General features: G+C 41.1%; 4 protein-coding genes across 10 annotated transcripts; 3 read left to right on the forward strand and 1 right to left on the reverse strand.

The window, feature by feature from the left end:
• Positions 1 to 3,313: 3,313 nt before the first annotated feature.
• On the reverse strand, positions 3,314 to 15,339 carry rtbdn (retbindin). The gene is made up of 6 exons (XM_087839579.1): positions 15,083 to 15,339; positions 14,032 to 14,193; positions 13,813 to 13,912; positions 12,886 to 13,014; positions 11,942 to 12,038; positions 3,314 to 4,711 (listed from the first exon to the last, which is right to left on the reverse strand). Exons 2-6 carry the CDS (start codon positions 14,189 to 14,191, stop codon positions 4,364 to 4,366), a joined length of 834 nt encoding a protein of 277 aa, XP_087695705.1. The 5' UTR covers positions 14,192 to 14,193; positions 15,083 to 15,339; the 3' UTR covers positions 3,314 to 4,363.
• Positions 15,340 to 31,270: 15,931 nt separating this feature from the next.
• Positions 31,271 to 85,688, forward strand: LOC102778938 (microtubule-associated serine/threonine-protein kinase 1-like). 2 transcript variants are annotated; one of them, XM_006805082.3, is made up of 27 exons: positions 31,271 to 32,107; positions 40,323 to 40,354; positions 53,802 to 53,896; positions 55,462 to 55,537; positions 58,386 to 58,458; positions 61,425 to 61,585; positions 62,654 to 62,729; positions 63,406 to 63,615; positions 66,722 to 66,823; positions 69,515 to 69,647; positions 70,115 to 70,182; positions 70,572 to 70,648; positions 70,767 to 70,975; positions 73,306 to 73,444; positions 73,563 to 73,695; positions 74,492 to 74,657; positions 74,789 to 74,890; positions 77,329 to 77,451; positions 77,643 to 77,752; positions 77,857 to 78,017; positions 78,138 to 78,397; positions 78,504 to 78,725; positions 78,811 to 79,040; positions 79,251 to 79,373; positions 79,474 to 79,607; positions 79,697 to 79,884; positions 80,759 to 85,688. In XM_006805082.3, exons 1-27 carry the CDS (start codon positions 32,069 to 32,071, stop codon positions 82,357 to 82,359), a joined length of 5,043 nt encoding a protein of 1,680 aa, XP_006805145.1. In that variant the 5' UTR covers positions 31,271 to 32,068; the 3' UTR covers positions 82,360 to 85,688. The 2 variants fall into 2 exon arrangements, with proteins under 2 accessions (XP_006805145.1, XP_035769896.1); XM_035914003.2 differs by having other exon boundaries at positions 40,326 to 40,354.
• A 149-nt stretch (positions 85,689 to 85,837) lies between these two features.
• LOC102779220 (cysteine protease atg4da-like) lies at positions 85,838 to 93,782 on the forward strand. Of its 3 annotated transcripts, none has more exons than XM_006805083.3 (11): positions 85,838 to 85,979; positions 87,699 to 87,949; positions 88,055 to 88,138; positions 88,253 to 88,426; positions 89,840 to 90,128; positions 90,211 to 90,278; positions 90,487 to 90,614; positions 90,794 to 90,872; positions 90,969 to 91,042; positions 92,794 to 92,913; positions 93,108 to 93,782. In XM_006805083.3, exons 2-11 carry the CDS (start codon positions 87,757 to 87,759, stop codon positions 93,276 to 93,278), a joined length of 1,380 nt encoding a protein of 459 aa, XP_006805146.1. In that variant the 5' UTR covers positions 85,838 to 85,979; positions 87,699 to 87,756; the 3' UTR covers positions 93,279 to 93,782. The 3 variants fall into 3 exon arrangements, with proteins under 3 accessions (XP_006805146.1, XP_035769882.1, XP_035769883.1); XM_035913989.2 differs by having other exon boundaries at positions 88,256 to 88,426; XM_035913990.2 differs by having other exon boundaries at positions 87,848 to 87,949.
• Positions 93,783 to 95,796: 2,014 nt separating this feature from the next.
• On the forward strand, positions 95,797 to 112,941 carry smarca4a (SWI/SNF related BAF chromatin remodeling complex subunit ATPase 4a). Of its 4 annotated transcripts, none has more exons than XM_006805084.3 (34): positions 95,797 to 95,972; positions 97,563 to 97,825; positions 98,082 to 98,214; positions 98,835 to 99,284; positions 102,816 to 102,914; positions 103,006 to 103,261; positions 104,264 to 104,390; positions 104,532 to 104,705; positions 104,833 to 105,006; positions 105,144 to 105,314; positions 105,408 to 105,458; positions 105,572 to 105,702; positions 105,846 to 105,909; positions 105,987 to 106,099; positions 106,203 to 106,350; positions 106,483 to 106,646; positions 106,759 to 106,825; positions 106,947 to 107,057; positions 107,156 to 107,398; positions 107,478 to 107,591; positions 107,704 to 107,811; positions 107,902 to 107,988; positions 108,121 to 108,167; positions 108,249 to 108,415; positions 108,497 to 108,660; positions 108,763 to 109,029; positions 109,602 to 109,679; positions 109,773 to 109,991; positions 110,360 to 110,622; positions 110,721 to 110,826; positions 110,953 to 111,054; positions 111,177 to 111,309; positions 111,405 to 111,544; positions 112,253 to 112,941. In XM_006805084.3, the coding sequence occupies exons 2-34, from the start codon at positions 97,604 to 97,606 to the stop codon at positions 112,283 to 112,285; spliced, it is 4,926 nt and encodes a 1,641-aa protein (XP_006805147.1). In that variant the 5' UTR covers positions 95,797 to 95,972; positions 97,563 to 97,603; the 3' UTR covers positions 112,286 to 112,941. The 4 variants fall into 4 exon arrangements, with proteins under 4 accessions (XP_006805147.1, XP_035769888.1, XP_006805149.1 ...); XM_035913995.2 differs by having other exon boundaries at positions 95,798 to 95,972; positions 108,763 to 108,990; XM_006805086.3 differs by lacking the exon at positions 95,797 to 95,972 and adding an exon at positions 96,099 to 96,217.
• Positions 112,942 to 119,175: the final 6,234 nt, after the last annotated feature.

Raw genomic sequence — 119,175 nt, forward strand, 5'->3', positions numbered from 1 at the left:
GATACATCTTGGAAGGGCTAGCCCGGAATAACATCTCTGGGCGCAAAATTGGATGACATCTCGGGGAGGCACACTGCCGTGAGTTCTCAGAAATCGGCTCCTTGAGCACAAGAAATGACAACATCACAGAACGCAAGTATGGCGAAGCTCGCGGCTCTCCAACGGGACCAGTGTTGGACTGTAGAACTGCTTTGAAATTCATATGAGCTGTTCGCACTAAAGTAAAAAATTAACATCACTTCATGCGGATACCCTCTCGGCGCCAGCTACAAGGCCGGAGCTGAACAAAACACCCTGATAACGACTGTGTTTAGTCTGTTCCTTCCCATTCCATGCAAGGCCACCTGGGTTGGCTGGAAGACTGTTTACTTAGCCTGGAAGGGCGAAGGACACTGTCTCAGCTGAACTATGGAAACGCACACACATACATATACTGATACTGATAAGCACTCACCGACGCATCACCCTCCCTACCCCGGATCCAACGCCACCTCCAACGCTTACCTCCCCTCTGATGTGGACATCGGGTCAGTTGGAGGCGCAGTCGAAAGATTGCAGCGCTCCCAGATCAGATGTACACACTGGAACTCTTTCCCATGTTGCTTGTCTGTGTTTATTGTGCTATGGTGTGTTGATATCTGTGCATTCCTGTATTATCCTTTTGTGTTACACATTTCGATGTTTTTTTCCTCGCTACCTGGCCTGACCTGTCTCCCCAATGTGATGTTTGTGTATTGTATGTACAGTCGGCAAGGTCTGTCATCTCGGTTGTGGGCAAAAGACCTGCAACTGACAAATAAAGGCTATCTCATCATCATCTCATCTCATATACAGCCACTAAGGAAAGAAGTAAGACTGGAGGAACGGGAGTAAAGCTACCAGCAAGTGACGCCTGCTTTTCAGCTTCAGCCTGCCCTGCCCAGTAATCCTCTGTGGGCTAAGTCATCACACCCAACCCTACCCTAACCCTCTATATTGGAGAAAAGTGTGCAAGACTTTTGTGGAAAAAAAAAGTTTTTGAAGTGTGTTCCCTGATTGCCATGACTCAGAAGAACAATTTAATCAAAAACAAAAAAGACATCATCTAATAATGACATAAAGGGATATGCATGCCTTTAAAATGGACCACTGTAACACGCTGTTCACCAGAGTCAGTCAATAATCTCTTGCCTGTTTATTATTAGTCCAAAACGGTGCAGCGAGATTGCTGACTGGGACATAAAAAGAGCGATCGTGTTACTTCAGTGTTAGCAGCCTCGCACCAGCTCATTACACAATTGTATAAAGTGGCATTGCTTGTGTTTAAAGGTTTTAATGGTCTTGTACCTGTGTATGTGGTACACAGGCTGTGCCCATACGCTCCATCCAGATGATCAAGGCTATCTTCTTCATCACTCCTGATCATGTCGTGGCTGAAGCTTAGTTTAAAAGGGGCTCATGTTTTTGCTGTTGTTGCACCAAAACTCTGGAATGACCTCTGAGTGACCTCAGACATCAGCTATGACTGCTTTTAAATAAAAACCGAAGACAAACTATTTCTGGCTAACCTTTGGAAAGAGTCTATCTCAGCTGCTAGGAATCTATTATGTTTTATTTTAGTGCAAAGCAGTTTGATTTTAAATGTGCTAAAGAAATGACATTTACTAACTGACTTTCTTATTACCCCGATTGCTTAGGTTTAGTGTTAGGGTTAGGGTTGTACCCTCAGTGGGTGTGTTTGCGGAGCTGTAGAGTGCTCTGTGCTTTTCAACGATGAGAGCAGGTTAACCCTGAGCACATGTGATAGACATGAAAGGGTCTGGAGAAGGCGCGGAGAACGTCATGCTGCCTGTAACACCGTTCAGCATGAACAATGTGGTGGATCAGTGATGGTCTGGGAAAGCATATCGATGTAGGGCTGCACACACCTCTGCAGGGCTCTGTGCCATTCGAACCATTCGAACACTGTCTCTAGCTGCCTTTTGCAATGTGAAGTTTATTTAGTAGTGCGTGCTCAAAGATGGGACTTTATAGAACAGCTAAAATATGGTTTTCATAACTTAACTAGCCAATACTTTAGTTTATTTTTTGCGTTGTAGAAGAAACCAGTTGAAACGTCATTAAAAAATAATTTAAAAAAAAATCTTTAATAGCTTTAAAGATATTTATGTTCAAACATTACATCAGATCTTAATGAGCAGGAAAAAGGGGTGCCTGAAAACAGCTGGTTGGAACTTTGTAAAAAAAAAAAAAAAAAAAAAAATCTTGAAAAGTATTTGATACATCAAGTACCATAAAATGGGAAATGGTATATGGTCGAGCAGAAAGCCTATGTTGATTTGAGATTGATTGTGAATGTTGTGCAAGGAGAGAATTCCAAAGACGAGAGGCCACTCCACCTAAAGTTTCCAAGCCTGCGGTGACCACGTAAGCAGGTGGTGTAATAGGAGTAACAGGTAAGGAGGATTTCAAAATAGGGAAAGGAGCGGCAAAGTTTATGGAGAGACCTGAAAGAGTCAAAACCATAAAAGCTTAAAACTAAAAAAAATGAAGATATGAAAAGACCTGTTTCCAAGTCCCAAGGTAATCTCCTTCACCCATAGCGAGACAGCCCTGGACAGGACCCCACACCATCACAGGGTTAACACAAGCCTACAGTCATAAATATTAATGGTTAGTTTATACAGTTCCCTGTTTTTCCACATTAGGGACTCTTTCTCTGACGGTTGATAATGAGTATATTGGATTTATTTGATCCCTGTTAAATATATAAGAGTCACTATAGCTAAAAACTGTTAAAGGAGGACTTTTCAATAACCTGGAAATCTCGAAATTGTTGATGATATATCACACCAATAATCCCTAACTCTCTTCTTAACTGCTCATCTAATTCTGACCTGTGAATTGTTTGCACATTTAATAATAATGATAATAATAATAATAATAATAATAATAATGGATTGCATTTATATAGCGCTTTTCGGGGCCCTCAAAGCGCTGTACAATTCCACTATTCATTCACTCTCACATTCACACACTGGTGGAGGCAAGCTACAGTTGTAGCCACAGCTGCCCTGGGGCAGACTGACAGAAGCAAGGCTGCCATATCACGCCATCGGCCCCTCTGGCCAACACAAGTAGGCGGTAGGTGAAGTGTCTTGCCCAAGGACACAACGACCGATACTGTCCGAGCCGGGGCTCGAACCAGCAACCTTCCGGTTACAAGACGAACTGCCGTTACCAGAAAGCATGTATGAAATCTCACCAACTATATAAAGTAAACTAAAAGAAAAAAAGAGAGAGAAACCACAAAAAAGGCACGTGAAACATCGGGAATGTTTAGAAATGTTTTTATTGAGAATGAAAAGAAAAGCACAGAAACACCCATTTCAGCAAGCTTATGGTAAATCAAACAAATTAGTTCTCCCTTTTTGTTTTCTTATAAAACATTTACATCTAACAGTTCCCAACTGTAGAAACACATGGCCTACTTATAAAACACCCACAGTACATCGGTGATACATGACCGAACTACCGGAGCAACCTTATCTGGCACGGACGCTGCCCCTGCTGATTTACTCCGATGTTGTTTCTGAATACTAAACCTTCCCCTCAGGTATTAGGTGCTGTTGTTCTCATACCAGAACACTTGCTTTCAGGTCAGTTAACTGTGTTAGAAAAATCTCAGATACATTCAAAATTATGATTAAAACTTTTGACGTTCTCCACTATCATAAACTCCATGACAAGCAGACTGCACATTATGGAATCACAGGACTAATTAATGCATTTAACAAGTGACTAAAGCACAAATCAAAGCCAGCTAGTAGACAGTTGAGATAAGTAGCGGGATGGTGATATATTGTTTTCAACATTGTCATGAAAAGTAGTACTTTGGGTTTGACATGTTTGACTCATGCAGAAGTGCTAATACTGCAGGACTTTTACCATGTGACCATGTGTTACACTGAGCCATAAAAGCAAATTCCCACTAAAGATGCTCTTGTTAGCTGGCAATAAAAACACTTTGCAGCCATCATGGGATGTCTTAAGTGTATTTGTTATTGAGCCCTTTCAAAATATTGAGGATTTCAGCTTTGAGTAGTTTTCTTAAATTCATTTGAAAACCTTTTCTTGGTGTTTCGTTTAATCCTGGCTGTTCAAAGAATCGATCGGGTGTTCATAAGCTTGTCACTTAAATCAGATAATCAGATCATTTTTGTAAATCAAAGAAGTTATGCCTGCGATTTGAAGATAGTAATGAGAGCTTAAATTTGTATGGTTTACTTTAGTTAGAGGAGAAAGGATATAACTCCCTTTCAAGGGATTGATTTTTGTATATGATGATCTAGAGGATTATCACTAAGAATACATGTATCACCATCTACAAACCGCTGCCACTCCCCTCCACGTCTTCCACTTCCACCGAGCGCTTACGCAGCACGGAGTTTCCCATTCTGGGCTGCACGGGCAGCTTGGCCTGGCAAGGGGCCCGGTACTGAGGCAAGCCGGTCTTGGTGGTATCCAGCTCCTCCGGGTCGTCCTGCTGGGCTCTGAGAGCGGCGATCACGTCCTTGTCCGAGGGGCTGAGAGTCAGGCAGCCGCATGGACGAACGCCGTCGACATCCACTCCGATTTCTCCGGCCTCTCCAACCTCCTCCGGCTCATCCTCGACCGTCATGAAGGCATCACCCCACAGACTTTCGCAGAGATCTCTGCCGTGCTGGTACATCTGTAGGTGTGCAGAACACAAAATTTATGCAGATTATTTTTCTCTGCCATCCACAGAGATACAACCTTGACTTTTAGTGCCAGCATTCAGAATTCAGCTTTAATACCAAATATTAGAAAACAAAAAGTAAGTGTTTTATTACATCTTTATCATTTCTGCTGGTACCCTCACACAAACCACAGAAGAGCTTTATTCTGCCTCTCTGCACTCACCTCCAACAGAACTGAGGTTTCATCCTGTTAAAAGGGAGTTTTTCCTTCCCACTTTTGCCAATTGTTTGCTCATTTGATTGTTGGGGTTTCCCTTTATATCTGTAGGTTCTTTACCTTACAATAGAAAGCTCCTTGAGGCAACTGCTCTACATAAATGGTAGGTACAAAAAGTTGGGACCTTACAGTTACAAGACTGAAAGCACCCATGTGGACATGCAGACCTTTTAATTAAAAAATAAATAAATAAAAAATTAATGAAAAGGGGAAAATGTTAACTAGATACCACTGCGAAGCATAAGGCGATTATTTTTTTCTATTCACAGTTTTCTGTAATGTTTAAATATTCAGATTCAGCACAATCTACTAATGCCCAGATTTGCATAAATTTCCATAACAGAAATCTGAACACTGGGTAGTGCTGGCTTCAGAGTTAGCGGTTCTTCATTTTGTGGCACATTACACAAATCTTTTTGTTTTGTTTTTTCTCCACTGATGGGATTTTGTACATCTCTTTTTTTCATCATGATGTAAATCAGAGGAACAAGGCAAAAAATCCTTTGTTCTGCATGGTTTTAAGATTAAAAGAGTCTGATTTATAGAATAAATTAAACCCTTCAGCATACAAACAGGGGTTTACAAAAAAATCTAAAAAAATATCTTAAAAAATATATATTTTACATTTTTTTAAAAAAGGAAACTATTATTAGAAGGCGAAAAATAACAGACAACCTCCTTTTGACTAAATTAAATAATGTATTTCTTGTATTATATGTAATGTTTTACTTAATTTTATTTAATTTAAGCATTTAAAGACTAGCTTGAATAAAATCCTAGGGGAAAATGTAACATTTAACTCTTTAACATGTATTATATTTGAAGCCTCTACATCATCAGTGTGACTTTTAAATTGCACAAAATTCCAGGTATAACAAACATGATACAATTAAAATTAATTTATGCAAATTTATGTTTTTTGGTTGTTGTTTTTTTAATTTGTCAGAAGGTTCAATAAACACTCCCACTTAAAAAAAAGATTCTGGCAATTATTTCAGAGTTCAGACTTTACAGGGTTAAACAAACATCCAAATGTGCATTTTTGGACACATTTTCTTAAAAACAATCTCACGTGTCATAGATTCAAAAATGCACCAGCACATTTAAAAGCAAAATGTTTTTTGCCTTAATGCGACTAACAGTTTCAGCTGCTATTAAATACATGTATCGAAATAAAACCTACAACTTACCACTGAACACTAGTGTACAAGTATTACCATAGTAACTGTTATAGTCATGCTCAGTATTTAAAAGTGAAGCTATGAATCCTTCATCTTGCCCAGGTATGCTTGGAAAGGAAAGCTGTGTATTCTCTCACACAGCTTTTTGCTTTTCTAATTATATGTCAGACCTGCAGAATTATGTTACTCTTAACTCTTTCCCCCATAAAAACGACCTCCATGTGCCCTTAATGATGACATTTGACACCTCAATATATGTCAAGAAACATGGATTGATGACCAAAGGTGAGCTTTAAAAGCAGAAATCGCTAACGTCTGATACGCACCCATTTTTTTCCTCAAAGCTGGCCTGAAATATGATAAAAGATGCTCGGTTCAGAAAAGAATAACAAAGGTTAACTGTTGTTCAAATAAAACAGAATATATTACAAACACAGCATTTCATATGTAGCCCAGCAGCACATTTACGAGGAAGCAAAATTTCAGATTCTGGGATATATAAATATCTATATAAAGAGCATATATTACACTATTTATGTGAAAGTGTAAAATCCATTAACTGAAGCATTATTGTTACACGCCGCCGCTGTGTAACATTAGCATTTATTGTTATTGACTTTTCCATCTCAGAGCAGCACTGGCCTTGAACAAAGCACCTGTTCCAGGTGTAAGAGGGGAGCTGCAGGCGCCGGGCAGCTGCTCTCACAGGCTGCTTTTGTCTGCCTCTCCTGCCTCCCTTCCCTACACCAGCCTTGAAAGCAAATCACAAGACACGACCTTGAAAAGCTCGCACTTGTATCTGAAAGAATTCATCTCGGTGCCACCTTTGCAGTCCCCGACAAGCCGCGCAGAGCAGAATCTGAAAAGTTTGCTGGAAGCACCTTTTGTGTCTCCGTCTGACAGAAAATTCATTACCGTGCTCTCTGTCTTTATAAAGTTATACTCTGAGGGGAAAGTCTAGTTACTGCTGACACTAGCGCCAGAGTTTCTGGGGCGTGAAAAGGGGGGGAAAAAAAGGAAAAAGGCGCTCCTCTTCTAATAAGACACAAATGCGGATTAAAGAGGGGGATACTGCGCGAGTAACACCAAATCACAATTCAACATTTAAGCCGTTTAGCTGTAAATGGTTTATGCCTACGAGCTTAGAAATAGTTAGGAAAGCAAATTAGCAAAGTTTCAGTTGCGCGCACACACACACAGACACACACTCGCTTTTCTGTGTTTAAGCTCTCGATCTCTCTCCCCAGTGACAGCCTCATAACCAGTCATTAAGATGTGCTGCCAAGTAACCATCACCTACTCTCGTACCCCTCCCACCTCCACCGCCGCTTGCTTTTTGCTGCACTCACTGTTTGTACATCTCTCCCCTGTCTCTCTGTAGCACACCCCCACCCAAACGTCTGCTTCCTTTCATCCTCCTGTCTGTTGGGGGATTAAGACTGAGTCACACAGAGTGCTCAGAGAAGAAGAAGAAGAAAAAAAAGTAATTTGTTTACCGTGTTGGAAGGACAAACAGGATGATGCCTATTTCTCGCCACTACAAGCTCTCTGTCTGACACTTAGGTCTTATCGCAGCAACCCTATAACACATACAAGGGTATACACACACACACACACACACACACACCTGCATTCACACAAACACTTCCACTATTCCTCAGGCGGACGTGGTTTGCTGCCAAAGCTAATTCAGTATGAGCACGAGTGGCTTTAGATGACATGGTGTGATCAAATAAGTGAGATACAGAAATTTCCTGGGGCTCTGCGCTGTCCTCTTCGCCCTTATTTAATTCTGCCCTTCACCATCCGAAACCGAACACATTACACCTGATGTGCAAAAAAAAAAAAAAAGCTACGGAAGAAATTATTTTAGCTTGCAGTCATGATCAGAATGAGTTTTTTGACTAAACCAATAAAAAATAATCTCAGTATATGAATGACTGAAGAAATTAAATTTGGAATAATACTATTAGAATCTGTGATCAAATTATTCATAACATACAGTTATAGTACAATGACAGTTGTAATGTCCGTTATTTGAAAGGATAGTGCTTTTAAATCAGGGATGTTAAACTCATTTTACATTATGAGCCACTTTGATCTTAAGAGGGCCGGACCAGTGAGAAACTCGCCTTTCTGTCAGTGTAAATAAGTTTCACTGGACATTTAACCCCTGAGATATCTAACATGAGAGAAGAAAAGTGCACAGAGAAGTGCAGTTTCAACACTACATCTCACGTTTTTGTGTGTCATAAAGAAATGCTGCTGTAGCAATTTAAGAAATCTGTTAGCATGACTTTTTGGGCTGAAATTGTAAGAAATACGGGGTAAAGTTACACAAAAAGGTCTTGTAGCTCATTGGACAGAATTTTCTGTAATTTAAGAAAATACCCGCCCCCTTTTCTTGCAAGTAACTGTTTATCTATTGGTTAATACTTTGGTGCAGTATGAGGTCTTCATCATTCGAAAAACCATCCAGTCAGGCAAACTGGTGTCTTTACCAGATTTTGGCCCTCGGGCCTTATTTTTGACACCCCTGCTTTAGATCTAAGCTGCTAAATGACAATACGATAATTTGAATTAATGACATCATGACAAATGTGGATGATTGGAAGAAGAAGCGACAAAGAATTACATTTGTTTTTAAGGCTGACTTAGCATTACTGTATTGTACTTAATTACTTTAGCTAGACATAAGAATGGGAACACAGGTTAGATGGAGCCATGAGACAGGCAGATAAAATGATGATGGAAACACCAACACTTTTATAGAAAAGCAACTATGATGAACAACAACTAAATTCCTCAAACAACACGTCATTTTCCCTCCGTTTTTTTGTTTTTAGATGAAAAATCTGAGCCAGGGTTGATTCTTATTTTTCAATGACAGAACACTAGACCAGAAGAAAAAATCCTAACTACTGTGTAGGTTTGTAGTTTCTTGTTTTCCCATTTTTCAGGGCCACAAACTTACAAAGCAATGCAGTAAATGCAAGCTGCAAGATTTCTGCTATTATTGAGCTTTTTTGGCCACGTTCACATCAGAACCTTGTATAAATATTGCAAAATAAGTATTACTACTATTTAATTATACAGGTAATTTAGTAGGACACAGGTCCAGCTAAATTCGCTACCATTTCTTCCCTTTTATCTAAGCTAAGCTTCTACTGGTATCTTTGAAATCTATAGCATTTCCCCCCAATCCCTACAAAGCATTAGTTCACTATATCTTAGCGACAGATGCTGTTGTTGTTGTTGTTCAAGCACAGACGTTCTGTGCTGTTCTTTGTAGACATAACCTCATTCCCACTGCATCAGGAGCAGAAAGAAAAGTGTCTAATGCTGAGATAAATCAGACCTTGGCTGGCAAATAATGTAACCAATGAGTACAAAAAGAGAGCGAGACAGTGAGCGTGCCAGAGGGATTTTTGCATGCAAAGGATGTGTCTGCGGGTGCTTATGCATGCTTTTAAAAGTATCCGCTCGTCTCTATGCAAATCAACATCTACCGCTTTCAGCTTTTACAAATAATAACTGTATGGGTGTGGGTTTATCCAGCAGACACCCACGTGCACCAACATTGGGTGGAGTGGAGCTGAGAGTGTTTTAGTGTGATGTCTGAGCGGCTGCTTGTGTGCAGCAGGTCTGAGGTGAAATCTCCCATCTCTGCTGGCTGAGGAGGAAAACACAAAGTGTTACCGTTTTGACCTCCAAAAACGGGAGGCGGGCACTTATTTATGGCCCCTGTAAAGAGGGCTAGTTTGCTTGAATGCACTGAATGCGTACCGACGAGCTGTTTGAATCACTCTGTTTTGAGAGCTGCTTAAATTTATTGGAAGTATTTTTTGCACCATTAGTGTTGCCCTACATTAAAATGGGCCAATAAAAGCACAGAAAACACACCGTGACAGAGACACACTCAAACACTCCCCAAACGTCTCTTTTTGCTTTTACTCTCTTCTCACAAATGTGTAATTTCCAATAATCATCTAATATCCCCCAGACAGCCTTAATAGGCCTGGTGGATGTGGGTGTGTGCTCATCTGTCACTGTGGTCCTCTCGCTCTCTCTCCCTGTGCTTGTTTGATATAAATGCAAGTGAAATCAAGAGAAAGCACACTCTCGGATTTATTATGATATATGAGTGGTGTATACCTACTTATTTTCTAGCTGGCTTTGCATATATTCACATCTAAATCCCCTCTGATGCACAACAGACATCCTGACATTGGAGAGTGCAGAAACAGGTAGAAGTGCTATTTTTTCCCCTTCTAAGTATAGCAAAGGCATAATATCCCTGTCTGATGTTGGGAAGCCAATCAGAGGACCCAGGAAGTATTTGCTTCTCTTCAGATAGTCAGAAAAATCAATGGAGAACAGTCAAGTTTCACTTTAAAACAAGATGAGCTAAACTCTGTGTGACATCTATGTAAATACATCTTAGATTCATGAATTAGGACCACTAATGTTTCTGAGCAGCCCCTCGTAACAGCGACAAACTCTGGCTTATGCTATAAACTACAGTACTTTATTGTATACTCCCAACCTTCAACAAGTCACTGCAGATGACCCCGCCTCCTTGAGCCTGGTTCTGCCAGAGATTTCTTCCTGTTAAAAGGGTGTTTTTCCTTCCCACTGTCTCCAAGTGCTTGCTCATAGGGGGTCGCCTGGAGTTTTCTCTGCATTACTGATGTGACTATTATTGTGATTTGGTGTTATATGAATAATGTAATTGAAATTGAATAGACTTGCAAAGCGAGAGAACAGATGTCTGATTTTCATGTGTAACAAAGAGAAGTTTGACATTGTAGAGAAGGGGAACGTGAGCCCATAAGGGCACTGACCTACTATTTAAACATTTTATTATGAGGAGGAGCCAATCAGAAGAAAGCTTGCCTGAAAGATGTGAGAGGAGTTAAAACGACTTGTTTCTTGCAGTAGATGGACTAAGAGATTGCACCAAGGTCAAAGATGGAACACATATTTTTCTGAATTATGAAATAGGTGAGAGTCCAAAAATAAAAATAAAAATGTGAGAAAAAACAGGTCCCTTTATGTGTATATTTACTTCTTCAGGCACCACTGCACCATTGGACATGGTCTATAGATAGAGTGTCATTGCCTGTGAAGTGTGAGTCATTTTGCTGCTGGTCTCAGCTGCGCACACCAGCACCCATTTGTCGCTCTTTTTCAATCACCCAGCTGGCCTCTGCCCACTGAAGCAGGGCCCAGCCTTTTCACACTTCAGCCTTGGTGCTGTTAACCCCTCATTTAACCGCCATCTCTCTCTATACCACTAAGGCACCACGCCACAGTTTCTGACCTTCTGCCTGTAACAAAGATCTCAAATGACAAGCCCCGAGGTCACTCAGCAGGATTCAAATCTCTGACACCCACCTCTGCTTACCAGAAAACCTTAGCTAAGCTGTGACTTTACTGTGCTCTGCTTGCTAATAATAAAGCACGTGACTACAATTTTTTATTTCTACGTGGCTAACAAGGTCAAATAGGTGTCAATGCTGGTGTTACGCCACCATCCTCACGGTGTCTTTACTTACTGTATCTCTGAAACTAGCTTATGATAGAAGAGATATTTTTAGCTGTTCAAAGTGAAATTTATTTTATTTATTGATTATTCTCTGCAAGAAAATCTAGTAGACTAATCAGTTTTATTATCCATTTTCTATTAGTTGCCATGTAACCAAGAAAACCCCAGTCTAAACACAAAAATAGCTTTAGGTTCAATATATCCGGTTAACTTGTTAATCTTGCTTAAAGCCTACCTGCTGATACTGAACACAGTTTCCAGTGCAGTTCTGTCCCCTGGGGTCTCTGGCCCAGTTACGGGCGCAAGTCAAATCCATCCTGCAGGCATCAAACCTGAAAGAACAAATGTGAATGTTGAAAAATGTAAATGATAAAACAAACAATTATTCTTTTATTTAAATGATTTCTCTTGAGATTTTTATTTTTTACCTGAGCTAGATAAATTTAACAAAAAAACAATAAAAAAAAGAACATCTTAGCGACTTTCTTTCCGAGCTTAAAATGAAAAGATTTCACTTTCATGCTAAATATAAAGTTACCAGCAGCTTCTTACATAAGCTGAGTATTAAGACTGGAAATAGCGCATTGTAAGCTTGTTAATCCTTATGTTGTTTGTCTAATGTTCACAAAAATCCAGTGTGAAAGTGACAAGCGGTGTTGTTATGAGCTGTTAGACTCTAGGATCTGTAAGTTTCTAGAGCATCTTTCTGAACTTATATATATATTTTTCAAATGTACTTGAATAAAGCCACATTCTCTAGTGTCTGTGCTAAGCTAACAAGCTTCTAGTAGCATTAATCATCCTAAGCCAACTCTTAACAGAAAAGCCAAAAAGAATATTTTCCAAAATGTTAAGTAATTTTTAAGTATTTTTGCAGAGAGCAGCCCTTTAATTCTTTACAACACTCTTTCACTTATCTTTCCAGTGTTGTCTCATTTTTTATTTTTTATTTCTTACATAGGACCCATGAAATGAAGCTGTTTGTGCTAGGCTTTGTGTGTTTGCCACCTTCTTAAAAAATAAAAAAAAGGTTGATATATGCAGCACAGTTTCATCTGTGTCATACAGTTTTATTGGACACTCTATCTTAGCACAGTATGCTGTTGTCCAAGATAGGGATCCCTTCGCTGACAGGGGATTTAGACTTTAGTTTGTTTGGTAACGTGCTGGCAGCCTCACCAATCACGGCAGAAGCTGTGGCAGAGAGGAACAGCCTGGATGTATGAGCTGCGCTGAGGATGAGGCCAGCGAGCAGCGTCAGGGGAGCAGCGGTAAAAACACAACACGCGCTTCAGGAAGCCTTCACACCTGGGGAGACACAAGAGGTCATGTTTGTTACTGACCAGCGAAGTCTGTATTAAACTCGGAACAGCCGGTCACAAGACAAGTCAAGAAAACAACGCTAAATAAGATGGGGAATACGAGCAGTTGATTAGTATCATTGCTGCTGTTGATCCCTTAAGTATGTTTGCCCAGCTTTGGCTAATGCTACTTAAATGCCTCTTTCAATTTGACCTACTTGATCATGTGTTTGCTGTTGCTGTCTGTAAACTGGCAGCCTCTTTGTCTAAGGTGCCATTTATTATTTCAGAAAATCCATCCTTATTGGCTCCACTAACACTTTAAAATTCTGTACTGACTACATGCACAGGCCCTTACTGTTAACGATAGATTATACAGAGCGAATGAAGAACTAGATCAAACACAAAGCCATTAAATGTGAAATAAGCTAATAAAAGCAAGCACTAGTGATTTTAAGCTAACGTGTAGCAATAAAAACAACTATAATATTGACTTATTTTACATATTATCTCTCGGCTTAAGCAGCTCATGTTCAAACTTGTCATTTCTAGTTGTATTTCTGGATACCTGATGACTTTAAATTCAGTAGTGACTCTCTTTTAGCACAATTTCTGGTCTCCGCCAGTCATTAATTGGTGGTTTTTAGCTTTTTCCTGAAAACAGCAGTCTGATGAGACTGAAAATACTGATAAAAATACAAATGGATAACTGAAGCAGCAAAATATCACCATTAAGAGGCAACAATGGGCTAAAAGAGCAGATGAATAAAATATTGAGGACACCAGAAGGGTGGTTAAGGCTTACTCAGGGCTGAGGGATCCACACTTGTCCCAGGGTTCATTCTGATTATTGGCAGAAGGAACATGAGAGATGTCCTGGATTTGTTCTTCTGTGCAGCAGCTATCTGTAGCAGCAACAAGAGAGAAACACATCAACGTGGGCCTGTTCTTAGATTTAATTTGAGATTTAATTGGTTCTCCAACATCTCCAAGATTTACAGACTATGAAAATGAGATCACTCACTGTCTGCATACAGAGAGCACTCAGTCAGGTGTGGCTCCGGGCTGGGCGTGGCCTTGTGTTTACCATCTTGAAGACACACCCCCTCCGAGCGGGTCCCGCCAATCAGGGCGGCCGCCAAAACCACGCAAATTAATAGCGAAGGGGATGAGGTGAGGTCCATCTCTGTAGATACAAACACATGAACAAGAGTGTTCAGCATAGAAGAAAAAAAAAAAAAAAACACACACACAGTCCCGAATCATTATAAAAATAGAACTAAATGGTTTGCACTACGTCAAATAATAATAACAATAATAACTGAAAGGTTTGCTAGAGGGGGGGGAATCAAACATATTGGATGCAAATTCTGCAATTAAATCTGTTCCATCCACCCACAGAGTCAGTCATATGGCATACGCTGAGTTACAGAGTATAAGTGTATACCAGCGCCGGCTGTTTAGCTCTCCGTGTGGTGACCTAGTATAGACAGGGTGAGCCTAATTAGTTGGAACTAAGGCACTGTGCTGACATGGCTGACATGCGTAGTCGTTTAATCTGACAGGCTTGCGGTCGATGTGTTGCCTACATGACGCGAATTAAACAAATCTGCTGATCGCGGGGACATGGCCCCGAGCAGGTGGCCCCGACTTTACGCATGACAGAGCCGCTGAAAATATAATGTAGAAATAACCTTTTTCTCTCCCTTAAAGCTTTTCAGAAATTTTTTTTCTGTCGGTTATTAAGAAGGAAACAAAACACACGTGAAGGCTTCAAAACTACAACTAAAAGTCTACGCAGATAATTTTAATGCTTCAAAAAGCTGCGAGTCAAAGGTTTAAAAGCGCAGTTATGGGGAAAGGGGGGTGGGGTTGCGGGCTCATTAGTGAGTTTATAGACAGGACAAGACAAACCCCATCTGCTACAAAATATCCATCCAACATCGCGCGAACAGGTAGGCTACAAGAGGTGTGACCCTCTGTGCTCTGTGTGGATATTCTTCTCCTAAATTGTACCTCAAGATTACAAAAACCCGGTGGAGCTCAGTCTCTCCGCACATCCATGTGGGTTTTACCTGTAGGCGGGAATAAATACGGCTCCGTCCGGATTAGTTTGGTTGTGTTCGCGGGTCTCCTCGTTGTGTTGCTGTGGCTCCAGTCACCGCCGTGCGCGCTGCTCGGTGCTTCGGTCTCCTCTTCTCGGTCTCTGCGTCTGTGTACTGGCTCTGATCTCTGCCGCCCGGGGGCCCACTGCTCGCCACTTTGTCACCGGTTTATATGAAGGACGTTTCAGTCCCGTCCAGCAGGCAACTCACCCCCTCCCTGCTCTGCCCCATTCTGGGAAGCCCTATCTCTCTCGCTCTCTCTCTCGCTCTCTCTCTCTCTCTCCATCCCTCCCTCCGTTGCATGCGCGCACGCACACACACAGAAAAGACCGGACTCCCTCCTTGTTAATCTCCCAATAGGATGTTTACCAAATCCTCCTTGTTATCAGCTTTCCTTCTACCCTTCCGAGTAATGCCTTTGGTTGGAAACACGGGAGAAATGAAATGTCATGAAAACACGCTAGCGTTCAACTCAACTGCCCTTCATTTTCACAGGCTCAATCGCAGGTGGTGCTGAGTCACACCTGTCCTCCATATTCACATACACACAGTGAGGTCAGGACTTCTTTTTTTCAGATAACAGGGTCAGAGGAGGGTACAGCTGAGATTTAATACCGCATGATATGCTGAGGACAGTGAACACAAATCTCTGCGGGAACAAAACACCGTGAACTCACCGCGAAGCTGCTGCGCACTGCAAACTCAAAGGCAGAGTTTAGTGCACCTTATTTTTCTCTTATGTTTTAGAGGATGCATGTGGGTCATTTGTGTGAAAGAAAATAAAAAATAGGAGTCAGTGACCTTACTGGAAGTACTAGCAGAGGTTGAATTCTCCAAAAGCATGTTATCAATTTTAGATTTGCTCAAGGACTGCCTCATAGTGCATGGCCTCAGTTTGGGTAGACAGACATGACTTATTTCTCCACCGTGTGTTTTATTGCTCCTGGCTTTTAATCTCACCTCCCCTTGGACCTGCTGTACCAACCTAATCCCTGGCTGGATGCATCTCTCTCTCTCTGAGTGCCCTCCTAAGGCTTTCCACCAAATAAGAGCAGATGGAGAGTGTCTTGTGGCCTAGATACAACGGCCTAAAACCAAGACTGCGAAAGTGGTGACATGTCTTAGACATGATTGGTTTTGGCAACAAAACCGTGCAGGGACAGGAAGGGACCAGAACGACTGGCCGTCAAATAATCACACAGATTGAGCGCAGACGAAATGGTCTCGGTGGAGACTCAGCTGAGATGCAAACTGTACCGGCTGAAGGAGGCAATGAGGGTTAGCTGAGGCCCTATTGTCCACCAGACTGTTTCATAACTGCTGAGGGTCATCACCACAGAGCACTTTATTTCTGGGGGTGAGAGCGCAGTGAGTGAGACGTGGACAAACAGCTCTTCAGCTGGTAATTAGAGAGGGAATAACAATATCCTTTGTGAGGAACTATTCAGGGAAGGGAGAGAGAGGGAGGACAGAGGCTGCTCTCCGTGTACCCTTGTTGTCGTTCTCATTTAACAGGGTTGGGTCTCTGCCTGCGCTTGAGCCTTTAGGCTGGCCCTCAGCTGGCAAAGCAGCATCACCCACCGTTGTTGACTCACTGAGTGCCAAACATTCATTTCCACCATTTAGGGCTTCTTTGATTTGATACACTGACCGATTACTCCCGGGGTGGCAGACGCTCTAAGCAGTCCTGCAGCTGCATGAAATTTTGGAAAGAGAAAGGGTGAGGGAGTTGAGAAGCTTTCTAAAAACTCTTGGTCTATGTTGTGCACAAAAGCCGTTTTTAACAGAGGGTGCTACAGTGGCCAAGGGGGCACCAGAAAGGCTGCGCTAATAGCTCAAGTAGCCGGACTGAAAATTGCATTTGTGAGTTCATGAAAACATACCCAAATAACTGGACAAAGACGTGAAGTAAACAGGAAAACGTGAGTGCAGAAATTGACAACAATCAGTGTTTCCCATCAGCACGAGTGCATGAAAGCCAGTCAGCAAATGAGCAGAGTTGAGCTATAATTGAGGATGCACTCACAAACAGTTTTTATTAGCAGCTTGATGGCATGTGCAAAGAGCAAACAATAATTGCAATTAATATTGGCTGTGACCACCAACATCACCAGATCTCCTCAGTACACTCGCACACACCTGTGGATTAGGGCTGTCTCTTTGTGTGATCTCAGCCTGATTCCATGGTGCTGCTGCTGCAGACTGATCACTGCTCTCCCTGATAATCAGACTGATCCCAGGTGATACTGCGTCATCAGAACCAATAAAGCTTTTGCACAACACTGTAGCACTTGTGCAAATTTACCCAAGGCAAATAAACCAAAGCACTGAAATTCTGGCTGTGTGGGAGGTATACCATACCAATATCCACTCCTCTGTGCCTAATAGTATCTAATTGTCCTAACTGTTAACACAGTGTCCACAGAATAAATTTCAATCAATCTAAACCCGGTCACTTAAATTAAATGTTACTATAAGGGCTTTTTCCTCCCACTGTGCTGCATCGTCCCTTCTTTTAACAACACTCGAAGAGCTGTTTTCTCATTATTACTTGATATACAATTTCAGCAGCTCAACAGTTTCCCGCCTCCTTTGTTGCTTTTTTTGTTTCATAATGTGCCAAATGTGCTCAGTGAGTGGTAGGTCTGGCCATATTTGGACTCTTTTTTTCGCCATTGGAATGTCATTTGGCACCGTCTTATGAAGCGGGCAAGAGAAAAGATGTCATCTGGAGGACAGCATCTGAGTAGGATTAATGGTGCCTTCATAGATGCTCAAACGACCTGTGCCATGTGCTCCCATAACTGTCACAGATGCTGGCTTTTGAACTGTGCATTAAACGATTTTCAAAACAAATTTCACGTTTTTGGGTGCTTAGACTTCAGTCCACTTTTAAATAAAGACCCAGAGAATCAAGAGGTTTCTGGACCTTATGTATACAATGATGTTGTATTCATATGATGGAAGTTCAACTTGTGTGCCAGTAGTTAGCCATCTGTCTCTTTGTGACTACTTACCCCATAGCATGGGTTTGGTTGTCATGATGTGGAGTTGGTTGTTCCTATAGTTATCAGTGGGGTTTTAGTAAAAAAATGGCGATTGATAAATGTAAATAGACTTTAATCAATACATTTTCACCACCTATTTATCCCATCAGTTTAAACATGTTTTTTTGTATTTTTCACAGGTGTCAGTCAAAATGTGATGTCGACAGAATTCACCACTGTCTTCTAATGTGGTAGTAACGAGCCACGTGACAACCAACCTCAGCCTACTCTCCATGTGGAAAAATAGAAACCCCGTGGTTTATATGAAGACAACATCAGGATATCATTATGTTGTAAACATGGGGAAATCATTCAAAGCTCCTTCATTATTTAGGAAAAAATGATCTCGCATTATATTCTCAGTGAGGCGTCGTTTATAATAATTTGAACCGTTTAAATGGTACAATGAACCGCTGCTCGGTGCTTTTTCTAACAAAAGGTCAAATTCAGTGACCTTTTAGTTGACAGAAATGTCACTGGTCAAATACCAAATTCTTGTTTTTCTTGTTTGTTTGTTTTTTTAAATAATTAAGTCGGCATTTTTTGCTAACAGGACACATTTCAAATGTCACCAGGAGTCCAGTGTTTGGCATATGGATGAAGACAGAATTACACTATGATTCATTTGTTCATTACATCAGGAGTTACATTTCAAAGCACCTGTCACTTTGTGTCCTCCAAATCTTTTTCATTTATATACGTCAAATGCTTGCTGGATTGAACAGAAATCAAAAGAGAAATCTTAAAACTGGAATATATTTGATCATTTATTTAAAGTCAGTGATTCAGCACAGCATTACAATAATTTCCTGTCTCACAAGAAACACTCGAGCGACCTGACATTTTACAGTTTTTACAATCCGCTGTCACACAGGCTTGTTTTAAACTTAAAAGGCAACTTTATGATGATTTAAAAAAACAAGAAAGAAACTCAGAATACAAGAACAAATTATCAGAGTTCTACTTGTTAGTCACAGAACATCGACATAGCTCTAATCATCGTTCTTTAAATGCATTTAAAGGGTTCAGAAAATGCCACCGTCTTTGTTTTTTAATGTCTGAACTGTCAGACACATTCAGCCTCTAGTGGGCTGGTGGCTCGTTGTCATGAAGTAGTCCCAGTTCTCCACCCTGTGGTCACATGGCAGCAGTGCATGTGATGTATTCACGTCCATTTGTCATCACTCATTTATGATAATGACCTCAGGTTAAGGTGAAAGACCACCTCCCAGCTTCAGAGAGGAAAGTTGAGATGAGTTGAATGAAGCACCAAAGCTGAGGCCAACCATTTCTGATCTCTTCCGGGCGTTGCTGCCGACATCATTACAGGGTGAAGGCAGTGAGTCCGGGTCTCTGATGAGGCCATCTTTAGTTGCCGTTCGGTCTCGATCTTCGTTCCTGTATTTTTTTCCCCAGGTTCATAGTCAGGGTGGTGACGGCATAAGTGGCCATGATCATCATGGTGCTCCCCACAAACTGCGATGAGGCTCCCCGTTTGGTCACAAACCTCCACCCACGCCTCTGCAGATGAGCATCTGCTGCTTCCATGGTCTGAGAGATGGGCTCCATACTGCAGCTGCTGTTCAGACACAACAAAAAGCTCCTTTAACTCCTGGGAAACAGAAGAATTCAAATCTTGGTGCTTCTGTTTCTCGGATTGATGGACTGTCTTTCTTGCGGCAGCTCAGCACACCTGCTTACCTTCTCTCGAACATGCTTCTTTATGTACTCTACCTTGTTTGCACACGTCAAATCCTCAGAGCGAGCTCGGTGCCAGAGTACGTCAACAGCACCTGTTGAGACAGAATTAACAAGGTCTGATGCCTGCAGAGCAAGCTGTCCAGACAGGGCCCAAGAACAGAACACTGAAGTCAATTAGCCTGACCTTCTCTGTATTTCTGGACCAAGGACAGCGCAGAGCAGGGAATACAAGCTTTTATGAGCAAGATCCAGATTTGTCCAAATGTGGTGTTCATTAAGAAACCATCAGTAAACAACCATCTACTCTGCACCAAATTAATCCACAAAAAGTCAATTGTGGTCTTTTAACACTTTAATGGTCAGAATTTGTTGATCTCTTGCACTCCACTTACACCCAGAACCCTGAATCATTTGTGGTTTTCTTCCTTCAGTATGGTAATCTAATTACTTTGCATAATATAATGATCAATCCCATAAACCTGATAATGGAATACGCTGGTGATGATGCAGTATAAAGGACCTTTTTTTTTGCACATTATGTAACAAGTTGTTACATTTTCTCCACGCTGATACATCACAAGTATAATGGCAACATTTTTTAAATACAAATTTAAACTCTCATCTACTGTACATGGTGTAATCTGTACCATCATTTCCAACCCATCAAACACATTATAGTCTCCATAATCCATAATCCACATTCCACACTCAGAAAGTATTGATTGCATTCAAATTTTAAGTGTTTCATGTATTCTGGAAAACACTAGTGAAAAAAAATGAAAGGGACACTTTTTAATCAGAGCACAGCGTCAAGTCAGTTAAACGTCTGTGACGTTGATATCAACTGGTCAGTTTAAGTAGCAGAGGAGTTTGTTAATCCGTTTTAGCAGATGTGGTGTTAATGGAAAAAACAACAGGTGCACTAGAGGGGCAATAATGAGACCCCCCCCCTCTCCACCCCCCATGGGATGGTTTTACAGTTGGAGGACCTTTTCTGCCCCTCATCTTTTCACGACTTTCAGAGTCACTACTGGTCGCATGAGGACATACTTGGACCATACAGAAGTCACACAGGTAGTCCAACTCCAGGATGGCACATTGACACGTGTCACTGCCAGGAGGTTTGCTGTGTCTCCCAGCACAGTCTCAAGAGCATAGAGGAGATTCCAGAAGAGAGGCAGTTACTTTAGGAGAGCCGGACAGAAGGTCCGTAACCCAACAGCAAGACTGGTATCTGCTGTGTGTGTAGGGACGACAGGTTGTGCACTGCCGGAGCTACAAAACGACCTCCAGCAGGACACTAGTGTAAATGTCTCTGAACAATCAGAAACAGACTTAATAATGGTGGCCCGACATCCTCTATTTGGCGTTCGTCATAGAATACCAAAATTGGCAGATCCACCATTGCAACCCTGTGTTTGTGAACTCCCTGTGACGTCGTTCAGCGTGACAGGTGTGGCGGTAGGTCAGTGATGGCCTGACCCACCATGGAGGGCATCTTGAATTCAGCCCTCTGTAGGTTGATCATTTTCATTTCCATCAAGCAGCATGGCGTCCTTTCATTCCTAACACTTTACCCAGTCTGTGAAAATATTCAGCATAAACCTTTTTTCCCCCATTGAAACCTGAACCTGATCTAATTTGCTCCTTTAATTTTTTTTTAAGCTCTATATAAAAATATGTGTGCAAGTTCATGCTACAAATTTGCAGCTGTACCATACACGAGATGACACGAATAGTTTGTTACACAGTGAAATGGCTGAGTGTGAGATCCCAGCTGGTTCTATAAGTTATGTTCTGTTGTTTTTCCTCTCGTTGCACATTTTTCATCACTTTTCATGTGTCTCACTTTGTCACTTACCCTCGTCTTTTATCTCAGGTCCACCTCCTCGCTGCTCTCCTGTGTGATTACCTTCCCCATCCTAATGTGTTTCACCTGTGTCTAATTGTCTCCCCTGTGTATTTAAACTGCGTTTTACCTCGGTTCTGCGCCACATCTATCACATTCACAGTGGCCCAGCATTCTTCTTGTGACAGTCTGTGCGTGTTTTTGACCCAGTTCAGTCTCCTGGTTTTTGCTCTGCCTGCTCCTTTGTTTGTTCTGCATGCTCGGTTGGATTGATTACTCCTGTGCTGAACTACAGTTAAGACTTTGAACTTTTACCTCCTCTCTGACACTCCGAAGCTCATCGCTCAATACATGGAGGAGGTTGTTGTTTTGTAGGTGTCACTGAATTCTCTGTCCAGCCCATTCATGTGTTAAAGTAAGAGGCAGTGTTTTTCATTCCTTGTTTTTCTTTTCTATTAGGGTTAGGGTTCAGAAAACACTTAATTTGAATAATCCAAAAATCTATTTTTTGTATGTAAATGTCATCACTAATGAGGATAATATGGTAATATTGATTCTAGTACCACACATCTAAGCACAGCAGTTATGAACTCTGTCCATTACTTGGAGATACTTATAGGTAAAGACTAAATAGTCAGTAAATACAGTGTAATAACTGATGAGGATAAACACTACATCTGATATTATTAGAGGGACTGAAGCTCGTGCTAAATTTACTCACACAGCTCTTTTAGAAAATATTTAAAAAATCACTCTTGGGATTTATTTTATAATATTAAAATGTCATATTTCACAGATATAATATACTTTTTTTTTTTTTTAAAGCGAGGCTTGAAAACAACACTTTGCTGTAGACAGTCTTGCACTATATTAACAGCGTTTTCACTTACTGATGCAAACTTTATGCCAGCTGATTCTTCACATTGTTGTCTTCATCATCACCCTCACCATGCAGCCTATTGCTTCCTGATGGGACACTGCTGTTGATCTAATCTTATTCACTCTCCTAATAATGAAATCACCAGAAAAGTGAGGTCATACATAGAGAGCAGGGGTGTTAAACTCATCTTTTTACATCCTGTGTCAGTTTGATCTTCAAAGGGCCGGATCAGTGAAATTTCACTTTCTGTGACGAAGTTTACTTACACATTTAATTACTTACACATCTAATCCTTTAATACGTTCAATAGTAGATACATTAATACTTTGATGTAGTATGAATGGCTGTGAGGGAAGTCTTCATCCGTAGGAAAAGTTGTAAAACAAAAATGAATTCCATCCTTCGTGTGTTCCAAAGCCGTCCAGGTGGCCAAAACAGTCTTTCCAGGGCCGATTCTGGTCCCCATGCCTTATGTTTGACATCCCCGACATAGATTCTTCCTCTATCTAGAGTTATGAGCAGATATGTTGATGAAGCAACATATTTGAAGGGTCAAACTTTTGACCCAAACTAAAGGGTTTGAATGCCTCCATGTGCACAGCTTTGGGAAAATCTATCACAGACATCAGGTCAGATTCATGTCTGTATTACAAGCACAGGCTCTACAGCCGTAGATGGATGGCTATAGAATCTCCTGACAAACAGCACTGTTTATCCCATTATTCTACTTCTGAAATGACACCTCAGTGCGAGCAGATCAATAGACAAGACAAAGCATTCCCCTTTAATTTTTTTTTTTGCCGCAGTTCTGGCCTCACGGCTCTTTGCACCACCTAATCTCTCCTCTAAATGATTATTTTAAACATTCACGTTATAATCCACTGCACATGGGATTGTTTTTAAAGATCTCAACTTTCTGGGAATTTTAGTGTATGTCATTAACCCTGACAGGTGGAGAACATCAGGTGTTAGTCTAAGCACAAAGTCGCATCTGTGCACTGTGTTTTGGATGTTACTATATATTCTTGCACGACTCTTTGGGTCACTGTAATAGGCTTAGCTGTGTGTGTGTTTTCGTGTGTGTGTGTGTGTGTGTGTGTGTTTTCGTGTGTAAGTAGGTCTGTTCATCAACTGTCTGAGGGACTAAAATCACTAGCTGGATCTGTGCCAGTACTGCTTTGAAGCGCAATTACCCGTCATATTGTATCAAACCCACACGCACGCATGAACACACACATGCACACATGCACTCACACACACAATGCCATAACTTTGATCAAGTCATCATCTCACAAAACAACCCCACATTACTCTGATAACATCTTCTCTGTCGCTTTGTTAACAGTTCTGTCTTTTTGATGCTTCAGTTAAGTCCTCATGATAACACCTGATAACACAACAAAGTTACTCCAGTTTCTCCTCTCTTCTCCTCTCGGTTTATCTCCCTGCTCAACTGATGCCGAACAAAAGAGACAGCCAGCTCTTTCTCAGCATCATTCTGTTGCAATGCCCTTCAAATAAGTACTTTAATAATCCAAATTAAACTGGCACAGGATCCTGCACAGTCTATTCAAATCAAACAACATCTACACAGTGGTCTAGTTTGCATCTTAATCACTAACTAGTGTTTTTTAATAAGTTCAAGACTAAACAATAACAATTTGATATGGAGTTCCCCACAGTTCAATTCTGGGTCCTCCTTCATTCATTTTGTATATGCTTCCTAGTCCAGAATATTTAGTAATTTCTGAATATCAGTTTTGTCTTATGGAGAGATTATTGACTTTTATATAATTTTGCTATTAAAGAAAGAAGAATAAACATTTAGTGCACTGAGCAGATTGAATGAAATCAGTAATGCCATTAAAGGAGATGTTTATATGTAAAATATGAATACTCTTAATAATAGAAGTTTATTATTAAGAGTTTGTGTAGGTCATGAAGTTTTTTAAAGCTGCCTACTGGTGTAATTGATCTATATAAATACATTGTACACATCCGGGTATTACATTTCTGGACACCTATATTTATGTCTGTGCACTACTTAGGAATTAAGTAAAGGTGTTTGTTAACTTGCTTCTTTGCGTGCTGTGATTATGAATGGGCCTGTCCTCTCACTGAGTGCGTTTGTCCAAAGCACAAGCGTGTGATGTGGTACTGATGTGGGTTTAGGGATGTCCTGCTGTGCAGAGCCTTTAGACTGCCAGCTGGAGAAGCGCCTTCTGATTCAGAATAAGACACTGAGACCGTTGGATTACCCACAATGCCTGCTGCCACCGTCTAGCCTGTAATTGGTGACGTCTGTCCGTGGGTGTGTAATTAAAGCACGGAGCATAAAGAGAGAGGAAGTAAAGATGGAAAGATAAAAAGAGGAAAACAGAATGGGATAAATACTTTTATCCTCCGTGACAGCTGTTCCACATATGGCACAAAGAATTTCCACTTTTCCAAACAGGAACACGACACAATTAATGACTTAAGACTATCTACACCAACATGGACAACTTTGCTTTAATTTGATTTTATTAAACTAGGTGTGTGTGTGTGTGTGTGTGTGTGTGTGTGTGTGTGTGTGTGTGTGTGTGTGTGTGTGTGTGTGTGTGTGTGTGTGTGTGTGTGTGTGTGTGTGTGTGTGCGCGCGCCCTTAATGTGACCCTGTGATCGTCTTACAGATTAAGTTGTGCCTCTGGTGCTCAGTCTAATTCATTTGATGCACAGAGTGACGTGTTCTTTTGAATGAGTGTGAAAATAGACCCAAACCTTTGCTCTGACTTCCTGTTGACCTAGATAAGAATTGTTTCCCCAAAGGATCAATAAAAAAGATAAATAAACAACTAAAAGTGAAATAATCGATTAAAAAAGGCAATCAGGAAATTGCTTTAAACAATTCAATTCAGTGCATTCAGTTTTATTTATACAGCGCCAAATCACAACAACAGTCGCCTCAAGGCGCTTTATATTGTAAGGTAGACCCTACAATAAAGCATACAGATAAGTGTGTGACCTTCCCCCACTTTTTTTTTTGTAATTCAGTAGAAATCCTTGCTCTTTTTCTTCTTTGGCATGTTGTATGATTACCTGCAATGTCTTGGCATTAAATAAACCAAAGGGAACCTTTGCAAGCACACAGAGCACCGTGAAACAGTTGAAGATGGCTCAGCTGCACTGCCTCGTTTGACCACAAGGAGTCATGATGGTGATTTACAGCAGAGTGAGAGGGGGACATTACCTCAATGAAATAATGGAGTTTCACATTACAGCTGTGTACTAATGTTGTGGAATTGCTGGGGGTGGGCCAGTTAACAAATAACAACAGTCAGTCAGGCTGATAGCTGCTTAAGCATCCACACATATTTTAAACAATCCTGTAGCTGATGTTTCTTTTTCTGTTTGTATTTCTCATACCTAAACTGATCCATTTATCTATGGGAGATATTCTAAAATATTGGCACATTTATATCATAAATAATGTAATTAATTGTGGTTTTCTATCTTTTTCTATCCATAAAGGATTAAGCTGACTGTTATGCGGATTATTGCTGACACTGATCTCTGTCAGTTGAGCTGTTTTCATTGTCAGTCTGGAAATAAAGTATCTGCCTTCAGGCTTCTGGAGCAGTAAGTCTTGCAACTCTGAGACTGTTACATTAAAAAAAAAGAGAGAGAGAGAGAGGAATGCAATGGAGTGGCTTACATCTCCAAACAACTTTCCATTATCCTTGCCCCAGCAATGGGCCAACTCCTGTCTAAGATTATGAAAGATTGTTGTGTAATACGTAGTAATATATGACTGTGGTCATAAAAGACCCCACTATGGGTTACTTGAAGCGTAACCGACTGCAGTACAACATAATAACCAAAAACATCTATCAAATCTAAAATATGTGACAAAAATGAGCCTGGTGCAGTGACAAACTGCAGCTGTATGTTTTTCATTTTTTGAATAATGCTGCTGCTGCTGGATGAGGGAGGAGGTTATGGAAAGGCTCGCTGTTCCCATCTGTCCACATCCTTTTTGTGTTTTTGTAATGTCTATTGTGTGTGTGTGTGTGTGTGTGTGTGTGTGTGTGTGTGTGTGTGTGTGTGTGTGTGTGTGTGTGTGTGTGTGTGTGTGTGTGTGTGTGTGTGTGTGTGTGTGTGTGTGAGATGTACAGTCACCATGTGTGCTTTTACTTCCTTGGGGCAGGAAAAGAAACATCACTCATAAATCACATCACTGAATCACTGTGATGCTTTCTGAGTTCTGAGCTGTGCGTCTCCGTTAGTATCACCTTCAGGGAAAGCGAGGGCATTTGGTTTGGTCTGTGATGGGAAGGGTTTTAAAAAAACATCATGAGTCTTATTTTATCTTACTTTAATTTATTTTATCTCTGTGTTTTTATTTATTTTTATATATATAGTTTCATTTTGCAGCCTGTACAGCGTGTATGTTTTTTTCCCAGTAGATTGGAGGGTTTGTTCCCTGCACCTTCAGGTCGGGGAACGGGTCCTGACTGTCATCTGCACTTATGGGCTGAATGACAGTTTAGAGTACCCAGCCTTCTTGGAGTCCCTGGGTGCGGTGCTTGAGGGTGCCAACTAGGGAGTCTGTTGTCTTACTGGGAGACTTCATTGGGTAACGAATATGAGACCTGGAGGGGCGTGACTGGGAGGAACGGTTTACCAGATCTGAACCCCATCGGTATTCTGTTACTGGACTTCAGTGCAAACCACAGTTTGTCCATAACAAACAACATGTTCAAACATAAGGGTGCATATGTATATATGAATATAATGCGGGAAATGGGGACATTGCGTCTGAATGGACTGTGTTCAGCACCTCCATTGCTGAAGCTGCTGCACCGAGCTGCGGCCTGTGATGGTGGTAACCCCTGAACCAGATGATGGACACCAGAGGTGAAGGGAACTGTCAGGCCTTTGGGACTTCGAAGGCAGTTGATAGGTACTGACAGGCCAAGTGGAACGTGGCTCGTCTAGTGGCTGAATATAATATCGGGTGTGTGGCAAGCTGTCACGTGACACAGGAGGGCAAAGTGGTGCTCTACCTGCATGATTCTTTTCATAACTTTTATGGAGGATGGCTTCCACTTGGGGGATCTCAGAATCTCATCTCTGCTTTTCGTTCTGTTGGCAAACCCAGGACACACTGGAGAGATTATGTCTCTCAGCTGGCCTGTGAAAGCCTTGGTGTTCCCCCGGACAAGCTGGAGGAGATGGCCGGGGAGAGCGAGGTCTGGGCTCCCTGGATGGATGGGTGGATGGAATTAATTATTTTCTTGTTTGTTATTTCTAATTTAATGTGTCTTAAAAAATGCTTTACCAGTCTAAAGGCCATGTTCTATCCAAACAGCTCGAAAATATTTGTTTTTTTCACAACAGCGGGAGAGAAACAGGAATTCACACATGAGATGGAAATTTAGGAGAGACAATTTTTGCTAGTAATGAGCAGGAGACGAAGATTGTTTGCAATCTGTAATTTCACATCAACGCGATCCTGCTTTAAAGGCAAGTGCGAGTGCAACACAGGCTGGTGGTAGAGTGTCGATGTCCTTTGGAGATGAACAAAACAGCAACGTCAGCTCGTGTTCCAAACAAAACTGAGCAGCTGTTTGTCTCAGAGCTCAAAGGGATTATAAAACCATTATGTAAGAAGCTATGAGAGTCACATCCTTTCTGCGTTCAGTGGGTGCAAAGCACCGGCAGTTTGTCCTAAAGCAACCATAATGACAGAATCATGAAACTCACAGAAGCATGTCTAACAACAGTTACACATGCTCTTAGTACTGTAGGCTCAGTCCGGCCTTTGCGACAGGAGAGACTAATGGCCTCTGTTACCTGCTATGTGTCCTCTGGCTTTATTGCAGCATAAGGGACATTCAAAGCTGTAACAGAGCTGAATGGGAGTGGGAGGACAATAAGGCTTTGTGTGCATGAGATGTTGACAGTGCTGGGACAGTTTTGCCTGTTTATCGGGGATCTGGCTCTGTGACTCCCAGCCAGACGGCCCTGACAGCTCCATTTAATCTAACAGCCTGTTTACAGGAGCATTTTTTTTTCTCTGAAAAGGTTTCGCAAACATTGTGATACTGCAGAGAGATGTATTGTTTGATTTTACAGCTTAGACATTTGTGACATCTACACTAAGATCTACACACATAAGGACATTTAAGAGTGCTCGCGTGCATTGTGCTACCTCTGTACCACAGAGAATAATCAGAAATGCTTCAGACAGCTAAAGATTTTACTGTTTTTACAAAGTCAATAGGACTAACTAAAGCAAATGTGCAATGCATAATTATGCCTGTTTATGTGTGACCGATAGCAGACACATTTGGACCTGATTTGGGCAACTTTCTGCACTTCTAGCTCAATTACAAGCACTGGCAAGTGTCCTTTAGGCCAGACGTGGCTCAGAAATCATTAGCTGGCCCATATCACAATTTACATCATATCTTTCGCATAAATGCTGGACTTTAAGACTCACGATGACTTAATGTGGTCAAGTAACAGCCACATGTGGCCCTTTGAAAGCTACAAGCTACATAGTGCTACAAGAAGGCTCTTCTTCTGGAAACCATGGATCCATTTACAGTATTCAGGGCTGGGCCAGAGTGATGGATATCCATAAATACAGGTGTGCGGTTTTTAATGTAAAATATTGGTTTACCTGTTGAGAATAGAAAAAAATCAGCCAATATTGAAGTCAGATGACCTGTTTGTTTATCTGAGAATCTCACATATGAATTCTCTGCAGATGGACTGTTCTTGTCAACAGCATCCCCGCAGCCTTCCTGGCCATTTCCTTTTGGATGCACCAGCGTGGGCCGAGTTTGGATGCTTCAATGCTTTGCAGCAGATATCCTGCTGTGTCTGGCACGGATGAGGCCATGCCTGTGTGGGCAGTTTGGACCATATGTTACATAAAAACTGTGTGAAAGTCCTAATCTCCAGCAAAGCATTACGCAATGACTTTGCCAAAAGGGGCACCAGTCTGTCTGTCTCTGAAGGATGGTAATGGAAGGAAATCTTTTTTCCCATAACACCAGCATTAACCAGAAATGATGCCTTTTTCAGATTTTGATATACATTCTGACACATATCCAGGGCAGTTATTGATATCTGATGCCAGTACATTTATTCTCCATGCACAATAATCCTGTTTTCTGGGTCACAGCGTGGATGAAAGGTGAGAGTGGTGCAACCGGAAATGCCTAAGAGTTTATATTCATTGCTTTAGATCAACTATCAGAAGACAGATGACATCATTTGTATTTTAAAATATTTTTGCACATTTCGATAAAAGCCTAAGAGTATGCAAATTATTGGTTGTGTGTGTCTTTGCGAACAACATGCATGTAGAGTTGTTCGTGGCTTGTTTTGATTATGTCATGTTGGGAAATCTGCCCGCATGTGTTATTATTACTACTGTAGAACACATTTATAGAAACTGAACGCAACCATTACAACAATTAGTGAACATGGAGGCTTGGACAAACATTTTACAGGAGGAACACCCTGCGCATGGAAGAGGAGGAGCGGTAAGTATGTTTGGAGCAGACAGCAGAGTATACTGAACTTCAGGAGAAGGTAGAGGATGGGTGCAGGACAGATGGCTTTTCTATCTCTTTAAAGCTGCAATGCAGAGCATTAGGTCTGAGATCAATCAGAAATTGTGGCTAAATAAAGTGTCGGGATGTCAAATTATCCAGCCCTGATTACACTGTGATATAGAATAATGTGCAAAAGTCTTTAGCCTCATGTCTTTACACTTCAACATAGCCTGATCTCTGAACTCTTTCTTGAAAAGCAGTCTTCAGGAATACTTCTTCATAGTTTTTGGAGGACATTGGGATGTTGGCTGCCTTCTCTCCCTGTTTCACTTCTTTAAGATTAGTTTCTTGGCCACCCTTCCACTGAGACCATTTCTGTTGAAGCTTCCGTGAATATGGACCAACCAATGTGTTAGGTTTTTGCTGGATTTTTTTTAAGGACACACTGCATACCTGCTGAGAGCTCTTTGGGAATCACCTTGTTGGTACAAAAATACTAAACTTTATCTGCCGAACTGTGCCATCTTTAAGATGTTTTAAAAAATAGATTCAACTAAAGGAATTTGAGCAGAATATGTGTTTTTTTTTTTTTTTTCAAACAGACTACTTGTAACAAAGTTCCTTGAGATAACATTTAAAACTGGTTCTTTGCTAAGTTGTCTGTTATGTCTCGACACAACTGGTTCACCGCTTTTTATGCTTCACGTATTCATAAGTAAGCGTTAAATGTCTTAAAAAACAAAGAAACAAACTTTTTAAAATGCTCTCACGTGAGAAATGAATGTGCCAAAGCAAAAGAGAAAAACTTTAATCCCGTGTCGCTGTCTGTGGTGCTGATTTAGGCTCTAACAGGCCTTTTCACACATCAGGTGAAAAAGTGCCAGATCCAATCTAAAACTGTCTTTCAGGAAATTAAATCAAAACAGCAATTAGGGCACCACTACAGCCTGCGTGTGGTCGTAGCCTGCTGGGCTGGATTCTGTGGAAGAGTGTTTGGATATTCCTCCATTCATCCCGGAGAGAAGAGCGTCTCTGTCGCGCGTAGGAGGAGGAGGGGCGAAAGGGAATCCCAAGAAGGGGCTACAAATATCGCGTTGCTGCGGTGCCATAAGTAACCGCTTCACCCGAGAAGAGAGAGGGTGGAGGAACGACGGGTGGGTGAAAGAGACGAACAAGAGTTTTACTTAATGTGTGTGTTTTGTTTTTTTGGAGGGGACGTGCGCGCGCTCTCAGACACGAGGTGATGTTGACCGAACCGGACAGGCTCCTCCACTGCGAATAAGCGGCAGTGACACCCTGACCGAGGGGCTGGGGCACGACGCACGTCCGTACCACCGTGCAGTTATGTGTAAAATAATCGAGTGTTTGTTTTCCCCCCTCGCCGAGCCTTGAACGCGCTGTCCTTTGTGGCCACACGTGGAGACGAGATCACGTTTTCTTCGTGGAGATTGTCGTGAAGTGACCGAAGTACTTTAGTGTTTGGATCGGCTGATCGCACATGGACGTTGAGTTCTCTGGGCCTTCGAGTCGCTCAGCTGGGCAGCATCAAAGCGCACGGACCACTGGGAAAATGTCAAGGATGCTCCTAGAAGGAGCCGCGGAGAGAGCGGCGTGATACTCAGCCGAGGAGACAGAGGACGCCGATCACAAGTGCAGCTTAGAGAATAACGGTCGCTGATTTTAAGGGGCATTTTTTTTAAATTAAAAAACAATGGGACCTCTTGGCACGTTTTCGTGGGTTTCTTCGACGTGACACCGGACACCCAGGAACCCTGTTGCTGCTGCTGTTGTTGTGTTGGTGTTGTGCAGTTCGGGCGTGAAGTGGAAGTAGCATCCTCACTGGGTCACAACCCAGATTAGTGTAAGGTGACAGAATTGTTTTAGTGAAGGGGAATCCCGACCGAGAGCCACACGGCTCGTCACTGCACCATGGATGACTCGGGGATAATACGGCGGCGGAGGCTGCAGGTGAGCTGGGCTGGGCTGGGATCCGATTTTTGTGTTAAATCCATCCTCTTCCAGTTGTAGAAACACAGTCATACATGTTTACTACGTTCAGACAGTCGACTTTATTTTTACTTTTTGGTCAGACTCTGTCACTGAAGCCGAATGCAGTAGCTATACTTTCCAGCAGACACTGCAAATGTTTATCACTAAAAGTGAAAAGTGAACACATGTGTTTCACAAACCCAGCACTCATCATTAACCTGTAAATAAAGTTGTTGGGGTTTTTTTTAGCCATTATAGATGAATTGTTGCACTTTAAATTATTATGGGTGGGGCTTATATTAAACATGGTTGAAGTTTCAATCAATGAAGTCAGCCTTGGCTGAAAGTAATCTGTGTGAGCCAAACGATCGAGCTTCAGAGTGCTCTAAATGCTGGCTTACAGACAGTTTTTTCTGCTCCTGGCTCTGTATGATATCAAAGAATGGGGACATCCCTAATATGGGCATGCTGGGATTGGAGAAGCCCCACCCTCTTGCTGTTCAAACGTTCTCCTGCAGCTTGTTTCAGACAGAGGATGAACTGAGGGGTACAAGGAACTGATGTTTATTTTGAATTGTGAATCATGCACAGCTACTCTAGCAGAGACAATGAATGAAAAAAAAACATGTTGTTGGTAGCCCTTCCACAATGGATGGATCCACATGTTTGATCTGGCACAGATTTTACTCTGGATGCCCTTCCTGATGTAACTTACCCATTTATCCCGGCTTGGGACCAGCACTAAGAGTGCACTGGCTTGTAATGCCTTGAGGCTGGATTTGTGTCTCCTACTAGTCCCAAACTGAGAATCTTCTCTGTGTTGGGCGATTATGTTAACAAAATGAGCAACACTGTAACAAAAATCTTGTTCCTCAACCTCTGATTTTTTATTCATCGAAGGTTGTGGAAATAATATTCTTTTTAAACTTTGCATTTTAAGGCAATCAGAAGAACAAAAACTGTGTTAAACTGTGTTACATTGTGTAATAGTTGCCTTTCACTTCCTGTCAGTCAGCTGATTTAATTATCCTTTTATTGTTCTAGTTCTCATTACTGTAGTTCTTTAAGATAAACCTTCATAAAGTTTACAACAAAAATCAGTTCTTTCTCCATCTGTCCTGTTGGAGACTCGCGGCGTGCCTCTGGTGTTGAACATAGTAGCTCCGCTACACTCAAACATATATATTTTTCATCATTTGTGTCACATACGTGTCATATTTTAATAGTAGCTTTTCTGTCATAGTCAGTTAACATCCTCCCGTGAAGCTCACGTCAGGATCACATTCATGTACTTTTTAAAAGTGACTTTATTGAGATGTTGTAATGAATGGCCACTCATGCATACTGATCTGCTGTGCTCAAATGACTGCGTTCATCCATTATGAAGCAGCCTGCTTAACCACAGGTCATACCCCCCCCCCCCCCACACACACACACACACACACACACCCCACAATCTTTGTGTGATTCAGTCAAGTGAACTGTGGAGAGATAAGCCTACAGGCCGGGCAGACTGCAGACAGCCTCCTGTGGGGCTTCTGTGCACGCTAGTGTGATTATGCAGTCTGTGCATTTCATTTCTCTCATTCATTCGGTTCATATTCTGCCAGTTTCATTTACCGAGACGAAGGATTGTAAGCAAGCGCTCTGAGCTGCTTGAAGCCAAATTGACCCTCGACTCTGTGAAAAAGAAAAAGAAAGGGAGTGGGTATAAGGGAATGAGGGGAGGATTAGTGGTGAGGTGTCCCGATGGTTTCATGTCTCATCATCCCCACTGCTCAGCTCACTGCTCTGCTGCTGTGATGTATGACACGAGCTGTAAGGGAATTAATCATCATAGAGTCACACTCGCAAAGTCCCTGGCATTTTATAGATGGAGGCAGGCCAGCTGATTGATTTAGTGTTTGTATATGTGAGGGATGGTAGTGTGGTAGAGGGAGGGAGAACGTAGACTTCTAGTTTAATATGCACATTTGGGCTGTTTGCATGAGTTTTATTCTCTAATTTGTTGTCTTTACGACTGTGTGTGTGTTTTTGAAATTGTGCGTTGACATGTGATTGGCTCTGTATGTCCTAATCAGCGGCTTTGTCAGTCCCCTGGGTCTCATCATCCCAGCCGTCACTCGCTCCCTCTTTCACACACAGACACACACAATCATTCTCTCAGCACCATATGGTGACACGCCCCACTCCCCTGCAGTTGCAGTCAGGGGTCACACCCGTGATGCATCGCTTCAACACGGCAAACATGAAAAAAACCCACGATCTTTGCTCCTCGTTATGCTGGCTCCACTCTGACACTACAACCTCCAATAGGCTTGCTGGCAAACACGCAGAAGATATGTCAAAAAAAGCCTGGTTCATCAGAGATGTGTGAAATAGCTACAAAACAAACTGAAATTTGTAATTTCCACATTTTTTGGTTTGTTTGTTTGAAGGAATAGTAACTATAATCATTCCACAACTACAGTACAGAACAACGTTTTGCAGTACTCACGGCTTAACTGAAATGAATGTTTTGATGATTTTGAACTGGTTTAACTGGTTTTCTCACTCCTCTTTTGCAGCTGTTTCCTGTGTAAAATATCTGTGTTGTATTACTTGATCAAACGATACTTTAGCAATCTTTAAGAAGAAGCTAGGCTGCCATTGTACCAACGTTGCCATGTTCAAGAAATCAGAATAAGATGATTTGAGTTTTGTGACATGGTGTGTTCTCCTGTTAGAAGCACCCATTAGAAGACGATCACACTGTGGTCATAAAGGTCAGCAAGTAGACTGTGGTAATTAAAAAGTGCTTAGCTGGTACTAAGTGTTCTATTGTGCAGTTTTTGGTGAGCCCAAACTGTGGCCTCAGTTTCCTGTTTGAAGCTGACAGGAGCGGCACTCAGTGTGGTTTTTGCTGCTGCTCTAGCTCATTCGCTTCAAGGCTTGCCTACATACCTTGGTTCTACTGAATCATAATTTGTGATACTGTTGTCTTCCTATCAGCTTGAAGTAATCCGTCCATTCTCCTCTGACCTCTGACATTAACGAGAAAACTGCTGCTAACTAGATATTTTCTCTTTCTCAGACCATCCTCTATAAACCCTACAGATGGTTGTGTGGGAAAATCCCAGTAGATCAGCAGCTTTTGGAATACTCAGACCATCCCCTGAAGTGGTTAACACATTCAGTTGGCAAGTGAAAGGTTGCTGGTTCAATTCCAGCCAGATCTACAAATCCCCTTTGGGGTTGTGTCAGAAAGGGCATCCGGAGTAAAACTGCCAAATCAAACATGTGGAGCTACTCTCTGTGGTGACCCCATCTGACAAGGGGAGCAACCAAAAGCAGTTTCTTCTACTTCTCCTTTATCACAATGTTACACCCCTACAATACGTTTTTCTTAGACCAGCTTCTTACACGATCATATAACCCTAATGTAAAAAAAACAAACAAACAATATATTTAATATCTTTTTTTTTACATGTCATTTTTTATTCAGTCTTGTTGTTTTCACAAATCACCAGACAATCTTTTCTTATGCTTGGCATGCCTCATTCTCAGCCGCTCTGCCTTTTTGTCAGCCTCATATCTGTGAGTCAGTCACTGCTGTAGACAATGGCAGGTCCGGGCACTGTCTCCTAGCAGCATGACATCCCTTGATTGATCCCTGTTGTTCTTTCCCTGGCCGGCTCACCACCATTTTTCTTTGCAGTGTCTACAAAATGATTGAACTTGCTGGCGCATCCCCACCGAGCAGCAATGTGCTTTACAGGCATGCGGCTCAACTAATGCCATTTCATTATCACTGAGGCCTTTAAAAAAAATTGTAGTGCAGCCAATATGACTTGAAGGACACTACAGCAAAGGCATATTTTATGGCTGAGTTACATGAGCAGCCAGTGTGTGTACCAGGAGACAAAATTCACTGGCCTTTCAAGTCTTTGTTGTTTACTGCCTGCATCAGGATGCTCGCCTCTGACTGGCTGTAGTTTAATGAAACAGCAGCATCCAACATAATTTAAAAAAGAACATAAATTTGAACATCCCTGCACATTTTAGCCCTGAGCTGTGAAAAACACAGAGACATTTAAAAAACAACAATAAAACAGGCCTGGACTGTGAATGCAGGTTATCTGCAGGTTAGATATTAAACAGCCCAGCATTAATCTAAATGCAAAATGATTGTGCATAAACCACAGTTATTACAAGATAGTGGCACAATTGCCCTGCAGCGAAAGCATTTAAATATTCATAGATACAAAGTCCTGAAACAGACTCCCATACTGTCTTGTCAACTGTGTGACATCCTGGGACTAAAGGGGATCAGACAGTCATTCATAAGCTCAAACTTCCCTTTCGTTCCCTAGAGGACGCACCCAAACCTGGATAATAACAGTGTAGTCGCTCCTGTTTGAGAAGCCAGCAAATACAGCACGGGATTGTGTAGCTTTCTAATCTGTGATTGGTGAGCATGACATGTTTGTGACAGAGCCTCCCATCTGTTGTCAGTCACCGCTCACCACCACCAGACTTCATTAGCGGGACTCGGGGAGCGTTTAGTTTGAACATCAGCCTCGGACGGTGGCTTTTAAATCAGCCTCTGACGTAGAAAACGCAACCATGCAATGAGCAGTGAGCCTTGCATCAAACTAATTATGCCACAGGAGAATTAAGGCACAGGCTTCAGATCGGAGTGAGGATCATGTTTCCTTAACAACATATTATCTTTTGGAAATGCTGCAGTTAGGAGTCACAGGACGATTTTGGAGCATAGTGGTGCGCTTGTGTTCTGGCACACTGGTCACTGATGAAGCAGAGACTGGAATTAGGAAGTCAATTCATCACTTTGTGACCTTTTAACAGATTCAAATGGAATTGAGGATTAAGAAGGGAATTCAGGTAGATACAATGTGACAGCAATGCCTAAGAATTACAGAATGTAAGTGAAGGTGACAAAGAACTATTTGATTGGATTTTCTGAGGTTAATAAAAGCCGTTTCATTCCAAGATTGAATAATTATCATCTACAGACCTGCAGATTCACTCCACAGGTATAATTCTGAAAAGCAGCGAAAGATATTCATGGTGCCAGTTTTTTTCTCTCAGACATGAATAGATGGCTGTACTTTTTTTAGTGTGCCAGCTGGTTCTTTTTGTCTAGGCATGCCTGAACAAAAGAGGTGCAGTCCTCTCTGCTCCACTGTTACATTTGGACTTTATTCTTGTTGCTGCTAAACTATTTCTGCTTCTTTAGCAGACGTCCCTACTATCCATAAATAGTTCAAGCTAATTTGCAACATTTTGGTGATTTGCTGCAGTGAATGTCACTGAGAACACTGAGGTCATACGTGGTTGAATGGTTCATTAATTAATTCGTTCTCAGCTATTCTGAGCACTTGTTTGTTTGAAACATTTTGAAAATAAAACTCTTAGCCTGTGCATGTTACATCTCGTCCTGTTTGAGGATTTATATTTTCTGCAAGATGGTGGTCTGATCTGGCCTAGTCAGTCACAGCTGCTACCTAGATCATTGTTACCTGATTGTTTTGGGGTCTTGGACTGACATTTCACGATGTCACTTCGAGAAAGTGTGATTCGATGATGATCTTAAGTGAAAATCAAGAGATTTAGGGGCTATTCTGCTCTTAGGCATGCCATCACCAGCTCTGCAAATTTGGCTCAGTTAGCACACTAAGCTAACATGTCTATTTGTCTGTTTGCCTATTTGAGTCATTCATAATGCAGTAATTTAGAATATACGATTACCCTTTGGGACTGAACTAAAGCATGCTTGTAACCATTCTTCATCAGGTAAATCATCTTTCAAATCTGCCTTCCATGCATGCAGTACAATATCAGATGATTCTTTGCAGTTACTAACAAATAAATCGTATAAAGGGACCCCTTCCCTCTAAGATGTAAAAAACTTTAAGGTGAAATCTTCTAAGGTAGCTGGAGAGGAAAGTTTTAGATGGCTTGGCTAATATAAAATTTTGGAGATGAAGATATTTTAAATAATGGTTTTCATTACTCCCATTGTAGTTGTTTGAATTACTCACCTCAAAGTTTGAAATATTTTGACCTTAGTACCCACTTACTGTTACTATAGGTTATTTCTTTACTATAGGTTAGTTGTCACTACAAGTCACTGAATTCCATTGACATCCAGGCGCCCTGCTCACTATATCATTACTGTTCTCCCCCTGTGTCGACGCCCCTTAACATGCTAACAGGCTGATGTTTAGCAAGTGAAACGTTTAATATGTTAAGCTGCATCTAAACTGGAAGCGACCCGCTTGTCACACGAAGTGAAGCTACCAAACAATCTTTTGCAGGCATTATAGATTCTGGTTGCCTACACCCTGTAATGTATTTACTATCAGCCATATGTCAGTCAACAGTATTATTCAGTATATTGGTAGTCACTTCACCAGGTAGCTAAGAAAAGTTCATTTCATGCCTCACGTGCTTCATGCTGCTGGGGTGTGAAGTTGCAGAACGTTCATTAATGTCCATCCGTTTTATTCCCTTCCAGTATGGTCAAAGCCTTAATTGTTTTAGTTTAGCGCATTAGCATGCTAAATGCTGCTCAGTTTAAATTTTGACCTGATGCTGTTACTATATGAAAGACAAGTGATTAGAATTGATGAGGGCTCACCAAGTCATTCAAATCCATCCAGAAAATTTTCACAAAAATTGAAGGCGATATTTTACCTTAGAATAAAAAAGCAGACCTAAATAGTGAGATTAGCATCTACGTTGCCACTTTGAATCTCCAGGGAAAAGGTATTACACTGGTGGACCCTGGACTCAGCTTCACTGTCACTAAAATACAGCACCTTGCAGCTTGTAAAGAGTATTTATGTGGTCATTTCCTCTGGATTAAATAGCTACTCTGCAGCAACATTAGATGTCAAGTGTAGTTAGGGCTTCTCTGTATAGGTAACCCCCCACATCGCAAATGTTCTTCATGCCTTTTGCTCTTGTAAGTCATCTCTCTTTTCATCTGACAACTCAAGGTCAATTAGCCCGATCAATGAAGGACAAAGTGAAAAAGGGATCAATGAGCTGAATATTTAGTCGGATTTGTTAACGTGTAAACCCTCGGGACATTCTGTCGAACAGCTGTGCAGCCTGCGTCGTGCGTCTGATCCTGAGATGAGGAGAGGACCAGTTTAGTGTTCTCTGTTTAACTAAGAGTTTTCCATTTGGCTTGACAATTATCATCTGTGTCATAGGCTTAAACTTGTGAATAGTGGCTGGGGCTCTCAGGCGGCAGCAATGTAAAAATGCGTTCTGGCATATATCAGTATCAATAGGAGCAGGTCTGCACATCCCCATCCATTCGTTCAACCTTTATTTGAAGGTTAACTCAATAATTACATTGACTGTGGTCAGCAGGTGGTCAATTTGATGCTAACAGCACCTTAACAACTTTACCCTGTGTGTGACAGGAGCATGTGTGAAGCTGCTAATGCATTAATTGCATCCATTTCCAAACACTGAGTAGTATCTCATATCTGACTCTCAAGCACCATATCTTGTATGACGCACACAAAGACACACAGAGCTGAAGGCCAGAAGACTCCAAGATAAGGTTGCAAACATAAAAGCATGTTTCCCCACGGTACCATCCACCTCTCACCCACCTCTCCGCCGCTTGTTTAAACTCTCCGTCTCCTCTCTGTCCTCCTCTAGTTTCGTGTGAAGGGTTTGTAAAGAGCCAGGCTGTGCTGGTGTGAGACCTGCTTATGCTCATGCTGGGTTTTTTTTGTGTGGTGCAGTGAGTGTCTGCTGCTGTCTCAGCCCAGTGTTCCTTTCCATCTGGACCTGGGAGGTGGAGGGTGGGATGGAGTAGTTGCCATAGTTTCAGAAAATAGCAGAAGTAGTTCAAAAACACAGGCAAAAATTAACTGTGAAACATGCACACACAAAATGAAATGAATCGGGATAAGGTGATGAACTAATTGTTATTGAACCTCTCCAGGACCAGAGCTTTATTATACTCAGGATATAGAAACTGATGTGAACCCCTTCCACAATAACAAGCCATGTTTCTGAACACGCTCAAAAGGTGCACCTGGTACTGTGCTCATGTGATGTTTTATTTATGCTCTCCCCAAATTTCGTAATATCTCATAAGAAAGAATATGTGTCTATTTTCTGTACCTGATCTCTCTTTTTGTCCTTTTTTTTGTGTTTCTACCAGAAGGATTTGCCACTGCCTCGCAAAAACAGCAGGTGAGTGTTACCTTTGTTTATCCCTTCCTTTCTTCTCTCTATCCCTCTCTCTCTACCACCCATCCACTCTCTGGGGAAAGCACAATGTTCTCCATGGACAAAAAAACAATCATACCAAGCTGCGGTACATCTTGTTTATCAAAGCCTCTCTTCCCGAGCGTACATGAGGCTGGGAAGCTCTCTGGGATCACAAGCATGCTTTTCACATTCTGTCTGAAAGCTATGAGGATGCTTCAGTAGTGCTCAGGGTGTGGAGTGTGGATTCCTTGTATGAAAGAGGAGGATGAGGTCTCCTGAAGTAATGCTGGAGTGTGTGGAAGCCTTATTAGGCCAGTTGGGAGCTCCCGGCACTGTCCATGGTGCTGAAAGGCATGCCGCATTGTCCAACTTGTTCCAAATTGTCAAATTTTTTGCTATGTGCATAAAGTAGGCACATTTATTAAGTATTTGGTTGAAATATTATACTGTTTAATGGACTACAGTTTAAGACCCAAAGATTTTCAATCAAGGGTGGTTTACCAGTGACGAGTGACCTGTTTGAGAAAACGGTCACTGGAGACACCAATTACTTTTGGGCTTGCGTCAGGAAGGGTATCCGATGTAAAAGTCTGGCAAATCAAATATGCAGGGCTACCTGCTGTGGCAAACCCCTGTGAGAAGGGAGCAGCTCAAAGTTGTTATGTGACAGAAACATAAAAAAAAAAAAAAATAGTTAATACAAGTTTAAGCATTGTGCTGATGATTTTTTTTTCCGGACAGGTCCAGACTACCCTTTCCTTGTGTGAAGTGTGGAGTAGTCGCCACACTTTCTGAAGGTTCAAAGTTTTTCTTGATTCATTGGCTGCTTTTTCACTCACTGTCAGTCCAGTTCTTGTATCTGACCATTTTTAGGAGATTTTAGAAGAAGTTTGTTAAGTCACTAATAAAAATCACAGACAATTTAGCAGATAATCTATTTTAAAGCCATTTTGTCACAATTTGTCACAAAAGCACATAATTTGTTTCCATTTCTTTCTTAGTTGAATATATAAAATATGCTGAAGATAACACAGCTCTGCAGGCATAAAATAGTATTTCTGCACCAGCAAGCTGGTTCCCAAAATGCTAACAGCCAAGAACTTTCCATATCCCAGCATGGGATGCAGTGTGTCCTTAAAAAATCTGAGGAAACTGGACAAATAGAGGGGAAAAGAAGTGACAGGCCAAAAGAAACCTAAATGAATAGTGTCTGAAAGTCATGTCCTTAAGAAATAGGAACAAATCTGGCACAGGACTGGAGAGATACTTCAGTTGATCCATCTACTGTTCAATGAAGCATCATCAGAAATGATCTTAGTAGAAAGGTCGAATGGCTGTCAAAAGCCATTTTTAAGAAAGGAAAATAGGAAGAAAGGGCTTAGATTTGGCAAATTACACAACAACTGGATGGAAAATCAGTGACAGCTGGTCTGATGGAGAGATGAATCCACATTTGGTTAAAATCATTGTCAGTATATACAGAGGAAGTCAGGATGATGGAGGCTCTGTCATGGTTTGGGGCTGCATTTCAGTAAGTTGTGTTGGAAGATCTTCTCAAAACTGATGAAATTTTGAATGCAGAAAAGTGATGAAAAATAATAAACATGCAGTACCATTAGTGTCTGATTGGCAACTGCTTCATCTTTCAGTATAACGGTGATCTCAAACACACACTGCCAATACAGTAAAAGCATACCTAGACAGAAAAACACCAAGAGCACAAAACACAACACGAGCAGTCACTGGACCATCCAACTGTATTTGTGTTGTTGGTGCTTTTTGGTGTATTTTTGATTAATTTAAGTGTCTGATAGATAACATAGCTTGCTTTCCCAGTAGCAGACATATTTGGGCCTGTGGTGAATGTTTATGTGGGCAAGCCAGAAAGTCATGAGTCATGCTTGACACGTAGCAAGGCAGGTTCTGGGTGGGGCAGATTTGGCCCAAATGTCACAACATACTTGACATCTGTCCCTCGTATTGTAAGCTGGCAGCTGAGTTGCGGCAGCCAGACTCAAGCTGAGTCAACACCATCAGTCAAGGCCATATGTGGCTCATAGAAAACTGCAGATGTGGGTCATATTTTTGCCAAGAGCCCTTCCAAGAAGTCTGTGTTTCGGTTTTGCTGAATTAAATTCTGGTTTGTATTTTTTTTGCATTACATAAATAATTAGAAGGTGTTCGTATCTGTGTAGCACACCTGTGCATTTTATGTGTGTGTCTTACTAAAGTTTGTACTATCTGATGAGTTAGCAGGCTAGCTTTAACTAAAAAAACAAAACAAAGGGAAATAGAAAACTATAAAGCTTTAAAACAAGAAACCGCAAACCAGTGGGTGCTATCACCGTGGTTACATCATCTTTTATGTATTGTCGCACTGACCTGTCAACAGTCTCTTGTGCCCACTCCCATCTACACTCAAGCCATCCCAAGTCACCATGGGTAATCACACATGAAATGATGGCAGGGATCCTGTTCCCGACTCTGTTTCCAGACCATTTTCTTCAACCATCTCATCTTTTCCTCTCCCTTATTTTACCATCTGAATTCAGTCTGTCACTGTCTCCTCTGCATCACATCCCATTTGCCTCTGCAGGACACCACCAACCCACTATGTATTATAGATGAGCTCACTGGAGTTGGCTTCAAATTCAATCTGCCTACTGCAGCCATTCATGGGTAAACACAGCCATTGATAGTTTGTGTGTATGCACGTCTGGCATACTACATCAACATTAGCTCCGCTTTTTGATCCCATTCAAATAGTTTTTTAACTTATGTAACTGTCCACATGTCCTTGTCCTTTGGTCATTTCTTTAGTCACTGTTGAGATAAATTAACCTGCCTGTACTCTCCTTCCTTCAATCATGGAATAAACAGCCTGCAGTAAAAGCTTTTAATTTGGCATCGACTTCAGAGGAAAACACAAAACAGAAGCACAAGTAACTCATAAAACCACATTGTGTACTATGGCACCTCAGCCTTGAGAAAATGACCCATAATCCCCTGCCGCCTTTTGTTGTTCCTTTCTAAAAGAGAGACCCACCCTTCCTCCCTGCATCCCTCCCTCTGTGCTGTGCTCCCTCTCTCTCTCCCTCTCACTCTCTCTCTCCTTTGGTTCTCTTGTACACTTGCCCAGACACACAGACACCAGCGCACCTCTAAAGGTTGTGGGAGCCACAGTATGCGTTGCATTGCGATAGCATTTTGCCAGAGACCTGCTGCTTTCTGACTTCTCATCGCCCAGCTTTCAACTACACCGAAATACAAGCAATATGTTCCGACGCACTAAAAGGTACACCGAGAGGCTCGAGACAGAGCAGAGACGATTCAGTTTCTGTGATGTAGGGTGTGGTAGGACCGGCTATCTGTTTAATCTCCTGATCCTCTGTCCTTTTTCTTCTTTCCTACAGTTTCTGCAGTATACAGATAACCTCTACTCTGATTTAAAAACTGCTCTTACTGAAGGTAGCCTGCATGGAGTTCAGTTTATAAAATGTTGCCATTAGAGGCAATGTAAAAATTAAAAGTTGCATGAGATGCTTTTATGGTTTGCTGTTAAAGTGATAATCAGTCCAATTAATTTAATGCTGAACCATCTAAAACGATCCAGCTGCTTCAGTGGAGACCTGACACATGCGTTCACTTTTTTATCTGTGCATTTTTGAGGAAAAGCTAGTAGTGAAATATTATTATTAAAAAATAATAATGCATCTGTCTTCTTGTTGGGGATGGCCAAAGCATTACGGATCTACTGAAAAGGAAAAGTTAGTAAGAATCCTGACTCTTGACATCTTGACATATATACTGTATATAAGGCCCTCACTAAAACATTTAGACCCTGGACAAAAGATAAGTTGAAAAGTTGCATCAGTGACTCATCACAGTGACATTTCTAGAAGCACAGCAAGTAGACCGATTCACATTTGAAGTAATCAGTCAATAATTATATGAGCCAAAAATGAGTCAAGCAGAACCCCACGTTTAAAATGGATTTTTATAGACTGTGATTCACCGATGCTGAGGTATTTCTCTGGACTTGGATGACTGGGTTGGTTATTTGGGGAAAGTGTTCTTTGTAAGATATTGACTTCCTGTCAGGCGGTTTTACTTTCATTTCAGTTGCAAGTACATTGTGAAACACAGCAGCTGAAAAGTGCAACTATAAAGAATAATGTCATTATCACATTTTCTGAATTAATAGTCCGAGCCATAATACGACTCATGCTTAATAGATACTTTTAATCACTCCATTGTCAACAACCTGACAAAGTGAGGTGACATTTGGGCATTTGGGGTTTTCTCTTTAGTAACAGCAGCAGTGGAGGTCATACTGACTCGCTTAGTGACTTTATTCTCCATTCCTGATCAGGGATTAAAATAGCTTCTATTACAGAAGAGAATAGACTCTTGCTATGGCCCACCTGAGCCCAGACGCACAGGCAGACAGATGGGAATATGCCAAAGTCTCGCCATTTTAGTATCTGCCACACTCCTGCAGTGATACTGAAGCCTAGCGCGTGGATTCAGTTAATGAAAAATGATCGAAACACGACACTTTTAAACACTTCCCTTAAAAACATATTTCTGAGGGACTAAGGCAACGAGATACAGAAAGAAAATCCCAGTCAGCAAAGATGGAAGAAAGGCATTGGGTGATTAAGACAAGGAAAGCGATGGAGGTTGAAAAAGAAAGAGGTTGTGCAAGAGGTGAAAGGGGGAGAGACTGGGATAGCATGCAGAGCCCTGGGGTGATATCTGTGTCTGCTCGTCCATTAGGGACCAGCTCACTAAGGTTACGTGAGCGCGTTAGAGATTCATACTAGCTTTGACTGTCCTCTCTCACTCGCTCTTTATTTCTTTTTCATCTCCCTGCCATGCACTTATTCTGGTCGTACATAGGGCATGTTAAGTAAGGAAAAAACAGTTTCTTCAGATTGAAATTTTGGTTTTTCTTTATTCATGTGTGTATATGTGTACTTGAATGGCTGTATTTGTGGGGACCTGCATTTTAGACCTTGGAAGTGGGGACATTTTTGGAAAGTGAGGACATTTTGGCCCGTGCTTACTTTCTGACACATCTTAAATAATAATAAACAAAGTTAAGCGTGCATGTGTTGTTCTCATGTCATGGGGACGTGAGAATATGTGTTGGTTGCATTAGGGGACCTGACTTCTTTGTGCGATGATAAAGGCCCTGTAATGTAAAGCGGTGTGGTGTGGTAGTTGATATATGTGTACTTGAATGATGTAGTCGATTTATATTCTTCTGTTGGGAAATTTTTATGTAGTACACTTATGTATACTTACTTGTGCAGTGCATGAATTGTAACAATGTATTGTTCTCTCTACTCAGTGATGGTAATAATGCCCGTAACATTTGACTGCTAGACACAGCGTTTTGGGAACATAGGTTAAGTGGGTGATTTTTAGGATGTCAGGAGTCAGGATGCTTTCTCTACAGCTAAACCCCTTCCCCACATGGGAAATGTCCAACCACAATATAAGTGCCATATGCAGACATAGCAGATCTCTCAAGGTTTCTGTAAAATTTCTTTTCCTGCCCCCAGAGATGAAGAATCTACGGTTTGAAGTATTCTCATATAAAAAGTCTCCATTATTTTTATTACTGTCCTGACATATGACATGTAGTGTAGCAAGACCCAGTGTTACAGGCATCAGGCGCTCGAGGTCAGAGAGAAGTGAGTGGAGACGATGTGCAGTAATTGGCGAGTATTGTGCATGTTTACCTCGGGTGCTGTGGCTCAGGTGCTCTCACAAACAGAAAGAAATAATCACACCCAGTGCATGTGCGTCCACATTACACAGCTTTGAGACACACACAGATTGTGTCCTCTCCACACACCACCATGCTGCTGGCCATACCCCCATCTTCTCCTCATAAACACGTCTCCTCTGTAACTAAATAAACCATTACGCGTCACTTAACCAATTATGTGCAAACCAAAGGAGGTCCATGGGAGGCTGAGGCACCTGGGTCTGACTGTAGAGTGCGTCCTACTAAGTGATGCAGTTTACCCCCAAGAGGAACCCAAAGTTCAATACCTACAAGCTCATACAAGTATATTTCCTATTAAGCCCTGCTTTCAGTGAAGGGCACTCTTTCCTTTAGTGTTAGAGTAATGGGACTCTTACAGCCTTTGATCCTCTTCCTCCTCCACTGTCTCCCTCTCAGGGCTCCTCTTACAGAAATCTTGCTTGATAGATCCTGCTCCTGTCTGCTGCTCTGTACTACTGCAGACCGACAAGAAAAGATTTGAACCTGTTACAGTAAACAAAACAAAAAAAATATAAGAGTGTTTCATCCTTGCTGATGGGCTTTGAATTCCTGTCAGGGAGCATTGGGACCCCGGAGAGCCGAGAAAAACTGGAAATGGAAAAAAAAAGCAAAAATAAGAATGATGGTGTCTGTTTGACTTTTCTCCTGGCCATGGTGCATTCAATGAGGCAGTGCTTTTGACATTTAGCACAATGCTTGGTGTAGCTGAGTGGAGATTTGATGGAGCCGCGTGAGGACAGTGTTTTGCCCCAGGCTGTCTCCATGACCATTTTACTGTCTGTCCTTGCCTTTTACTGCTGGTCATGTGGCCAAATGGACAATACTGCCAGACCTACCTACTTACAGTTTAGATGGAGGAAAACAATCAATACACTCTGTCCATATCCTGCACAAAACCCACTCTATCTACTGTATTTAATAAAGCCTGATGTCATACCCTAATCTTACTGCAGAGATAATAGGATTAATTGCTTACTCAGCTAAATCAATCACAATTAATGGTACCTTATTAAAGCCAATTTCCTAGCTCCTTGTTGTGGGAATTTTCCTTCTTCTGTCTGATTTTCACGAGTCCCCTTTGGTGGTTAATTTAGTAACTATATAAAGTCATAGAATGTCTTACAACTTTTCCATAGCAATTAACAAAAGAACATAAATTATAAGGACTGGATTTAACTGTATGTGTATCATCTCTAACACAGGCAGGATCTCAGTCACTGTCTAAATAGGGGGGGGATTCACAATCTCAGTTTCCTGTTTTGTAGCCTGGTTAGTGAAGTTTGAAGCCTTGAGTTAAGTGTTTTGACTGTTTCCATTATTCATTTTCTTTAAACAGACATTACATGCAAGGGTGGCTGTAAATGCACGCTCACATAGTAGCAGTAAGTAGCACAAGGGAGCCCCAGTTTAAAGCATGCCCTCCTCTACAGTATTTGATTTTTCTGTCTAAGACTTTATTATTTACTCAGGCCATAAACATATGAGGGACATGTTGGATTGAAATAGTAGATATAGTTTGATTTTAAGGTTTTTTATGCTGCTTCAAATGTAGAAAAATGCCTTTCTATAAAGATGGACCGGTCAGGATTGACATAAGCGATATGAGAACAATCACTTTGAGTCACCATAACAAGCTGCTTGTTTTATAGGCTGACATGCATTAGCAGAAGGCTAGTTTTATGGGGAAAATAGATTACCCTGTCAGAAAACCATTTTTGTGTGGTTAAAATTCGTTCAGAGCACTGGTATGAATTTTGTGCTTTTTGTGTCTACTTTTGGCTTCTCTTGTCTGGAAGCAGATGATATATTATACATGATATATGAAATATTAGCTGTTTAGTGATGAGAGAAGTGCACTGTAGCTGTAGAGCAGCTTTAATAGGGAATAGATTAAAAGCGGCTCTCTGTAGATTAGCTTTGAAGACCAAAAACCTGCTGTTTCACCCTCCTTTGGCACAGATTCAGCCAAGTCATTTATCACGAATCATTTGTTAGCAGCAGCCAGACGAAGAAGCTTTAAGAGTTACTCAGCGAGATTTTGTATTTTAATAGAGAGATCACCTCCCAGATGTTGTAATCATTTTATATTTGCTTGTATGTGTAACCCGGCCATAAATTACATATTGTTATAATTACACAAATTTTATTTTCCAGTTTATACCTGACTTTTAGGACCTTCAAGCCTGTAGTTATGTTCTTTATCAGTTGGAGCCCCTCCTCATTGTTCTTCTTCTTCTTTGGTGCAACCCTATAAATACAGTGTACCCTTCTGGCCTCTCCCCTTTTCTACAATTCCCCTGTGGAAGAGGTTGGTGTCATTTCTTTCCAGACACTGTACAACACACATATAATGTATATTTAGCCACCCTGATATTTCTGATTGTGTGTCTTTAGTTCAATTATTGTCATCATTGTGCCTTTTTTTGTTAGATGTTAGAAATGTGTAGTATGTGAGTGCCATAAATGTGTTTTAGGCGCCATTAATGCTAGCATGAATATATAATTCGGGCTAGCTTGGGGGTTGTGGTGGGTTGAGCTAATCCTCTCCCCCACTGTTTGTATTTGGTCATAGGAGCTGGAGCGAGCAAATTATTTACTTGGAGGTCTTTCTTTCTTTTACCTTTCTTTGTCAGGTATGTCTGAGGTTTTTTTTATCTTATGTCAAATATGTTCCATGTAAGTTCGTACTTTATGTTTAATGTAAATGCAGCTCTTTTCTGCAATTCCCCTGTGGGAGAGGAGCTGGAGTGAGCGAGTTATTTACTTGGAGGTCTTTCTTTCTTTTACCTTTCTTTGTCAGACACAATGCAGAAACACACCGGTTACATATGATTTGGTTGTATGTATGACATTTTTATTCATTTTTTACATTTACTTTATATTTTTGTGGTGAGGTTGTGGTTCTCTTCCCTGAGTTATCCCCCACCTCATAGTGCTGCGGAAAAAAAAGTTAAAGCTTCATCATTTTCATCATTTTCATTCCAACCATTTTAGGAAGGCCACTTTTATTACTAAGTCCCTATTGCTTAATTTCCTTTTACAGCTTACTTCTTTGTTTGCCCAGACTCTTATTTCACTCTCCCTCCCTTCACCATAAAGCAGTGAACTTCAGTGGCTTTTTCCCCCCTTTTCTTCTTCCTCTCTGTGGTCCCGACTTTGTCTTATCTTATATATCTCTACTGCAGGCTGCGTAGCAACAACCCATCATGTGACCATGACTCCCTCCTCTCCACCACATTCCCTCTAGAGTTATAAAGCTACAACCTCAGTAACTTAGTAACAGAAATCTTAATCTTAATTTGTCTTAAGCCATTAAATGGTTCATAAAGAAAAATAAAATGCCATCATCCCATTTCCTCCTTTTCTCTGAATCATCCTTTCATTATTTACCTCCTAATGCTCTAAAGGTTAGCTCTCCCTAGCGCTTCATCAGCAATACATTCCTCTATCACTTAAATCCTGACTTTTCTGGACTGTCTTCTTCTTCACCAGCGCCTCAGATCTGCTTCTATTTAACATTTGTAGAATCTCATATGAATGGTGTGGTTTCATCAATATGAAGCAGCGGTGGGAGTGGATATAGAGAGTGTTTGTTTGTTTGGTTTTGTCACACTCTATTCTGTATGATCTGCTCACAATGTTCCTCACGTGCTCTGTTCATGCTACGAATATATGTAGACTGTGTATGTGTGTGTAAAATGGTTTAAAAAAACTGGGTCATATCTACCATGTGTGTGGGTAATGAGCACCCCTGTGAGGCCTTTCAACCCTCCCTGCATCTAACTCTTGTTTTTCTTCTATTGAATTTGCAGTCAACTCGTTTCCTGAGGCGTTCCCTTTCCCTTATTTTACTTTAATGTCATGCTTGTTCCAGCTAGCCCCTCCATCTCTCTCTCTCTCTCTCACTCTGTGCATCTCCTTTCTTGCTGCAGCATCCATTCCTTAACCACCCCCACCCCTCCACCCTCTCTTGAGCCACTGGCTAGTGCAGCCCATATTTGCTAAGTGTATTGAAGTGCACCTCACCCTTTCCTCCCACCCATCTTTGATCCTGATTGACAATCCAGGAATGGGAAAAAAACCTCTGTTTTCTGCATAAGCAATGCCACAAGACAGAATCGCTGGATGTGTATTAAATAAGGGTCTGCATGCTTGAAGCATTTATTTCATGAACTGTACCAGAAGAAGCTCAAGGCCAAGTGCTGTGTGTTTACACCCAGCCTCCATTGATTTCCTGCAGCACTGAGAATTCATTAACCATGTGCAGTCCTGCTGCCGAGTTTGTCTTTATATTAATCTAGTAGCAATCATCTTAATGAAAGCCTGAAACTATACACTGGGTTTGACTTAAAATGCATGCATGCACTCGCTGAGATGGTCCCTTGCTGGGATCAGCTCAAGGTCACGGTGTGTGTCACAGCGAGAGCTTTAATGTGATTATCAAGATACAATCAGTCCAGGTTAGAAAGTGTGAAATGGCAAAATAGCGGTTATCAATTCAGTCTATTGGCATATGTGATCGATATCCGAGAAGCTACTTACACAGCTGATCGATCAGCATTCAGGTAATGAAAACAGATAGGTGAGATAAGATGGAGCTTGCTCAGAAATGTGAGCCTTTTACATTACTCTACAGAGACATATCGCAGAGTCACCATCAGACTTAACTTCACTGAATGAATATAAATATGTTTATTCAACATGAGCAAATAATGTATTCTGCAAAGTCACTGTAGCAGTGGAAGGATGCCTGATGTCAGCAGATCCACTTAGAAATGTGGAAAGTGTTACCAGGAATGGACAAACATGCAGTCACAGCTCCTTATCGTTACTTCTGCGCAGGTTAGGCTTGGCTTTACATAAAAGTCCAACACTGAAAACTGTCACTTTGCACAACTTGACAGTAGATGGAAATTTATGAGTTCAAATCAAGGCAGCTTTTTAGATTTATATCAGTCTGCTATCTGCTAGCAAAATGATCCTGCCCTTCATCCAAATGACCTTAAACCCGACACTCCAATCACTCAGGTTTCCCAGCAGTACACACACCAAGTTTATTGTGGATGAAATGAATAGTCGTTCATTGGCCATATAACATAAGTGAGATTGGATTTTCTATAAAATTAGCCCAGACCTCCTCCCACTGCATGCACTGCCTCCATAAAGTTGTGTACCAAAATAAATACGATTGTAATTTGTATTCATAAACACATTAGCAAAGATAAAGCTCCTATTTTATTTAATCATTCAGTATGGTTGGGTGATAATATATCTAGGGTTTGGAGGGCTTTCACATAGTGTGTTTGTGGGGTTGGATTTGCAGATGTTAAAACTTCCTCTTGCATAGACTCACAGAAAGTGCTGGAACCTATGGTTATCTATTACAGTAAGTAATAGGTTTGGACCAACCTATACAGCAAGGATAATAATAACTATAGTGCCACACTACAGTATCACTTTATTGTCAGTGACATTAATGCAACTCAAACGAATCATGGGTCTGATTTTTGTACAAATATAGTGGTTCAACTTTACATTTATTTTGGGGAGATTAGGGCTAAATTAAGGCCCTCTGGTTCTCCATCTTGAGTGTACTATTCATATAACCCAGCAAATCAGAAAAGATGGAAGTTGGATGGATGCATGGATGGAAATCGATCACTAAGTGTTGTGACCAGAAAAGATACTGTCACAGTCCTGTGTGACCTCATTCTGACATCACCAGTTGTCACCGCAATGAATGATTTCATCAATAATGAAAACTGGAAAAATTCAAAAGTCATTCTGAGTCTGTGACCCTGCTAATGCTGCTTTATTAAAGTGCTGTTTTTGCTTTATATATTTATATCACACTTATATCTGGGTTTGTGTGTGTGTGTGAGTGAGAGGGGGAGAAGAGGCGACACCTCTCATCCTCACATGTGACCCCATGTGACAGCGGGCTGAAAGGGAAGAGAGGGGAGACCAGCTCTCCTCTTTATCTGGCAGCAGCAGAGATGAGATGGTGCTGCTTGCGTTTTGTTTGTTCTCTCCCATTTGTTCCCAGTTGTATTTATTTGCATTTATTCATGCCCCATGCTCATGCAACCTTGAAAAGCACATTGCTTTTTTTTTTGTTTGTTTGGTTTGTGTTTGTCAAAATTAAATTACTCTGCTCCGGTGTGATTGTGACAAAATAAGTGGATCTAGTGAAAGCAAACAACTTGCTGTGTTTACCGCCTAATGGCAGAGTTAGAGATAATGATATCATGTGCGACATGAGGAACCCACAGGCAGGTTTGAAATGAGTCATTGTGGTAGTGACTGCTATTAAGAGACCCGTAGTCAGCTGAAGTCATAAAAGTGGACATTTTTGCAGTATTTCTCTCTCCAGTTTTTAAAAAAAATTTATTTTTTAGAAATATCATCTAAATCCTCTCTTCTTATCCTGCTTGTTGCCTCCCTCTCTCTCCTCCTTTCTTATCTTAGCTGAGGGGAGGCAGACAGGGATGGATGGCTGAGGAAATTGAATTCTCTATATCGCCGTCGCGCCCCTGCAGTGAGCTGCTTCACGTGTCCGCCTCTCTTCCATCCACACTTACAGCTGTGCATGCATATATTTATGCACAGACACAGTGCTCAGTCACAACCAGTGTTGGGGAGTAACGGAATACATGTACCGCCGTTACGTATTTAAAATACAAAATATGAGTAACTGTATTCCGTTACAGTTACCGTTTAAAAGGGTGGTATTTAGAATACAGTTACTTTGTTGAAATAAATGGATTACATGATCATATTGTGGCGGGTCAGGACTGTTTGGGTTTTGTTTGACAGCTACGTTCTGTTGTTCCAGGCGGCAGCGTTACGGTTGCCATGGTTACAGGGTGACGCTCTCTCTCTGCGTGTTTCCTGGGTGAGAGAGGCCTTTTTGTTGTCGTTGTGCTAAGCTAATAGGCAGAATGCTACAGGTATAGCTCTAAAGAATGTAGCATCATAGGCAGTGTAGTCCGTGCTGCAGGGAGAATGGACTGCCATACACGTTATGTGTCTGTGAGCGAGGGAGGGAGAAAAAGGAAAAGTACTAGCTGTCATCAAGCAAAAACGGGAGCTGGAAGCATGTAAATATAATAATAACCACTGGAGCCAAGAAGAGTGCCTGACGAGCCCAGTTGTAAGTAAGCTATTAAGACTCGACTGTACACCGTGTTCGTGTTTTCCTCCAAAAACAATAAGTTCCGTTGAAGCAGCCTTTCAACGCCTCTCTCTGTCTCTCGCTAGCAAACTTGACCCAGACAACAAAGTAAAGCTAGTTTTCGGCTACAAGCCGACACAGAACCCACCTTATTAGCCAGAGGTCCCTTTACTACGGTTCAGAGCCGCGGACCTTCAGTAACAGTAATAAATCACAGCAATAGTACATTCATGTAGTTGTAAACAGCATGATAATATATTAAGTAATCCAAAGTATTCGGAATACGTTACTCTCATTGAGTAACGTAACGGAATACGTTACAGAATACATTTTGGGGCATGTATTCTGTATTCTGTAACGGAATACATTGTAAAAGTAACCTTCCCAACACTGGTCACAACTCTGTTGTGGTAATGTGGATGTGAGTACATTTACATCTTTTTTTTTCTCAACAGCTGTCGTACAAGCAACAGAAAAAGTCTGATCCTGACGACCACGTCCCCCACGCTCCCTCGGCCTCACTCCCCTCTGCCCCTCCCTGGACACCTCGGTATGTACAACAAAAGCCCTAACGCCTCCCCTGTGAGCTTGATTTTAATTGATTTTGATCAAAAATATAGGTGAAGATATTCCGACCTCTCAAAAAAGGGTTATTCTACTAGTTCATCATGTGTTTACAGTTTCTTAGTTTTATTCTTTTTCACTTCACTGCAGAGAGTTAGAAGATCGATCCCTCTCTCATGTCTGTATGGTTAAAATTAAGTTAGAGCTAGTAACAGGATAGCTTAGCTTAATAGAAAGTCCACTTAAGGCCAGTGCCAAAAGCAAGTCAGTTGTTAAAGTCTTCTGTGTTAACATGTCCAGTTTTACCGAAGAAATAAGAATGATTAATTCCTGCTACTGTTTGTGGTTTAAAACGAAGAAATAATTATTGTTTTTGTGTCTGCGTGTTGCTCCCATTTAATTTATGCATCTTGCTAACTAAGCTTGCTAGCATTAGCTCATAATTTTATCACTCATCTGTGTCATCTAAATTTACTTTAAAAAAAACAAACAGACAGATGTGAAGGCCAAAAATGTTCAGACTTCAAACTCGATTATATAAATTAATGTTGATGTCACTGAGCTTATGTCTACTTTTTATATACAGTCAATAGGTGAAATGATTAGCCTTTGAAGTTGTCATGGTAATTTTACATGGAGGGTGACATCAAGCCCATTTTACGGTGGCCCTGAGAGGCCAAACCCAACTTAAGAAAACACCAACAATAAGAAAAACGCTGCAAAAGCACATAAACACAACGGAAATAGGAAAAACGACAACAGAAATAGGAAAAACAAATTTCCAAAGGCACTAGGGAAGTGTTTCTGGGGAGACAATAACCTGACGGACCAGTTGCAGGAACCCGAAACAAGCTAGGTGTGTTTTATCATGATTCATATAATACTGATGATGGATTTTTAGACTAATAGTTAGGCTAACACATCCTGTGTTTTCTTTTTTCCTATTTCTGTTGTCTTTTGTGTGCTTTTGCAGCGTTTTTCTTATTGCTGGTGTTTTCTTAAGTTGCAGTCCGTTTGGCCTCTCAGGGCCACCGTACCATTTTGATCTCCAGTGTCCCAGATCAATCAACTTCCCCTTGGAGTCAGCGTAAAGAAGTTACACATTTAATTTTCTAGACGAGTTGTTTCCTTATGTTTTCAGTCTTCGTGGCAAACTAAACACGTCATCATAGCAAGAAAACAACAAAAAGCATTTTGAAATTTGGATATATATGTAACTTGCATTTGTTCCCTGTCGAGCTTCACTAAAGATCAAAGATAGGCCCTTAGGTTTAAGAAAAAAAAATCTTAGTTTACATTAAGTTTTAAATCGGTTTACTCCTAAAAGCGTTGCCTACTTATTATGAGTAGTTATGCTGTGATATTGAACTAAAGGAGCAGTGGGAGACAGCTCTGGGTCTGCACCTCACAGCACGTCACTGGATTTCCTGTTAGGACTTAGCCACAGGATAAAAGGCACAGTGGCATGACATACTACCATTTTGACCTTCTCCTACACTCGTGCCGTTCTGTTGTGTCTCATTCTCAGTACATGTCTTGTTGTCCCACCAGGAAGCAGCCCACTGGACAGCCCACGAAACTTCTCTCCCAGCAACCCAGCCCACTTCTCATTCGCCTCCTCCAGAAGGTGACTGCTTTCCGGCACTGCAGACTACACACTGACTGTGATTGCACCTGTTTACTCTTGGCCATATTTGCACAAGAGGTGTGAGAGGGATAGAAAGTGAGATAGAGACAGATAAGAGTCGAGTCAGTGTGAAGCAAAGGTCAGAGAGGGGAGAGACACCGAGCAGGTGTGAGCTCCAGTGGAACAAGAGGTGCAGATGTGTTGTTGAGAGAGATCTCACACATTCTGGAGAGCCTGTCGCTGCACTCGCAGGTTCTCGCAGGTTCTCGCAGCGTAACAGGGTGACTCATGTATGACAGGGCCAGGCCATTACATTCACAGCTCCTCTCTGTTTAGTCACACTTGTTGCCTGTGTCACACATCTACATCTGTTCATGCTAATAGATTTTAGATTTAGGCCTTCATGTGGTTGCTTTTGTCTTTAAGCTAAGACTGTACTTCCAGTAAGCAGATATCTTACTGGTACAGCGTGTAACAATATTATAAACACTAGTTCACTTCAAACACAACAGTTTAGAGAAGAAGGCCCTTTTTTTCTCGGGAGGCGCAGGTCCAGAAAATAAGTTGTTTGGCCTTGAGCCATGAAACAACGGCTGCATCCATGTAGTCACATTCAGAAATCTTATGGCAGGTTATAAGAGGATTATAAGCAGATTCATGGCATCACGTTTCATTTTAATGCTCAAATGTCTGCATGCTTTTAGTCACGAATCACATTGTCCTACAGAAAAATACTTTAAATGGATCATGTTCACTACAATCTGTAATTTGATACTGCTTTTTTGTGGTAATTTGTTTTTGCCATAAGCTTCAAAAATAGTTGTTAATTTTGAAAATATGTCCTCAACTGTAGCTCTCTAATCTGCCTTGTGTGAAAAGCGTTAGATGTATTCTATGGTTGTAAGTATTATCTGATAATATGTATTATAAAGGTATAAATATTTAATATTAAAATGCTAACTATGTATTGTAGTGCACTGAGTGAACTATTAAACCTGTGAGCTGTAAGTTGTCACAGAGTGGGAAGTGACAATAATAATAATACTACATTTTATTTATAGGCCCCTTTCGAGTCCCTCAATGTCGCCTCATAGTGGTGCAGTAATTTAAACTTGCATACACAAGAAACAAACAAAAACACAGATTAAAACTGATCAAGATAACAATGGGCTATAATGTTGTTTAATTATGTTATAATGAAGGGTGTGAAGTCTGAATGTGAAGATGGGTTTTGAAATGTGATTTAAAAATAGAAGGAGAGTTTATGGTCCTGAGATCAGGTATTTCAAAGTCTTGGAGTAGAGCAGCTACAGGCTGTCAGGCCCCATGGTGGACAGTCCTGACATGAGGTTATTATAGCTAACTAAAACGTCACTAAAAACTAAAACTAGTTATGGGGGAAATATAGTTAGCTGAAAGAAAAAAAAAGTGACTTTTGAAAAAATATAAACTAGCTAACTATTTTATGAACTTGGAGAACTATCCCTCCATCCAGGGTCGCAGGGGGAGCTGGAGCCTATCCCAGCAGTGATAGGGCGAGAGGCGGGGTACACCCTGGACAGGTTCACCAGACAACCATTTGCACTCAAATTCACTATGGGCAATGGGCAATTTAGATTGATCAATTAACCTATCCCCACTAACTGCATGTCTTTGGACTGTGGGAGGAAGCTGGAGACTTGGAGAACTAACTAAACTAAAAATAATAACTAAAATATTAAAAAGTATCCTTAGTTTTAGTATTTGTTAATTTGCTAAAAATATGTAAATACAGTTTGCCTGATGAGGCTTTGATGGATGTATTTATTCCGACTTTGGACGTCTGCACTAACGTTCCTAGATCTTGGACATTTTCAAAAAACCTAAACCGAAGCGAGCTAACCCACTCTGGACACTAACTCAAACTTAACTGAATAAAGAACAAAAAGAAATGAAATTAAAGTAGAAAATATGAAACTATAATAACTCTGGGATCAATGCAGACAGGGGGTGTAGCTGGGATTTAGGTGCAGCATTTACAGGATACACTTTTTATGGCTGCATTTATGCTACAGGCAGACACGAGTTAAGTGCTTGAGCTCGTTCTCAGGGTTTAAACAGCAGGTGCTCATACCATAGACAATCAGCCACTTTTATCTTTTCATAAAGGGGAACTGTCACGCTCATTTCCAGTTGCATATTTTCCTTCTTACACCCTACTTGAATAGCTTTTTATTATTCATAGGTCAAAACAATCCTTATTTACTTTACACTAAATACAACGCCTCACGTCATCCACTGTGTTTTCTTTTTGTGTGCTTTATACATCGTTATTATTGCACTGGCCATTAACTAGCTAACTTCTTAAACACAAAAGAACTTTAAAGGAGAATTTTGAAATCCATACAAGTATGAAAAGACAGCAATGATGAGACTCTGCTGAAGCTTGAAAGGTGTGTTTAAGAGAAGCTAGAGTGACTACAGCTGTGTTTATGAATAATGATCAGGTAATAGTATGTATGTATTAAAAACAACGAGGCTCCATCCATCCACACTCTCGTGTTCAAACAGCAGAGATGTATATGTAGGCGGCCAATTAGGCTGTTATTTACTTCCGTCTGTCTCTCATGTTGGAAGTCGAGGCTCCTATAAAGCCTCTGTCCTTATTTATCAGATCTGTCTGCCTGCCTCTCACTGTGAATCTGAGTTACAGAGTCACAATGCAACTCACCAGAACGTGATTTTCTTCAGCTGAATTAAAACTTCTCTTTCTCTTTAAACAACAGAGAAGCTTATGTGATATTGATTTTATAGCACTACAGTGCAGTGGGTATTAAATGAACTGCAATTTGTGTTTGCCACTCTGCAGGGCCGATGGACGACGATGGTCTTTAGCGTCGTTGCCCTCTTCTGGATATGGTACCAACACTCCCAGCTCCACGGTAAAATATACATCACCACTTTTTCACTGTATTGATCATAAACGTGTGTGTAGGGGAGCAGCTATGCTAGAGCATATTTTTGCAGTTATGCGTATGTGAACAACTCAATTTAAACAATCCTTTCAGTTGCCAGTCAAAAAATACGCCAGTTAAAACCAACATAGTCAAAGTTAAAGTGTAGACGAGGAGCAATATTTGCAGGACGTTGCCTCTCAGCACGAGTCACGATAATTTAGAACACAAATGCTAAAAGCCCAGCTAGTGGTAAAATAGTTCCGTAACAGTTTTCTACAAGTTTGACATGTAAAACAGTCAAAAGTATTGGATATCCAACAGAAGTCATATAGCTTCACTATAAAACTAAGGTCACGAAACTCCAAGTAAAACATCGCTGAAGCAATTTGCACTCCTAGTCTACTGTATGAAAAACTCTGTAAATATGCCCCATTATATAGCGTTAAATAAAATTCATTTGATAACTTATTTCTAAGTATTTGGAACATGAAGAGTACCAACATTATCTTTGAAGGCTCCTTTTACATCACAATTAGGTTGTAACCCCATAAGCATTAGCTTAAATGTAAATTGTTGGCTGCTGGGTTACTGTGTGGCTAATAAACTTTTGATATAACTAATAAGTAGCTAATAATTAATGGGTTGATTAGCACTGATTAGTCTGTTTACACCAAATCTGTTTGTTTTCCCTCTATGAAATTAGCAGCACACAATTGCAGTTTTGGTGTGAAATGATACATGGACGTCTTTTTCTGGCAATTCAGACTTCAAGTACCAACAATGCTGTCCTGTCCTTGAAAAGCTTATGGGCACTGTGACAGGTCCTTATTTTAGGCAAAGCAATACATTGGTATATGTTCCTGCTTTGGATTTTACATTTTGATACATTTTATTCAAGTCAAATAGAAAGCAATACAGTCTTTGATATAATTAGTCTACTGAGGTTTCTCACGTCATGTGCATATTGAGTTGTTCACCGTACTGGAGGTGATTCAACAATCGGTTGCTTGTGAAAAATTTGTCCTTCTCAATTAGTTGGAAGTGTTTCCTATCTTCAATTTAAAAGTTGCGCTTTTAATTTGAAGGGTTTGAGTTGCAATTTTTATGGAAAGTAGCTGGCCGGCGTCACTTCCATTTAAACTATGTAAATATGCCAAACACCAAAGCAATCACAAGGATTCGGTTTTGCCAACCTTTGCCAAGTCTAGGGAACGCACGCTTCTCTCTCATGACCGGTGATTGCCAGATGAGATGGACCGGTCTCCAGGCCTATTTACTGCTACACTGTCACCGTGATTGTCACACGTCAAAAAGACAAGTTATCGTCACACAGTTAGTGGCCACGTGTCTGAAAAAATCAAGTAATAAGTCTTGTTAGGAGAGCGCAACACCATCTGGACAGACAACTAGCAGAACAGCAGTGCAGGGAATTATAGAACCAATACTAGTTATTATAGGGGATACATTTAGATGCACTCTTTATGATGACATTTACTGATGATTATTTTGGAATGATCCTTATGGTTCCTTATTATAGCAATGCAAAAATTTTATTCCTTCTAAATTAATTGAGGGGTGGGCTTATTGATCAGACCTGTCCCCACAGCTAAATGATGATTAACCATAATTATATTGATTATCGACCCTTTCAGCATAACAGAACTTTCCCCATTTAGCATGTCAGATATATCTATAAAAGCCAGTTTGTATTAGCTGAATATACATTTTCACTTTAAGATAACAATTAAAATGTATCCATCTCCAGCTTGTCACTTCTACTTCTTCCCCTGCCTGTCCTTCAGCATGACGTGTTGCATAACAGTGATATCAGGGGCCTGGTTGTTCACTCCATCTGGCTGTGGATGGAGGCTTAGATGGTGACGAAACAAAGTGACGATCGCCAAGCCGGTTGGGACGAGAGCGATGAGACACGTGGTGTAGTGAAGAGACGTCGACACGAGATAGAGCACATGCGTTTCCACGCTAATTTAATAAGAGATCAAAATAAGCCAGATATATGAATAGAAACACAACAATAGTACATTAAACAAAAGGCTGCGAATGTTGTGAATCACACTGAGCTGGCGCCTCAGTCTCTGCTCTATTTAAAGTAATTCTCTCACATCATACCACAAATTCATAAATACTGAATGGAGTCATTTTCTTGCCGACAGCGTTACCAAATTATAGCTTTGTGGAAAGATCACGCTGATCATGATGCTCTATTTCATCTTGTTTGCATGAATTTAAAATTTTGGGCCCAAAAGGTGTATTCCTAACCATTTTCCAAGAATTCCCTGTATACTTGGAAAAACCAGTGAACAAGGAGAGAAGAAGACCCAGTCTGTGCTCATCAGACTGTAGCCCAAAAGACACACACTTGAACAGAAATATAAGTAACAGCTGGATCAGTTCAGCAGATGCTCTCTGGGAAAATAATATGCAACTCTACCAAGATAGAGGAAAAAATCTTGACATCCACACATGAAATAAACAAAGGGAGGCATCTGCATCCTTACTTCACTCTTTTCACTTAGAAATGTAAGAGGAGGCGGTCTAGGTCTCATTGTCCCTGTTTGAGGCAAAGGAAATAGGAGACAAAGTTTTACTGACAGATGGATTTAAGATCTGGCCCTGAGGCGTCATTATCTTTCAGTTCCCGGTTTGTCGTCACACTGTCTGGATCCATGAGGAAAAACAGCTGTAGACTGTCAAACACTTTAATAATTTAGCTTTCAGATCGTTATCTTCTGCAGTTGCTGGACGTCATTTGGTGGAGTTTTGTCGTTAATTTTCTGGCACTTTCTCTATTTGATCCTTCCAACGCCTACTTCCCTTTCTCATCTGCCATCCCACCCCCCTCCTCCATCATCTTAATTCTCTCCCCTTCCCTGTCTGCTTCCTCTTCCTCCTCCACCCTCTTGGCTCCCTTCCTCTTCTCCCTCTTCCAGTCCTCCAGCTCTTCTCAGGAGCGACTGCACCAGCTGCCCTTTCAGCCCACCATGGATGAGCTCCACTTCTTATCCAAGCACTTTGGCAGCACAGAGAGCATCATGGATGACGATGGGGGCCGCTGCTCTCCCCACATGCGCCCTCGCTCCCGCAGCCTCAGGTTAGACACAGCAGCGGCGCTCATGAGATTAAACAGCAGCGTCTGCTGCCCAGCGCACTGTCCTCTTTTCAGAGGCACTACTTAAAAGCAGATTTGCCGGGTCACCAGTGGTTGATCTTACTGCTTTTATGTAACATCTTTGTTTTTATCGTTAAAGAGGCCTTTAACCAATAAAAAAAATATTTTAGCTTATATAGAATCACAAGTCAGAATATTTTTAATTGGACATAAAATCCGTGCAGAAAACATCAGTTTTAGGCTCATGACCTGTTATAATTGTTATGTAAAAAGTGATCTTTTGTTGGATAGTTTAAAAAAATTAAGCTTTTTGGATGAAGTATACAAATGATAATCCTACTGGAGTAGATTAATAATGCATAGGTTATATAATCACAATATACTCAAAGTAAATACAGTTAGTAAAAGTACTTTTGTGTCAAATTACACTTTTCAGAATTTGATACATGACAGTAACGGATGATAATTATGATTTATTAACGTGTAGATCTCATTATTGTTGCAGCTGGGGATTTAAATACTTTTAAATGGATTTATAATAATCCAATAATCCTAATAATCCAAAGCTTTAAGATAAATAGTACAGAGTTCAGAGTACAATACTTGCATCCAAAATACAGAAAGCAGCATGACATGGAAGTACAAGTACATTAAACCTCAGTAAAGTCATGAAGTTAATACGTATATAAACCAATACTGTCTTTTAGTATTGATTAGGTATTAGAGTATTGAAATGCCAACAGTTTATGGGCAAAACACCTCTATAAAAAAAAAAATGTCAGTAATGTTTCAGTTAACTTTTCATATAGTCAACACAAATAATTTTGAAAAGTATGATTGAATTTTGGCTTTTGGTGTGAATAATTACTTTAGTTCCAATCACTCCCATTTATTGAAAACTATCTACTTCTTTTTTCATTTTACAGTGCGTCTTGAAGCCTATTTTAAATGTATTTCAGATATGTCGATTATAGCATTGATCTCATTATATAACAGTTTTCAGCCCTTGCTTTGGAAAAGCTGATTTTTTTCCCCTGTGTCCCTCTGCAGCCCAGGACGCTCCTCCTCCTGTTACGATAACGAGATAGTCATGATGAACCATGTGTACAAAGAGCGTTTTCCAAAGGTTAGACACACACATACACACTAACACAACATACACACAGAGACTTGCAAAGAGCCTTCACAATAACATCATAATGGTAAACTTTTGGAGCCTTTTCGGTGCTCAGTTACTAATTAAAAACAGTCAAAGCTCTGCAGTTTGTGATTAAACATTATCAGAGATCTGTGTATGCAAATGTTTTATGTCCTGCATCCAAAAAACTGGGAAAGAACCGTAACCATGTGGGCTGCTAAACCATAGCAAACAAGATTATGAGAACGTGCCAAGCTCCGTTCACCCCGTCAGTGTGAATATCACGTTTATTCAGTGCATGTAAAAATACCGCTCCAGTTATGAACAGTGAAATGAAGCCGGTCGGTGAGGTCGGTATCAAAAGGAAAGAAGCTGAAAGCTTTGACAGTGATAAAAATCAAACCATAGGAAATTGAGCATTATAGTTTGGAGTTCATCTGCGGTAAAAGCTCTTTGGGCTTGTTCTCACACAAGTGAAATGAAAAAAAGAAAAAAGACATTGTGCTGAAGTCTGACTAAATCAGCAGAGCCACGCTGTCTGAATCGCAAATGAAACGGCTTCCTGAACTTTCTCTCGCATAAATCCGGCCGAGCTAAGAAAATAAATCTTTTCCTAAACCTAATCTCCTCTGCTGTCTTCTTACGCCACCTTGTCCCCCACCAGGCCACGGCTCAGATGGAGGGGAGGCTGGCCGAGTTCATCCAGGCTTACTTGCCTGAAAGTGTTCTTCCGCTGGCCGATGGAGTCCTCAGCTTCATCCACCATCAGATAGCAGAGCTGGCCAGAGACTGCCTGGCCAAAGCTCGCGAAGGCCTCATCACCTCTGTGTACTTCTTTGAGCTACAGGAGAATCTGGAAAAGCTGCTTCATGATGTGAGTTTTTGCCAATTGCTATCTTGTGTTTTTTGAAACTGGACATCCCTGGATTTGACCGAGAAACCGAGGAATGCTACGCACTCATAAGTAGCAACTTGTCGGTCACATTGTAGCCACACACTAAATCATTTCCTACTAAATGGGACCATAATTTACAAAATGAACATCATGCTGGATTTAATAAGACTTGAAGTTGGAGATTAAGACCACAAATTCATCAAGAAAGTATTTACTAAGGCCCATTTTCTTTACTCAATGGGACTTCTTTTTACAACCAGACAACTTAACTGCTCCTCTTCACTGGAAAAAGTTTAAGGCACAGTTTACCCCAGCTCCACTGAATTTTAGCATCTTTTATCTATTATATAAAGCATGTGTTGTATTCTTAGTACAGTGGTTTTGTCATAAATAGGAACAGATTCAAAGGTGACAGGCAGTAGCTTTTTCGGGATCGTGTGGATGACGGTACATTTAAAATGACTTTATAGAGGAAAAAAATACCAGTGCTGTCCTCTGAGAGTCGTCAGTAATGGTGAACATCATAGAGAAATCAAGGGGGGACAGAGACTTAGAGATGTACTGTATGGTAAACTGAATCAAGACTGCTTAGAACTGAAGATGATGCTTGCATATACGCAGTGTTGGGCAAGTTACTTTGAAAAGGTAATTAATTATAGTTACTAGTTACTTCTTCAAAAAAGTAATTGAGTTAGTAACTGAGTTACAATATTCTAAAAGTAATTAATTACTTGAAAAGTAACTATTGCGTTACTTTAATAAAAATGTTTAATTGGCCATTTTTAACTACTTTTGTTTTTACCTTTAAAAACTATTTACTCTGCCTTGTTTGGTATCATTCTCATTTTGACGTACTGTATTAACACAATTGATCTAAAAGCAGACAAAAAACATAACATCAGAGTAGAAAACGTTATATTTTTTACTGTAACAACCACAAACATGTTTAATGAATCATATTTCATAACTTTAAATGCAAATATAAATTGTCAATTTTAAAATCCTAATCACAAGTTTTGCAAACAGCAAAGTTATTTGTATCCATTTACCTTTTACCTTGATTTTTTAAATAACGAAACGATTGGGGAAAAACGCCGTGTATATATTGTTTATCATGACTCTGGTTTTACGTGGCCTATCAACACAATTTATAAACTGGTATATTTCACCTTGTTGCTTTGTTATCTTGAAGTGGTCATGTGATTGGCTTACCACAACTACTTTATTCTTCCTCAGTCAAACAGCAGCACTCATGCGATTGTTTTGCCCCCTTAGCTTCAGGTGTTGTGCTAGACAGTGATCGTGATTACCATCCGCAGGAGCGCGCACAGCTGCTTAAAGCTGTAGCGTCCAGATTACTTACAGCTACTTCCGTGCAACTGATATAAGATGCGGTAAGCTGAACACAGCTTCAACCCTCTGTTTGTTGAAAAATAGTAACGGACCGCATTTCCTTGTTAGTAACTGTAACGGCGTTGTAACGACAGGAATAGTAATTAGTTGGATTACTCGTTACTGAAAAAAGTAACGCCGTTAGTAACGCCGTTACTTGTAACGCCGTTATTCCCATCACTGCATATACAGGTATCACCCTATCAATTACAAGCAAACAGGCAGCTTCCATGTGTTTTTTTTCCTATAGAGGAAACAGATTAGCAAGATTACTAATTAGCATCACACCCCAGTAAGATTTACGAATGTAAAGTGTAAAAGATGTGAACTGTGTGGTCGGATCCATCATTCCTGTCACAATCATCAAACACCTGGGTGAGCTTTTGTAAAGAGCAATACCAAAGAGTGACCAATGGGAACATTTTGGAGAAAGGCTGAGCGGTGGTGCCGCATCCACTTCTTCGAATATCCATGAATTGTGTGGCTCACAACTGAGCTCCTTTAAGTTTCTCTTATTTGGCCTTCATCAACCTGATTCTTAGCCACAACAGGCAGCTGTTTCCAGCTAAGATGGTTGCCAAACTCAGTGTGATGTACCAAATAACATGCCACACCAAGTAACAGACTGAGTGCTGAACATAGTGGAGACTCCTCATAAAAGAGGCACTGTGATGTCACCCAAGTGTTTGAAGAGTCTGTATTTTAAATCCTCAAGCAGAGCAGTTTCACTGTTGCCATATGGAAAGTGTGCAGGTCATATATGGCTGTAAATCAAGAGAGTGCGCTCTGATATGGGACATAAGACATAAGGTACATCTGCACTAAAGCAAAGCCTGCTTTATTGTTCTTCTAGACATTAAAGAGGTCCCAAATTTACAAAATAAACTACATGCTGTGCTTAATATGACTTGAAACTAGGGACCAAAACCACGAACTCTACAGGATGATGTTTACTGAGGTCATTAAATCAAATGAGCTGCAAGTTCCTTTCCTTATATATTTCTATGCTAGTGGACTTCCTTTCTGCAGCCAGATTAGTCGCCCCCTGCTGTTCATTAGAAAGAATGCAATCCTGAAAACGGCCATTTCTATGAAATAAAATAAAAATATAAAAACTTTTTTAATTTATATTTGTATTAAACAGTTTCTTTTTCCATAGAATGCCTTTTTTTCAACAAAATTATTCAAATAGTGAGCAGGAGAGAAAGGTGAAGCAGATGAACTGCGTAAAGATTAATTTGTAGATACGCTTTGTGAGTAAGCATCAATAAAACAGATCAAGAGCAGATCAGGTACAGGTGATGGGGATATGTGAAGCTTTGCAAGATTTGTGATTAAGTGATTCACCTCAGGTCTTTTAATTAGATTCAAACACACAAAGCCTTTGGCGAGAGCCAAATTGGAGGCTAATTGTGCATGTGATCTGCCAGAGAAGATAACAGGTATCTGCGAATTTCATAGAGCCCATCTTTACGGCTTGATTAGATTGCTGTGATTACCCTGGGTTGCCTGGATTAGGTTTGATTGGATCAGCTGTTTGATTACGTACCTTCGTGCCTCCGTCTGTCTTTTGACTGACAGATTTTCTCTGTCTTGTGTGCGTGTTTTATTGTTGTCAAATGTCACTTTTTGCAAATGTTAAAAACTCTGATGCATATCTGTCTTTCTGCCTCTCTGTGTGTCTGTACGTCAGGCATTTGAGCGCTCGGAGAGCTCTGAGGTAATCTTTGTCACGGAGTTGGTGAAAAAGCTTCTGATCATCATCGCCAGACCTGCAAGGCTTTTGGAGTGTCTGGTAGGATCACACTCACACTTATCAGTATTTACCCACCCATCGACTGCTGCGATGATCACAATCCTCCTCCAGCCCCATGATTCATCACAGAACTTCTCACAGCTCCTGTGACTCGAGGCAAATTGCTTTATTTTTAAAAAGCAATCATCAGCGCAAAAACATATTTGTAGCCCCTTATGAGCATTTTAACGGTCTGATTTTTTTACACAGCAGGAATGTGAAATGAAAACAAGCAAACCAGTCTAAGACTTGGTCCAGTCTGTCTGGATGGCGGAGACATTTGCATTTAGATTAAATTTGCCTTCCCAGAGTACGGCTAATACCAGGCAGTAGCCCCCTGCTGCTCGGCTGCCTTCCAGCCTGCCTCAAACATACCGTGACCACGTTGTCGTTTAAAGTTGAAGCGTGTGTGTGTGTGTGTGTGTGTGTGTGTGTGTGTGTGTGTGTGTGTGTGTGTGTGTATGGTATGGTTTTTGTCTATGGAGCCTGCTGTGACTTGGTGTTTCGTAACAGGATATCAGTTGTGCATCCCTGCATGAGTCATGCCAAGCTGACGTGGTTCTTGATTGTGAGAGACAGCTCAGACAGTGACCTGGAAAATTGATTCATTGGGCTTGTTCCAGTCCCTCCTGGCGAGCACAACAAATTGAAAATTAAATTATTCTTTACGTCAAACTAGTTTATCTGAAGTCATAACTGTAAAAATAAGCCGAATTTAAAATCCTTCTCTTCACATGCAAAGACCTGAGTGATCATATTTTAGAGCGTGTGTGCTTTGTGCAATGGGAGGCAGATTCTTCCGCTGTAAGCACCTCTCCTCAGGAACCAGCTCCTAGTTTAAGTTCAGGAGACAAACACATCCTCTCTGCTTTTAAGATTAGATTTATAACTTTTTGATAAGACTTGTAGTTAAAGCAAGATTAGGTGATATTAGTGGTGTTGCTACAGGCTTACGCTACAGAGGGCCTCACATAATGCACTGAGCACTAAACTCCCTCTTTTTTACTCACAATGCATTTCTATGCCACTACAGCTTGTCATGAACTTTTTCCTTCTCTTTTTTCTCCCATAGTTTTGCCGCATTTCTTGTTTGTCAGCTCTTCTTTTTTGTCTTTTCTTTAAAGATTCTCAGCTGAGAATCATTAAAGCGATGATTGGAACTTCCAGTCAATGAATTAATTAAAACAGATTAATGTGAATTTCAAAATCTTATCTGGTTTTCATATGAACCTATTTTCAGTGACATCAGCTTCAATGCCATGAAATTAACTAGGCTTCGAATTGTCAAAGGAGCTTGCAAAGAAAAGCGTCTGGACTTCTTTAAGTTACTTGAAGACGTTTCACCTCTCATCCGAGAAGCTTCTTCAGTTCTAAGGTCAAATGGTGGAGAGTCCCAGATATAAACCTAGTGGGAGTATCCCCCCCCACAGAGGGACAAAAGGACCCCCTGATGATCCTCTAATCGCCTGAGCCAAGGTGTGAAACTGGGTGTGGGTCCCAATCAGCCAGAGTTTCGGGTGAGTTCATTGTGAAACCTGGCCCCACCTTATCATGCGAATTCCTGAGGTCAGATGGCCCAGGGTGTGAGTGGGCGTTAAGGCGTCTGGGAAGGGATCTCAAAACTGGATTATAGATGGCAGAGAGTTGGTGTCGTAAACCACCGCCTCTGTTCAAAGATGGTCGCTCACAGTGGACATAGATGGCTTCTTTCACTCCTCTTTCAAACCATCTGTCCTCTCTGTCCAAAATGTGAACATTGGCATCCTCGAAAGAGTGTCAATGAACTCACCCGAAACTCTGGCTGATTGGGACCCACACCCAGTTTCACACCTTGGCTCAGGCGATTAGAGGATCATCAGGGGGTCCTTTTGTCCCTCTGTGGGGGGACACTCCCACTAGGTTTATATCTGGGACTCTCCACCATTTGACCTTAGAACTGAAGAAGCTTCTCGGATGAGAGGTGAAACGTCTTCAAGTAACTTAAAGAAGTCCAGACGCTTTTCTTTGCAAGCTCCTTTGACTACGATGACCTGGATGACTGAGAACCTTCACAGACATAGGCTTCGAATTCTTTTCTTTCATTCTTATTTGCCAGATTTTTCAAGTAACCTATATTTGACAACAGCTTAATAAAAGTGGAAATTCTGTTTTTGGTGTGCCACCTAAATATTTTTACCGGCCCCCATATGGCGCCCTCTATAAAAAAAAAATCTGGAGGCGTCCCTGCTTTTCTTTTCCTTCACACCTCCCTCCCCCACTCCCACGACCTACAAGTCGCACCTAATGGCCACTACACAACCTAAAGCACTTTGAAACTACTGTTTGTTGTGAATTGGCATCATATTGATCTTCTCTGTTTATGCAGATTCTCAAATGTGACACGTGGTATTAACTTTTGCAAGGAAGACGAGCTGATGCCTCTTTTCCCTGCCCCGTTCTGGCCACCACTATCAGTTCCTCAGTAGCAGCACAGACTACAAAAACAAATCCTGGGCTGATCCAGAGGCAGTCATTCATGAAATGACTTGGATATTTTATTAAATTCACAACCAAATGCCAGGATAATTCAAAGGAAAATTAAATCACCACACGCTCTAATTTAATGCAGCTGATTGAATAATTATTGGATGAGCTCCAAAACTTTATACCTGATGACATCAGCTACTCAGGCTTTATTGTTGTTCTCTGCAGGAGTTTAACCCCGAGGAGTTTTACCATCTGCTGGAGGCAGCTGAGGACCACGCCAAGGAGGGTCATCTGATGAAAACAGATATCCCTCGTTACATCATTGGCCAGCTGGGGCTTACTCGAGACCCGATTGAAGGTGGGTAGAGGAACTTTAAACAATTAACAGGTTTAAACAGGACCTATTATAGACATTTATGAATTTATAGTTTTATCCTTAGTTTTATCATAATTCCAAATTATTCTTATTTATGTCATGCTGGGCCTTGCTGTTGCCACTCATATCATATGATGCCTGATACAAGACATTTTAGCTTGTCTCCAGTGAGGCCTGTCCCACAGTTTGGGAACCACTGCATTAAGCCAGCTTTCTTGTGATTGGCTGCTTCTCATAAACAGAAGGTTTAAATAACAGATGTGTGGCACTTCTGGAGTCTCACATAGAGCAGTCTGTAATCTGAGCTTGCATAACTACTGGCATGTTTATTATAAGCTCAATAAGAGCCCTTTTATATGACATAAATAAAGGAAAGCAAAACAAGTCTCCTTATTAGAAAATAAAATGACTACCAAATTTTTTTTTATCAAACATGTGTTTGTCATCAGATATGGTTTACTTGGAAAGTTATGACAGCGAGGGACCAGTGACACCTGAAACAGATGACTCCACAGAGGTGAGATCCCAAATGTTCCCCAGTCTGGTCATTTCTGCTGGCTGAACGTGGCTGAAAGGTTGTTGAATATGTTTTCATCTGCTGATGACTTGGCAAACAGGCTTGTGTCCATTCAATTAGCTCATTTGCACTGAGGCTGTTGAACCCGGATCCACCCCTTCCTTGAATCACATGGCCTCCAAATTAGGATAAGCAGGCAAAAAACTATAATAAAAAACAGGAAGGAGGACATAGGAAATGCCTGGAGCAGGTTCTGCTTATCTGTGCAGACAATATAAATGTTCATCAGCAAAGACTAATTTAACAGGTGACAAAAATGATATAGAACGTGCTTTCTATCGTCCCACTGGATCATATTTAATCTTTGCATTGTGATCTTTGATCCACAGGGTAAGATGAGAGCAATGAAACCACCAGGAGAAGCAGACTTCCAGACCATCAAGCTGATAAGTAACGGAGCATATGGGTGAGCAGAGCTTTTCTCCCTCACATATGTGCTTTTTTTTCTTTACAAGCACACAGAGCCAGTGAAAATAAAATGGTCAAACTGCATGCCTCTCTGGCTGTGTCTGCATGTGAACCAGCGCTGTTTACCTGGTGCGGCATCTGGAGACACGGCAGCGATTTGCCATGAAGAAGATTAACAAGCAGAACCTGATACTGAGGAACCAAATCCAGCAGGCCTTCGTAGAAAGAGACATTCTCACCTTTGCAGAGAATCCCTTTGTCGTCTCCATGTTCTGCTCCTTTGAAACACGTCGGCACCTCTGCATGGTCATGGAGTACGTGGAAGGTGAGGACAGGTCTACATGTGCAAAACAAAAAGTAACCCAATCAGTGACAGTTGTTTTCCTCAGACAAGTTTACAGTCTGTCTAGCTAATATTTTAGCAACATTTTACATTATAGTATTTAAAACTAGAAAATGCATTTTCTGAAGAAACTGCTGTGTGAATGCTGATAGCTGAATGTTTTGAGCTGAAATGAAATAATTGCTGAATGTTAAAGTTAAAAATGTTGAATGAGATGAAAAATGCAGAATTTGTCACCTGAAAGTGCAGAAGGGTTGAAAACTGACATTCACACAGAAGAAGTTGAAAAGTAGCTGATAATGTTTAAAATATAAATTAGAAAAAGCTAAGTAATTACAAAAGAAAATTTTGAGTCAGAAAACATCGGAATTAATATTAAAAGTTCATATTATTTTAATCACTGAATGACTGAAATGCAATCCCTCTGGTTGGATCCAGACAGTTTAAAAAGTTTACATCTCTGAGCTTTGGAAGACATGCTGTTTGAAAGAGAACAACAATGGCTACATTTTGAGGGTAAAATGATGGCTGTAGAGCAAACACTGTTGACACAGCAGCAGTTAAAACAGAAGTTTTTAAGATTAATCTTGGCAGAGTGACAGACAGAGCTCATTTAAGGATGCAGGTGTGAGCCTGGCTGCTATAGTGACTCCAGCCAGTGGCACCAGAACAGAAAAGTGACTCTCAAACAAATGCTTCCCAAGACAAAACTACAAGTTGTATTGACAGAATTCTTTCACCGTGAGTGCCAGCAATGTCGAGTCTACACAATTCTCAGTTTTCATGCCTGTGGAGTTTATTATATGGACGTGGTGACAGTGTAAAGACAGCCTGTACTTCTGATTTTTAGACAAATCTTGGGAGCCGTTTTAACATTGGACTCTACTCTTCTATGGAAGAGTTCAATGTAGGAGTCTGTGCATTGGTGACATTTATGAAAGAACCATAACATCTATTACGATAACAATAGCATTGAATGAAAGAGGGCAACAATGGCTACGTTTTGAGGGTAAAATGATGGCTGTAGACCAAACGTTGTGGACACAGCAGCAGTTTAAAGAGAAGATTTTAAGATAAATGTTTCCCCTGCTCCCACTCTGTCAGTTGAAGCTCTCACTCTAAGAGGGAACATCCCATCCCATACACACCCATTATAAACTGGAACGGAAGAAAAAGTGTAAAAGATATTGAAAAGATAAATACAAGTTGAATAGTTCATTGTCTTGGCTTCATTTTAAGGTTTGAATGGTGGTTCTAGGTCAATGTATGTGGAAGTAGTTAGAGTTGAAAGAGGAGTCCAAAAGAAGATGAATCTAATGGTGGTTGAATGATTTTTCTAAGTTGAACGGTGTTGAAGGAGACAGCGTACAAAAAACGTACGGAGGATGAAAAGTAGAGGAACAATACTGTGGATGCTGATTAAGCATCCACACTGATGATCAAGGCTATGGAGCACATATGTTTTCTAAGCTGTTAACTGGTTAATGCGCTAAATGTGCCTGTTTGTATACACCATAACCTAAATCTCACCGTATCTTGACTGAACTGAATATCATGACACATTTCCTTAAATGTAAACTCAGTGTGCTTCCCAAAGTGGCACAGTTATCATGTGCAGGCCTGTGGAAATGGTTTTGAGTCTGTTTTTGAGACACAGTAGTAATTGACCTGAGGTCAGCAGGCAGCTTGTTCCAAATAATAAGACCAGAGTAACTGAAGCACTCTCAGCAGATTTAGATCTGATTCTGGGAACAAGTGAAGGATCAGCACCTGATGACCTGAGAGGTCTCATTGGGTTATAGACACTGAGAGCTTTTTGAAGTAGTAAGGATTTCATTTATTTATAATCCTCTATTGGAGACTCGTTTGATGCTTCTGTTTAACTAATGTCATTATTACTAAATATTAATGATAAAAGACTTTAACAAAAGAAAGATGTAGCACATTTTGGGGTCAACTTGAAAGAAAGGAAGATGTGAAATGTAGGTCGGTGAGGTCAGAGCTCAAAGGTGACATGATAATTTGTAACATTTCCTAAATGTTCCCAATACAATACAAAGGCAGCAGCAAACTTATGAAAGTTTGACCTTATTTGACCTTGAAGAAGAGGTCAGAGGTCCAGTGTAGGTTCCCCGTGTGCCTGTATCTTGTCAATACAAACAATCGCAATAAGAAGCATAGTTTTAAGTAACTATATAGCATTACTATGTGTGCTTGTCAGCCTAAATAGGAGTCTAGCACAAAAGCCACCAGGAATCATTGTAACTGGTGAGTACCCGGGATGCTAATCAAATATTGAATTGTGTTGGCAGGTGGGGACTGTGCCACCCTGCTCAAGAACATCGGGGCTCTGCCCGTGGAAATGGCACGCATGTACTTTGCAGAGACAGTCCTAGCGCTGGAGTACTTACACAACTATGGCATTGTGCACCGTGACCTCAAGCCTGACAAGTAAGACGGAGCTAGTTTCTGTCACACAGGGGCAAAGAGAGCAAGCGCCAATTATTTGCTAAGATGTATAAATAAGATTTAGACTGCTCAAATGTAACTTTTGTCTTTCTGTTCTCAGCCTCCTAATTACCTCAATGGGCCACATCAAACTGACTGACTTTGGCCTGTCGAAGATGGGTCTGATGAGCCTGACCACCAACTTATATGAAGGACACATAGAGAAGGATACTCGGGAATTTTTGGATAAACAGGTATGACCAAAGCGAAGTCAGATACACAGCCATTTACTCAGATCTTAATTTGTTTAAATAAAGTCTGACAAAACATCTAAATTTTACAAATTAATAAAACTCTCTGCTATATTAAAACTAAGTATCGAGCGAATGTGAGTCAATTTAAATTAATTGTACTGTACACATCAGGACAACTGTGTGCGTGTGTGTTTTATTTTATCAGCATTAAAGTGTAGACTACAGTATGATCCAAGCAAGTTTCACTATAAAATTTCCTTTGAACGCTACATTTCCATGTAAAGATATTCCCTGCCATTGTGTGGCAGGTGTATCTGACAAATATGGCACAGTTGGCACAACAGTAGACCAGCCTTTCCTTGGTTATAATAATTTCTCTTTCAGGAAAGGCTTATATTTCCAGGGCTTTTATTCAGCACTCGCTTTGAATTTAAGCCTCATTATTTCACGTGCATTCATCACGTCGACCACATATGTGTTAGGATTCAGCGCATGCCCATCTGCACATGAAAAAACACCCACCGGGGCTTTCATCTTGTCTTGGCATCTTTGAGGTGATGGCTTGGCTAAGCATAAATATGCATGCTCCCCACATGCTGTGTGTTTCCCGCTCTGTGACGACTGTAGGAGCGACTGTACGGTTGTAAATGATGAATACACGAGTCAGTTAGATGTGAAAGAAATGTTATTAGCAGCAAAAATGCACACGCCTGTAAGGATGAGTGGGTCCCAAGTAATTCACAAAAATCGGAGGTCATAAAATTTAAGAAACGACCGATTGCTGCTTTACTTTAAGGTGTGCGGAACTCCAGAGTATATCGCCCCAGAGGTTATTCTTCGTCAGGGTTATGGAAAGCCAGTGGACTGGTGGGCGATGGGCATCATCCTGTATGAGTTCCTGGTGGGCTGCGTGCCTTTTTTTGGAGACACTCCAGAGGAGCTGTTTGGACAGGTCATTACAGGTGAGAGATCAAAGTATCTCAGTAGAAATAGCATCATTGGACACCGAGCACAGCTGATAAGTAAAACAAACTGTTAGTCATGTACCATCCACCATAATCTCTCTCTCTCTCTGTCGGCTTGTTTCTGGTAGATGACATAGTGTGGCCAGAAGGAGATGAGGCTCTTCCTGTTGATGCCCAGCACCTGATCTCCTCTCTTCTGCAGACAAATCCGCTGGTTCGATTGGGCACAGGTCAGTCTCCTACAGCAGAGCTTCTGGCTTCTCCAGGATTCAGATGAAATCGTGTAGTGATTCAATTCAATTCAATTCAATTCAATTTTATTTATATAGCGCCAAATCACAACAAATGTCGCCTCAAGGCGCTTCATAGATACAGAGAAAAGCCCAACAATCATATGACCCCCTATGAGCAAGCACTTTGGCGACAGTGGGAAGGAAAAACTCCCTTTTAACAGGAAGAAACCTCCGGCAGAACCAGGCTCAGGGAGGGGCGGCCATCTGCTGCGACCGGTTGGGGTGAGAGAAGGAAGACAGGATAAAGACATGCTGTGGAAGAGAGACAGAGATTAATAACAGATACGATTCAATACAGAGAGGTCTGTTAATACACCACCTGAAGTTATTTTCTATGTGCATTCATTTAAATTTGAATCAGACTGGATGTTCTTTGACGCAGATTTATGCATCATAGATATTTTATGGTTCCCATATTTTTGCACTATTCTAACCATATTTGTTTACTCTCAGCTGTGGTAATAATTGATTTTTCTGCTCAGACCTCTCTGCTAGTTTTCATTCACTCTTTAGTCCAGTGTATGATGTAATGTTTACATGTGGAAAATGATGTAGGCTCACCAGCCACTTCGTTTGGTACACCTGTTCAATTCCCCCTTAAAACATCTAATCAGCCAATCACATGGCAGCAACTCAGTGCATTTAGGCATGTAGACATGGTTAAGGTAACCTGCTTAAGTTCAAACTGAGCAAACTGAACATCTCTGTGGTTTACAGCAAATGGTCTAAAAAGAGAAAATATCCAATGAGCAGCAGTTCTCTGCTGATGTCAGAGGAGAATGCCCAGACTGTTTTGAGCTGATAGGAAGGAAAGGGTAACTCAAATTGTTACAATCAAGATATACAGAAAAGCATATCTGAATGGACAACATGTCGAACCACCAGCAGCCAAGACCACACCGGGTGTCACTCATGTCAGCTTAATAACAGGAAACTGATGACTGGAACAGGAAACCGGACATTAGAAGATTTGAAAAAACATTGCCTGATATAATGAGATGGTGGGATCAGAATCTGGCATAAACAGCATGAAGGCATGAACCCATCCTGCCTTTTACCAACAATTCAGGCTGGTTATGGTGTTTCTTGGCCCACTAGAGACACTATTTTAAAACAGTGCTAATTGAGCATTGTTTAAAATCCTCAGCCTACCTATTGCTGCTGACCATGTCCATCCCTTTATAACCACAGTCTACCCTTCACCAGTCATCTTCTGATGGCTGCTTCGAGCAGGATAACAGACCATGTCACAAACTTCAAATCATCTCAAATTAGTTTCTTGAAGTTGACAATGACATCAGTGTAACCACATGGCTTCCTCAGTCACCAGATCTTAATCCAACAGAGCCCTTTTTAGATGTGGTGGAACAGAAAGTTGAAAAATCTGCAGCAACTGTGTTATGCTGTCATGTGAACATGGAGCAAAATCTCCAAGGGATGTTTCCACCACCTTGTTGAATCTATGCCACAATAAATTAAGGCAGTTCAGAAGGCCAAAGGAGTCCAATTCAGTACTTAGCAAGGTGTTGCTAATAAAGTGGCATGTATATTTATTTACATTTGAGGATATACTTGGGAATCTTCCCTGAACAATTCTGTAGCAGTGTGCTTGAATAATTTGCTTCTATCCCACTGCACGCTTTTTCTGAGCCACTTTTGTTTTACATCTTGTTCTCCTTTGATTTTTTAGCTGCAACATTATTCTGCAAAGATTAAGATGAACTTTTCCAAGAAAATAAACAAATTTGAATGATTCCTGATGTATTTGAATCCTAAAATAGAAATGCCGCAGCCTGATGTGAAATCTTGCAGTCTTCTGTGGTCCACTCAGACTTTTAGTCACAGTTCCAGTTGGCCCACCAAACTGAGATTTTCTGTCTTCTTTGTGTTTTCACAGTCTCGTTGTGGTTTCCTGATGATTTCATTGTTTAGGCTGACTTCCTGTTAACAGCTTTCCTTTATACCATCTAATAAACTTTACTGTACTGGTCTGTTTTCTCAGCAGTGAAACAAGACACTGTATATGCTTTTGTCTCTATCCAGGACTTTTATTTGTAGTTCAGTTGTTTTTTTGTGTTGTTTTTTTTTTACTGTGCTGTATTAGTACTTTCATCTAAGAAATACATATGAATACTTCTTCCACCACTGCACATCCCTCTTGGGTACACCTAACCCTGACTGGGGCTCGCTGACCTAGAACAATAACTGTCATCCTGCGCGCTGGCTTACGGGTTCAGTTTACCCAAATAAGTCAGCTTCATTCAGGGTAGAAATGCCTCCACATGCTTGAGGGCTGCTATTATTACCTGTCTGTCATCGCGCTCCCTCATTCTCTCTTTTTACATCCACCTCCTTTCCTTTGCTCTGCCCCGAAGGTGGTGCTTTTGAAGTGAAGCAGCACTCATTCTTCACTGAGGTTGACTGGAACAGCCTGCTGAGACAGAAGGCAGAGTTCATCCCTCATCTAGAGTCAGAGGAAGACACCAGTTATTTCGACAGTAAGTTCCCCTTTGGGAATGAAGGAATGGTATTGAAGAGAATGAATTCCAGCACAGATCCTTTAGACCTTAGGAATTTCTTATTCTTGGAAACAGGTCAAGGTCTTTAACTCTCCCATGTAAATGTTAGCATAAAGCGCATTTTCCGACGTGCCACTGCTGACTGAATGTACATTACTTCTCACCACCAGCTCGTTCAGAGCGCTATCACCACGTGCATTCATACGATGAAGACGATACCAATGACGACGAGCCCGTGGAGATTCGTCGCTTCTCGTCGTGTTCCCCTCGCTTCAGTAAGGTCAGGACCTAAACTTTTATTTTTCTGTCAGCGTTTATTCATCGGTCTACATTCAAATCAATCAAGAACCCAAATATTTACTGTTATGCTGCACCGATGTGAAGGTATACAGCAGTATGGAGCATCTGTCTCAGCTGGAGCATAAACCCCATGGCGTGACTCTACGGGAGCACAAGGTCCCCAGGGAGGATCGCTTAGCCAAGAGAGAAAGCCTGGGAAGTGTCACCCTCCGAGATAAGAGCTGGAGGACTGGCTCACCGGAGATGTGAGTAAAAGCACAGTTAATAAAAAAGTGCTATCTGTGTTTCAGTTTGTTTTTGATCTTCTACCTGGGTTCATTGGCATTGAAAGTTTATTTCAGGATATAATTGTCTTTGGTTTTCAGGAAGCGTTTATCCTGCTCAGAGTCCTCCTTCACTGAGAGTGATTCCAGCCCTCCGTCTGGGGCACGGAGGCGCTTCTCTGCTCTTATGGATTCTTACCGATTGGCCTCCCCTCTGGAGTTGGACTCTGAGCTGCCTGTCCCGGGCAGACAAACTCCAGTTAAGGCCAGGGGAACGTCTCTGGAAGGAGCCATGGGTACCATCTCTTCTCAAGGCGACCTGAGGGCATTCCTTAAAGAAAGTAATGGCTTTGCAGCTGGCGGTAAGAAAAATGAGGCAGCATCTCATGACTTGAACAATTTCATTTGTCACCCCAAAACATGAAAACATATATTTCCTATCACCTTTATGTCGCCGCCTTATTACAGACAAACTGTTGAGACCTGCTGATGCATCACTGCCCCTGCCAAGCAGTGCTACCATTCTGGGGCTCCCAGACCCACAGGGGACTCGTGGGGCCACCACAGACCTGGTGCTACGAAGAGTTCGCCACCAGCAGCTCTCGGAAGGAGAAAAACGCAACTCAAGACCAGGAACTAAAGTTATCAAATCTGCCTCTGCCACTGCTCTGTCGGTCATCATTCCAGCAGGTAAAGGCATTTCTTTTACTGCATTAACAAAGACATTTTAAAAAATGGTGTTTAGAAATGAATCTTTTGTGCTTTCTCTCCTCAGTGGAACAACACGGCGCATCCCCTCTGGCGAGCCCCATGTCGCCCCGCTCCCTCTCGTCCAACCCTTCCTCTCGTGACTCATCCCCCAGCCGAGACTACTCCCCGATGGTCAACATCCTGCATTCTCCCATCACCATCCACCGCTCTGGGAAGAAGTACGGCTTCACCCTCCGAGCTATCAGAGTCTACATGGGAGACAGCGATGTTTACAGCGTGCATCACATGGTCTGGGTGAGAGAGCAAAGCAAACAGGATGCAGAAATCTTGATTCCTCCCTTTAAAGCAATGCAGAAACAAATGTGATTATTACTATTTATTCGCATAGCGCCTTTAATGTGATTCTGCAGAACAGCCCATGCAGAGTACCATACAGTATCTGAAGGGAACTGGGCTAATATACTTAATAGTCAAATCTGTGATGTTTATTTGTTCCAATCACAGCATGTGGAAGATGGAGGTCCAGCTCAGGAGGCTGGACTTAGTGCTGGTGACCTCATCACTCATGTAAATGGAGAGTCAGTCCACGGTTTGGTCCATACAGAGGTAGTGGAGCTGATCCTGAAGGTAGGAGAGACCTATCCATCTAAAATAAAAACACTTTAAAAAACATCTATCTATATATTTATGTACTAATATAAATCATATAATTGTGCATCAACTGCAGAGTGGGAACAAGGTGACTATTACAACAACTCCTTTTGAAAACACCTCCATCAAAGTGGGTCCTGCCCGCAAGTCCAGCTATAAATGCAAGATGGCACGACGCATCAAGAGGACCGGAGCCAAGGACGGACAAGAGTGCGTCACTGCAGCATTCCAAGAAAACGTATCCCTCTGTTATTTGAATGATTTCACTCTAATCATTCGGCTTTTTGTTCATCTTTCAGTAAGAAGCGCAGCTCCCTGTTCAGGAAAATCACCAAGCAGTCCAACCTGCTCCACACCAGCCGGAGCCTCTCCTCTTTAAATCGCTCCCTGTCGTCTGGAGACAGTCTCCCGGGCTCCCCCACCCACAGCCTCTCTGCCCGCTCGCCCACTCAGAGTTATCGTGGCGCTCTTGAATCCCCGCACCTGGGTTAGTATTTAAGGTGACCAGCACGTGTGCCTGTTATAATCTCGTTTAAAAGCAAAAAACAATTGGGGAGTAATGCGATGGAGGAAGATGCGTGTAATGTCTTGCCTGTGGAGTCCAGTGGGGAAGACTAAACATTAATCATTTCTCTATTAGTTATTGGGGAAGGAAATACTTTGAGTGTTTTTGTTACTAACACTATGTTTAGTTTAATTCATTTTTTTGTGCTAATTCACTAAAACAGTTTCCTAATAATAATGAATTACAGTAGTCAAGTTAGAAGTAATGAATTCATTAACTAACCTTTAAGCATCATTCTGAGACAGGATGTTTCTAATTTTAGAAATACCGCACAAATGACTAAAGGCTTAAAATACGCACTGAAGGACATATCTGGTCAAAAATGACTCTAATATTAATCACAGTGTTACTGTTTATGGCATTTAAAAGCATCTGGTAAGACATTAGGGCTGAGTACAATAATGTCATTTTATTTGAATTTAGAAGCAGGAAATTAGAGGTCGTGCAGGTCTTTAAGAGATGCCTGTACTTTAACTAAACGATTTATATCATCTGGCTTAATGAATAGATAAAACTGGGTATAGAAATTAAAATGTATGAGTGTTCTCTAGTAATATTGCCTAAGAGAAGCATATATAATGTTCAAAAGAAACTTTGTTTTGAGAAAAAAATAAGGTGAAAGAGCTGCGTTTCACTGCTCTTTCTATTTTAACATTGCAAGTATGTTTCATGTGTTTCATCACACTTATACTTTAGATAATTTATCCTACAACTCAAGACACATGAGTAGAAACACACACATATTCATTTCATTGTGTTGGGAAAAAAATATTCAAATTTCCTTCTTTTTCCTCAGGTACGTCATCCCAGAGCAGCTCGCCGGCCTCCAGCACCCCTAACTCACCTGCAACCACTCACCACATGAGACCCAGCTCCCTACATGGGCTGTCTCCCAAACTTCACCGGCAGTACCGCTCGGCTCGCTGTAAATCTGCTGGCAACATCCCACTGTCTCCCCTGGCTCACACCCCGTCCCCGACCACCTCCTCTCCTCCACCTCTCACTGGGCACACGGTAGGGAGCTCCAATACCACGCAGATGTTTCCTGCCAAGCTGCACTCCTCACCTCCTGTTGCCCGCCCACGTCCCAAGAGTGCTGAGCCACCCAGGTCCCCTTTGCTGCAGCGGGTGCAGTCTGCAGAGAAGCTAGGAGCACAGATTTTGCCTTCTTCATCATCATCATCGCCCTCTCCTCTGACAGGGGGGGTGTCATTACGCAAGCATAGCCTGGAGGTGACACACGGGGACTACAGGAGAGAGTCCTTCCACTGTGAGCACAGTCTACAAAGTCTGCTAGAGATGGAAGGAGAGAACGGACCCGCTCCCCCATCTCCTTCATCATCATCTTCCCCCTCTCCTCCTATGGGAGGGGAGGTTGGAGGCCTAAAGCCTGTGAGACGTCTGGGAAGGCAGGAATCGCCACTCAGCCGTGACACACTCTTAACAGCAAGAGAGAAAGAAGTCCAAACCACAGAGTCTGAGCTTGCTGGGTCACAAACTGAGAGTGCAGCTTCTAAAGCAGAGTCTAAGACGAGCGTCGTTGACACATGTAAAACGTTACTTCCTGCTGAGGTTGCAAAGAGTCATGGATGTGGAGCTGCAGTTGAAATCAAGTCCAGTGCTTCATCTTCAGAGGTTAAGCCTGGTTCTGGGATCAAAGCTCCAAGTTCAAGCCTTTCCGGTTCTGAGGCAGCAACTTTTAAGAGTAAACCCAGCGAAAAAATGTCTCCTTCAGGCACATCAAAGGGCCTGCTCAAGCAAGACTCCAAGCAGCAAAGTGCACAAACAGATAGTGGACCTGCAACAAAAGCTCAGGAGAAGACTGAGGAGAAGGCAAAAGGCCCTTCAGCTGCACACAAAGGGACCTTTCAGAAAGCACCTACAGAGCAGCTCAAGCAGCGTAAAGGTACAGACACGATAGAGAAAGGAGCAAGCTATAAAGCTAGTGATACCACCAAGCTCAAAGGACCTACACCTGTAATTCCAAGCCAGGGTCAAGCCCACGCTGCAGTCAGATGCAAAGAGGAGAAGCCAACAAACAGAGGAGTCAAGGAGGAGAGGCAACACCTGGAGGTCCTGGAGGAGAACCCCATGTCGCCTTCCTCGAATGCAGCCTCACCCGCCTCGAGCAAGTCACGGCCCATGTCTCCAGGGGATAAAGCCAGCTTCGTTACCCAGCTCACAAGCGTGGCCAAAACAGTCCTCGGGCCTATGAAGGGGGGATCACAAGAGGGAGGCAAGGTAAAAGACATATCCAAGTCTGGCGAGGAGAAGCGGGGAAGCGCTGCAGGAAAAGGAGAAGCTTCGTCTGTCAGTCTCCGCCGGGGGGCTCAGACAGCAGCCAGCACTATCCAATCTGATAAAGGAAACATTCGCAGCTCTAAGCATCACTCGTGATAAGAGCTTCAGAGGGAGTGCGATTGTCCCATGCAATGCCTTTTTAACTGTAGCATCAAGCTAACATATCATAAATTTACACGAAATGTAAATGGAGAGACATGCTGAAAAAAAGACCAAAAAAGATAACAGAACAAAGTTGCATCAGCTGACTCCTGCTGGAAAACGTGTGCACATGGTGTCCTAATGTAGACCTGTGTATGTACTGTATGTTCATCACATTATGTTGTATATAGTACAAACAAATGCATATGTCTGAATGCATGTCTAACACTGTACATGGGAAATGAAAGAATATTTAAAAAAATTTAAATTATACAGCAGACCTTAAGGTAAAGAACACTGTGAACAACTTTTCAACTGAACACAGCCACATGCGCAGACAGGTCAGAGTCTGTTATCCTTGTATGGGGGTCCAGTAGTGCCAAAATTATGTTCACGTGTTTGCCGTGTGTGTCGATTTGACATGTGACTAAATATTTTTTTATGACGTTTCAAAGACTTAACTCGTAGCAGGAAGAAAAAACTGTGAAAGACAGAATTGATTTTTTAAATGCTCTTATGTAATAGCATTTTTATTGTGAGTCAGCTCCACAATATGTTGAAGATTACTTTCTGTTATGGACAATCTGTGTAAGGTCCTTCCAAACAGCTGATAATTTTAAATAACTTTTAGAGACCCAACAAATTGTGTTTGCTTTTAGTCAAATTTGAGGCGTTACATAGTTTATGTCAAGTCTCCTGTGAAAATTTTCTTACTGCTTGTTTACTCGGTTGCTGTTTGTTTCTATTTGTGAATTTTGATCAATTTATTTTTTACACTTGGGTTTACATTTCATGTTATTTATTTATTTATTTTAAATTAATTTTGCCTTTCATTTATGCTTTTCTTTTAATATTTAAACAGTTTTTATTTAGGTTTTTTGAGTACAGTTAGGTCAATAACATTTTGGACAAAAACACATTAAAAAATATATTTTTACCTCTGTACACCAACACAGTGGATTTTAAGATGGTTTAGCACAGATTTTGCATTAACTGTGTTATAGTCATATTTATACACAGTCCCCAAGTTTCAGAGGTTCAAAATTAATTAAACAAAAAAAAAATCAGGATTGTTTTTAATATTTAGATGAAAATCTTTTGCGATGACACCAGCAAATGCTGTTTCAGATGCTCTGCTAGACCCTTACTGCATCTGCCTTCAGTTGCTGCATGTTTATGGGTCTGTCTGCATCTCCTATTTCTTTGCTTTTAGAAACTCTTGGGTTTATTTTGCAGTTTGCTTTAGGTCATTATCCAGCTGCACCGTGAAGAGCTGTCTGATCATTTTTGTCAGTGTTTGTCTGAAACCGAGCAGAAAGCATGTTCCTGTACACTTCACTAAATGTGTCCTGCTGCTTCTTTCAACGGTCACATCATCAATAAACACTAGTGCCTCAGTTCCACTGACAGCTAAACATGTCCATGCCCTAACACTGCCTCCACCATGTTTGACGGATGATGTGGTGTGCTTTAGATCAGAAGCTGTTTCTTTTTTTCTCCTTACTTTTCTTTATTGATTATTCTGATCCTTCTGTATTTCCTATTTGTAGGCTTTGACAACCTTCACAAAAGGGTTCCTAGAAAAGAAATCTGCAATCATTCACTTCACTTGGGTTTGAAAATGTCCCAAAAACTTATGGACCTAACTGTACGCTGGTTTCTACGTTTTGTATTTCTGTTTTTAGACCTGGACTGTTAATACATTTGGCTCACATGGAAAGCATCTTCAGTCACCGCCTTCTGTTTTCAAACATAACTTGACATGTTAAGTAGACATAAGCAGCGAGCATGTGAACATAATTTTGGCACACATGCCTCATTTAAATGGGCATTACATTACATCGGCTCTATCATTTAGTTCAGTATGACACGAACTGTATTTTCTTTAGTCTTTAGTTACTAAAAGGGATCAGGCACAGAAAGGTTTTTCCTATGTCGTGCACTGGGGGGGTCAAACAATCCTGAACTCTGGACCAAGATACCAAAATGCTTGCAGTGACTGAACTGGAATGGGGATCAGCTTGTTTGTTCCAGATGTGTTTAAGGGCTGGATTTTGAGACACTGGTGAGGTGATCTTGCACTGGGACGCTATGCAATGTGTTAATGATGTGAGTTTTTCTCTGTGTGTGTCCTCAATATTACATTTACATTGTGCTCTAGATGAGAAAAAAATAAGGGGAAAGGGTTGCAATAAGTCAAGCATTTGGTTTAAATAGCTGTCTCTGCTGGTCATAGTGAAATGTGCAATTACATATTTTAACCTATTAAGTGAATATATAAGTGTGCTCAGAGTGTGGTATGGAGACAAAGTGGAGACAGAAGTGTAATGAAAGTACAACTTAGAGGAGATTTGGCGGTTTCACTCGCTCTTTGTTATTTATGCAGAAGTACAGTTTATAGTGTAATAGGTGTGAAGGAAAGTGCCAGTGTTTTCATTTAGGGATAATGTGATGTTTTTGTTGGGTTTTTGTACTTAAATGTGTAACAATATGCAATCCAAAAGTGCCCAGTTCCATAAAACTGAGCATCCTCGTCAGTGAAACCGTAGTAGGTTGTACACAGGAGTAGATCTGTCAAGAGGATTTTAGTGTTAAGGTGATGTTTATTGTTGTGTGTTCAAGTAATCTTGATAGATTTTGGACTCCAGGTCCAAGACCTGGTTTAGACTGCCACCTTGTGGATGAACTAACTTGACACCAGAGGACCTGAGGTACACAAAAAAACTAGTGAACATTTAATGAGCAGTCTATCTTCTGCCTGTGGATCTTTCTAACCCACACATTATAGTTCTGATTGATTAATGATGAACATCTTTGAATCAGATTTATATGACGTTTAGATGTTTAGACATTAAACAGTGGTGGTTTATGTGTGATGTGAGGAAAAAAATGCACTTTATGTTGTGTCAAACGTTTTTATTTTTTCTTATATTTTTTTTATTTGCTGTATTTAGTAACTTTGTATTTATTTAAAATTCTGATTTACTACTAATATTAGTTCATGTTCTGACGCTGATTACGTTTAGAATGAGAAATTTACCAAATCTATGTGGCTAGCCCATCCTCTGCAGTTTTGACTAGTCTTTCTATTAAGTCGGAAGCTGTGATGTTGCTGTCACATCTATTTTTGTCCAAGTGTTAGGCGTGTTACGAGAACTTTGCTTTCTCAGACTATTGTTGTCCATTACATTGTTACATACCTAATAGCCACTGTCGTAAAAAAAAACAATGCAAAAACAAATAAAATAAAAATAAAATAAAAAAGCCTATAGTGCAGAATAAAATGCAAAAAAGACTTTTTTTTTGTCTCACTTTTTGAGTCTAACATGAACGTCCGCCCTGAGAGTTGGGTCTCACTGTTATTGGTCCTCCGTTGGCCAATCACAGGAGTGACAACACGTGACCTGTATAAACAGGAAGTGAGCGCAACTTCACTTGACCGCTGCTGTTCGAAGAGTTCGAAGACCGAGCAAAACTGAGCCCAACAAAACAAAAACTGACCGGCACACTTCATTCACATTTGCTCACGGACTCATTCTTATCACCGGAGGTAGAATGACACTACCGAAATGAAGGTAAAATGTATTTATTTATGTGTTAATTCGCTTAATTTTGTTTGACAGAGGTGTCACTGGTGTATTCACACTGCGCTGTAGTTTACTGTAAACTAGTTTGATTCCGTGCCACTCGCCTATGGAAGGTAACGTTACAATTTAAGTATTCGAACTTAAAGACTTAATGCTTCTTTAAAATTAAAAAAAAAAAACACGTGAGCACATCATAATAAGCTGTTCCGTATTAAACCAGTTTCCCAAGCTTTACCGGACTTCTGAAGTATTTCAATTGTGAGACGTTTGAACTGAACGACCGAAGAGAGAGACTACTAACTAAAACTCGTAGATCATGGTCAAACTTTTACATCATGCGGGCCAAATACAGCTCACTGGGCCAAACCAGTGAAACTTCCCTTTCTCTGAGTGCAAAGACATTTAACTAGACATTTAATCCCCGAGATGCCCATGATTTAAGAAAAAAATGTGCAATTTAACAGGATGTATGTCTCAGTTGTTTTGTTCATTTACAGAAAATACAAAACACAAAAAACAAGACATCTATAGTAGATACTGAAAAACGGTATATTTTCTCTTATTTAATTGTTTACTTAACTACTTTGGTGTAGCATGAAAGGCATTGTGTGGGAGCGGGGGTGTCTTTTGTCAGTAAGATCAAACGTAAAACTCATGACAATACAATTAAAAGTCCAAAATCCATGCACTTTTTCACATTGTTCAAAGGTGTCCAGTTACCTGGACTGGAGCCTCTTGTGGGTCGATTCTGGCCCCTGGGCCTTATGTTTGATGCCCCTTTTTTTTTTTAAATGGTTCTGTTTGAAAGTAACTGTGAAATACACATATTCAACTGAAATATAGAAGGTTAAGAGGTCAAAATAATTACCCTTTTTTTCAGTTGAGCATTGTGTTGTTTCGTTTCCTACATCATTTTTATCTCAAGTTTTATGTTGTTCCCCATCTTAGGAGGCCCTTAGCCTGAACTGGAGTGGCACAAAACTAAGCTACTGATCTGTTTATGAAGTTCTGCTAACAGCACCAACTCAATCTCATCAACTCATTGATTAACAAATTAACATTAGTATTAACAAACTCATACAGCCAGTTTCACAGACATAAGCCTTCTCTCAGAGTAAAAGAAAAATCAAGGGTGATCTCCACTGAGGGAGGGGGGGGGGATAAGCTTTTAGTGTAAGGCTAGGCTGGAAAACTGACCCATGATTCAGAACATGAAAATATATCAGTCACTGTGTCAATTTGTGAACAGCACAAACACATTTGTTTCTGATAATTTACTTCATTTTGCTTGTTGTGCAGATTTTTACACTGTTGTCCTGGGACTTTTACACTGTTTACTCATCTAGCCGCACAAATTACATGAACATGTAACTGCAGCACTTTGCCAAAAATCTGTTTTCTAAAATTTCAGAGTTAGTGGCCAAATGTTAGTTAAAATAAGAAACCAGCAAGTCTCCTGCTGCAGTTAAATAGGCATATCTGAAATTCCTTGAGTCACAGGGTGCCGTCACGTGCTTTCTTTTTCCTTACTGACACGGATCATTAATGGCTTTGCTGAGTGTAACATTAGCTTCTGAGATCTGCTAGTAGAGTTTGTGTGTTCCAAGAATGCATCCTATAATTATTGCATATGGGTGCATCATCCATGGCTGATTGCGTCATATGTATGTAACTGGGCTATTATTATTATTTTTTCTCTGTGTGTAGGCTGCTGTGATGATAATGAGCAATTCTTCTTGCTCCATCGTGGTCATCTCTACATGTTATGAAGCCTAGCACCTCCTCTGCTCAGTTTGTGGGTCAGTCTGCTGCTGATGACCTCATGGATGATTGGGTCTTTTTCTCTACTGAATCAGCTGTTTCCCAGGGCCTAGAAGAGAGCAGAGATGACCAGGAGGCAGAGGACACAGGCAGATTCAAAGACAAGTTGGTCTCAGCATGGAACAGCGTCAAATACGGTCAGTTCTTTTTCTGTCAGAGACTGAAAATAAGTGATGTGGTGAGCAGACCTGCTTGTCCTCTTTATTTTTTGAAAGTAAACAGTTACAGTTTTTCCCTTTCAGGCTGGACCTTGAAGCAAAAATCTAAATTTAGCAAGCGCTCTCCTGTGTTCATGCTGGGGAAATCCTATGAGCTCAAAGATGAAGGTGAGGCATTTTGTAAGAGTAGAGCATTTGTCCCGCGTAAACCCTGAAACGATCTGTCATGTGACTGTAAAAGCAATGGAGAAAATTGTAATTGCGCCTCTGTAATTGTTGCAGTAGATCAACAGCATTTCCGTTGCTGCTTTGCATCGCTCCTGTGGTTTACATACAGACGAGGTTTCCGTCCGCTCCCCGGCTCCTCTCTGACCACCGACAGCGGTTGGGGTTGTGTTCTACGCTCCAGCCAGATGCTGCTGGCACAGGGCCTGCTACTGCATCTGATGCCACCAGGTGATTACACACAGTCCTGCTACAGTATCACATAGTCTGATCAACAATTGAAAAGACATCCAGATATTATTTTCATTTTCATTCAAACAGACTGGCTTTACTTGCAGTCAATATTTCTCTGAAATCTAAAGTCAGGTACACTAAACAGTGGGTTCCTCCTTTTTAGGCCTTTTATTGCTGTTTTCAGTTGTTCCTCAATCTGGGGTCTTTGTTCCTTCACTTCTGTCTTTGGCAGGTAAAATTCAGCTCGATTGTTTTGAGTTGCTCAGATGATCGACTCAGCCATTGTTGAGTATTTTATGTCTTTGCCTTTAAATGTTTCTGAAGTATTTTTAACAGTGTGTTTTAGGTCATTGTCCATCTGTGCTATTTAAAAACACTGTCCAGTCAGCTTTGCTGCAGTTGGCTGAATCTGGGAAGAAAGTTTAGCTCCATGCACTTCAGATTTCATCCAGGTGCATCTGTCTTCCGTGATCACCCATAAACACTAGTGATCCAGCACCAGTGGAAGCCAAGCATGCAAAACATCGTGCTGACTGCTCTGTGGTTTACAAAAGAATGTTGTGTGATTCAGATTATGAGTCTAATTTTAGTCTCATTTCTCCAAAACATGAAGAATCAGTTCATTCATGGCTGCCTCCTGCAGAATGTTCTGTACTTGGCTGTGTGGCTTTGTCCTGAAATGATGCTCCATCATTTTTGTTTCTTTTTTTTAATGCTAGGAAAGTTGTACTTATGTATTTCGTCAGAATGTAAATGTTGATTTGATTCATACTATTTGTCAGGTCTTTCTGATTTGTTTGTTTTTGGATGGACTATTTGCTTAACTTGCACTGGAATCTCCTTTGACTGTTTAGTATGTTGGGGTTCACAGTTTTAGCAGCTTTCATGCCACGATGGGAATCACCTGCTGACATTAATCTACTAAACTGGTAAAGCACCATGACGCAGCCTTAGATTTAATTGTCCAGTTACATTTGAGCACCTGCAAATGGGAAACGGTGCATAAAAGTGACGGCAATTCCACTGAAATAAATGCTATATGCTTATTTTACAGTTTGACTTTATTCTACTATAGTGAGCTATAGGAAATTAAACAAAGTTGTCTGTGTACACAATGAGGTATTTTTCATTTGCCCCATCTTTAGAAGTTTTGTTACAGAATTTTAAATCACAACAAGTTAAACACAACAAATGATGAACATACAGTAGGTAGAATGGTGTATAGCTCAATAACATTTTACAGTATGGCAAAACAAATATCTTAAGAAAAAAACTCATCTGAAAGAAAATCATTTTGCCACAGATGAGAACAGTGGAAAAATGCATTTTACTTCTCAGTGAAACAAATATACAAACTCTGCACTAACGACTGTCTTTCTTTTTTTTCTTCTTCTTTTTTTTTTTTTAAAGGTTGCACCTGGTCTGGGAACCAACGTGTTGTCAAAGATGACATGGACCTGATTCACTCTGTGAACGATGGATTTAGTTCGAGTGAAAGGGAAAGCAAGATAAGTCGACATTTGAGCTGGGGGTCCATCCTGGATAGGCCCGTGGAGAGTACACACAGAATGATTTTACGCTGGTTTGCAGACAACCCCACAGCTCCCTTTGGCATACATCGGCTTGTAGAACTGGGCAAAAGCTCAGGGAAGAAGGCTGGGGACTGGTATGGTCCGTCCATTGCGGCACATATCCTCCGGTGAGACTTAAATTGATGATGTAAGAGACCAGTCGAACTAAAAAGTTTATCGTCTCTAACAGTGAAGGTCATTCTGTTTCAGGAAAGCTGTGGAAGCTTCTGTAGTGGACCTTCCCAATCTAGTTGTGTATGTAGCACAAGATTGCACCAGTGAGTGTTATCTTTATAGTGTTTGCAACACAACATATTTTATTTTTTAAGAAGAGATTGTGGATAAACTCTTTAAAAAAAGTTGATTCTTTTTTTTAAAAAAAAGAAAATGTGGGTTTTTGTTGTTTGCTTTTAAGAGCTTAAATTGGTGTTGAAAAGATTCAATGAGTCGAATGGACTTTAGACGTCTCTTTCCTTCTTCGTTCAGTCTACCTGCAGGATGTGAGGAAGTTGTGCGAACGGCCTAACCCTCAGCACTGGAAATCTGTCCTCATCCTGGTTCCTGTGCGTCTTGGCGGGCAAGATCTCAATCCGTCCTACATCACCAGTGTCAAAGTACAGAACCAGTATTTTTACGTAATGTAATCTGGGTGCCTTACTGAACTTAGAGATATGTCTCTAAGGCTTTTGTTTGTGAATGTTTACGGGGAGGGGGGTTTGTTTTTGTTTTGTTTTTTAAGCAAAGCTGGATGTCTGAATGGAAAAACTCAGCCGTTCCTTTTGTCTTTCAACAGAAACTCTTGATGTTGGAGTGCTGCATCGGGATCATTGGCGGCAAACCAAAGCATTCTTTGTTCTTCGTTGGCTTCCAGGGTAAGCCGAGTAAATTGTGTGTTATGATTATTGTGTTGAGCCATTTCATGTCCATCCTTACATTTTCTTTCTTCCTCTGGCACGTTTGTACAAAAGAGAACCATCTGCTGTACTTGGACCCTCACTACTGTCAGCCCACAGTGGATGTAACAAATAACTTTCCCTTGGAGGTATGAGCAACCATTTCTCTTCTTCTTTCTGGCTTTCTGTTTTGTTTCCTCTTGTGATCGCTTTTAAGTAAGGTGAGACATACCACCACAGCTCTACAGTACCTCTTTTCCACTGACTCGGGCCTCTGCTTGTGCCAAAGTCAAATGGATTCGAAACATTTCTGTGGAAAAATAAATAAAAAGCTCGCACCATTTCCAATTTGAAAGCACAAAATTCCTGCTTTCAAAATTGACATCAATATTAATATCAAGAAAAGTTTGTGTGTTTCACAGATTACTTTGCTATGTATTGTTTGCCTGTGGAACTTTTCAAAATCTAGGCTGGTTTTTAAAAGGGTAACAAGTAGAACTGGCTCAGCAACTTTGCAGAACACCAGGTGTAAGAGGAACCCTCAAATTACTCCTTCATCAGTATCACTGCGTGTTCCTTATAGGTCATTTGAATTAATTTTAAACTGGAACACTGTATGAAATATTTTAAAGTTTATATATGTCTTTGAATAAAAACCATTCAATTATGACTTTTTAGAAGTTTTTCCATATTATAGTTGTTCATATGTTTACCTGGCAAGCAAAATATTGCACTTTTAATTCCAGTCAGAGACACAAATGCCTTCAGGGTTTTGTCAGGTAAAAATCCAACATGTGGAGCTACTTGCTGTAGCGACCCATTGTGACAAGGGCGCATCTAAAAATAGCACTTAGATGCTGAGCTTTTAGTGAGCAAGGACTAAAACTGAGTAAAAATAAAAGCACGAAGATGGACAACAGGGATGAGGTTGGGTTCAAGTCGGTGTTCGCAAACTGAAAGGCATGCCGCCTTGGGATTATAACGACGCAGTGATGTTTTCTTTTAATTAATACAATATGCAAACACTTCAGGGCTCTTGAAGAGAAGAGCCATACCCTGGTGTTGAGACAAGAAATGGACGACTAAATAAATGATAATAAAACAGAAGCATATGTGAGTCCGTCAAAGAAATCTAGAAAATATTTTGAGAACTTTCTTCCGTCCACTTAAACTTTGCGTGTTTTGATTTATGCAAAAAATATTGTGCTTGCATAGATCAGATTAATTACCAGTCCAGTTACCCCAGTTTTCACTCACATACTCATAGTGAGTAAACATGTATTGTTCCGAGTGAAGCCAGTTTTAAAAATTATTCCAAAATTCATATTCGTGTTTTACATTGAAAGAAGAAAACATGTTCCACAATTTCTGTCTTCATAACACTGGATAAGACTGATATATCTATACCCTTTTTAAAAATTAAAAAAATGTAATTTTATTGTATTTTTTGCATCACACTCACTATATGGATCATATTTGCTTTTCAGTTTACCCAGGTTATACTTTGTTGACAAAAGGTTTATTATTAACTTGTTAGAGTCTGATATCTTTCAGTCAGTGGCCTCGATTCTGACACAATCAGAATCGGTTGAATTCTTTTAACTTTCTTCCATATCTTGGGCCATGCTGTGCTGGCGCTTAACTAAAAGGAGAAGATAAACGGTTAACTTCTCTACTTACATCCTTGCTAGCATGTTTTCATGCACTCTCAGTATATGGACTGGATGCCCATTTTGTCTATGAAGTAATGACTTCTGTTAAAACCTGGCAGCTGCAGTAGCACCACATGGTGTACAAATATCCACCTGTTTGTTGAATCGTCAATGTGAGACGTTTTGGGGTTTCTCCTGACCCTAATGAGATTTTTGTGTGATCCCATTTCTGTCCCCACTGCTTGCAGTCGTTTCACTGTAAGAATCCCAGGAAAATGCCTTTCTCTCGCATGGACCCCAGCTGCACCATTGGATTTTATGCAAAAGGACAAATGGAGTTTGAGTCGTTGTGCACAAGTGTTAATGAGGTATGTGCATGGATCATTTGGGCTTCTGTTCCAGGAGCCTTTTATTACATGGAATATGATTTGTGTTAGACCTGATCTAAACTTGTTTTGTCATTTTTTACAAAACAAAAAAACGATCAAGTTAATTTGAAGGAATTATTCTACTCTCCACTGCTTATTGTTATTAGTTCTAGTTCACCTTCTGTCTCCCACAGGCTGTGTCAGCGTCTGCAGAGACATATCCCATGTTTATATTTGAAGAAGGAAAAACACGGGAGGAAGCGAGAGCAAACACACCCACGCACAGCGTCACCTTCCTACAGAGGAAGACCCAACTGGGAAGAGTTGATACAAACAGCAGCATGGACGAGTTTGTTCTATTGTAAACATAAAAAGCTAATCTCTGCCCTGATGGAGGTCCTTCACTGAATTTTCAACATAGCATTTTGCACTTTTTGGAAATTACTGAGCATAAGAACATTGTCCTCATCATTCACACACAGTGAGGTAGATGGACTCCTTAGTAGTTTCATGGGAAGTGTTTATGCATCAGTACTGAGAATGTTATATTTTATTGCAGTTTGTATTTATTTTATTTTTTTAGAGGTAAATACTTTAATAATTTCATCAACTCTCATCATCCTAATTGACTTGAGATCAGCCAAATATCCATGAGGTCATGGCCCTGTGTGCTACACTTCAAGTCGACTGTGATTGATTTCGCACAAGTGAATAGATTAATTTTTCTGGAATGGGTTTTAAAAAGTTACTCTCACTGGAAAATGATGAGATTTACTGAAAATGTTACAAGTTGGCTTGTTTTTTTGCTGTCTAAATAAACAGATTAGGAATGAGAAAATTAATTTATGAAAAATAAATAAGTATTCACTGTAGTGCACTCTCACTTTAACTACTGCATTTTCTGTTTGTACTGACCTTATGAAAACATCAGGCTTGATTGAGAAGAGGAGCAAGAACAAAAGAAGATGGATCGCCATGAAAGAATAGTTGTTTTCAGTCTCAATGATGCTTATATAGTTCAGTTCACAACGATGGTCAACTCATGGAGCTTTAAAATGTAATATATTACCCCACAATAAGAGAGAGCTAAAATGATATGACCATCCTTGATAAGCAACTGGTTAGTGATGGTACGGAGGTAGAACTCCCCTTTAACAGGAAGAAGCTTCCCACAGAACCAGGATCATCTTGGGGCAGCCATCTGAAACAACCATGTTTGGTCAGGGGAAGAGAGTGTTTTGGTCAAAAGGAGAAAACAAATCTGATTAATGTGTTTTTGTCCCCCTCATCTTTTCTAAGCAGCCATCATGACAATGTTGACTCAGTCCCTTGCATGTAATACAATGCAAACGGTACTAAAGTTCAGGTAGTAATGGTTGCTCAGAATCCCTACTGTTTTTCAGTTTGCTTCCCCTGTATGTGATAACCCAGGACGATGGGCCATCAGTCTTCCGGAGGGGGCCTCCAGTTCCCTCAGGTGGCACCTTTACTAGCCACAAAATTCCATTTCAGTCTGTCCTGGAAGGTCTCAGGAGAGCAGAGCATACCTGTGCTGCCTTCTCCAAGAACTGGGAGAAAAAACATAGCCAACACATCAGTAAAAAGGAGCATGTGTTGATGTGAACGTAGGCCATTTCTTGGTTCAGCTTCAACTGCACCTCAATGAGTGCATGAGGCTTAAAATAAAATAAAACGCTTTTGTATTGATTATATTATAGTTGAAATAATGGATATTTATGGATTCTGATGCAGTCTTCTCTTCCTTTACAGTGACTGCATAGATGTTAGACAAAAAGACAAGTTATATTTAGGTATAGTTTGTACAGCTGCAAAGAGTAAAACTACACAAAAGTGGGGGAGTTAAAACAGAGCGGTAACCTCAAGATCCCTGTAAAACCTACCACGTGGTTGGCTCTAGTCTTTTTGGCCAACCAGTGAGACTCATCCCTCAGAAGTCCAACCTGACTCTTACTTTGGGTGTTTCCCTTTTACTACCATACCAAGCACCTTAGCATGGGATTGTGTCCAATCCAGCTTAAAGACACAGTCATGACCTCATGTTCCTTAAGTTCCTCAGTCACATGTCAGCTAGGTTCCACCATGTGACAGTAAATATTCTTCTTGATTATGCTAAAAAGATTGATGAGCAGTTGAAACATTTTTTTAAGCTCATAAGTATGATTTACATGATTTTATGGTGTTTTTGTATGTGCTGTGCATATACACGTTTTAGAATAATGACAACAAATAATATTAAGGTAAATTAAAAGTAGATGGTCCCTACATAAAGCAGAAGAGCATGATCCTGCTTTATCTAAATAATGTATGGTATATTCAAATTAGCACATTCTTGGAAATGTGCTAAGAGCAACTATTTTATTCATCTCAATATGTAGTTTGACCCAATACAATTGTCTTTACAGCATTTTAGAGGTTCACATGCCTTTGTTTTCTTTGTTTCATATTATAGTAGGGTTACAGTGTCTTTACGTGTATCGTTTTTAAATATTTCCTTTCGTAGCGTAAACGGCAAACCAATCATTAGATAATGTGTCTTAAATGCTGATCAACAACACACATTGGCCACAAGGTTAGAAATATATATTATTATTAGGTACAAACAAAGCAATAATGACATGAAAGAAAAGTGCACTCGACACCGTTTTCGTGCCAGTTTATTTAATTGTGGTTTCTCAAGCGCACTAAGAGCATTTGGGTACTTTCACGTTGATACGTGTTGGGTTAAATCATATTTCAATATACTCGTCCATAATACAGTGTTTGCCTCGTTCACCCATCCCCCATGCCGGCTTCTAGGGCTTTCGTGCCTGCTTGTATCTCAGAGGCTGCACTGAGCATGCGGGAAGTGAGCGAGGAGCCTGCGCAGAGGCGGCGCTGTAGAGCCGCACAGGCCGGTCTCCGCGATACAATCTGCCGAGAGAGGGGGGGGGGTGAAGGAAAAAAACCAACTGGGTAGGTCGCTCTTTGTTTCTGGCTAGGAGGAAAACGGAGAGACTTTGCAGCCGGCGACACTTCAAACATCAACTTCCACCACTTGTGTAAGTTCGCTTTAGTTTTTCTTTGGGCAGTAAGGGAGTTTTGTGTGCGTTTCACGCTGCTGTTAGAGGATTGTTGAGCTTTCGTGGGTTTTTTTTCCCCTCTTCGTTACAGAAAAGGAGACCGACATTACCGTGCCGCTGCTGTGGCGCGACAGTGTGTAATGAATGAAAATTGTTTTTGGAAATGTGCTAAGAGCAGAGCGCTGAGCCAGGGGTACGGGAGGCGCGTTGGATCAATCAGCTTGGTAGATGAAGGGATGCTCTAACCTTTCACATGTCGCCGCATTTCGGCCACTATCTCGCAAAACAACACGTCTTTTTTTGCCCTAATTGGCCTCGGAGAGCATGGCCGGCTAGGCTAACTGAAGTAGCTCGCTAACGAGCCAGCCGACAAGTCTTAAATCCGGGTTGTGTTCCTTGTAGATATACTATTGTTTTAGTGTTATTTTCAGACGGAACCAGCAACCCGGTGAATACCACTACGACTGTGTTGCATTACGAGTTGGAGAGAGTTAAAGTTAACATATATAATGTAACGTAAACTTTACATTCTGCTAGGCCTGGCTAACGTTAGCCAACAATAGCTAGCCCAACTGTTATTGGCTTATAAATGTAAACATTAGACAACTGGACTTTGGCGAAGTTTTTATTATTATGCTGTTCTCCCGTTGATTTAAGAGAGACTCTGGTTTTTGTTTTTTTGTTTTAACCAAAGGGTTTAATTTGTGTCATAATAGGGCCTCTTCGATAGAGGTGTCTCGTAACAGTTTTTCTCCACGAAGTGATGTTCAAGTTAACTAATTGTGTTTAAAAAAAAAAAATCTAGACAAAGTTAAATCTCTTGTGTGACACACTTGATCTTTAAAAGTCAGATATTCAGCAAAAAGTATATGAATTATCTAGTTCCTGTCAGCACTGTACACTTCAGCAGGACATCAGGAGTGGACATTTAAATGCTGTAACGGCATAAAAACATCTGTCAGCTGTCTGTAGTTCATGTTTAACGGTACTAAGCACTACGACTTGTGTACTTCACCAAATGGCACATTATTTTAATAGTCATTTCACATCTGCAATGAAGCATCCAATATTGAATGGCTTTATAAATATACTATTGTCTTAACACAGAGCAACGTGAAACATGTGAGACTGTGATCAGATGTAAAGATGTAACAATTCAGATAACCAGTTATTCATTTAAGTCAGCAGGCACAATGAAATAATGTGCTCATTTATTCTTGTCTCACCAGTGCTGGTTTAAAATATTCAGAGTTTGGATTATTGGTCAGATGAAATAAACATTTGTAAAACATTTTGACATTTGATTTCAGGCCATAACAGGGGAAATTTTTAACTTTTAAAAATGTTATAGAGTTTCTTCATCTTCTTCCTTTTTTTTTTTTTTCTTCAAAAAAAGTACTGAAGATTTCCATTTAAATTTTCTATTATTTCAATTAGTTTTAAACACAGAAAGTTTGTTGTATTTTTTCCTAGTGTCTAGAATTTATTTGAAACACCTTTCTTTTTAAGTAACTCGAGTAACATGTATACATGGGTTTTCTTAATTGTTGTTGTAATGTCTCTTTTAAGGGTACTTCCTGCAGCCACATATTCCCAATTCCCCCTGAGAGATGTCCACTCCTGACCCCCCTATGGGAGGGACACCTCGCCCTGGTCCCTCCCCAGGCCCAGGGCCATCTCCAGGAGGCATGATGGGGCCAAGTCCAGGTCCCTCACCAGGCTCAGCCCACAGCATGATGGGGCCTAGCCCAGGACCTCCAGGATCAGGACACCCCCATCCTCCACAGGGACCCTCAGGATATCCTCAGGACAACATGCACCAGATGCATAAAGTAAAATAAAATAAAAAAGACATTTTGTCAAATAACGCAATCCTCTTGTTGTTAAAACATGCATGTGATTATTTTGAATAGCTTAAACACAGTAATTTTTATCATTAGATAAAGTGAGTGGTTGTGGAATCATTTCTGTAATTTACATAGTTTATGTTTCTTTCCTGTTAATTGTTTTGTGCAGTGTGTTCCAGTGTCACACTGCACAAACTTCAGTGTTTGTTCCATTTATGATTATTTGGTTTCATTTATCCAGCCAATGGAAGCCATGCATGAGAAGGGAGTGCCCGATGACCCTCGCTATGGCCAGATGAAGGGCATGGGCATGAGACCAGGGGGACACAGTGGGATGGGACCCCCTCCGAGCCCGATGGATCAACATTCCCAAGGTATGTTGTGTCACACAGAAAAGTGCTTCCTGGTAATGTGTGTCAGGACTAGAAAGGTGAAACCTAAAGTAACACCATAGTGTCATGTTGATACGTTTGCGGTAAAGTCTGCATCTTCAGTCCTCTTCTAACTTGAGTTAATGCACACTGAGTGAAGAAAATTTGAACTCATAGAACTTTGTTCTGGCCCTGAAATGCTTTTTGCAAAAGAAACCAGTAATGCAGTTGTGCTGGTATACAATGTGCGTGTGGAAACCCATCCAGCCGGTTTCTCCTCTTGTGTTGCTGTTCATGTAGCAGCAGTAGCAGACAGCGCTGGGCAATGTGACAGGAGGGGCGGGGTTCAGGGGCTTCCCCTTTCAGACAACAACAAAAGCAGCTGCATCTACAAAACCACAGTCAGCAAGCAACAGAGGTTGTTCAGAGGGAGGAATATAGAAGACACCACAGCAGTGTTAGAGTTTATCTATAGTACATGGAGATACAGCCACCTGGTTCTCTTATTATCCTTATTCAACATGTTTTTCTTGTTTGTTTGTTTTTAAAATTACATAAAACCTTCTTTAACACTTCAGAGATAACTTTTTGCCATACCCATTGTGCCTCTGTTGTGTCTGCAGGTTACCCCTCTCCATTAGGAGGCTCGGAGCACGCACCTAGTCCCGTACCAGCCAACGGCCCTCCTTCTGGTCCCATGATGCCTGGGGGCCCATCTGGCCCAGGAGCAGGCCCTATGGAGGGAAGTGGAGACTCAAATCAGGGTATGGGTCAACCGAATCGTGGTGGTCCCCAAGGGCCAGGGGGCCCCCCTGTTGCAGCAGGTGGTGCAGGTGGACCCACTCCCTTCAACCAGAACCAGCTACACCAACTCAGGGCACAGATTATGGCCTACAAGATGCTGGCACGCAGTCAGCCTCTACCAGAGCACCTGCAGATGGCTGTGCAGGGAAAGAGGCCCATGCCAGGGATGCAGCAACAGCCAATGCCTAATATGCCACCTTCTACAGGGCCTGGAGGTGGCCCGGGTGCTGGGCCGGGACCAGCTCCAGCAAATTACAATAGACAACATGGTGAGTTAGATTTTTACGTTAATTTATTGTACACAAGTTAAAGGAAAATCTGAACCTTTGATCATAATCAAGGTTATTATAGTTAACTAAAACTAAACTATCCAATCCAAATTATTTATAAAGCACTTTTTAAAGACAAAGCAGCAAAAAATTACACACAAATCAGCAGCAACAACAATAGTAGTAATAATAAATAGAAGGTTAGAACATGCCACTCTCGTTCTATGATAAGAGCCAAATAATAAAGATGAGTATGTAAGTAGGGCTGCCACAAACAATTATTTTGGTAGTCGACTAGTCACCTATTATTTTTGCGATTAGTCGACTAATCAGATCATGCATCCATTGGACGTAAAACGTACAGCTTATTGCACGAGCAGCATCTGCTCTTATATAACTATTATTAGCTTACAGCTTGAAGTGTTTAAGGTATGTGCTAACTAAAAATAAAGACAAGATGATAGTTTATTAAACTCCACTGAGACAATCTGCAAATGTCATTAAAATTTAATAAACTCATTGTTATCTAAAATATAACGGGACACCGGAGTATACTCTCGAGCATCTCACACTTCTGATAATCTGCTTGATGTTTATTCAGCTGTGTAAAAACTATAACTTTAATCTCAACCAAACCGATTTACTCAGGAACAAATAAAATACTGAAAAAAGCCAAACAATAACATTTTTAAGTTATCTAAGTGACTTATATATGTTTAACCTGAGTAGCGAAAGACGGCGGTGGGTATGAAAACGATTTGCCGGGAGTCCGGTGTTCTCACGGTTTCTAGTGAGCCTTGCCCCCGGCTAGCTATCGAGCTAGTGGGTAACAGACGTCTCCGAAAACGTCGGAGCGCTTTTGAAAATATGTGGTGTCTTGATAAACTGAGCAGATATTTGAGGTTTACACAGCTACATTCTCGCCTGAAAATATGTTAAACGTTTATTTTGTGACCCAGAAAGAGTAATAAGAGTAATATTAAAACTAACTAGCTGCCGCCATTGTTGTAAACTGAGCTGGGCTGCGCTATGAATTCTGGGACACAGCTTCTTCTTCTTCGGGGTTTAACGACAGCTGGCATCCTTGTACATGCAGTGCTGCCATCTTCTGTTTCAGTCCGTTATGACACTCTTAAATCCTACTACTTATTCCTGCGTCTTTTGTGATCTTACAAAGCTTCAAACGACGCGTCGACTATTAAATCAGTCGTCGACGATTTTGATAGTCGACGTAATCGTGACTAGTCGACTAATCGTGGCAGCCCTAGTTGTAAGATGTGTTTTAAAAACAGGTAATGAAGGAGCCATGCTAACATGGGCCCGGAGATTATTACACAAGTTGGGGCAATAGCGTAAAAGCTCGGTCGCCCCTGGTTTTCAGCCGGGTTTTAGGGACAGCAAGGGGAAACTGGTCCATGGACCTTAGCAAACTTGAGGGAATATATGGAGTTAGAAGCCAAGTATTGTATGTCAAAATACAGAATCGAATCTTAAAATGGATCCTAAACGGAACATTGAGCCATCCTTTGAAATCTTTCAGACTCTCCAGTTGTGGTTTAGGAGAGCTGACATTTCTTTTTATAGGCATGAAAAATTGGGTGTCATCTGCATAAAAACGGTAGCCAAGGCCCTGTTTTTTAAAAATCAGGCCCATGGGAAGAAGGTAGAGAGAAAAAAAGGACTGGCCAAGGTTATGTGCTTGGTAGATGAAGGGCCTGAACCTACCTGAACCACTCTACAGCTCTACCTTTGATTCCCACATGGTGTTTTCTTGTTTGTTTTTTAATTACATAACCATATCATTTCTTATCTTTTTAAGTGCATCAAAAGCAGCAGCAGTAAAAGATCATTAAGAAATCTTGAAAGTGCAGATTCGGTGCTGTGAACAGCTTTAAAATGAGACCAGGAAGTTTCCAGAATCCTCTGAGAGTCTATGAAAAACTGCAACTGTAAAAATACAGTTTTTGCTAAAACGTTTAGCTGTGAAAGGCAATTTTGAAATCAGTCTAAAGTTAGAGAGGATAGAGGCATCCATGTTTGCTTTTTTAATCAATGGATGAACCACAGATGTCTAAAACAAGTGGGTACAACACCAGAAGTGAGACTGCTGTTAATGATAGATTGGACATTTGGACCAATAGTCTCCCAGAGCACATTAGTGGGGCAAGATGCTGGTTTGATCTGAGTGACAATTTTCTTCAACTGGGGAAGAGACACAGGTTCAAACTGGTAAAAAGCAGTAGAGCATGTCACAATGAAGGATCATAAGAGGGGAGGGAGATGTTGGCTCTCACTTGTGCAACGTTATCAACAAAGAATTTGAGGTTTTCACAAATTTCAGGTGACGGTATTAGCAGATGGAGTATTATGAATTGAATTAATAAGTCGCACAAGGTTTGTGTTGATTATCCTCATTTATGTGAAAAAGTACTTTGATTTCTCAGCTTCAACAATTTTTTTTATACTCCTACTTTCTCTCAATGTCATATGACACATGTAACTTATCTTTTTCCCACCTTTGTTTAGTTCTCCGGCCTTCTAGCAGCGATACTGACATCATTAAGCCATGCTTGAGATGTAGGTTTTGAACAAAGGGATAAGATATTCCAACAATGTAAACAGGAAGGCCGCAGGATAAAACCAGATCCAGAGTGTGTCTTTGCTCTTGCATGGGAGCGGTAATAACAATTTGTACAAAATTAAATCAATAAGGGGGGCAGAAGGACAGTAGACATGGATATTTAGGACTCCTGTGATTAAAACCCCGTCATATCAGGGCATAATTCCAGCTAAGACTTCAGAAAAGGATTGGCAGAGAAACTGAGATCAAGCAGCAGTCGGCGATCATAAACCAGGAGAGCGTTGGCATTTCTTGTTACAAGTGTCAGATACAGGATAGGTACAAAGCTGACAACAGGAAGTGGCAGGCCGTGTGCACTGGTGCTGCCAATTGCTGACCTTTGGAGTAAAAAAAAAAAAAAAAAACACACAAAAAACCCAACATTTTTGTGAACTTGGAAAGTAACTAAAGTGCAATTGTAGAGGAAATATCCTTAGTTTGGCTATTTGTTAATTTGGTAAGAACTCATCACCACAGACTTCCTGATGAGGGTTTGATGTCTACAACGCTGTGAATCAACTGCTTTCAAAAAGCTCTGGTTATATTTTACTATCTGTACTGATTTTCCCAAATCTTGCTCCTGACATATGCCATAAATAAATAATTATCAAACATTAAAATTAGCACTGAAAGTAAATGAAAACTAAATATTTTCAAACAATAAAAACTAAACTGAAACGAGCAAATTCACTCTAGAAAGTAACTGAAACTAAACTGGATTAAAAACAAAGTTGAAACAAAGTAAGAATCAAACCTAATAAAAAAATACAAAACTATAATAACCCTGCTCTTGATCCCATGATAATAATAATGCATCTATCTAGAGGGCAGGAGAGATTGCACGATGTTCAGCATTTACAAATTATGTCAAAAAACAGATTAATATGATTCTGATTCTGTTTTTGTTTTAGGTATGGTAGGTCCCAATATAGCTCCTCCTGGACCTGCAGGAGTTCCTCCAGGTATGCAAGGCCAGCCTACGAATGGACCTCCCAAATCATGGCCTGAAGGTAAACCCAGCTTAAGCACAAACTTCACACATGTGTATTTTGTTTATACCTACAATTAAAAATAATCTTTTCTAAATTTCTCTCTTTTTAGGACCAATGGTGAACGCTGCTGCCCCTTCCAACCCTCCCCAGAAGTTAATTCCACCCCAACCCACAGGCCGACCTTCTCCTGCTCCTCCCTCAGTGCCTCCAGCAGCCTCCCCTGTCATGCCCCCTCAGACACAGTCTCCAGGACAGCCTGCACAGCCCCCTCCCATGATGCTACACCAGAAGCAGAATCGTATAACCCCCATCCAAAAACCTCGTGGGCTTGATCCAGTGGAGATCCTCCAGGAGAGAGAGTACAGGTGAGGAAAGGGAAACGACATGGAATGGCAAACAGTACTGAGCTACACAGCAAATATTTTGTCCTTGAACATGAATGATGAAAATTGTCAGGAGCTCATTTCTTGCTCCCTCTAATATGACAAAAAAAGTTAAAAATAAATAATAAAACATCACTTTGTAATTTATAATTCTAGTTCCATATCGTTGTTTTCTACTTAAGTTTGAAATTAATAACTGGTGTTATTCAAATTGGTTGGTGTCTTAGTTTTCTTTAAAAAATGATTTTATATAGTTGCAGCTCAAAGCATCTTATTGAGAATTTTATCTCACAACCTGAGAAGCTGCACGTGACCAATAAGTTGCACAGTTAAGCTAAAAGGAATAATTGATGGTAGAGCCCAATCTGCTAATAATATCAGCAAACTGATATTATTAGCAGATATTAGCTTTTTGCCCATCTATCTGTGTCTGCTTTAATGCTGGCTGATTATTAAAACCATTAAAAGTTTAAAAAAGAAAAAAAAGATGAAAGAAACACTCTTCGCTGATGTCATGAGTGTTGATGTTGCATATTTTGTCCACCAGAGGGCACTCTGCAACGTCCTTTTTGGCAACCCATTCAGAATGCCACAAACACAACAACCAGCTGATCCAAGCAGAGCGTAAACAAGTAAATAAACCACTATACATAATAAATGCTAGGCTAATGTTTTTATGTTTGGTGAGTGTGAAGGAAAAAGAATATCGGCCTAGATATCGAAATATTACTAAATATTGTTGTCGGCCTTAAAAAATTCTGTACTGCTCTGGATGTAGTTGACAGCATAAAAGTATTGGCATTATAGTAAGATTTAAAAAATCTGAGAAACGAGACGTTTCCAGTTTGAATAGGAAATTATATCCCTGAACTGATGACACACAGACATCCATCACTTTGACGGTTCTTCTACTTTTGTATGGAGGGAGAAAAATAATGGTTTCAACTTTAATCTTTGTAATATTTCTATTTTTAAAATTTTCAGGCTTCAGGCTCGTATTTCTCACCGTATACAGGAGCTTGAGAACCTGCCTGGCTCTCTAGCTGGTGATCTACGCACCAAAGCCACCATCGAGCTCAAGGCCCTCAGGCTGCTTAACTTCCAGAGACAGGTAGATAAATGTATCTGCTGCTACCTGCAAATGTGTTTATAATACAGACAGCTGAACTCTGCATATTTAATCCGCTTTCTCTTCTCTTCTTTACTTTTCCCAGTGAAAAACTTATATTGTCTTCTTTTTCTGTGCTTGTAGTTGCGCCAGGAGGTTGTTGTTTGCATGCGTCGTGACACTGCTTTGGAAACTGCCCTTAATGCTAAGGCCTATAAACGCAGCAAACGGCAGTCTCTACGTGAGGCTCGTATCACTGAGAAGCTGGAGAAACAGCAGAAGATTGAACAAGAGCGCAAACGGCGCCAGAAACACCAGGTACAGACGATTTCTAAAAGATCTTAAGGCGTCTAATTGGATGTTTTATATTGTGATATTTGTTAAAACAAATACAATGAGGTGTAGTTAATGTAAAGAGTCTAATTTAAGCATTTGTTTGTCAAAGGAATACCTCAACAGCATCCTGCAGCATGCCAAGGACTTTAAGGAGTATCACCGCTCCATCACAGCAAAGATCCAGAAGGCCACCAAAGCTGTCGCCACCTATCATGCCAACACTGAGCGCGAGCAGAAGAAAGAGAATGAACGCATTGAAAAGGAGAGGATGCGGAGGCTGATGGTGAGACTTTCTCAGTCTGTCAAAATGAGTCTGTATCTGCTGGAAGGAGCACAGTCTCTGAAATGAATGATTGGAATTATATTTGATGTTTATTTGTGTCACAAAATGATCTGACCTCTGTGCGAATCTCCTCCCAGGCTGAAGATGAAGAAGGTTATCGTAAACTTATCGACCAGAAGAAAGACAAGCGCCTGGCGTACCTGCTACAGCAGACAGACGAGTACGTGGCCAACCTCACTGAGTTGGTGCGCGCGCACAAGGCTGCACAAGCACTCAAAGAGAAGAAGAAGAAGAAGAAGAAAAAGAAGGTATGTGAATTCAATATAGAAGAGTAATGTAAAATTTCATCCACATAAAGAGAAAAAACAAAGTGAAAAACTAAAATTATTTGATGCTTTCAGAAGCCCGAGGCTCCAGAGGGAGCTGCTCCTGCTCTGGGACCTGACGGAGAGGTGAGTGTCAAACAGTAAAATTACTTAAAGGGAACTCTACTATAGAGATCACGCCTTTTTTTTTAATGTGTATTTTTTGTTGTTGTTTTGGTTTTCCTCCTTTCCTCTCCCAGCCTTTAGATGAGACTAGTCAAATGAGTGACCTACCAGTCAAGGTCATCCATGTAGACAGTGGAAAGATCCTGACGGGTGTGGAAGCACCCAAGGCTGGGCAGCTGGAAGCCTGGCTTGAAATGAACCCAGGGTAAGCGTCAAGTCTGTCTTGATTTCTGTAGAAATTATTTAAATTCAGTGTCTGGAATATCTGTGCAAAAGCCGTGTTTCATCCTCCAGCAAAACAACAAGGCACTCGCTTATCTCTTTTTCTATCCTTGTGTTCCTTCTCAGATACGAAGTAGCGCCACGCTCCGACAGTGAAGGCAGCGGTTCAGAAGAGGAAGAGGAGGAGGAGGTATGTAACGCAGCTTCAGATTGTGTTTGTGGAGGTGGAGCAGCTTTCTGACATCCCGTTTTGTTTTGTATCGTCAGGAGGAAGACGACGACCAGCCTCAGCCGTCTTCAGCTCCAACAGAAGAGAAGAAGAAGATTCCCGACCCCGACAGTGAAGATGTATCAGAAGTGGATGTCCTGCACATCATTGAGTAAGACAATTGTTGTACTTTATAATTATCCTCTGTTTATAACTGGTTGGTTTAATTATAATATTATGAAATTTACACGTCATGTCTTTTCTGCTTCCATCAGACACGCCAAGCAGGATGTAGACGACGAGTACGGCAGTGCAAGTTTCAACCGCGGCCTGCAGTCCTACTATGCAGTGGCTCACGCCGTCACTGAGAAAGTGGATAAACAGTCCTCACTGCTGGTCAATGGGCAGCTCAAGCAATACCAGGTAGCCCATCACGACACAGAAAAGAGCAGCATAACATTAGCATTGTTAGATTGGATTTTAATGGTGGATTATATAAATAAATGTTGGACAATCTGAGTAAACTGAAGTTTATTTGAACCATTTACTGTTCAGATCAAAGGTCTGGAGTGGCTGGTGTCACTTTACAACAACAACTTGAATGGCATCCTGGCTGATGAGATGGGTCTAGGCAAAACGATCCAGACTATCGCCCTCATCACTTACCTCATGGAGTACAAGCGCATCAATGGGCCCTTCCTCATCATCGTACCTCTCTCGTAAGTGTGAACGTGTCTCCTCGGTTCCCTTTTGAAAGCATCGGCTTAAAACTGACAAATGCACATAGAAAAGGCTGCTTTTCCTCAATCAGAGCTGTTCTTTTGTTTACAGAACTTTATCAAACTGGGTGTATGAGTTTGATAAGTGGGCACCGTCTGTTGTGAAGGTTTCCTACAAGGTCAGTGATGTTGCATTAGTACTTCAGTCACGCTTTGCTCGCAACATGATGAAAACGCTTTATACCAAAGACCATTTTTAATTCAGTTATTCGGTTTACTTAATATCTGTTTATCTTTCAGGGGTCTCCAGCTGCTCGACGTTCATTCGTTCCAATTTTACGTAGCGGAAAGTTCAACGTGCTGCTGACCACATATGAGTACATTATTAAGGATAAGCAGGTGTTAGCAAAGGTAAGACAGTCCTGTCACGTCTTCTTCCAGATCTAAATCTTGCCTTTTAAACGGTAGTCAAAAACACGCTGAATAAATGCCATATCTTCTTCACAAAGATCCGCTGGAAGTACATGATTGTGGATGAAGGCCATCGTATGAAGAACCATCACTGTAAGCTGACCCAAGTCTTGAACACACACTACTTGGCACCACGACGTGTGCTGCTCACAGGAACTCCGCTGCAGAACAAGCTCCCCGAGCTCTGGGCCCTGCTCAATTTCCTCTTGCCCACGATCTTCAAGAGCTGCAGCACCTTCGAACAGTGGTTCAACGCCCCGTTCGCCATGACTGGAGAGAAGGTGCGTTTACAGTGTGGTCGGGATTGTTGGAAATAGTTGTGGAGACTTTCTAATCAGCGTTCTTCTCTCACGTTTCAAGGTTGACCTAAATGAAGAAGAGACCATCCTGATCATTCGACGTTTACACAAGGTGCTCCGACCTTTCTTGCTGCGGCGACTCAAGAAAGAAGTCGAGGCGCAGCTGCCAGAGAAGGTCAGTGTGCACAGCTTCTGCCAAAACATTCAGCACTGAAATATTTCTGCTCAGAACAGGTCAAAAAATGTAGTTGCCCTGCTGAGATTTCCCCCTTGTTGTTGTTCTACAGGTGGAGTATGTCATAAAGTGCGACATGTCAGCTCTGCAGAGGGTTCTGTACAGACACATGCAGGCCAAGGGAGTCTTGCTCACAGACGGTTCAGAAAAAGACAAGAAGGTGAGCTGATGTCTCAAACTCAGTTCTTTTGTGGTCATTTAAAGAAAATTTGAAATAATAGACACCTAATGTATCCTCCTCATTTTACAGGGTAAAGGTGGCACGAAGACCCTGATGAACACTATCATGCAGCTGAGGAAGATATGCAATCACCCCTTCATGTTCCAGCACATTGAGGTACCAGACACAAACACCACCATTTAAATCATGATACCAGTAAATCTTTTTAAAAGACAGTAGAACAGATGTTTTAAAGCTGAAATACAAAAATATGTGATATTAAACATTTTTACTTGTTTGCTTTCACAGGAGTCCTTCTCGGAGCATCTCGGTTATTCTGGTGGAATCATCACAGGGTACGTAAAGCTAAAAACTGTGTCTGGATAAATGTTAGGTGCTCAGTCAGTGTCACTCATATCCTCCTTTTCCCTGTCCAGCCCTGACCTGTATCGTGCCTCTGGAAAGTTTGAGCTGCTGGATCGTATCCTGCCCAAGCTGAGGGCCACCAACCACAAAGTGCTGCTCTTCTGTCAAATGACCTCACTCATGACCATCATGGAGGACTATTTTGCGTACCGCAATTTCAAGTACCTGCGTCTGGATGGTGAGAACCTTTTGGCTGTTAACTATACGAGAGTCATGTTGAACTACTGGGAGTTACTAACAAAGCGTGATGTTTTCTTAGGTACCACCAAAGCAGAGGATCGTGGCATGCTGCTGAAGACGTTCAACGACCCCGCCTCTGAGTACTTTGTGTTCTTGCTCAGCACCAGAGCTGGAGGTCTGGGCCTGAACCTGCAATCTGCTGATACTGTCATCATTTTTGACAGTGACTGGAACCCGCACCAGGTACTTTATGTGCACAAAGAAGTTCAGGAAATGGCCTGTTTGTTGTGAACATGTTTGCTTTCTGCACAGCGATTCCACCTAAACTGTCTGTGCACGCTACAGGACTTGCAGGCCCAGGATAGAGCGCACCGCATCGGTCAGCAAAACGAGGTGCGCGTGCTGCGCCTCTGCACCGTCAACAGCGTGGAGGAAAAGATCCTGGCAGCAGCCAAGTACAAGCTGAACGTGGACCAGAAGGTCATCCAGGCCGGCATGTTCGACCAGAAGTCTTCAGGCTATGAACGTCGGGCCTTCTTACAGGCTATTCTGGAGCACGAGGAGCAGGACGAGGTCGGGGCTCGAGGAGGCTGCCGCACTAGGGGGGCGTGGGTGGGTGTGATCTAAACCTGTTCCCACATCGCCCACCCGCCCACGTCCGCCTGTGCGCTGCCCCACCTCTTCATTCTCTCCCTTTCCCCCCCCTCTCCTCTTTCTGTCTCTTTTCCTTATTTTCCCCTCTTTTCTCAGGATTTGTGAGCTTTCATCAATCCAGACTTCTCCCTTTCTCCCCTATGTATTTCTGCTTCTGCACAAACCTTTGATGGTTAATATGATACTTTATCCTTCACTCTAACATAAAAGCTTTTCCCGTTTTATATTTTCTTTCCTTTCCCCTCTTTATGGCTTTAAACTCTTTCATGCAAAGTTAAGGATTTGTTTACCTTTACTTTTAGTATCAGTTTCATTTGCACAGCGTTAGTCATCTAGTGCATCCTGTAACTGCAAGTGATATTTACAGCGTCTACGTAAAGCATAGTAATGTTCGATGAATTGCTAGTAATTCATTTTGCTGCTTGGCTTTCCATTTGTGCTTGAGAGTCATTAGTTCAGAGACTTGGGTCTGAGGTGCCACAAATCTGCAGTCAGCCATCGCTCATTCAGCCCGTCTCATTTATCTGCAGGAGGAAGACGAAGTGCCTGATGATGAGACCGTCAATCAGATGATCGCGAGGAGCGAAGAGGAGTTTGAACAGTTCATGGTTCGTCTGGTTTCATGTCAGTTTTTAGACACTTTAAAATTTTTTGAATGTGACTCTAATCACACTGTTTTTTGTTTTGTTTTTTCATTTCAGCGTATGGATCTAGACAGACGCCGCGAGGAGGCCCGTAACCCTAAGAGGAAACCCCGTCTGATGGAGGAGGACGACCTGCCCGGCTGGATTTTGAAAGACGACGCTGAGGTTGAGAGGCTAACCTGCGAGGAGGAGGAGGAGAAGATGTTTGGCAGAGGGTCGCGCCAGCGCAAGGAGGTGGACTACAGCGACTCGCTCACAGAGAAGCAGTGGCTCAAGGTGGGATGAGTCCCAAATACTGACAGCTGAATCTATATTAGGCCTTTTTCCACTAGTTCAGCCTCTACTTGGTTTCGGTCATTTTTCATTACAGTAGAGTTCCACCTAATGTGTGTAGGGTTGCTATAGCAATGCCTCTGAAAGTCTGTGATGTCATTTGTATGCGACACAAACAGTACACAACAATAGAGCACATTGAGGCTACAGTCTATGGCTTATTGTTGGTTTTTGTGTAGCCATTTCTCACGTTGCCGGGTTTTAAAAATGCCAGTTCTGGCTTTCGTATAAGAGTCGCTCTTACAACTCATGGACCGACAACTCACGTGTTTCTATTAAATGAGTTTTCAACTGCATTTCTCTTTGAACAGGCCATAGAAGAAGGCAATCTAGAGGACATTGAAGAGGAAGTGCGTCACAAGAAGACGACCAGAAAGCGCAAGAGAGACCGTGACCACGACGGTGGCCCGGCCACACCCAGCTCCAGCAGCGGCCGCGGACGGGACAAGGACGACGATGGAAAGAAAGCAAAGAAACGAGGTCGCCCACCTGCTGAGAAGCTCTCTCCTAACCCTCCATCTCTCACTAAGAAGATGAGGAAGATTGTTGACGCTGTCATCAAATACAAGGACGGGTGAGGAGACCGCTCTTCTGAAGAGCGCAGGATTAGCAGAAGGCGTGAAAATTTAGTTTGATTGCGTTTTTAACTAACTTGTCTCCTCGTCTTTGCAGAAATGGCCGACAACTGAGCGAAGTCTTCATCCAGCTCCCATCTCGCAAAGAGCTGCCCGAGTATTATGAGCTCATCCGCAAACCAGTGGACTTCAGAAAGATCAAGGTGAGGATCAAAAATTACCTCATCAATGTTTTTTTTAAATATATATATGTATTTCTTTTTTAGATTCCAACTTATTAAATCCTACATATCTGACTGCTGCCTGTTGTTTCTCTCTCCGTGCATCAGGAGCGGATCCGCAGCCACAAATACCGCAGCCTGAACGACCTGGAGAAGGATGTGATGCTGCTGTGTCAGAACGCCCAGACTTTCAACCTGGAGGGCTCTTTGGTGAGTGATGCTAAGCAGCACACGCTCACCAGTGTTTGATATATTCAACTCATTTAACTTACAAGTTTTCCTATTTTGGAAGCTAACTTTGTTTCTCTCTTTAACCATTTATTTATTTTTAGATCTACGAGGACTCCATTGTGCTCCAGTCCGTCTTCACCAGCGTGAGACAGAAGATCGAGAAGGAGGATGAAAGCGAGGGAGAAGAAAGCGAGGAGGAAGAGGAGGAGGTGGATGAAGGCTCGGAGTCTGAATGTGAGTATCGGAGAGGCACGGTAGCTTTTATAGCATCAGCGGGCGGTGAGGCTCACTCAGCATTATTTTGTTTGCAATCTTTGATCCCTCATCAGGTCGTTCAGTGAAGGTGAAGATTAAACTGGGCCGGAAAGAGAAGGGGGAGAGAGGAGGGAAAGGACAACGGCGGCGGGGCCGCGGAGCCCGGGCTAAACCTGTGGTAAGCGACGACGACAGCGAGGAGGAACAGGAAGAGGTGAGAGCAGAACAGGAGAATGAAGACACACACACACACACCAAAGCTTGAATCTTCTGCACTCATGTTAATGTATTTAAATGACAGATTTTCCCGTCACAACGACTGAGCTTTGAGTTCCTTTTAGAACCTGTTGGAAAGAATGAGCAGAAGAACGGTTCTGCATTCACTCTCTCAGATGTTTTCCTGTTTTAAATCATTAAAACAAATCCCTTTGTGTGACACACAAGTATTTGACACAGGGGCTTTGTTTTAATGAATATATTTTACATTTGAATTTCAGTTTTAAAAAATTGCCTTACACAAGATTTGTTTTTAAAGATATAATCGGGATTATAAAATGCAACAAAACTGACCATGATTCAAATTCTTGCTACAATTGAGCAGCTATTCTCTAACAACTTCTCATAATCATAAATTTTTTGATGGTAAATAATGTTTTCTTGTTCATTTTACAAACTTAAAATACCAAAATCAAATACATTGATCATCATGATGATTGCCACATCTTTAGTCTGGTGTGCTGGTAATGGTGATTCCTTCAGACAGTTCACAACAACCCAGTCATTCTATTCTAGGTCTGAGCTGCGATCATTTCCACGCCACTCTTGTTTTGTGGTGTTTGTGGTACTTTTGATGGGCACTCTGTGCTTGTGTAGTCTCAAGGTCTTGTTGAATAATGAAAGTAAATCTTTCTGTTTCCTTCAGGAGCGTTCAGCCAGTGGCAGCGAGGAAGACTGAAGTGATCCGCCTCCTGATTGGACCAACGACCCACTGAGCCCTTGACTGGACTTTATATATTTTACTTAGATACTGCAGATTGAGTGGACAGGCCTAGTTTTACCTAGATGAGCTGATTTTTAGTGAGACAACTGTATTCTCATTAAAACATACCATTAATTAAAAAACATAATAAAAAAAACTAAAATATGAAAGCTATGAACCATCCACTTCCATATTTAAACCATTTTCCCATTATGAATAGTAGTGTGTCTCTTTGCCCTTGTTTTTCTCTTTTCTGTAAGTGGGGAAAATGACAGAGCCTGAATTATTATAGACTGACGGCCATAAAGACAGAAAACTGTTTTTTAAGTGGTATTAATTTTGTCGTCTTTTACTTTTTGGGACAAGAGCGTACGTGTGAACCAGGACTCGCTGCGTTCTTTAAAACCCCTTTTTGAATGCATGTCGTGCGTGTCTGTTGAAATGCACCTGGATGTGTCTTCATTATTATCTGTGTTTAATTTAAGACTACAAGCGGGATCACGGTACACCCCCCCGCCCTGCAGACCCTTCCTGTCAGGCTGTTTGTATTGGGGGAGGGAGGGATTGGACCATTTTCTCGTGTCTGTGGCACTGGATTCCAAAAAAAGTACAATAAAGGCATCTCATAATTATTCATTGTTGTCGTCACTGTTTCAAATACACGCTTAGCCTACAACCAAGTGTTGTTATCAAGCCTGGATTTCTCTGAGTGTATTTATACGCTGGGACGGTTAACCACAAAATCAAACACATTTATTAGTTCCCATTTCTTAAAAGCATGACTTTCAGATACAGTTCATGTGTTGTAGATATTTTTTCATCAATAGCTTCACTGTGCATCTATTTATAATCTATTCAGTAATAGATTTTTGGTATCATCATATTGGTACAAACAGGTTGCTATCAACAAAGTGCCCAGACATACTATTTAACCTCTTAAGCCCCAAGCCTACCTGATCTCCTGCTTTTTGCCCCCGTATCAGGGGGCGTTGGGGCTTAAGGGGTTAAAAATTGTTTTGTTTTTGTTTTTTTGGGTTCATATTTAATGCTTGAATGATTCTTAAGAGCAGGGCTTAGTGGTTTAAACAACAAAAGTGTTCCTTTGAAATGATCTGGTACGAGGACGGGACTGAAAACGAGTGAAAAAGCAGCCAATGTCCAAAGAACTGAATTGAAAGAACTTCAGAAAGCTGGAGAACTTTCCTCAAAAGATTTGGCTCCTTGGAAGCAAAATATATGAAAGTGACAGGAGACTCAAAACTTTTGGACGGTGTTATATAAATTCAAATAGAAATATCAAATTATGATGTTAAAGCAAGGGGTGGATGGGTAGGAATAGTGGAATAGTATTAAGTCGTGCACTCTGTCACTTCACAGCAAAAGGTTTCCTGGTTCAAAATCCACTAGGGGGCTTTTCTATGTGGGCTTTGCATGTTCTCTTTGTGCCTGGTACTCTGGTTTCATCTCACTGTCCAAACAGGTTAGTCAGTGACTAAATCAGCCATAGGTGTGAACGGCTATTTTTCTATGTATGTCTCTGCCTTTTGCTTTCTCATAGCTGGGACAGGCCCAAGCTGCCAACCGTCCTAAACTGGACAAGCAAGTAAGAAAATGGATAGATTACATATAAAATACAATATTTCAAAGTCAGAAAAGCACAAACAGAATCAGAAGTTGCTTATTAAATCCAGTAAATGCAGTTTGTGTGTGGAATTTATATTTGAAGTTATTGTAAAATTTTCTGAAAATATTTTCAGAAATTAAAATGTTTAATTCAGTGTCAGCTCCCCTCCCTGCTGCCAGTGTGTTATATCAATTACTGTAGGCAAAAAACAAAACAAAACCATTAGTAGTTTTCTACTTCCTGTCAGTGCTCGAGATTACCAGGAATATTTATCTTGTCAGTGTTGCATGACATCCTGCCTGACATCTTTTAGCAACATATAGATAGATCTAAATGTTTGTGTCTTTTTTGTCATTCTTACAAAACAATATTAATCTGAGGTGTAGCACAGAGTTCAGGGACCCTAATAGAGACTGTCTCTGTGAGCACAGTTTGAAATCTCCCCACACATACTCACCATACGAAGTCTACAATTACAATTAGTATCAAGCTTAACAGTGTTATTTTCTTTGTGTATAAAATGAAATTCTTACACAAAGAAAATTTCCCCTGAAGACATTCAGTTGTATCCAGAGAACAGGGCGTCACTGGAAACATGACTTGCAGAAACAGAAGAAGCTTTCATGACCTTTTGAACTTTCACAGGATTGGATTTTTGAGTCACTGTTCATGCAGGATTGACCTTCTCTACATTGCATGTAGTGAATAAAACAACGTCTTCTTCTTCTTGTTGTTTTTTAAGACTCTATAATACATTCTGCAGAGAAGATCTCTCTGGTTCTGCTCTGCTTGGTCTTCCTGCTGATGCAGCTCCAGTTGTGTGAGCTCTCTTTCATTGTTCTCTGTTTAAGGGGATGGAGTATAATCTGCATGCCATATAAATGCACAGCAGACTTGAGGTTCCCTTTTGTGGCTGTGGTGCTGCCAGCTGCCAAGAGGCACCCTTAACGTCTTTCATGAGACCCTCAGCCAGGTGTCAGGCAAAGGCTCCCGCTTTGATTGGCTGACACAGCTTCCAGTTCAGTTTCAGTTCTTCTTTCTGCCCCTCAAGATGCTTTAAGGAGTTGCAGGAATACTTTTGAATTTGCCTCCTTGCACGACAACGTGAACGTGTGCTCTACCGTCTCATTTTCACAGACCTGTGTCTCTTGGAGCCAAGGTTAGGAACAGTTGTCATCTCAGGGGTTTAGAAATTTCCGCCAGGACACAGTGAACAATTGAAGCTTTTTCTCTCTGGGTTCAGACTCTGACATTCTTGAAGGAGCGAGTCTTCAATTAAAGACCATCTCAAAGTATTAGTGCCAACAACCTCTAAACTAAAGAAGGAAGACCATCGGAATACCGTTAATTCTAAAAAGATCAACAAGAAAGAAAGTTACAAAAAAAATACCAGAACCTAAAAAACAGATCTAACAACATACAATGTGTTTATTACCAGGACCCCACAGAAAAGTCTTTCCTTAGAAGAGTGCTGGCAGATCAACCTCACCAAGGAGAGGCCATGAAGCAGCTCCTCACAGGAAGAAAGAAGAGGAAATGGCAGGAAACATGGCTCTAGTAAAAATGTATCATTTGACTTACTTAATAATACCACAGTAACCTCTTAAATCTCTGTGTTCTCCTCACATCATGTCTGTTATGTGATGAAAAAAAACAGGAGATTGAGGGAAACTACAGATAAGAGAGATTCAGGAGAAGGTGCAGACACAAGAGGGAGACAACCCAACCACAGAAATACATTAAAACACATACAGTATGTGCTCATACTGTCTACTGTCAGACCACAGAGAAGAGGAGGAAGGAGACCATGGCTTCAAAAATGAGGAATATGATCTCACCTCAACAGACAAATCCTATTCCTCATGGATCTTCAAAATATAGAATTTAAATGAGATATTTGAGAAATGTATTTGAGATATTTGTACCTTTATCCCTCCAATAACTAATACAGCTTTGTATAATTTTGCATGAATAAAGTAATAAACATTTCCAGTGCACCTGTGTCCAGGGCTGTTCACTCACTGCTGTATACACATGTGAGCACATTTATGCAACGAGCCGTATTCACATGTATGTTCTACTATGTGAAAAATACACCAATACACCTGTTATTCATATGAGGATTATTGTATACATTTCTTAATCTAATAAACAAATCAGTAAAAGTGAAAAAAGTAGGGAGCAGCAGACACAGACCACATTCATTCATTTATTAATTCATCTGTTAGTTAAGCATTACTAATCATATGATATTATTTCCTCTTACTGCACCCAGGGGCATTTGTGCTTTTGCTGCGATGTTTTGATTTGGTTAGCATGTTGGGGCGATGTCCCAGCCATAGACTGCAAATGACAGAAGGATGTAGCCCTTGTATTATCCCCCTTTGGTTTGTGCAGTCCTGTTTTGAAGCTTTAAGTTCAGCATTTTGTTTGTCTCCATGCTGGTTTTCTGAAATTCCAAAGTGTGGAGTTGATCTGACTGAGAAAACTGCCAGTTGACATGATGGTGACTTTCCACTCAGAAGGTAAATTGTACTCAGCTTTGAGTGCTCCTAGCTGACACGAGTGGCACCGGGTGTGGTCTTCTGCTGCCGTGGCTCATCTGCTTCAAGGTTCAGCATGTTCATTCAAAGATGCTCTTCTGCACATCTTGCTTGTAACGACTGTAATTACTTTTACCTGTCTGGATATTTTCTTCTGACTTTTGGCATTAACAAGGCTTTCTCTCCCAGCGAGCTGCTGCTCACTGAATGTTTTGTCTTTTTCAGACCATCCTCTATAAACCCCATAGATGGTCATGTGGTCATCTCAGTAGTTTCTGAAATATTCATACCAGCCCATCTGGCACCAACAACTGTGTCACATTCAAATCCACCTAAATCCCCTGTCTTTTCCTTTCTGATGCTCAGTTTGATGCAAAACATCTTTATCATGTCTGCATGCCTAAATGCACTGAGCTGCTGCCTTGTGATTGGCTAATTAGATATTTGCAATAAGAGCAGCTGGTCAGGTGTAAAAAAGTTGCTCCCGGCTGGCCAAGACTGAAGGTTTCACACACATACATACTCTCTTTTGAGGTTGTTATTTCCTTTGCAGTTCCCCTGTAAATATTGTCTGTTGAGATGTATTTGTATCACTCACTTCCTGTACTACAGGATATTTTAGCTTGTAGTTACTTATCTTATTTTCAGGAGAAATGTATCTTCTGCCAAGAAAGTAGTTATTGTGCACTACTGATCCATGGAGCCACACCCAGCCATAACAACAGTCAAAAAAAATCCAGAAAAAATGTGTCCTCGCTCTGGCAGCAGTTCCACTGGTGTAGCTGAACACACAAAACTGTGTCTGAAATAGTTAATACAGCTAAAAGCTGTGACTTCTCTATTGTCCCACTGTGGTGTCAGAGCAAAGGTGAAGCCGATAACTTGCTTCATCTGGAAGAACCAGATTTAAGGAAAGTAAAAGTAAAAAAGGGGGGTTGGAGATGAAAACTTGGTTAGTTTTTAGGGAGAAGTGACAATTGAGAAAAGGGCTGTGGAGACAAGAAGAACCAGAAATTGTTGACAGAAGGTCGGGAGGTTGGGATTATGCATAACGAAAGAAAGGCCATGTGTGTTTTTGCTGGTAAAAAAAAGAGAAAGAAAAAAAAATGCCAGTTAGCATAACTTACTGACATAGTTTCAGCGATAGGGTGTAACACAAGCAGAGGATGGGGGTAACGGCTGTTTGTAGCCGCTCATCCAAGGAAGTTAACAAAGGTCTGAAAACAATGCAATTAAATGCAGGGTTAAAGGTGTGCAGGCTCAGTCTGAAGGACTGGGCAGAAAATGTTTAGTACAGGATGCTTGTGTGTAATAAACTACAACACTACGTGGTTTTATGTTATTGTCATCATTTTCCATTTTCCACCATTAGCGCATATCGTGTGTGAGACAGGACCTGAAAGCACAAATTTGCTTGTTCTTGTGACTCACAAACTGAGATTAACACCAGTTCGTTCCCACAGTGTCGCACACGGTTTCCCCCAGGCTTTAAATGGACACTGTTCATGCTACGCATACTCTATATCACATGTCCACCAACAAACTTGATTGTCCACTTCCACATGTAGTGACTGTGACGCAGACGGTTTAGTTTTTTATTTTCAGAATTCCTCTTGTGGATCTTTTAGCTGTGACTACACATGCTGGTGTTCTTTGTGTGTCTCTTTGACTTTTCTTTTTTTCTTTACAGATTTATTAGTTTTAAAGTAACACTGAAGGTCAAACATGGTTCACTCTTGCTTTGTTCCAGGTTGTTTATAATGTTTATCTTCAGTTGTGTTTTATCTCTGTGCCTGCCCTGTTATGCTTATGGATCTTAAGACTTTGAACCTAAATAATGTACATTTTTTATTCAGGAAGTGATGATATGAAGAAAACCTCTTAAAATGATGTTACTGCACACTATTACCAAGTTTACTAGACCTTTTAAACAAATGTACTGTACCTATGTGGACGGTAACAGACACGGCAGACAAAACGATTTACTGATTTTTGTCACTTTTTAGAAGAAGAAAGAAGGTGATCTGAGAGTTTTATACTCTGTTGCAGGCCAAAGCAGCTGATTGTGTTCAGTGGAAAGTTTACAACAGTGAAATCAGCGAGATTAAGAGGTCATCCTTCTGAACATGTTAATTCACACTGACAATATAAATGTTAAAATGATGAAAATACTTTTTTTTTCATTAGATTTATTGACACTCATTATTACATTAGGGTGGCTGTAGCTCAGGAGGTAGAGCAGGTCACCTACTGATCGGAAGGTTGGAGGTTCGATCCCAGGCTCCTCCAGTCTGCATGCCAAGTATCCTTGAGCAAGATACTAACCCCAAGTTGCTCTCCGATGCATCCATCGGAGTGTGAATGTGTGTGAGTGTAGTTAGAAAGCACTCAGTATAGAGGTAGTGCTTGTGAGAATGGGTGTGACTGGGTGAATGTGGCGTGTTGTATAGAGCGCTTTGAGTACTCTGGGAGAGTAGAAAAGCGCTATATAAGAATCAGTCCATTTACCACTATTATAGAAACATCTGATATTTTGTGTAGCTGAAATTTTAAATTTTGGTTGTCAGATTTACATTTTTATAATAAAAAATGATTTGTGATGATTTGCTATCTTTTCTTTTCTCAATATTTTGAGAAAAGAAAAGGATAAGATTGATTTTCAGGATTTGACAGCTGGAATTAAATGTGCATCCAACTTT

This window comes from Neolamprologus brichardi, chromosome 4, assembly GCF_056152115.1.
Source record: "Neolamprologus brichardi isolate AB-2024 chromosome 4, ASM5615211v1, whole genome shotgun sequence".
NCBI lineage: Eukaryota > Metazoa > Chordata > Actinopteri > Cichliformes > Cichlidae > Neolamprologus > Neolamprologus brichardi.

Coding starts and splice junctions, on each gene's coding strand:
- rtbdn (XM_087839579.1), bottom strand. CDS start 14,191: ATGGACCTCACCTCATCCCCTTCGCTATTAATTTGCGTGGTTTTGGCG. Junction 13,015..13,812: donor TGTGGATCCCTCAGCCCTGA/GTAAGCCTTAAC, acceptor GTGTCTCCCCAG/GTGTGAAGGCTTCCTGAAGC. Junction 4,712..11,941: donor ACTGTGTTCAGTATCAGCAG/GTAGGCTTTAAG, acceptor GCACACCTACAG/ATGTACCAGCACGGCAGAGA.
- LOC102778938 (XM_006805082.3), top strand. CDS start 32,069: ATGGATGACTCGGGGATAATACGGCGGCGGAGGCTGCAG. Junction 78,018..78,137: donor AGGACTGGCTCACCGGAGAT/GTGAGTAAAAGC, acceptor TTTGGTTTTCAG/GAAGCGTTTATCCTGCTCAG. Junction 79,608..79,696: donor GGAGCCAAGGACGGACAAGA/GTGCGTCACTGC, acceptor TTCATCTTTCAG/TAAGAAGCGCAGCTCCCTGT.
- LOC102779220 (XM_006805083.3), top strand. CDS start 87,757: ATGAAGCCTAGCACCTCCTCTGCTCAGTTTGTGGGTCAGTCTGCTGCT. Junction 90,279..90,486: donor TGTAGCACAAGATTGCACCA/GTGAGTGTTATC, acceptor TTCTTCGTTCAG/TCTACCTGCAGGATGTGAGG. Junction 91,043..92,793: donor CAAATAACTTTCCCTTGGAG/GTATGAGCAACC, acceptor CACTGCTTGCAG/TCGTTTCACTGTAAGAATCC.
- smarca4a (XM_006805084.3), top strand. CDS start 97,604: ATGTCCACTCCTGACCCCCCTATGGGAGGGACACCTCGCCCTGGTCCC. Junction 97,826..98,081: donor ACATGCACCAGATGCATAAA/GTAAAATAAAAT, acceptor TCATTTATCCAG/CCAATGGAAGCCATGCATGA. Junction 107,399..107,477: donor TCGCCATGACTGGAGAGAAG/GTGCGTTTACAG, acceptor TCACGTTTCAAG/GTTGACCTAAATGAAGAAGA.